The sequence below is a fragment of the Carex rostrata genome, chromosome 1 (assembly GCF_964058835.1).
Source record: "Carex rostrata chromosome 1, lpCarRost1.2, whole genome shotgun sequence".
Classification (NCBI taxonomy): domain Eukaryota; kingdom Viridiplantae; phylum Streptophyta; class Magnoliopsida; order Poales; family Cyperaceae; genus Carex; species Carex rostrata.
Window position 1 is genome coordinate 19,364,683 of NC_135918.1, and position 144,179 is coordinate 19,508,861.

A 144,179-nucleotide genomic window follows, 5' to 3' on the forward strand; every position below is an offset into this window, starting at 1 on the left:
CGACGGTAGTATTGCTGGCACTTGCCCAAGCGCCGGCAAAGGTCTTTAGTGGCGTTTTTGATTGCTTTTAGCGGCGTTTGTAAGCGCCGGGAAAAGGTTGTTTTCTTGTAGTGCCAGTTGTACCATAATGTTTTTTGAAATTTACCTTTTTTTTTTAATCATATTTGTTTGTTTTTTGTTAGATTAAACTTGAGGCATCACTCGGAACTTCAACTGAAAACTTGATCAGCTCAAATTTATTTTTATTTTTGGTTCACGAGGCCTTTGAACTGCTGAAGCATCACATTTGTTACAAAAACGCTAATTATAAACGGTACATCATACATGTATGAGAGAAATTTCTGTTAAATCTATGTGTAAAGCAAGAAGCGTGGTTCCGAAAATGAGCTCTAACATTCATACATATTTTATAATAAAAAACTGTGCATAATTCTTCAAACACATTTATAGATGTTCTTGTATAAAAAATATACAAACTCCCAACCCTAGTTTAATATATGAACGATCGAGCTGCTATCAAATTAAAAAAATAAATAGAATGAATTTTACGTATATCCTTAGAAATAATTTTATAGATCTATACATACTTAAATTTATCTAATTTAGTTATAACTATTTAAACTGTTTTCTTTTAATTAATAAAGGACAAAAAAAAGTTTCAAATTCCTTTTTTGTATTGTGAAATCTCAATAGAAACACCTAATAGTTTTAACCTTTCTATACATATAATATTTTTAGGTTCTGGCTGGCTACTATGTTATTGGTGGCAGCTTGCCCAATATATAACCAGCTTATAAAATCTATAAAATATGCTTCAAACGATGAATTTGAACCGTTATAACCGATCCACTTCATGAGAAATGCATTTATATGCAAAATTATAAATTGTTTTTGACATTTTGTATCAAGTTAAGTGATAAAACAATGATAGAAAATGAATGCATTAAAATTAACTTTAATTTTTTAAATATTTAAAAAACGTAAACACCTAAAACTTTTTAAATCATATATCAGTTTGAAGAGTTTCCAAATATGAATAGTAATAGAATTATTCGCGAATCCTTTTATTAATTATAAGTTTTTTTTTGGGTAAAAATTTGGATCTAAGTCCTCATTTGTTTTATTGTGCTATTATAAGCTTGAAATTGTTTCCAAATTATTTTGATGTTGGTGAATGTTTAGATCAACACTGGCACTTGTACAATTTGGTTTTGGCAATTTTTAGGATACTATTAACTAAAAGAATGGAATTCTTAGCCAGATAGTCTAAGAAGGAAAAAATGATGTTGTGTTAGTTTGTCATGCATTACTCTCATATAAAACTAATGCTGTCTCAAACATAATCTTTCATTAATTTTTGAAAGATTGAGTCTAAGAAAACAATCTTGTGGGGTTATATTCTTTGTTAGAGAACGGAAGAAAGTTTTATTCTTTATTGCTGTTAAGAAACGGCAAAGAAGTAGGGGTAGAATAAAAAATCTCTGAAATTCCTGAAAATCACACAAAAAAGCTTTTGAATTCCAGAAATGTCCAGAGACGAAGAGAGAGAGAGAGAAAGAGAAAGAGATATCAATGAAATTTTATTATTACAGGAGGCAAATCAGAAAATACTGACTTGGAGATAACAAAGCTGACCATGTTGTTTAAATTCTTTTCCCATTTCTATTTTTTTTTGTTATGTGTGAAGTGTCAAATCTAACCCTGATCAAAAGTTTTAGAAGGGGATCCAGTTCCGGTCCGGTCCATTAATGGCAAGCACAAATGGATTGGGCCCAGTGTGAAATTCTTGGGCCTTCTAAATTTATATATGAATTGCAATTAGATGGAGCCCAGAATGGATTTCAATGAGCTGAACTTCTGTTTAAACTAGAGCTATACTGAGTTTTACTTTACAATCAAAAATTACATTTTGTATGAGAAATATCAAAATATATGTTGCAATAATTATGTAATTGTTATGTTTCCATGTGTACTCCGTCAAATTATAAGAATACTTTTGAGCATGTCTAATGCCATTAAAAAACTGGTAGAACTATAATCAGACCTTGTGTCACCTTGTTATCATTTTGTTGTACTGATTGAAGAGAGGTCATAAAAAAATATCCATCTTAAAATTTTGGATTGATTAAAGCATAGATTTATTGACTATTGGCATGGGAGTAAAATTAAATAATATAAGAACTTAGAAATTTGGGAGATTTAATTACTTAGGAGGAAGTAGGGGTGTTCAAATGGTTCTGTTTATTTGGTTTTGAACCGAACCGGTAAGATTCGGTTTAAATGGTTCGGTTGAATTGGTTCGGTTTGGTTCGGTTGATTTTGTGACTTAGTTCGGTTTAAATGGTTCGGTTCAGTTTTGATTTCTCAAAACCGATTAAACCGAACTGACCGATTTTATTGATAGGTTGAGACTTCGAGTATTATTTTGGTTCATTAATCCTTGGTTCAACCGATCAAACCAAAATTATGAATGTATATTGAGTTTTAATTTTTGAGAAAATTCGGTTCACCGATCAAACCGAAGTTTAAATCGGTTTAAATGGTTCGGTTTTAATTCGGTTTGCTATTTTAGTTTGGTCGGTTCGGTTGGATTTTTAAATTTCGGTTTTAAGTTCGGTTTGATTATTTTAGTTCGGTTTAAACCGAACCGACCGTTTGAACACCCTAGGAGGAAGTATACCTCCTCTCATAAGAAAAGTTCAAAATTCATAAATAAAGATCCATAAATAAATAATAGTTGAAGAGTTGTTTGTTAGATGAATTAAAATGGTGCCACATAGACACATAAATTAAAAATGACAAATGAATTACGTACATTGGAAGAAAAAGGGTACAAAACAAGCACGAGGGCACAAACAGCATAGATTAATTGACTATTAATGGCATGCATGGGATCGAGTAGATTAATTTAAATTAATTATAGATTATTAATTGGCTTGGGGATAAATTAATTAATACCAGAAATTGGAACTTTTGAAGAATCACTCAGGATTGAGGAGGAATTGTTTGTCCTCATAAGAAAAATTCAATTTTAATAAAGAATGATAGTTTAATAAGTTGTTTGTTAGGTGAAATAATATTGTACAACGAGAGCAAAGGTAAATATCACACATTGCGCACATAGGCACATAAAAAATGACAAATGAATTACATTGAAAAAAAAATTTACAAAACTTACAGCAGGATGCCACAACAAATAACAAAGTGAATATTGAATAAAGATAAACCACCATTCCTCACACAATTTAAATTGCATACATGATATAATGATTGTTTGTAGTAATCATTGTTTGTAGTAGCTAAACATACCATATAAGGTTTGAATAAAAGTAAGGACAAACAATAAGATGCCGGCGATGACAGAGATAATTATCCATGTATTGGAGCAGTAGCGTTTCTTGAACTCTCCAATTACTCTATAGGCACTTTTTTTATGATGTGCCATCACATTCTCCTCCAAAATGACCAGCTTATTCGGTAAAATGAGATTACCGGAAATAAAAGTTTTGAGCTCTGGTACACAAAGCAAAACATCCTTGTCATCAAACGTTGCGCTTGGGATGACACCAGTCTCTCGCAATACATGGACATCTGCTTCTGTTTTCAACAAGCAAGCCATGCATGCGACATAGGCCGTGAAGGGGATTCCACAGTCTTTGTACTGATCTTCAAATCTTAAAAGACTTTCATAGAGTACCCTTTTGAATGGAGTAATGTGCCAGGGTGTTAATTGCATCACTCCAGATAATCTCTTGTTGTCAGAGTAAGACACATCAATGGTGCCACCCTCATCCTTTTTGAAAACAGTTTGAGATAATTGTAACTCTGTTGCACTAGGTATATGGAAGCTGTTAATCCACTTAGTTGATGTTGAATCCACCACATACTTCTCATCAGGTTGTCGAGACCAATGGAAGATGTGTAGTAGATGTTTGAAGCCACCTTCAGGAATGGTACTAGCATCCACTTTAGACGGGTGCTCACTTGGATACGTGTCTTGCAAGAATAAGCGCGCAATTTTGTGTATTGGGGTAACACAAAGTTTGCTCAAGTTGGAAAACTCTGTATATACAGCTTCAACAAAAACCCACGGTATCTGGTACTTCATGGTGAACATGTAACTAAAAATTTGCAAACTATCTTCTGTTACCAAGTTTAATGAACTATGAATGTCTGTAACTGTTAAACCTATTCGATGACTATTTTGGTCATTCACTTTATCCATAATAACCTTTTGGCTCTCTTCGCCTGAATGGAAAAGCATCACAAATATTAAGAAGCAACTATTGACCATTAGGTATTCTATGAAACGTTTGCTATTTTCAGCACGAAATTGTTTATTGACCCCACGATAGTAGCTCCATGCTAGAGCTTCCTTCTTTTGCAAGTATTCAAGGTATGAACGTACATTGAGATCATACCACTGCGTCATACAAGCAAATATTTGCCACTTCTCTGTTTCAGGTAAGAAAGAGGACCCAAAATCATCCCAACATTGCCAATTACCAAATATGGATGGCCATTGTTCACGGTCGCTATCCATTGATGGTCTGGTTGCATTGGAGAAGTCCGGGTTGTGTCGAGCTCCTATCTCTGCAACCCACTCATCCATTTCTTTTGATGTGGATATTTCATCTAGTTGTTGTATAGCATCATCACTCATTTTTGTTGATGTGGATATTAATTACTGACCCTCTTCCCGATTAATCGACAAACAAGCTGTTCGGAAATAATTAATGCGCAACGCGATTAAATAATCAATACGTACAGTAGTGAATCGGAAAAACATGGCAAAACCATATCCAGGTTAACCAAAAGTTAAGATTTCATTAGATAATTTCGGGTTTGTTTGAATGAAGGCTTGGGTTAGTGAGAATAGTAACTCAAATTTGAGATAGTGAGTTCCCGACTTTAATTAGTTGGGTTAGTAGAATAATAGGCTAACCCACAAAAGACAAACAAAAATAGCTCATTTTTATTAACACAAGCACATCCAAACGTAATATAGTAGTTCGGTATAGTCACTAACCCAAGTTAGCACTATTCTTTGCCTCTTCTAAACGAACCGATGTCATAGCTGATCAATATATAGAAGAAAATCTAGGGTTGTCAAATGGGTAAAACTACAGATCGGTAAGGGCATTTTCATATCCATATAAAATTAGTCTTACCCACACAATTACCCTTATCGATCTGTTAAGTATTAACCTTACACATATCATACACTTATATGTTAAGACAACGAAACAAAGTAATAGATTGTTACCAAATAACAGATGACGAAACGAATAATAGATAGTTATTACCAAATAAATTGATAGCTTATATAATTAATTAAAAAAATATGACAAATAAATATTTGTTTTAAATACAAAAACTATTTTTTTTATCATTATTTTAAAATGTAAATTATTAATTAAATTAAATGATATAAGTTTTCTGTTACGTAAAACTATGTAAAATGTTGGACAAGTTATTTTTTTTCATAATGTAATAAAACAGTATTATATAAAATGTTGTAAAATCATTGTAATCATAATACTAAAAGTTATATAGTCATACGTACAGCTAAAAAAAATTATTATATATAATTTTATTTTAGTAATTACCCTCTAATGAGTATGAATATAGATCTTATCCATATCCTTATTTGATAAGCTAACAAAGAATTTCTTAATTACTTGTGTCCATAATTGTTAAATTAACGAAAAACAAATTACTCGATCATACCCACTTTATCAAATATGATATAGATTTGGTAAACGAATATATAAAAAGGTTTCATTGACATCCTAGAGATAAAATTAACAGATACTGAAAGAAAACTTCGTAGATAATTAATTCCCACTGAAATAAAAAAGGTGCAATATGAGCTTACATATGATATATATAATTGTTCACACAATGAGATACATACCTTTCTTTTTTAGACTAACTTAAACTTCAGCCACATTTTAATATGTAAAATACAACTTATAAATGTTAATACTATTTTCTATTTTGCCCAAATTGTGTTATTAAATATTTTAGTCTAAATATTGTTAATTGCAATTTGACTAAATACAATATTTAAGCCCTTGACATTATTAAAGATTAAAACGTAGCGTTTAAGTAAGCCTAGATATATAAATTATATACAAACGAGGCACAGCCTACTATATATATATATATGACAGCCTGAGTAACAGATCTACCGCAAACTAAATCTTACTAATATATAACAGCCTGAGTAACAGATATATCTAATGTAACCATATAGTATATATGAGATCATGAAAAAGTAGACAAAAGACAAAGAAAACTAAAAAAAAGGCACACATTCGCTAGGATATGAAAGTAACATATATATCTCCCAAGACAACTATTCAGAAACATATATATATATATATCTGGTCATCACTTATACTGGACCTGTATATATGCGTTGTGAAAACTTACCAATGAGAAGATCCAGTAAGATATATATGAATCACCCAATCACGAATTGGAGAAATAAAAACTAGCATGAAATAAAAGGTGTTGATCGAGAATAATTAGAGAGGAAATGCAGAGATAAGTCCCAAAGAGGAGAGCAATACGTACGCTTGTCTTTCTATTTGTGTTTTTTGTTTTGTGCAAACATTCATGCCCGTAGGCAAGCTGTACTGTAGATTAATAAATTTCAGCATCTCAAATCACAAGTTTCTTAGTCCGCCTCAATTTTAAATGATTGATCTTAAGTAAATTAACAATACAGAAGGCACACAATGAAATTTTCTAACACATAAATTCACAAACAGATCAAGTAAGCTTACATACATACACTGAACTGAAACTATTGTGTAAACTTACCGAAAGAGGATCCACTGAGAAGTGGATCACCCAATCAGAATTTGTATATAAAAAAAAGAAGATGCTGATATTAGAGAGAAAATGTAGAGAGAACTACGTACCGAAAATGAGAGCACGCCTGTCTTCTTCTCTCTGGCTAACTGCGTACCCAAATCAATTTGAGAGTTCTATATTATGATATTTTTTATGAAAAAAAATATCAACAGCCCTGTGCCCAACCATGAGCTATGAGTGATCCATAATTTTCGGGTAAATTTGACAGCGAATTAACAACTGCTAATATCGAACAAATCAGATTGGGTGTAAGTCGAATTATGTAGTATATGTATGTGAAATGAGTTGCTGCAGTTAATTTTTTGGGTATGAAAACAAAGCTGCACCAATTCCTGTTTGGAATCATCCATAGAATCTCCCTTTATATCTCACATTGGCATGTGGGGTGGTGAGGGATCCGTCACTAAATTATGAACAAAAGCACGAGCTCCCAAGCAAAAAGGGTCGATTATTGATTTATGCTTTAAAACACGAGCTCTCAACCCTAGTTTTAATATATGCACGAGCAGACTTGACTCGTAAATTTAAAATATAAGCTCTCAACCCTAGTTTTACAGATACTATTAATATTGTATAAATTTTTAATTTATAATATAACTCTTAAAACTCTTTTCTTATTAAAGAGTATCCATGGAGTTCAACGCGGAATTTTTTATTAATATACAAAAGAAATATCAAATTTCATATTATATATCCGTTTTCAACAAAATTCCAAAACTACACAATCCGCTGGATAATCTACTGAAATTGATGTTAAACTTATTAATTTGTTTTCGGAATTTTGATGTTAGAATAATATGGAGCGGGGACACTTTAGATGAATGGAATCAATTGATCTCTATTTATGTTTAAAAAAAATTGTACTTGCACTTTATTTTTTATATGATTTATAGTAAAATAGTATGAAGAGTGTAAAATTAATCTCCATTCGTAGAAAGAAAATTTTATACGATTAATCCTAAATAATACAGAAAATCCCAACTCCACCCCAAAATAATATGTAACTTAATTAGAATTCAAACTCCATTTCGGAATATTACAGAACAAAAAAAATTATATGTAACTAAAAAGTCGAACTCCGTCTCGGAATATTACATAACAAAAATATCCTTTTCTATTAAGAATATATATGATCGGTGTTCTTTGTTTTTCTTAGTTTTTTTTGCTCCGTCCCCTTGTTCTTCTTAATAGAAGACCGATAATATTCGTCTTCTTGTTTTTTTTGCTCTCTTAGTTTTCTGAATAGTCGATCTGAACTGTTCAACATAATCTCCATATTAAAAAATAGAATTTATTATATTTTTTGAAACTTTTTACTATAGTTTTAAATAGGTATATAATCATTGTTTTCGGATAATTTTGGACCATCCAAAACTGTAATGTTGTATCTATCTATAAAAATAAGTGAATTTTTTTCAAGAAATATAAAATTTAATCTCAAAGCATATTTTAATATAGAGATCATATTGAATGGTTAGAATTTGTTTATTCGGACTTTTGAAATCATAAAAACTGACTTTTTATAAGATAGACTGAAATGATATTAATTGTTACGACTTTTTCCGGACTCACTACTTTTTCTGGGGCAATTCAAGTATTGATTTTAAAAATCTCAATCGCATATACATTTTTTACTTCATTTTCAAGAAGCTATCGTTAATTACATTATTATCCTCTTCTGTTAGGGCTTTGTAGTTAAAGTAAAATATAATTACTAATTATTGAGCAAGATAGTTAAGTAAAATATAATTACTAATTGAGCAAGGCGGTTAAAACGTTTCATTAATTTCATATTTTAATCATGTCTCATATTTTGATCTCATAATTTAAAAGTTTAAACAATGTTAACTGTTTATTATGTCCTTTGTATTAAAATATGCTTGCACTATTACATATAACATGACCATTCACTGCATATTTCCAATAAATCTGTGTCCAAAGAGTAAACAGTAAAACCGTGTACAATTTCACCATATTGTAGACGGTTTTTAATTAAAACCATGTATGAATGTTGGACGGCATTTTTGGAAGTTCTGGGCGCATTTTCAGACATGCTTATATGATCCGTGCGTGATTAAAGAAATACAAAGTTTTCCATGTCATCGATCTATGTCTTCCTACTGTAATTCATCTCTCTCTCTATTTTTTCTAAGTTATTTCCGAAGCATTTCTTCCCTGTAGACTACACATGGTCGTTCTTTGTCAAGTAAATCTAAACAACGGAGGCTAGGGCAAGGGATAAGGCAAGAGAGGCGATATCCTCACTGAAAAGATGATTTTCGATGATGAAACTTCAAACAGACATAAAACAGTGCTCGTGTGTCCGATTTTTGCGTTCAGCCACTTTTCAGAAAGCTCGTGAGGAGATCTACAGCTCTATTGTTTTCAACCCCAGAAAAAAAAAAGGAAAGAGCCTCAAAACTTGAGTTAAAGTTTTAGATGAAGTTTTTTCTTTCTAATTTTAAATCTTTTTCCTTTACCATACTTTTTCTGTGGGAGCCAAATATATGCGCAAAAGAGAAAGGGGTAGAGAAGGGAAAGAGATTAAATAAATATTTTTCATATAATATTAAACTTAATTAATCTCATTTTTTTATTAATTGGGTAAATATGTGAGTTATTAGATTTTTAGATGGTAAATATGTAATTACAAAAAATTAGATGGTAAATACGTAATTTCACAGTTTTTGAGTGGTATATATAAAATTCTCCCTATTTTTCTTAGACATAGTTCGTGTAATTGTATAAAGTTTCATATCTAGGGTTTTTTTTTGTTATATTTTCATGTTTTGTTCATGTGATATGTGATGTAATTGTAATATATGTTGTATTTATCTAAGGTTTATAGTTTTTTTAAATTTAGTTTAGTGTTTTTGGTATTTAGATCTAGGGTTTTATTTGATTTTTGTATTTTTTTAGTTAAATGCGGTTCTCTTTAAAAACTGTGTAGGATTAAGTTTTAATACACATTTTACATTAAAAATCATGTATGATGTGTTTTGGCAAAAAAAATCGATGAAATTTTTATACAATAGTGTTGTGTTATTCCCAAAAGCACCTAGAGGGAGGTAAATAGAGTTTTTTTTTTATTTTAATCCGAGTTAAATTACTACACGTGTCTACAAGTTATTCGTGGTGGAAACTAGAATAATTTTATTCTAAACTAATAAATATAAACGTAAATAATATAGTTTGGAGACACTTGACACGAGAATTGTTTAAAAACTCAGCAAAAGCATTGAAAGACAGAGATACCGTCCATTATATGACAAGCTAATTTCACTTCCTTTATTTTTCATGCCTCAATTTTACATTCAAATCTAAACCGTCCATCAACTAATTAAGCTAATCAGCAAACCGGATGAAAAAACTCGGCAAAACAACTCATCCACCCCTCCAGTTTGCCTCTTCCTCCAGAACTCCCCACCCGGGGAGAGAGAGAGAGAGGCGAACTGGAGATGAATTGGATGAGGTTTTTTTTTTGCGGAGTAGTTTTTTAATCCTGTCCGTTGATCAATTAGTTGATGGATGGTTAAAATTTAGAGATAAAATGGAGGTATGAAAAATGGAAGACAGTGAAATTAACCCTCTCAATTATTAACCCATCATTGACATCACCACCTACAAATAATAATTAGTACCTGATAACATATTGACATTGATAGCCAACCCACCAAATATACAAAAATTACATAACCATACAAATTACAAAATTAAACAAATTCTCACGCAACCAAAACCCCTCCTCTGTATCTATATCATAATATCAAACACAACCACCATATATACCACCAACAATTAAGAGAGTCTCTCACTCCATATCAAATTTCGTTAGCAAACCAAGATGATGAAGAGCAAGAAGGTGATTTTGTATACCTCTGTCTTTGTAGGCCACATTGTGCCAATGGTAGAACTAGCCAAGCAGTTTATTTGTCACGGTATCTCCGTCACCATACCGGTGATGAATGTCAGATCAGCTACAGATTTGGTTTCTGAAATTTGCTGCAATTCCAATCATCCAAACATCTCGTTCCACATCCTCCCTCAGACTGTTACTACTTTAAACCCACACCCGATACCGATGGTTAACTCATTCAACATGATGAAACCCAACAATGATAGTTTCCGTTCCTTTCTCATAGAGCAATCTCAGACCTCACCGATCTCCGGTGTAATTCTTGACATGAATTGTGGAGATGCACTAGATGTGATTGCTGAGCTAGGCATTCCTACCTATTTTTTCATGCCATCTGGTGCTACAAACTTGGCTGCAAATTTCCAACTTTCGACATATTTCGCCACGCGCTCTATAGTTGGTCCTCTAAAGGACAATGGTAAAACCCCGATACTCTTCCATGGTGTTCCACCATTAACAGCATTGGATCTCCCCAATTTCCCAAACGAAACTTTTGACCCTGAAAAAGAGCAATATAAATTTCTGATGAACATCTTCGATCGATTGTCAGAGGGAAACGGAATACTTGTTAACTCATTTGAGTCGCTGGAGTCTCAAGCTGTCTTGGCTCTAAAAGAAGGGCTCTGTTTGTCGAGCCGTTCCACACCTTCTATTTACTGCATCGGCCCGCTAGTTACCGGTCGAGAAAATAAAGAAGAGCAACAGCATCCGTGTCTATCATGGTTGGATGCTCAACCAAAGGAAAGTGTGGTATTTCTCTGCTTCGGCAGCACTGGTTCTTTCCCTATAGAGCAACTCAAGGAGATTGCAATTGGATTAGAAAATAGTGGCCAGAGATTCCTGTGGGTTGTGCCAAGCCCACCAAATCCCGATCCGGCCATGATTTTCATGCCAACTGCTGAGCCAGATCTCGATATATTGTTGCCAGAAGGGTTCTTAGACAGAACCAGAGATCGGGGTCTGATTGTAAAACAGTGGGCTCCACAAGTCGAGGTTTTAAAACATGACGCAGTTGGTGGTTTTGTGAGTCACTGTGGTTGGAACTCGACACTGGAGGCAGTGAGTTTCGGTGTACCGATGGTTTGTTGGCCATTGTGGGCAGATCAGAAGATAAATAAGGTGTTTTTGGTAGAAGAATTGAAGATTGGCATCGAATTGAAGGGGTATAACGAAGGTTTCGTGCAAGCGGATGAACTAGAAGCTAAGGTGAAATGGATCATTGGATCGGAAGGGGGTGCGGAACTCCGGAATCGAATGATGAAGGTGAAGGAGAGTGCAATTAAGGCCATGAAAGAAGGGGGGTCATCTTTCAATGCTTTTGTTGAGTTCTTAGAATGTTTGAACTAAGAATATATACATATATGTGAAAATAAACAGTTATATAAAATAACTGATATTTTTTATAATATATGTTGGGATATAATATAACTGACAATTTCCTAGAATGCTTTTGGTGAAGTGAAATATAATATATGTTGCTTCTGGTACCCTCTCTTGCTGATAATTGTCTATTAACTGACATGTTTTATAATTTGCACAATTAGCAACATATAATATGTGCCTCTAGTCGTTGGCTTGTTGCTAAAGAAATCATTTTTTTTTTCCTAATCTGTTGACTAAATTCCAGCTGCTGATAATTTTTTTGATTTTTCACATCATTTGGAAGGGGTCTCTGTTATGAACCTTCACAAAAATGGCCCAATTGGAATTGCACAACAAAAAAGCCAGATGATTATAATTAGTGAGTCATGAATATATCAGTGTTGTGTAAAACTGTTAAAGCAACATCTCGTTTCACATCCGTTTTTCTGATTATGTCATTAACTATTTTTTTTCTCTAATTATTCTCGTCCATTGACAATCACAAGTTTGAAACTACGAAGATCATATACTTGATTTTCTTCACTTTCAAATGAGATCTATTATAAAGTACTTGTGAGTTATATATATCTAGAGACATTGAATGTCCATTTGGGATAATTACAAATTATTCAAGTGATTTCAAATACAGATGATCCTGCTTATTTGTGTCAAGATTCATATATAAATTTTAAATGCATTTTAGGGTCCAGTTTGTTCCTAACCTCGCCACATTTTTAATGCACTTGGTATTAACTGTTGGACTATAAATGGAGTTGGAGGGTCTCTTAATTGTATTGGGTCCAGTTTGGTAGAAATTGAAGGAAACCAATAAATTAGTTAATTATATATTGTGAAATTAATGTAATGCATACAATTTCTAGAAAAGCTAGTTAGAGCTATGAATTTTGGACTGCCATGATTATTGAACTTTAGTATAATAATCAACCATTAATCATATTTTTATTAAAATTTTGTATAATGAAATAGAGGAGGTAGTAAAGTTAATTAGTTAGGAGAAAAATTCTAGGATTATTAGCTACTCAAAAGTTGAGAGTTCAATTCTTTCTCACAACTTCGCTGCTTCTGCGATGCGAAGGTTTTTAAAAAAAAACTTGTGTATAATAATCATCCATTAATCATATTAACAAAATGCTGATAGTAAAATTGCTTCATAATTAAGGAAATGTAAGGTCTATGTTTTTTTGAAAGGGATAAACCAACTGCCTCCAAACTCAATTTCTGAAATGTCCCAAACTACATATTTATGTCTAGTACCTTGTCTAATTTTTTAAAGGTCTGTGACACCTTGAAAAAAAAATGTATATATAATTATTAATAATTACTTATGTTTATAGTATAATTTAAAATTATATACATTATGTAAAAGATTTGTTATGTTTGAATTTTGGGGACAAAATTCTTTTTAAAGGAGGGAGGAATGTAACATGTTGAAAATTTTGAGTTATTATTATTTATGTTTAAAATTATTTTATAATATTAAGTATATACATCTCTGTTAAAAGGAAAAAAAAAGTTTTACTTTAAATGAAATCAAGGATTCTGATATCAACTAATGTAACGATTAATTTGATTTTTTTTATATGTATTATTTAGTATGATAAATAAATAAATTATTTATATGTGTTTAATTCATAATGTAAAAATGAAGACTATGATAAAACATTATATATGTTATAATTTGTTGATTGACACAAATAGATAGTGTATCAGTGTGACAAATGGTAACTATTAAGAATTAATATAACCAAAATTATTTCTGTTTGTATCCATTAAAAAATATATATATAGATATTATATGACTTTTTCTTCCAGGCAGCTATTCGTAGCATTAAATGGTAAAAGCGCCTCTCTTTTTTTAATCCACGGTCTCTTCTCTTCTCTTCTGTTTGAAACTACGCATCCCCTAATATAATTCAAAAATCCCTCATATAAATTAGTCATCCATCTCTCAGTTTTGGACCAAGACCGCTCTCTCCCTCATTTTAATTACTTTGTTGACTCCTCTTTACATCTCTATATATTTTATTTGAATAAATTAGAAATGATACTTTCTAAAAATCAAAGTGGAAACCCCTATTCAATCCTGTATGCCGCACCATCTCTCTCCTCCTCTTCACAACCCCAAAACTGCACCACTTGTCAAACCGATTGAATTATCTCTTTTGTTTGGAAATTTCTGCAATTAAGGTACTCTATAAACTTTGATATTTTGTTTATAAAACTGATACATGAATTTCATTGAATAAAATATGATAATTAGATCGATACGAATAGAATAAATTATTGTTCTTAAATTGTATTAATTGATAAATAAGTGTTCCTTAATTGAAATCTAATATTTGTATGTTTAACCATATTATAATTTGAAATTTTCGTTCATCAATAATATTTTTTTACTTGCATACAATATAATTTCACTTACCTTTCATACTTTCATATCTACGATTATATAAACTAATTTGATATTTTTATTTTTTCGAGAGACATTGAATTTCAGAGATTATAATTGTTTGATATCTTTAATTTATCATAAAAATTATCTTAATTAGTTACACTATCCAAATTTCATAATTACTCGAATCGTCTGGTAGACATTATATAATATAAAATAATAATTATTTTGTTTAAGACTTATTGATTCAATTGTTCTCAAACATTCACCGATAATCCTAAAATTATTTTTAGTACAAAGAAGTATATTCTAAAAGTTTATCAACATTTTAACCTTATTTCTCATGAGGAACAATTCCATTATGTTTATATCATTGCACATTAACAAATATATTTATGGTTAAATCTTATGAATAATATTCTGATTCTGTACTTAATAAAAATTAATTCAGCAACAGATTAATATGTATAAATATTAATTTAAAAACTGTGTTATATGGTCTAGATACGAGTTATGAAGTAAGAAGCAACGTAGATGCACAAGTGAACTACCCCCACAACAACAGGTACAGGTTTCTTGAATATTGTCAAATTGTTACTTACCATTTTGTATGCATTTGTTTATTTAGTTTTGGAATTGTGCATGTTGAATCGAACGATCCTTTTGGTTTGTTTAGAGATACAATATGATTATTCATATCGATCATGAGATTTATAAGTAGGATGTGTTGAGCATGGCATTGTGTAGTGTTAAATAAAACAAACATGGAATGTAACAAATAAGTTAAAGGAAATGAGCAAATATGGGTTGAACTCATGTTGGAATGTATACATTGGGTCTAGATTCGACTAGACCCCTCGTTAATGTGACGGTAAGCGAAAGTGGTCCTGTCATGGGTCAAGATCTAGCATGGGGTGGATTCCCGGTCTAGTGCGTCAGCCAATATCTAGCGTAGGGTGGATTCCCCGTCTAGTGAGAAAGTCTCCCGTTGTTGGTTGGATTTCCTAGCAGGTTGGCGTTCTTCTATTGGATTGGCAAAAGAACGGATTAACAGATAACTTGAAAGATAACTAAAGAAGTGTGTGTGTGTGTGTGTGTTTTAAATATGCATTAGTCAGATTGCATGTGAGGATATATTTTTTAATGTCATATTTGTGTTAATAAGTCAATTTTACAAAATTCGGGACTGAAACTAAATCCCGTACGGAGAGACTGTTCGATGTCTCACCCATTTTCACTTTTATGTGGGTTCCAGGAAATGATGAAGCCAGCGGTGAGCATGAATAGAAGGAATGTGGATCAGCAAAACAACGAGGAGACGGCTCAAGTATCTTTATAAATTTAGTTTTAGTTAAAGACTTTTTAGTATTCTCTTTGAAAGTGAATACATTGGCTAACATGGCAATTATCAGTTTGTTTGTCATATTTGTCTTGATCTCATGTTGAATTTATGTTATGTACTTGAACTACTTGTTGTGTTAAAAGACTTCATTTGACTTTTAAATGTTGCTTAAGTATTTATTATTGATAATGTATGTGATGTGCACACGCTTTATGTATAATTACATGGCAGGTTGTCTCGGAGTGTGACAAGGTCTGTCTACAATTTTTTGATGTACTACTAGCAAAACCTTTAAACCTAAAATCTAGCTAGTTCATCTCCTAACTATTTTTTTTTCTCCAAATTTGTCTTCAAGCTAAAATAGAAAAGTTTCATTTCAATAACTATTTTTTTTTTATCTCTGATCATTCTTGTTTATTTTTTTTTTATAATCACAAATTTAAAACTACGAATATCTTATACTTGATTTTCACTTTCAAATGAGATCTATGATAAAGCAGTTTTCAGTTATATATATTTGTGTCGCTATTTTTTTTTTAAGTACAATCTCATAAACACTTTAAATTTATGTCTACAACCAGTTAAAATATATACTCGTGTCAAGCGTTTAAACCATACATGTAACTTATCAAAAACAAAAAAATTGATTTTGAAGCCTTGAAATTTCTATCTGCAACCTTGAAATTTTAAGAACTCGGCAAAAGCATTGAAAGACAGAGATGCCGTCCATTATATCACAAGCTTTCACTTCCTTTATTTTTCATGCCTCAATTTTACATTCAAATCTAAACCGTCCATCAACTAATTAAGCTAATCAACAAACCGGATGAAAAAATTTCTCGGCAAAAAAACTCATCGAATTCAACTCTAGTTCGTCTCACTCCACCCCTCCAGTTTGCCTCTTCCTCCAAAACTCCCCACCCGGAGAGAGAGAGAGAGGCGAACTGGAGATGAATTGGATGAGGTTTTTTGCAGCGGAGTTTTTTTAATCCTGTCCGTTGATCAATTTAGTTGATGGATGGTTAAAATTTAGAGATAAAATGGAGGTATGAAAAATGAAAAAATGAAGACAGTGAAACCCTCTCAATTATTAACCCATCATTGACATCACCACCTACGAATAATTATTACCTGATAACATATTGACATTGATAGCCAACCCACCAAATGTACAAAAATTACATAACCATACAAATTACAAAATTAAATAAATTCTCACGAAACCGAAACTGAAACCCCTCCTCTGTATCTATATCATAATATCATAATATCAAACACAACCACCATATATACCACCAACAATTAAGAGAGTCTCTCACTCCATATCAAATTTCGGTAGCAAACCAAGATGATGAAGAGCAAGAAGGTGATTTTGTATACCTCTGTCTTTGTAGGCCACATTGTGCCAATGGTAGAACTAGCCAAGCAGTTTGTTCGTCACGGTATCTCTGTCACTATACCGGTGATGAATGTCAGACCATTTCCAGACTTGGTCATGGAAATTTGCAATTCCAATATTCCAAACATCTCCTTCCATATCCTCCCACAAGTTATTCTTTCAAACCCAAACCCGGAAAATTTTGTCAACTTACAGCACATGATGAAACTCAACAATGACAGTCTTCGCTCATTTCTCATAGAACAGTCTCAAATATCACCCATCTCCGCTGTAATTCTCGATATGTTTTGTGTTGATGCACTAGATGTGATTTCTGAGCTAGGCATTCCTGCTTATTTTTTCATCATATCTGGTGCTGCAAGTGTGACTGTATTTTTCCAACTTCCGACATATTTCGCAACGTGTTCTATTGGTCCTCTAAAGGACATTGGTAAAACCCTGCTATTCTTCCATGGTATTCCACCATTGCCGGCATCGCATCTCCCCCATTTCCCAAATGAAGCTTTTGACCCCGAAAAAGAGCAGTATAAACTTCTGATGAACATCTTCAATCGATTACCAGAGGGAAAGGGAATACTTGTTAACTCATTTGATTCATTGGAGCCTCGAGCTGTCATGGCTTTAAAAGATGGGCTCTGTTTGCCGAATCGTTCCACACCATCTATTTACTGTATCGGCCCACTAATTGCCGGTCGAGATAATAAAGAAGAGCAGCAACATCCATGTCTATCATGGCTAGATGCTCAACAGAAAGAAAGCGTGGTATTTCTCTGCTTCGGAAGCATGAGTGATTTCCCCAAAGAGCAACTCAAAGAGATAGCAATTGGGTTAGAAAATAGTGGCCAGAGATTCCTGTGGGTTGTGCGGAGCCCACCAAGTCCTGATCCGGCCATAATCTTTGAACCAACCACTGAGCCAGATCTCAATATACTCATGCCAGAAGGGATCTTAGACAGAACCAGAGATCAGGGTCTGATTGTAAAAGGGTGGGCTCCGCAAGTCGAGGTTCTAAAACATGAGGCAGTTGGTTGTTTTGTGAGTCACTGTGGTTGGAACTCTACACTTGAGGCGGTGAGTTTCGGTGTACCGATGATATGTTGGCCGTTGTGTGCAGAGCAGAAGATAAATAAGGTATTTTTGGTAGAAGAAATGAAGATTGGCATCGAATTAAAAGGGTATGACGAAGGTTTCGTGCAAGCAGATGAATTAGAAGATAAAGTGAAATGGATAATTGGGTCGGAATCGGGTGCAGAACTCCGGAATCGAATGATGAAGATGAAGGAAAGTGCAATTAAGGCCATGAAAGAAGGGGGGTCGTCTTTCAATGCTTTTGCTGAGTTCTTAGAATGTTTGAACTAAGAATACATGTGTGAAAATCGAGCAATTTCCATGTGTAAAAATAAATATATGTTACTTCTGTCAGCTTCTCTTGCTATGAGATCTGTTTAATTTGCACAATTAGCAACATTAGGTGCCTCTAGTTGTTGGCTTTGCTATAGAAATCTTATCTTGGTTTCAAATTATTTAGATGGCCTTCAAAGTATAGATCTTTTTTTTTTCCTAATCTTTTGACTAAATTCCAGCTGCTGATAAAAAAAAAATTATTTTTCACATCATTTGGAAGGGGTCTCTGTTATGAACCTTCACAATATGTAAACATTAGTTCTATTTCTATCTGAGTCGAACCACTCAGGACATGCCCCAGAATCACAATGAAAAAAACTATGGAACCCAATAAAAAAAAATTTAGAAAATGCCTAAAAATCAAACATATTTGTATATATTTGTATAGTTTTGTTCTTGATAAGTACAGGACTAAAATGAAAACTATATGGGATCAAATGTCAATCAAAATAGGTCAAATTTGCAAGTATTGCGAATTTTCTTTTAAAACACATAATTTTTATAATTTTATTACAATTGTAATAGAGCCGAGTTACATAATGACAGAGCTTAACTCGACTTATAACACAACTTCGTATAGCACATTTTAATATATCCATAATATTGAATGTTTAGATTTTGAAAATGTAGAGTATAATCCGGTGTTTGTAAGTGTATCCCTCCTCTTTAAGACAAATGATCCTGCCTATTTGTGTGAAGATTCATCTATATATAAATTTTGAATGCATTAATTGGTAGGGTCCAATTTGTTCCTAACCTCTCCACATTTTTAATGCATTTGATATTGACTATTGGACTATAAATGGAGTTGGAGGCTCTCTTAATTGTATTGGGTCCAGTTTGGTAGAGATTCAATGAAACCAATAAATTACTTAATTATATAATGAAATTAATGCAATGCATACAATTTCTAAAAAAGCTAGCTAGAGCTATGAAATTTGGACGGCCATGATTATTGAACTTTTGTATAATAATCAACCATTAATTATATTATTAAAATTTTGTATAATGAAAAAGAGGAGGTAGCACAGTTGACTAGGAGAAAAATTCTAGTGTTGTTGGCTATTTAAAAATTGAGTTTATTCTCTCTCACAACTAAATAAAAAACTTGTGTATAATAATCAACCATTAATAATATTATCAAAATGCTGATAGTAAAATTGCTTCCTAAAGAATGTAAGGTCTATGTTTTTTAAAAGCGACAAACTATATATTTATGTCTAGTGCATTGTCTAGTTTTTTAAAGCTCTGTCTACAATTTTTAAAGTACTACTAATAAAACTTTTAAATCTAAAATCTAACAAGTTCATCTCTTAACATTTTTTTTCTCCAAATTTGTCTCCAAGCTAAAAAAGAAAAGATTAATTTCATTAATTATTTTTTTTCTGATCATTCTTATCTATTTTTCTGACAATCACAAATTTAAAATCACGAACATCTTATACTCGATTTTCACTTTCAAATGAGATCTATTAGCAAGTACTTTTGAGTTATAATTTTTTTTAATAGTAACATCTCGTAGATACTTTAAATTTTGTTTCTCAAGTCTTTTAATATATGTCTATAATTAGTTAGTGTCAAGTGTTTAAATCACATGCAACTTATCAGAAAAAAAATATATATTTGACATTTGACATTTGACATTTTGATTCTCAAGCCTTGAAATTTCTGTCTACAACCTTTTAAAGAATTTGTGTGTTAAGCATTTAAAACACTTACATGTAACTTATAATTTTTTTTTTACAAGAAATGCCGTAGAACACAAGTGAACACTGTTAATGCTTCACTCTCTTCACTTCTTAACAGTTATGAAAAAAGCTAACCTTTAAAAAAAAAACAGTGATAAAAAAAATTATGCAAGAAATAGTCTTCGTACTCCATTCTTAATTATTTTAGGAGATTCGGACACTACAACAAGCCAACAACTAGCCATTGTTAATTGTGCAAATTAAATAGATCTTATTCCAATTTACTCTCCCAATTATGACTAAAAATCTCACAATTATCAGCAAGAAAATTGCTCAATTTTCACACATGTATTCTTAGTTCAAACATTCTAAGAACTCAGCAAAAGCATTGAAAGATGACCCTCCCTTCTTTCATGGCCTTATTTGCACTCTCCTTCATCTTTATCCTTTGATTCCGGCATTCTGCATCCGCTTCCGACCGAATGATCCATTTTACTTTATCTTCTAATTTATCTGCTTGCACGAAACCTTTGTCATACCCTTTTAATTCAATGCCAATCTTCATTTCTTCAACCAAAAACACCTTATTTATCTTCTGCTCTCCAAACAATGGCCATCATATCATCGGTACACCGAAACTCACCTCCTGTAGTGTAGAGTTCCAACCACAGTGACTCACAAAACAACCAACTGCCTCATGTTTTAGAACCTCGACTTGCGGGCCAACTGTTTTACAATCAGGCCCTGATCTCTGGTTCTGTCTAAGAACCCTTCTGGCATGAGTATATTGAGATCTATCTCAGTGGTTGGTTCGAAGATTAAGGCCGGATCAGGATTTGGTGGGCTCCGCACAACCCACAGGAATCCCTGGCCACTATTTTCTAACCCAATTGCTATATATCTCTCTGGGTTGCTCTATAGGGAAACAACCCATGCACTATTTTCTAACCCACAGAAATATGTAGCACGCTTTTCTTCGGTTGAGTATCTAGCCATGATAGACATGGATTTTGCTGCTCTTCTTTATTATCTCGACTGGCAATTAGTGGGCCGATATAGTAAATAGATGGTGTGGAACGGTTCGGCAAACAGAGCCCATCTTTTAAAGCCATGACAGCTCGAGGCTTCAATGAATCAAATGAGTTAACAAGTATTCCCTTTCCCTCTGGTAACCGATTGAAGATGTTCATCAGAAGTTTATACTGCTCTTTTTGGGGCTCAAAAGCTTCATTTGGGAAATGGGGGAGATGCGATGGCGACAATGGTGAAACACCATGGAAAATAGCCGCCAGAGATTCCTATGGGTTGTGAGGAGCCCACCAAATCCCGACCCGGCTATAATTTCCGAGCCAACTGCTGAGCCAGATCTCGATACACTAATGCCAGAAGGGTTCTTAGACAGAAACAGAGATCGAGGCCTGATTGTAAAACAGTGGGCTCCGCAAGTAGATGTTTTAAAACATGAGGCAGTTGGTTGTTGTGTGAGTCACTATGGTTGGAACTCAATACTGGAGGCGGTGAGTTTCAGTATACCGATGATATGCTGGCCGTTGTACGCAGAGCAGAAGATAAATAAGGTGTTTTTGGTAGAAGAAATGAAGATTGGCATCGAATTAAAGGGGTATGATGAAGGTTTCGTGCAGGCGGATGAATTAGAAGCTAGAGTGAAATGGATTATTGAATCGGAAGGGGGTGCGGAACTCCGGAATCGAATGATGAAGGTGAAGGAGAGTGAAATTAGGGCCATCAAAGAAGGGGGCTCATCTTTCAGTTCTTTTGTTGAGTTCTTAGAATGTTTGAACTAAGAATATATACATATGTGTGAAAATAAACAGTTTTATTTTAGTATTTGGTGAAGTGAAAAATAATATATGTTGCTTCTGGTACCCTCTCTTGCAGATAAATTTGAATTAGATTTGTTTGTTGGCTCTAGTTGTTGGCTTGTTGCTAAAGAAATCATAATTTGTTCCTAATCTGTTGACTAAATTCCAGCTGCTGGTAATTTTCTTTTATTTTTCACATCATCTGGAACTCTGTGATGAAACTTCACAAAAATGGCATGATTGGAATTGCAGCACAAAAAAGCAAGATGATTATAACTAGTGAGTCATGAATTTTATCAGTGTTGTGTAAAAGCAACAGTTAATTGGTAAATTCTACATGCCACAGAATCACAATGAAGAAAAGCTACAGAACCTATCGGATAAGAATTAATTAAGTTTAGAAAATGCCTTAAAAGCAAACATATGTGTATGCTAACTAAGTCTACTTTTGTTCATGATAAGTATATATAAGACTAAAATGTCAAAATGGGAATTGCACATCAAAAAATAAAGATGATCATAACAAGAAAATTATTGTTCAACAGGGTTGTACAAAATCAACAGTTACTTGATAAATTGTACATTCCCCAGAATCACAATTTTTCTAAAAAACAAAAACAAAAAGAAAAGAAGAAGCTATACTTGAGAACGAACAAAAAAGTTTCGAAAATGCCAGAATATCAAAAAATAAAATAAAAACAAATTAACTGGACCCTATCAAATGCATTAATAATTTATAGGCGAAGCTTGACACAAATTGGCATTCACCTACCTATCAACTTGTAATAAAATATGAGGAAACTTGTCTCCTTGTAGAATGATGCAATGGATGATGAGTTAATCACACACTATGAACGTTTTCATGCCAAATGGGTTGATGCATAATGCTTGATCATAATTTAAGCATTACATCAAATTTATAATGATGCCGACATCTGATGAAACACTAGTACAAATAACCTCTTTATTGACTATTAAAAACAGTCACTGTAGATAGTCTACATTTAAAAACAGTCATTGTAGGTACTCTACACTAACGGTTAAAAAAAGTCAGTGTAGGGTACCTACACTGACGGTTTGTTAGTGTAGGGTACTTACACGGACGGTTTGTCAGTGTAGGGTATCTACACTGGTGGTTTAAAAAACAGTCACTATAAGTATCCTACACTGATGGTTAAAAAATAGTCAGTGTAGATCCTAAAAACAGTTAGTGTTGGCGTAAAAATTTTGGCATGATTCTGCTTGTATCGGGGCTAGCCTCCATATTTTTGCTAGCCATATATATTACTATACTACATTCATCCACTGTTAAATAGAAGATCATGCAAATAATGTACACAACATAAACAAAAAACAACACAATTTAATAACATAACATATTCGTTCACAAAAAAACCACACTATAGTAAAATTTACATAACATATAGTAATAAAATATACATTTGAAATTAACAACATTGCATTTGTTATAACTAGTTTAGAAGTTGTCCAAAAAAAATGTACACCATTGTAGTGTTATTGCATGAAGTTGCATCGATGTATATTTTTCTATCGGTAAATCACACTGCATGAATACAATTTAGATCTTGCATGTATTTCATGACATAAAATCTGCACACCTTTCCACATTTTTTTCTTAGGGCTCTAAAATATTCAATTAATATAATAAAATAATTACCCGAGAGAGCTCAATCACAAAGAAGGCAAAATATTAAGTATCAAATTAAAACTCAAGTGTACAAGTTCACACCTTAATGAATTGCCACACACATTGCGTGGATCCCTCCTTGTGCACTCCTCCGGACTCCACATAAGATTCAATTTTGAAGATTCAAAAACTTCAAAATTACATATTTTCCCCTCTAAATTTGAAAATTACATATTTCCCCTTCTAAACTTCAAAAACTAACATATTTACCCATTTTATTATCTTTTATATTAAAACTCATTCTAAATTTATAAAATACCTATTTTTCCCTTCATTAAAAGTATAAAACGCCCTATCGAACTCAAATTTGAATCTGAAGGGTTTCTCTACTGGCCAATCCACACGCAATATTGCAATAAAATTATTGCGTATTCGCTTCAAGATTTGGGCTAATCTAGTTCGCACGAATCTCAAAGCAATTTTGATCCGTGTGCATCACATTAAGATCAGTGCACATTGCTTCAATTTCTGTGTTTGTTTGCTTCAAGATTCGTGTTGATCTAGCATGCACGAATCCCAAAGCAATTCGGACGGTAGAGGAACCTTTAGATTCAAATTAGAGTCAGATGGGTATTTTATGTTTTTTTAATAAAAGGGTAAAATTGGTATTTTATAAATTTAGAATGCGTTTTAATAGAAAAGACAATAAAATGGGTAAATATGTGAGTTCTTAAAATTTAGAGGGGGAAATATGTAATTTTAAAATTTAGAAGGGAAAATACGTAATTTTGAAGTTTTCGAGGGATATACGTGAAATTCCCCCTTTATTAAATGTCAATGAATTAATTAGTATTACCAACAAATAATACGTTGGTTGTAAGTAAATGAAATTAGACTAAATGTTATATTTATTTCTCACTCTATAAATGGCACCATGATATCATATTCTGGTTCGTTTGGTGCTAGAGAATCAATAACATATATATACTTTATTATCACGCATGACAAAAACGAGAAGCACCTGCACCCAGTGTTTACTACAATCATACATGATAATAATCAATCTACATTTGTTAAAAATATATAAACTACTCCAATAGAAGTAACAACTTACAACTCAAAGTATGTGCAAGGATAAATTTCTTATCTTGCATATTATTCAATGACTCGAGCAAGTAGCTTGAAGCGGCCTCCTTTTCAGATCTAAAATGATTTAAATGTCAAAATCAAGCCATTTTTTTACCAATAACATGTCAATAAGTTTGTTTTCAGCATGTCAAACTTACATCATTAGCACATGAACTTATAATATAATAGGCCCGTCGTATTAATTTTTGCCAGAGAATATAATACAAATATACTTTAACATTTTTTCCAAGATCTTATATTTCGATAGATGCGATATCATAGACTGGATATCGTCATTAAAAAATGTTTATAAATTTGCTACATGTATTAGTACCAATAATACTAGCTAGTTTTATCACTTCTGCAAATACTAGAACCAACACTATTAGTACCAATAATACGATAAGCAAGAAATTGAGATCTATTCCTTAATTTTCTTCCGCCCCTGATTAGTTATATCCGTGAAAGTAAAGTGATTTTTTAGTATCACCCTTTCAGTAATAGGTACGATTAATGCTACCAATATTGATTATTCAACAAAAGTTTAATAATTATCACCGTCCAAAATTTAACAAAGATATTCTGGTAGGGTTCAAAAAGGATCAGATACAAAGCGGATAGTGGTAAAAACCATATCTGTATCCATATCTGTTTTTTTTTTTTTTTGATACGGATACGGATCCAATATTAATTAGATGGATATATATATATACAAATACGGATCAGATCAGATATTTATTAAAAATATATAAATATTATTAAAAAAAATACTAAAGTTCATAATATTTATCTATAATGATGAATGAGATAAAAAAAATTCATAATATATTAAAATTCTACTATTCGGATATGGATAATTAAAATTAAAATCATATCTGTATCCATTTTCACACGAATATTCAGATATGGATATCGGTATGTAATTTTTCGAATACAAATCAGATACGAATCATATATTATCCGCTCTGTTTTCACCCCTATATTCTGAGCATCTTAGAGGAAACTCAGCTTTTTAACAAAATGTATGTATTATTTTAATTTCAGTAAACAATTAACTAATTTATTGGTTTCTTTCAAACTCTCAACTGTAGTTTTTATTTGTATCAAGAGTGAATATTTGGAGATGAAGCTTCACACAAATTGACAGCTTAGGGAACAAACTGGACCCAATCAAATTAATGCATTAAAAAGGGAAAATTTATGATGTACCCATCAAAACTTTTAAAATAGTATAAATATTTTATGAAGAAGGTTATGCTTCTGAAAAAACAAATGAATTGAAACAATGTAAACAGTTTATTAGAAAAAAAAAATATTTCCAAGTTGATAGGCTTACATATTATGAGAACATTTTGACAGCTGAGAACATGGCAAAGAGGGTCTGGAACATGCCTAGCATGTGTATCTTGTGCTACAAGGCTGAAGAAACAATTACACATGCACCTTTTCTCGGAATGTTCATTTGTGTTAGCACTTCACAGAAATTTGGAAAACGCCTCCAATTTACCTGTACATGACTGGAAGGAAATGTTTAAGGAGACTCAGGTGCAGCAGTGGATAGTGGATAGTGGATAGCAAAGATGACTCAAAAACAAGAGAGATTGTGTGGATGACGATGTTTATTTTTTGGGGAGAGAGATGCTCCAGGATTTTTAGAAATGAAATAAAAACCTTAAAGAAAATTACAAGAGCAGTAAAGGAGCAATGGGTATATATATCTAATATCTTCAATAAAGAGTATCTCCACGCATAGAAGAAAGGTTTACTGTTATGATTATTTCTAGGCCTAAATGTAAATAGTATAATTTCTTTCTTTTGTCTTTTTATTATTCAGTTTGTATATTTTTGGTATTTTGTTAACATATTCAACCAGGTTGAATATTTTTTTGTAACTCTAAGGTTTCAAATAGAAACCTTTTGTCAATGAAACAAATAATTAAGGACATGATCCTTATTTTTTATCAAAAAAAAGTTGGTATACTTAATAGTATTTTAGGTAAGATAGTGAATGAATGAATGAATATATTGACATTAATTAATAGCCAACCCACCAAATGAATGAATGAATAAATATCATACAAATTACAAAATTCTCACCAAATGACCAAACCATACAAATTACAAAATTACAAAATTAAACAAATTCGCTCACCAAACCAAAACCGCTCCCCTAATAGCTATATCAAACACAACTACCATATATACCACCAACAATTAAGAGAGTCTCTAACTCCATATCAAATTTCGGTACCAAACCAAGATGATGAAGAGCAAGAAGGTGATTTTGTATCCCTCCTCATTTGTAGGCCACCTTGTTCCAATGGTAGAACTAGCCAAGCAGTTTGTTCATCACGGCTTCTCTGTCACTATACCGATGATGAATGTCAGATTAGCTCCAGACTTGGTCACAGAAATTTGCTGCAATTCCAATCATCCAAACATCTCATTCCACTTCCTCCCTCAGACTGTTACTCCTTTAAATCCACACCCGGTACCATTTGTTAACTTAATTAACATGATGAAACTCAACAATGATGGTTTCCGTTCCTTTCTCATGGAGCAATCTCGGACCTCACCGATCTCCGGTATAGTTCTCGACATGCTTTGTGTCGATGCACTAGATGTGATTTCTAAGCTAGGCATTCCTGCCTATTTTTTCATGGCATCTAGTGCTACAAACTTGGCTGTAAATTTCCAACTTTCGACATATTTCGCCACGCGCTCTATAGTTGGTCCTCTAAAGGACATTGGTAAAACCCTGCTACTCTTCCATGGTGTTCCACCATTAACAGCATCGGATCTCCCCCATTTCGAAAACGAAGTTTTTGATCCCGAAAAAGAGGAATATAAAGTTCTGATGAACGTCTTTGATCGATTGTCAGAGGGAAAAGGAATACTTGTTAACTCATTTGAGTCACTGGAGTCTCGAGCTGTCATGGCTCTAAAAGAAGGGCTCTGTTTGTCGAACCGTTCCACACCTTCTATTTACTGCATCGGCCCACTAGTTACCGGTCAAGAAAATAAAGAAGAGCAACATCCATGTCTGTCATGGCTGGATGCTCAACCGAAGAAAAGCGTGGTATTTCTCTGCTTTGGAAGCATGGGTTCATTCCCTATAGAGCAACTCAAGGAGATTGCAATTGGGTTAGAAAATAGTGGCCAGAGATTCCTGTGGGTTGTGCAGAGCCCACCGAATCACAATCTGGCTATGATCTTCACACCAACTCCTGAGCTGGATCTCGATATATTGTTGCCAGAAGGGTTCTTAGACAAAACCAGAGATAGGGGCCTGATTGTAAAAGAGTGGGCTCCGCAAGTCGAGGTTCTAAAACATGAGGCAGTTGGTGGTTTTGTGAGTCACTGTGGTTGGAACTCGACACTGGAGGCAGTGAGTTTCGGTGTACCAATGGTTTGTTGGCCGTTCTTTACAGATCAGAAGATAAATAAGGTGTTTTTGGTAGAAGAAATGAAGATTGGCATCGAATTAAAGGGGTATGACGAAGGTTTCGTGCAGGCGGATGAATTCAAAGCTAAAGTGAAATGGATCATTGGATCGGAAGGGGGTGCGGAACTCCGGAATCGAATGATGAAGGTGAAGGAGAGTGCAATTAAGGCCATGAAAGAAGGGGGGTCATCTTTCAATGCTTTTGCTGAGTTCATAGAATGTTTGAACTAAGAATATATACATATGTGTGAAAATAAACAGTAATATTTTAGTATTTGGTGAAGTGAAATATAATATATGTTGCTTCTGGTACCTTCTCTTGCTGATAATTGTCTATTAACTGACATTTTGAGTCATGGTTAGACAGTAAATTTGAATTTGTTTAATTTGCACAATTAGCAACATATATTATGTGCCTCTAGTTGTTGGATTGTTGCTAAAGAAATCATTTTTTTTCTTTCTAATCTGTTGACTAAATTCCAGTTGCTGATAATTTTTTTGATTTTTCACATCATTTGGAAGGGGTCTCTGTTATGAACCTTCACGAAAATGGCCCAATTGGAATTGCACAAACAAAAAAGCCAGATGATTATAATTATTGAGTCATGAATATATCAGTGTTGTGTAAAACTGTAAAAGCAACAGCTAATTGGAAAATAATACATGCCACAGAATCACAATGAAAAAAAGCTATGGAACCTATCGGATAAGAATTAATTAAGTTTAGAAAATGCCTGAAAAGCAAACATATGTGTATGCTAAGTCGAGTTTTGTTTTTGATAAGTATATATAAGACTAAAATGTCAAAATAGGAATTGCACATCAAAAAATAAAGATGATTATAACAAGAAAATCATGGTTCAACAGGGTTGTACAAAATCAACAATTAATTGGTATTACTTGCCCCAGAATCACAAAGGAAAAAAAAAAAAAAAAAAAAAACTATACTTTTTCTCAAAAAAGAAAAAAAAAGTTAGAAAATGCCAGAAAATCAAAATATGTCTATACTAAGTCTAGTTTTGTTATTGATAAGCATGTGGCTATGTAGTATCAAATGTCAAGCAAAATAGGCTAAATTACGCTTCAAATACATATAGGAGAAGTCAAATATAAAAATTTCAGCATGCCTTTTGATAATATGATTGAAGGTTGGTTATCTTTCAAAAGTTTAATAATCATTGTCGTCCAAATTAAATTCACCAAGAAGATTACAGGCATCTTAGAGGAAACTCAGCTTTTTTAGAAAATTTATGCATTAATTTAATTTTAGCATATAATTAACCAACTTATTGGTTTCCTTCAATGTCTCACCTGTAGTTAACTTTCTTTAGCGATTTTGTATATTGAAAAATAAAAATAAAAGAGAAACCAATTTAATGGCGAGCTTAGGAACAAACTGGGCCCTAGCTATCTAATGCATTAATTCAACATTTATAGGCGAAGCTTCACACAAATTGACATTAACTATAATTAGTGCCACAAAATGAAGCAATTAATTTATTAATACAAATTCACTTTTACTAAATATTTTTTGTCATTTTAAATTTTGTCTTTTGACAATTTTACTTCTACAAGCCATTTGTTTGTTTTTTATCAAATTCCTTTATTGTCATCAAAGTTTGAAATTCAAATTGTAAATCAAAATTTTGATTTTCTTCATTTTATAATATGTTACCGTTGCAATCCACAGGTATGATACTAGAATGATATTATAAATTTTAGAGTATGAAATACGTAATTTGAGGTTTTTGAGAGGTATACATGAAATTCCCCCTTTTTGCAGTATGTTTACTAATTTCCAGATGCTGATAAAAAAAATTGATTTTTCACATCATCTTGAAGGTCTCTGCCATGAACCTACACAAAAATAGCATGATTGGAATTGCAGAAGAAAAGAAAACATGTTTAAAAAAAATAGGAGATTATTATAACCAACAATTCATGGAATCATCAGGGTTTGTGCAAAATTAACAGTTAATTGGTATATTGAACATGCCCTAGAATCACAATGAAAAAATCTATGAACCTATATCCAATGCAAAATAAATTTAGAAAATATCTAAAAATCAAACATATTTGTATATATATGTATAGTCTAATTTTGTTATTTACTATATAGTGCTAAAATGAAAGCTCTATGGGATCAAATTAATGTCAAGCAATATATTCCAAATTACGCTTCTAACACCCAATGCTGTAAAACTTTTAATTGCAAATTAATTATCATGAAACTCTTTTCTAAACATGCTATTTTTATAATTTTATTACAATTGTAATAGAGTCGGGCTACATTATAACAAAATATAACGAGTCTAGTTGAAATGCACAATGTTTTTCTGTTCTCCATTCGAATTTGATTAAAACTCCTCCAGCATTTTTCCATCTCCTGTTCATTTCTTGACATTAACTCTACGAGTCATTACCATCTCCTGTTCATTTCTTGACAGGATTCAAATTCATCTATGATGAACTCTATGTATGTCTCTGCTTCAAAATTCCATCATCTGCTTCAACATTTCTTGAGGAAGCAATTTGGTGATTTTAGTATCAATTTTTTAGTAATACGATTAATGCTACTAATATTGATTAATCTTCAAATGTAATTTAATAATCAACATAGTCCAAAATTCAACGGGGAGATTACGGGAATCTTAGAGGAATCAAAGCTTAATAGACAATGTATGCATTACTTTAATTTTAGTATATAATTAACTAATTTATTGGTTTTCTTCAATGTCTTTTTTTTTTTTTTTTTTTTTTTTTTTTTTTTGAAATTGCTTGGTAGTGGCTACCAAGTTGGTTTTCTTCAATATCTCAACTGTAGTTTTTATGTAGCAATTGTATCTAAAAGAATATTAAAAAAAAAAAAACAAATTGAATGTGGCGAGCTTAAGAACAAACTGGACCCTAGGCTATCAAATGCATGCATTCAACATTTATAGGCGAAGCTTCACACAAATTGGCATGCATTCACCTACCTTTGAACATGTAATAAGTCTCTGCTTTAATTTAGACTTAAAATATGACGAAACTTGTCTCCTTGTAGAATGATGCAATAGATGATGAGTTGATCACATACTATGAACGTTCTCATTTCAAATAGGTCGATGCATGATTCATCATAATTTAAGCATTTTGAAAAATAAATAAAATAATAAATACCAACAAACTTAAACATTTTCTGAAAATCTTATATATGAATAGATCATGAGATATCATCATTTATCAAAGAAATGTTTAGTACTAAAATGAGGTCCTTAATTTGGAACACAATCATATATATTATTTCAATAGTTGATGCATGCTCAGCTTTCATCATAATTGAAACGTCATCAATATCATTTTGTGTTAGTTATATATATTATTATCACAAAGAAAGAGCATCTTCACCTCTCAAATCAAAAGTGATGAAAAGAGCGATGCATGAATAGTATATTGATTATTGAATATTAATCTATGTTACATGAATACGAGTACGGATATCGTATAAAATAATATGTGGAGATATAGCAATTTTCCAAAATCTTGAATATGAAACGAATATATATATATATAGAGAGAGAGAGAGAGTGTGTGTGGCTAATTTGCTACCGGAAGCACTTCGGCCGAGGTGTTTCCGAAGTTATATTTTAGTGTGTGATGATCAAACAACAAATCTAAACCGTTAGATGTTCAATCTATTATAAAATTTGCTGGGAGACCAAATTTTACATTTTTTTGGAATTTTTTTACTATTTATTAAGATGGTTTGAAAATCGCTGTTTTTATTAAAATTCTGCACCATTAAAAAACAGCGATTTCAAACCATCTTAATATATAGTAAAAAAATTCCAAAAAATATAAAATTTGGTCTCCAAGCAGATTTTATAATAGATTGAACATCTAATGGTTTAGATTTGTTGTTTGATCATCACACACTAAAATATAACCCCGGAAGCACCTCGGCCGAAGTGCTTCCGGTAGCAAATTAGCCACTCTCTCTCTCTCTCTCTCTCTCTCTATATATATATATATATATATATATAGGGCCTGTCTAAATTGCTGCTGGCAACATTTCAGCAGAGGTGCTGCCGGGGCTATATTTAGCCGTGTGATGTCCAAACAACAAATCCAAACCGTTAGATGTTTAATCTATATTATAATCTACTTGGAGACCAAATTTTACATTTTTTGGAATTTTTTTACTATATATTAAGCTGGTTTGAAAACCACTGATTTCAGTAAATTTCTGCAGCATTGAAATCAGCGGTTTTCAAACCAGCTTAATATATAGTAAAAAAATTCCAAAAAATGTAAAATTTGGTCTCCAAGTAGATTATAATATAGATTAAATATCTAACAGTTTGGATTTATTGTTTGGACATCACAAAATAAAAAAAAACAGCGGCAACACTGCTGGCAGAAATGCTACCGGTAGCAAATTAGCCACAGCCTATATTTTTTGGACTGCAATGATTAAACTTTTGTATAATTAATAATCAACCATTAATCATATTATTGAACTTTTTATAATAATCAACCATTAATCATATTATCAAAATGTTGATCCTAAAATTGTTTTCTAAAGAAATGTGAGGTCTTTGTTTTTTAAAAGGACAAACTAACTGCCTCCAAACCCATCTTTGAAACATCCCCAAACTATATATGGAGAATGGCTAAGCTCAAATCGTTTGTTCCTGGACTTAGGAACAAACGACTCGGTTTTCCAATTTTCAAAGTCCAAAGAGTTGATCCAAACCGTTAGATATTTAATCTATCTTAAAATGTTCTTGGAGACAATTTTATATTTTTTGGAATTTTTTACTATTTATTAAGATGGTTTGAAAGTCGCTGTTTTTTAATGGTGCGGAATTTTAATAAAAACAGCGATTTTCAAAACATCTTAATAAATAGTAAAAAAATTCAAAAAAATATAAAATTTTGTCTCCAAGCACATTTTAATATAAATTAAATATCTAACGGTTTGGATCGGCCATTTGAATTTCGGAAATCAGAGAACCGAGTCGTTTGCTCCTGAGTCCAGGAACAAACGATTTGAGCTTAGTCATTCTCATTATATGTGTGTGTGTGTGTGTAGAGAGAGAGAGGAGGGATCCAATTACACCCTTTTTTGGTGACACCGGATTATACCTTACATTTTTAAAGTCCAAACAGTCAATCTAAACCGTTCAACATATATGCATGTTGGATATATTAAAATGTGTTTGCAGATCAAATTTTACATTTTTTTTGATAAAAAAATATATCATGAAATCCACAGATTTAATTCGACTGAACATGACCGAATTTTTGCTTTCAATCTGATGAATTAAAGAGGCCAAATTTTTTTTTGCAGCTTTTTAAACAAGTGGCTGGATAATGATCTGATGGTCCAGAAAAAAATGTACATTATATATACTGTATTCACACACATTTTATATATGTTGTATATTCATTACTTGATTTTGTAGAAAAGCATACAAAAATCTTAGTAGCATCTTTCGGTTATAGCAGATTATTCAAACTCTTGAACAGAGGAAAATATCTCAAGCTAGCAGATTTAAACTGATGAAAACTTGCAGATTTAAACTCTTTGAGTCTTCATTCTGTACGAATATTAGTTCTTGTATTAAAATGTGGGCTTCAATTCTACAAAAATCTGCCATAAAGATGCGGCTTTAAACTCTAGTTAATAAATTTTATATTTTAGGGTGGGTTTAGGGTTTAGAAACCATCATGCCAAGTATAGAAACCATAAATGGAATTGATTTAATATACGTAACTGCTTGATGTTTAATTAATTAATTAATTAATAATAGTTGATCCCAATTCTAATATAAGACAAACTATATGTTTAAGTTCCATTAGGAACAAAATTACAGATAGAATATATTAATAAAATGAAGACTCGAGCCTTATTTTTCCTAAAAAAAAAATACATACAGAATATTTTGTTAGAACTTGTATAATTAACTTTTTTTTTCCTTAAAGTAACCGAGCTATTTTGTTTACTCCTACATACCATGCAATTTGTGTTGTAAGCTGCTCATGCAAATGCAATGAGACATTTGTGCCATTCTCTCTCGATCTCTCTCTTGAAAGTTGAAACCTTAATAAGGACCACCAAGTAACTTTCTCTCTCTAGATGGGTGAAGGCAAAAATGAAGGATGGTTGGAGAGTTGGAAACCAACTCTATACATGGTATTGGTACAGATTTTCACAACAGGCATGATACTTCTCTCAAAGGTAGTTATCAGCGATGGCATGTTCGTCTTTGCATGTTCATTTTTTGACATTAACTCTACGAGACATTACCATCTCCTGTTCATTTCTTGACAGGATTCAAATACATCTATGATGAACTCTGTGTATGTCTCAGCTTCAAAATTTCATCATCGCTTGTGAAAAACAAAGAAATAACATTTCTTGAGGAAGCAATTTGGTGATTTTAGTATCAATTTTTTAGTAATACGATTAATGCTACTAATATTGATTAATCTTCAAATGTACTTTAATAATCAACATAGTCCAAAATTCAACGAGGAGATTACGGGAATCTTAGAGGAAACAAAGCTTAATAGAAAATGTATGCATTACTTTAATTTTAGTATATAATTAATTAATTTATTGGTTTCCTTCAATGTCTCAACTGTATTTTTTATGTAGAAATTTTGTATCTAAGAGAATATTAAAAAAAATAATAATAAATAAATTGAATGTGGCGAGCTTAGGAACAAATTGGACACTATCAAATGCATTAAATAGGCGAAGCTTCACACAAATTGGCATTCACCTACCTTTGAAGAGGAGGGATACATTTACAGGCGAAGCTTCACACAATTTTATAGGCGAAGCTTCACACAAATTGGCATTCACCTACCTTTGAACATGTAATAAGTCTTTGTTTTAATTTAGACTTAAAATATGAGGAAACTTGTATCCTTGTAGAATGATGCAATGGATGATGAGTTGACCACATACTATGAACGTTCTCATCCCAAATAGGTCGATGCATGCATGATTCATCATAATTTAAGCATTTTGAAAAAAAAATAATAAATACCAACATGTACACTTAAACATTTTCTAATTAAAAATCTTATATTTGAATAGATCATGAGATATCATCATTTATCAAAGAAATGTTTAGTACTAATTAAATGAGGTCCTTAATTTGGAACACAATCATATATATATATAGTGTGGCTAATTTGCTACTGGAAGCACTTCGGCCGAGGTGCTTCCGGGGTTATATTTTAGTGTGTGATGATCAAACAACAAATCTAAACCGTTAGATGTTCAATCTATTATAAAATCTGCTTGGAGACCAAATTATATATTTTTTGGAATTTTTTTACTATTTATTAAGATGGTTTGAAATCGCTGTTTTTTAATGGTGCAGAATTTTAATAAAAACAACGATTTTTTAAGTGTATCGGCCCGATTCAATCTGTATCAGATTTGTATCGGCACGTTTTAATCCGTATCGCTGTATCAGATCAGCTGGCGTATCAGATCCGTATCGCATCTGATATGGGTATTTGCATTACAGACTTCCAAAGTTTGGTAACAATTTCATAAAATGCACAACAAAATTGTGTTCTCAATACAAATTTGATCAAGAAAATCATAGACCTCCAGCAGTTTTCCAAGACCAAATTCCTTGATGGTTCATGTGTTTTTGAAATAACATAGACCTCACATTTCTTTAGGAAGCAATTTTATAGTATCAGCATTTCGATAAAATGATTAATGGCTTGATTATTATACAAAAGTTTAATAATAACATTAATTGTTGATTATTATATAAAAGTTTAATAATCATGCATGGCCATCCAAAATTCATAGCTCTAGCTATCATTTTAGAAATTGTATGTATGACTTTAATTAACTAATTTATTGGGTTTTTTTCAATCTCTACCAAACTGGACCCAATACAATTAAGAGAGCCTCCTACTCCATTTATAGTCCAAACTAAATGCATTAAAAATGTAGCGAGGTTAGGAACAAACTGGATCATTCATGGTTGATCATAATCAACCATTTTGAAATTTATATATTAATACATCAGAGTACGTACCGACGAATTAATTAGATCCTTCTTTTATTCTACTTTCACAAAACAAACCCAAAACAATTAAGAGAGCCTCCAAGTCTTTATATAGTCCATACCAAAATATGGTACCAAACCAAACCAAGATTTTAAACTGAGATTTCTATTGAAATCATTTGAAGCTCTTGTCAAAATTTAGTTCTGACCAGATCTCAACCAACGATCAAAGATGAAGAGCAAGAAGGTGGTTTTGTGTGCATGCTCCATGGGTGTAAGCCACCTTGTGCCTATGGTAGAACTAGCCAAGCAATTTATTAACCGCGGCATCTCCGTCACCATACCGGTGACTAATGTTGGTCCAGACGCAGACTTCCTCTCAGAATTTTGCAATTCCAATATTATTCCAAACATCTCCTACCACATCCTCCCACAGGTTACTCTTTCAAACCCGCACCCGGTACCATTTGTCAACGCAATTAACATGATGAAACTCCACAATGACAGTCTCTGCTCCTTTCTCATTGAACAGTCTCAGACATCATCCATCTCTGCTGTAATTCTCGACATGTTTTGTGTCGATGCACTAGATGTAGCTTCTGAGCTACGTATTCCTGCCTATTTTTTTATGGCATCTGGTGCTACAACCTTAGCTGTATTTTTCCAACTTTCGACATATTTCGCCACACATGCACTCTTTTGGTAAAAGTAAAACCCTGTTGAAAGAAGGGGGGTCATCTTTCAATGCTTTTGCTGAGTTCTTAGAATGCTTGAACTAAGAATACATGTGTGAAAATAGAGCAATTTCCATGTGTAAAAATAAATATATGTTGCTTCTGGCAGCTTCTCTTGCTATGAGATCTGTTTAATTTGCACAATTAGCAACATTAGGTGCCTCTAGTTATTGGCTTTTGCTATAGAAATCTTGTCATGGTTTGAAATTATTTATATGGCCTTCAAAGTATAGATCCTTTTTTTTTTATTTCCTAATATGTTGACTAAATTCCAGCTGCTGTTAAAAATTTTGATTTTTCACATCATTTGGAATGGGTCTCTGTTATGAACCTTCAGGACATGCACCAGAATCACAATGAAAAAACTATAGAACCCAATAAAAAAATAAATTTAGAAAATGCCTAAAAATCAAACATATTTGTGTACTGATTCTATAGTTTTGTTATTGACAAGTACATGACTAAAATGAAAACTATATATATGGGATCATATGTCAAGCAAAATAGGTCAAATTTGCAAGTATTGCGAAAAAAAAAAAATTAAAACACATTTTTTTATAATTTTATTACAATTGTATTAAAGCCGAGTTACAGTATGACGAAGCTTAACTCAACTTATAACACGACTTCGAATAGCACATTTTAATATATCCATAATATTAAACGGTTTAAATCGACAGTTTGAACTTTGAAAATGTAAGATATAATATGGCGTCACTAAAAAATGATATAAGTGGATTCCTTCTCTTTAAGACAGATGATTCTTCCTATATTTGTGTGAAGATTCATCTATAAATTTTTAATGCATTTGGTAGGGTCCAGTTTGTTCCTAACCCGGTCACATTTTTATTTGGTATTTACTATTGGACTATTAATGGAGTTGGAGGTTCTCTTACCGTATAGTGGGTCTAGGGGTGTAAACGGTCGGATACGGATCGGATAGTGGTTTTACTGTATCCGTATCCGTTATAATTTTTCGGATACGGATACGGATATGGATGCGGATCGGATATTAAATGTTACGGTTACGGATCGGATATCGGACGGATACGGATATTTTTCATAATTACCTTGTTAGTTACAAACATCTATTATATTATTAAAATATTAGTCACTAATTATGTCATAGTGTTATATTATTCATCAAAATATATATCTATATGCAATTTAATAAATTATTCGTACAATATGCAATTTAATAAATTAATTTAAGAACATATATCACATTTTTGGTTTAAAGTGTAAACGGTCGGATACGAATAGTAAAATGCCTTACCGTATCCGTTATAATTTTTCAGATACGGATAGTCTCGGAAACAAATACGGATCGGATAATTTAAGTACTTTTCCGGATTCGGATTTGGACGAAATCAGATATTATCTGATCCGTTTACACCCCTAATTGGGTCAGAGATTGAAGGGAACCAATAAATTATTGCTTAATTATATACTGAAATTAATGCAATGCATACAATTTTTTAAAATAAAAAATAAAAAAACTAGCTAGAGCTATGAATTTTGGACGGCCATGATTATTGAACTTTTTGTATAATAATCAACCATTAATCATATTATTAAACTTTTGTATAATGAAAATTTTTGATGGCACGGAAACTGACCCGAATTGGATAGCACATCACTCCATCAAGGAAGCTAAGTTGTGGAGGAAGTATTGTTGATTAAATAGTTGTTAGTTTGTGTTTTTCTAGTTTTCTTAATTTAAATTATCATGTTGCTAGGAGAGTATTAGCTTTACTGGTATTGCTAAGTGGTACATGATGGTATTGCTCAGTGGTAGATGTTACTGTAGCTATTGTATGTATTCCTGATAGCCACTATCAGAATTATCAAAAAAAAGAAAGAAAGAAAAAGGAGGTAGCACAGCAATGAAAAAAGTTAACCTTTAAAAAAAAAAAGGTGATGAAAAATGTTATTCATGAAATAGTGTCCACTCGTACTCCATCACTCTTAATTTTAATTATTTTAGGAGATTCGGACATTATAAAAGTGTTTTTGCTGACAATTCTCGGATACTTCTCTCAGTAATATCAATACGTTCAAAAATAGCATTTTCTGTCAGTGTATTCTCGAAAATAGTCACTTTTATGGAAACTATATTTTTTTAGTGGGACCCGTAATAGACCTATCCCACAAACGAATAAATATATGGCCCAAATATCAGTTTACAGTTGTTCTTAACCAGAAGGCTGAGGAAGGTGTAAATTGCTCCGAAGCCCAATTATCTCCTTTTAATTATAAGAGGAGGGTTCAAATATTTTTTGTGTCTCCATCGTATTTTTATTTTTAAAAACTTTAATAATTTAAAATTTAAAACTTAAAAGTCAAAATAAAATTGTTAGATGTGATTTACATCATTTTATTTATGCACGTGTAAAAAATTATGACTTTTTAATTTTATTTTGATTGTCATGAAAAGCTTGTAAAAAAACACACTAATGTGGATGATTTATAGACGTTGATTTTTGAACTTATTGATTCAAATTAAAACAAAATTGAAATGTGATAATTTTTTATGAGAATATGTAGAAAACAACATAGATCACATCAAACGGTTTTATTTTAACTTTTAAGTTTTAAATTTTGAGTTATTAAAGTTTTAAAAAATGGAGGCATGATAGAAGCACAAAAAATGAAAGCATTTGAACCCTCCTCTAATTATAATATAAAACTCGAAACAGCTCCTTTTAACATGTTCAAAGTAGGGATGCAAACAAATTGAACCGAATCAAACTTAATCCAGCTTGAGTTCGAATCTGAACTGGTTCAAAATTGAAGCAGAGTTTTGAACTTATAAGAAGAGTTCGAGTTTGATTCAGTGCAATTCGAACCAGTTTTAAACCGAACAGATTTGAAATTGAAGTAAAATTTAGAATTAAAAAGAAGAGTTTCGAACCGAGTCAGACTTAATTTGAGTTTGATTCAAACCAAAATGGATTTGATTCGTTTCAGAACCGAATTGGCTTGGTTCATTTCGAATCGAATCACAAACTACGAGCTTTTTGTGCACCTCCTGTTCAAAGACAGGTGCTTGCCAACTTGTGTGAAGCTTCGTCTATAAATTTTAATGCATTTGATAGGGTCCATTTTGTTCCTAAGCTCACCACGTTTAATTTGTTTTTTAAGGAGGAATTTCATGTATACTCCTCAAAAATATAAAAATTACATATTTCGGTTCCCTTCTAAAATTCTACATATTATATCTATTCTTCTAAAGTTTAAAACTCACACATTTATTCATTTTATAATTTTTTTATTAAAACTCATTTTTAAACTCATGATGTGTCCATTTTTCTCTTTATTAAAAAATAAAAACCAGTAGCATATTTTAGAAGTTGAACTCTCTAGTAAGGATAAAAATACATGATAAATCACAGTATGTCTCTGCTAATGGTTTAAATAGCATTTATCGTATCATAGCGGAAGGGTCAAAAACACAATGCTATTGTCATATTGCGCTGCTATAGTGCACTTTAGCGTGATATAGTGTTGATAATGTCATAGCTTTTATGGTTCAAAAACACCATAACACGTTGTTTAGAACCCTGATTTCAGCTTCAAAATTCCATCATCGCTCCTGATTTTCACGGACTTGACAATTCTTGAGGGAGCAACTGTGTGATTTTAGTATCAGCATGTAAGTATTAGCATTTTAATAATTATCACCGTCCACAAGTCAATGAGGAGCTTATGAGAATCTTACAAGAAACTTAGTTTTCTAGAAAAATTATGCATTGCTTTAATTTCAGTATATAACTAACTAATATATTAGTTTCCTTCAATGTCTCAACTGTAGTTTTTATGTAACAATTTTGCATCTAAGAGAATATTAAAAGAAAAACTAATTAAATGTGGCGAGCTTAGGAACAAACTGGAACCTATCAAATGCATTAAAAATTTATAGGCGAAGCTTCACACAAATTGGCATTCACCTACCCTGTAACATGTAATAAGTCTCAGGCTTCAGACTTAAAATATTACGAAACTTCTCTGAATCTAGATTGACAAGTTAATCACACACTATGAACGCTCTTCATAAAAAAAAAAGCACCTTGAAATTTAATATGATACCGACACCTCTGATGAGATGTCAAATAGTACTCATCTTTAATTTATTTTTATTCCAATAACATGTGATAAGAAGTTCGTTTTCGGCTTGTCAACCTTAGAGCATCTACATCTCTGAAACTCTTAGAGTTTCTAATCTGATGTGGCAGTTTTTAAACCAGTTTCAAGGATGCAGATGAGTTTCTTATTTAATAACTTTGCTCCAAAATTTCTTAATAAGAAACCGTTTATAAACTCTTACGTGGTCAAATAATTCGCTGAAATTCTTCTTTCTTGTAATTTATTTGCTGATGTGACAATTAAGAAACTCTAATTTTAATTTCAAGGATGCGGGGATTTAGAAACTTTCAGAGACAAAATTTCTAAAAATTAGTTAACAGTTATTTAGAAACTCCAAGAGTTTCACGGATGTAGATGCTCTTGCATTATTAGCGGTGAACTAAATATCAACATTAATTTATCATTGAAATGATTAAGTACTAAACCGAGGTTCTTTTTTAATCTTATATTTCAACAGATCATATATTCATAATCTATTAAAAAAATATTTATTAATTTGCTACATGTATTGCTCTTAATTACCGAGTAAATTACCACTCCTTCAAATACTAAAACTAATCAGTGTTGTACAAAATAATCATTTATACCTATTAATCGATTAGTTAACGGCAACTAAACCGTCACTTGTATTTTTCAACTAATTAACCAATTATTTCCAATTATGACTTACTATTTCCGATATACTGTCATATTATTACCAATCAAAGTACCAAGAAGTTAAAAATAAATAAAAATAGAATAAAAACAATTTAATTAGTTCTTTCTGAGTGGAAGAACTCTTAAGATTTTTAAATTATTTTTTCAATTATTATTATTAGTACAACAATAATACGACACATTATTAATAGCTAAAAAAAAAGGTGGAACAAAAGGCCGCCCATTACATCACATGATATTTTATACATTAAATTATTATTAATAACACATCACATTCAGACCACCGACAATTTGTACCTTACAATTGACATCCATTCACCCTGAACCCACCCACCACATGAGAGAAGAGATATAAAGTAAAAATCATACACAACTACCATACAAATTACAAAAACAAATTTTCACCGTACCTAAAACAAGCCCCATATCAAACCCATCTACCATACCAAAATTTGGTACCGAATCAATACCAGCCTTTGCATCAAAACCAAAATTTGGTACCAAACCAAGATCAGATCAGCTTTTGCATCAGATCTTTCATTCAAAAATGCAAGCGATAGGCTGAGCTGAGCACATCTGCCAGGGACGCATTAACGGGTCGGGTATTTGTATTTCCTGTATATCCATATCCACCCCGCTGAACTCTTCAACCATCCGCAAGACTGAGTTCACTGACTGGAGGCGTCCTGTTAGTTCTGCAAGCTGGGCCCGCAACACGGCGTTATCAGAATCGAGCCTGAGAAACCGCTCCATGATCATGTTAGTCTGCATCGTGATCCGTGCATTCTCCTCCTTGAGTAGTGCAGCCTTGTTGACTAGTTCATCTAAGTGCTGTTGCTTCCTCTGACGAGATCGCCTCGCCGATTCACGGTTCGAGATCATTCTCTTTCTCTTTCTCTCATCCACTATCTCTTCTTCAGAGCTTGAGGTGGATCGGTTGCTTTGATTCGAGGTAGACGCCATTGAAATCAGAAATTGAGGTTTTTTTGAAGGAAAAAAAAGGGAAAAACAAAAAAGATAGGAATTCTATAGATTTTATAGTAGTTTGGAAAGATGAGATCGAATAGTTTATGAGATCACATAAAACCAGTAAAGGAAAACAACTGAGAAGGAAGAAAGGAAACAAACACGACTCAGGTTAGGAGCTGTCTTCATAAAGGGCCTCCAATCGATTTTGTTTGAATTGGAATTCGGGCAAAGATCATCGATCCAGGTATGGTCCTCCAGTGCACTAGAGACTAGGTGCTGTTTTGGTTCAAATTTCAGATCTGAACTCGAATTGAGACTGAAATTGTCTCAATCTGAACTCGAATTGGGGAAATTTATAAATAGATCTATAGATCTAGTGAACAATAAACTAAGGAAATTGGAAAAAAAAAACGAAGATAAAATGGAAAAAATTGAAAGGAAAGGGGAAAAGGAACTAGGAAGAATAAAAAACTTAGCTTAAACGATTGGCTCTGGAAAGAACAGCCGATTAGCCGAACAGCAAACAGCGCAAAGGAAGGGAAAAGGAGAGAGGAATCACATAGAAGCAAGGGGGTATTTATATGAAAAACGAAGGGTATTTCTGGAACTTCATTCGTGCACTTTATTGGAAATATCTGGGATAAATTAATCTCCCGGTTTTACTTCACGTTCCTTTTGTACAATATATTAGGTAAGATGTTTATAATTGGCTGGTTGGGGTTTCGTTTAGAAAAATATTCCAAACTGACGGCTCGTATAAAAGTCGTAAAATGTTTTGGTGAGGAGAAGAGTATTAAGTGACGAAGTCTCGGGCCCCTACGAGTTAGTGGAGGGGCATTTTCGGTTTTTTAATTGGACACCTTTTTTGGATATTTTCACGAACTTAACGCACGCAATTTTATTTACTACTTTCTACGATTGCTTGTAAAGCGCCACCATGTGCCGTCCTAGATGAAGCAAACCAATGAAATGGGATTACGTCATTTTTGTAAAATAATGGTAATCTATATTATGTGCTGATACAATAAAAAAAATACCAGTAATGAAAAAATCGTGAACCAAACGCGTGCACCCGGTTTTGGAAGAGAACAAGCGGCTTGATTTTTGTGCGTTCTTCTAGAGATTCCACCTTCTATGATAGTTTGTTAATTAACAATTTAACATATATTGTAACAATATTTTTTATTTTGTAATTAACATCATTCAGTTATGTAGAGAAAATATATTTTATTAAGTATTATTTTTATTATAAAATGAAGATATTGCTATATAAAATGATAACTTGCCAAATAAATTAAGATCTATTTAATCAAGTATATTTTTTTAATTGTTGGGGTATGAAGATATGATGAGCGTTATTTCTTTATTTTCAAACTTATCTTCTTATCTATAGATAAGATAAGAGTTGATAAATAGAGAGATAGACTTTTGTCGTTATTCTTCTGTAAAAATAAAAGTCATCTATTTTATCCTTCACTTAATCACTTCATTTTTATTTCACTTATGACAAAAAATATATATATATAATATTAGAGAGAAAAAGGTTATGATATGTGAACCAATATCTTTATTTCAGAAATTTTTGAAATTTTTAATTTGACATGACGATTTTTATTTCAATTTCAGAGATGTTTTCAGTTTCTTGTTTAGAAATTTTTTGACAAAATTTCTTATTATGAAATTATTTCTAATAGCAATGCTAGACAAACAATTCAATCAAATTATTTATAATCGCCATGTGGTGTATTTAGAAACTCTAAAGTTAATTTCATTAGAAATTTTAGAGCTTTTAATTAGTAAAATGTGATTAACAGTTATTTAGATTTTCATTTCAATTGCGGAGATGGAGATGTCAATTAGATTTATAATTTAATCTCATTAAAACATAAAAGGTGGACATAAAATTTTCAAATTTCTACTACAGAAAGTCTTTTTAATTTATAATTGTCCAAATTTGTGATCCAATTTTGGTGCAATGCATTTGTTCATTTTATTTTAAAATTGATCTTACATTAAAAGATAATAAGACAATTTTTTATCTATATTATCATGCAAAATAAGAGTTATTTCTTTATAATCTAAACTTATATCCATATTAGATATCTATTTTCATATTCATTTTCAAATAAAAAAAAAATTATTTCTTTATCTTTACAAAGAATTCAAACTTTTGAGCACAGATTTATATTTTTGTAAGGAAGAAAAAACAATAGTGAGATAAGTTATATAGATATAACAAATTTATTTCACAATAAGAGTAATTAATAAAATATTTATTAATTAAAATTCAAAATATAAATAAATTCTCCATCAAGCTGACATGTTGTGTGTAATTTGAAAATCAATTACTTATCCATCATCAATTAATTTAATAATTACATACTTCAATTAAAAAGTTTTTTTCTTTATTAACTACTTAATAATTACCAAATCACTCCCAACCAAAAAATAATAATTGTGGTAGATTACGTATGCTCCTATTGCGTAGCACAATTTTTTTATTTTATTTTGAAGCAAATCATTGGCAGTAGCAATCAATAAAATGATGGTTACGTGTCTATTAATTAAATGTTATTTTATATATATGAAGTATCTCGTACATATATCATCGTTTTATTGATTGCTCCTTTGCTATAGAAATGTGAAGTGGTTTAAGTGGAAGCTTGATGGCCCACTAGGGGGAATTTTTTTTTTTAGAAACCATAAATAAAAAAATAAATTTTACCAAAATAATTTGGTTGCTTTGATTTTTACAAAAATCATAATAACCGAGATGCTATTTCGGTCCGAAGTAATATTTTTTCAAACAAAATTATCATTTCGGTCTATCTTGTTTTCATAGATTTCGAAAAAAATGATGTCATAAAACTTGTGAAAATATCTCAGACTGAATTATCATTTTAGTTTTGAAAAAAAAAAAAGTTCGGACCAAAATAATATTTATGTTCTTATTATTTTGTAACAAAAAAAAATATGTTGGCTTCATAAAAATAAAATTAATTATGGTTTATAAAAAAAAATTCCACTAGAGGTGCAAACGGATTTGGATCCGAAATTTTGATATGCATATTTGATAATATCATGAACTTTAATGTTTTTTTTAATAATTTTTACATATCCTTTTAATAAATAATAATATTGAAAATTAGATATATAATTTGTATCAGTTTAATATTCGATCCGTATTCGTATTTGTTTAAAAAATGGATACGGATATAGTTATCGGATCCGTATCCAATCTATTTGCAACCCTATAAATGATGGGTCGGATTGTGTTAACACCAAATCCAATATGCATTCGGATCCAAATGGTAGTTGAACCGTCAACCCAACTTAAATTGGGACCACCAAAAAGTCTACGACTTTTTACCAAACAAAACCAAAATGCTCTTTTGTAAAGTTTGGTGTATTAATTTCATTCACTTTGTAGCTTTAAAAACAATAAAGTTTGATGCACGCTCTTGTCATTTGGCAAATGGTGCAATGTTGACACACAAAACACAAAACACAAAACACAAAGCACCTTCTAACTTTTGATTCCATTATTTTATTTTTTTTACATGAAGAACATGCCATGGAATCTATACCCACATGCACAACGACCAATTTTTTCCAATGAAGAATTTTGATTCAATTATTTTTTTTTAAACTATGCATTAATTGGGTCTAAGGTGTTATTTTGATTTTGGGATATTTAGTTGAAAGCAAACGAGAATCTATCTAAGGTATATTCCTTTGAGAATCTTTTTTTTTGGGGACCAAATAATAATGGTATGAAAATGGATTGAAAGAGAAATACATATTTTCTTTCTCCGTTTTAATTTATCCTCAAAAACAAATAAAATCTTTATTTTTTTAAATGAAGTGCATTGATTACTATTTTTATTTTTTGAGTTAATGTTTGATGGTAAAATACCGAATTATTTAATATTCACAAGATATTCTTCTATGTTCTATTCGGATTTCGAACATGCTTCACACGGAAAATATTATCTTTAACACTAGACTAAAGATTGATTCGTAATTACAATGATTACTTGATTAATACCGTTTCTTTGAAAACCATAAAGTGTTTTATTATGCTCGAACATTACAATTCGAAAGTTGAAATTATCAAATAAATAAACAAATTGTTGCTCGTAAAAAAAAATTAATGAATTAATTTAGATCCCAAATTGTTAATCTTCTTGTGACGAATTGTTTAATATATATATATAGAGAGAGAGAGAGATGGGCTATGGTGCATTGCAATGCATGGAGGGGTTTGTGCATTGGATCATAAATCTAAAATTCAAAATCCAAATGGCCGATCCAAACCGTTCATCTTGTTCTCCATATTAATATGTGCTTGGAGACCAAATTTTACATTTTTCTGAATTTTTTTACTATTTATTAAGTATTTTACAAAATTGTTGATCCAACGGTGGCTTAACAAAACAGTAAAATCAGCAGCCACCGTTGGATCAACAATTTTGTAAAATACTTAATAAATAGTAAAAAAATTCAGAAAAATGTAAAATTTGGTCTCCAAGCACATATATATATATAATGCGTCCAGAATAATGATCAAAATCATATGAATCAAATTATTATTTCATTTTTTTTCTGAGTCAAAATAATTTGAATTTGAATTAGAAAAAAACTGCATATTATTGAAGTAATGATAAATGTTAACATGATAATACTAATACTATTGATTCATATAAAACACTTTCAACATAACGAGTAATGAATTAAAAATTTACATTTTTGTCCTTCATGATTTATAATTTTTCTATCTTTTAGTTCTATGAAATTGAAATCAGACGACTTACTTTTAATGCTGATCTTTATTTTTTAAACATGAAATCTAAACAAACTATGTTAATTTATTAATACCTTTTATGTGAAAACCATATAGGGTTTAATTATGCTTCAACAATACAGTTGACGAGTTTAAATTTCAAATAAATAAATGGACCAGCCGCTAAGAAATTTTAATGAACTAATTTGTTTAACTTATCGTGATGAATCCTCGAACATTCATAGATTTTCATTGTGTCTGAGAACAATGTTCAAAATTATATGAATCAATTATTCTTCCATTTTTTTTCAAATCAAACTAATTTAAATTTGAATTAGAAGAAAAGATATGGACCATTAGTTCATAAATTGAACTGCATACTGATTATTTTCTTGTTAAATTAAAGAAAGCGCACGTGAAGTTTATATTATTATTTTTTAATGTTCTAGTAATGAAAGATGTTGATATGACAACATTGAACATGGTCACCTAATATAAAAAAATTTAATGTAGCGGGTAATTATAATAGATATATCTTGTATATGCATGTCATATGCATATATACTAAAAAAAATTGGAAATTATAACTTTTTAACGAAAATACATTACAACTACTTTTATACAAACCGAACTCTGACTGAAATAAAATGCTAATAAGCTACGTGTAACATAGAGGGCTTCCGTGCAACGGCTCAATATTTGAGTTTTCAAAATCCTAACGGAATTCAGATTAAGTGATTTTCTACCTATCTAAAAAAATAGTAAATTTTTTTTAAAAAAAATGTAAAATTTGATTTGCAAGTGCATATTTATATGGAGATCATGTTGAACGGCTCGGATCGACCGTTAGGATTTTGAGACTCAAATATTGAATCCTTACACAGAGGTCCTCTATGCCATGCATAGCACTGTAGCCAACTCCTCCCCAGTTGTATGCTCTTTAAAATGTACAACGACTAGAACGGTATAAAAAAAGTGTAGCAGATACAGAACATTTTGGATATTCTTACTTATGTTAAAAAATTATTCAAAAATCACATAAGAGCATGTTCCGCATTTTAAAAAAAACTTGTACTGTAAATATATTTGTTGATTTTTTCTAATTTCTCATTATAAAAAAATTTAACATGTACAAAATCATAATTATAATTACTACGTGTTTTATCAAACTTTTGTATTGAAAAATGAATTAGAGTTTGTCTGATATGTTTTTTTTAAAAGAAATTTTTTTTTTTCACATAACAAGAGATAGTTAGCAGTATTTATATAGTCTGAAAGATACTTTCAATAAAAGGAACAATATTTGAATGATAAATCATGCAAAACACTTCTCCCTCTTACTTATCACACATACAAAACTTCTCTAGATATCAATTTTTAATGAAAATTTATTCAAAATATTTTGATATTATATTTTAAACCACACGTACTGAATTATATCGCACCAGAACAATCATATATTTAAATTCAGAGAGCGAATTTTTGAAAATGATGATCACAGAACATTAGTTTATTTATTAAAATTTAAAAATATTCATCCATCTTAAGATACATATGAAGGCAACATTTCAATCTCCTGGCATAATACATATATAAGAGGTAGCTAGAAATTAAAATTAGAACGGTAAAGAATTAAAAAAAAATACATTTTTTTATTTCTATTATCTTAATAAAACATATTACTTTACATCTGTAAATTAAAGATTTATTTATGAAGATAAAATTTGAGGACTATGCCCTTTTACATAATAATAAAAATATTATTAAAAATAATATAATTCGAATATAATATCACTAAAATTCATTTGTATTGAGAATTGAATTTCCAATATGAATGTTTCATGATAGTATGAGAAAAATACAAGAATATAATGGTGAACAAATTATATAAGAATTAATCTACTCTGAAATAAGGAGAAACAAAATATATTAGATATATCCAACCATCAAAAAACTATTATATAGGATTTTAAAAACCTATTATTATAAGAGGAGGGATCCACTTACACAGTTTTTTGGTGATACCAAATTACATTCTACATTTTCAAAGTCCAAATAGTTGATTTAAAATGTTCAAAATGATGGATATATTAACATATGCTTCCAAATCAAATTTTACATTTTTTTGATTCATTTTTACTATTTATTAAGATGAGTACAAAAATTCAATGGTATGCAAATAACGATTTTGTAAAATACTTAATAAATAGTAAAAAGATTCTAAAAATGTAAAATTTGATCATCAAGTACATTTTAATAAATCCACCATGTTGAACGATTTGGATCAACTGTTTGGACTTTGAAAACTTTGAAAATGTAAGGTATAATCGGATGTTACCAAAAACGATTTGAATTGACTGTTTGGACTATTAATATATATGCGTATATAATCTAAATAAAAAATTGTGGTCATGTATTTATGTTTTGAGTCGTACTGGAAACTCAAATTTTTTACTTAAAGTACTTTGCTCTCATACTAAATAAAGGAAAAGAAAAATATAACTTAGATTTTAGAAACCCGGGTCTAGCATTTTGCATTATGAACTTTTGTTCTTCGTATTTTTAGATCCAAGTACCATCATTTGAAGAAATATCCAGAAATAATTACTAACCAGGAAATAAAGGGAGCCACATTTTGTTACCGCATTTTTTTTTTTCTAAGATAGGTACAAAATCAATATTTTTGTACCGTTCAAAAACAATGATTTTCTACCATTCAAAAAAATAATAAAAAAATTTCAAAAATTATAAAATTTCATCTCCAAGTATATTTTAGTATGAACTAAACTTGAGTAGAGATAACTAAAATGGACCAGCAACGATTGATTCAGGAAACTAGGAAAGAACGCGTCTGGAGGTGTTGATGAGTACTTCACTCTTATACTAAATAAAGGAAAAGAAAAATATATACTTAGTTATACAAGTACTAGTTTCATACAATAAAAGGATAAAAAAATAAAAGAGAAAATCACATAGAATTAATTATGAATTGTAAAGATAAATGAAAAACAAAATACTGTATATATATTAATAAAAAAATATAACTTAAATTTTAGAAACCCTGGTCTAGCAATTTGCATTATGAACTTTTGTTTTTCATATTTTTAGATCCAAGTACAATGATTTGAAGAAATATCGAGAAATAACTACTAACCAGGAAATGCTAGGAGCAACATTTTGTACCGTATTTTTTTCACAATAAAAAAATAATGAAAAGAATTACCATTGTAGCAAAGTACAGCATCTAATTTTGCATCTTGAGGAAACAAACAACAGTCAAAATCTACAGAAAAGAAATAGCCTCTGTGTTCTGGCAATGCAATTTATGTTTCTGGTACGAACTCCTGAACCCAAGAAGGAAGCGGGGCTTTGAAATTTATGTTTCTGGTACCAACTCCTGAACCCAAGAAGGAAGCGGGGCTTTGAAATTTATGTTTCTGGTACCAACTCCTGAACCCAAGAAGGAAGCGGGGCTTTGAAATTTATGTTTCTGGTACCAACTCCTGAACCCAAGAAGGAAGTAGGGCTTTGAAATTTATGTTTCTGGTACCAACTCCTGAACCCAAGAAGGAAGCGGGGCTTTGAAATTTAGCGGTACCTCTGTAATTGGGTGCTTGAACGACAAACTCTCAGCATGAAGTGCATGAAAATCACAGTCTATGCCTTTCCAGTTACAGACCCCACCATATTTCACATCCCCTCTTATCGGTAACCCGAGATACTGGCAATGCAGTCTGATCTGATGTGTTCTACCACTCTTTGGGTATGCCCGTATTAACACCTCATCTCTTATACAGATTTCATTCTCACTAACTGACATTTTGTCTCGTACCACTATTGATTTTACCTCACTGTCAGTAGTACCAGTATTTAAAAAGTTACCAGTACCATTAATGCTTAATACCTGAAAGTCGGTTTCCATGTGCTTCACGCGGGACCCACCAGGGAGGCTCCGGTCAACATCGTCAACTGAATATACCCGCCAGGCGCCGTGCTTGGATCTCCCGTGGCCAGATGTTATGTGGACCCGGCACCAATCCGGAGCGGGGACTACAGAAAGAGCCAGATAGGTTTTGGATATGGTATGATCTGTGAAAGATTTGACGAGCCTAGCTGCAGCCTTGTTGTGCTTGGTCACAACCATGAGCCCGCTTGTGTCCCGGTCTAGCCGGTTTGCCAGGTGCAAGTTGCAAGAAGACGTATTTGCCCCTGCATATGTAGTACAATTTTTTTAAGGGGGGATATTTCACATATATATTCCTCAAAATCTTCAAATTACGTATTTTTTCTCTAAACTTCAAAAACTCACAAATTCTATTTTATTGCCTCATTCTAAATTTATAAAACACCCATTTTATCTTTTATTAAAAGCATAAAATGCCCGATTACAGAGGGTTCCTCCACCATCCGATATGTGCGCATCATTTCAATATCTGTATGTGTTCGCTTTAAGATTCGTGCTCATCTAGTGCACACGGATCTTAAAGCAATTACGATTACAATGTGAAAATTGGATGCTTAATTGATCATAATGTGAAAATTGGATCAGATCATAATGCTCACCAATTGAAGAAGAAGAAGAAGAAAGGGAAGAGAGAATGGCTTCGCAATAGATTCCAGCTGGTTTGTTAACAACCGAGATCCACTCGTCTTCGAAAACCACGTCGAATTCGAACTTGGCGCCGGAGCGAGCCGACGCCGACATTGCTCGCCGCAGTTCGACATCCTTCGACAGCGCCGGGTAAGGAGGCGTCAGCGGGACCGGGAAGTCGGTTTTAATGGCGTCCAACTCGGGAAGGGGCGCACTGTGCGCCGCTGCCATGGTCGGAGGGGAGAAGAGTAGAGGTAGAGGTACCGACTTGGATTTGAGAGAAATAAGAAAGGAGGCGGCGGAGGGAAGAGAGAAGAGGGGTATTTTCGTCATTGCTGTCTGAGTTAGATTGGCGTGGCATCTCATTAGCGCCCCGTAATTGGACTAATGGGCCGATAATGGGCTGCTGTCTTGGTGTTGCTTGTGTTTTAGTCCAAAATTCAATTTCCAGCCCAACCATCTCATACTTATAAGAAATAATACGTAATTTTTAGATTTGTGAAGGGTATTTATGAAATTCTCCGTTTTCTAAAGCAAAACAAGAGCAGCTGAAAGCGTCGCTCCTCGCCGGCTTCGCACTTCTCAGTTTCTCTCTCTTCTCTCTCTCTCTCTCTCTCTATAGCTCGGTGAACTTTGAACGGTACTCTCTCTCTCTCTCTCTCTCCCTCCCTCCATCCATTCCCCCTTTAGATCCAACCATTCAGTAAGGATATTCGCTCTGTGTTTTGGTACTGTTACTTTTACTGTGTTAGGTCCTTTACCAGTATCAACTGCAATCCTGCTTCTAAGCATTATTTTCTTCTTATCAGAAATTGGTTTCAATTGAGGCTTCATTTACTGGAAATTAAGAATTAATTGAGGCTCAGTTAGTTTGATTTTGGGATAACTTGTGCATTCCAAGCTTAATTGAGATAAATTTTGTCAGACATTATTTTATAATAGCCCCTTGTTTGTTCCCAATCAATTGAAGCTTATGGTTTTTATTTCATGACAGTAGAATAAATTGGGTTTACTGTGTTAAGTCCTTTTCTAGTATCAACTGCAATCCTTATTTCGAAGAGTTATTTTCTTCTTTTCACTTATATATTGTTTGTGTTTTGGGGTTTCTGATTTTGTTGCAATGTTGCTGTACTATCCCATTATGGACGATCAATCACAAATTGATTTCAATTGAGGCTCAGTTAGTTTGATTTTGGAATAACTTGCATGTTCCAGGCTTAATTGGGATAAATTTTGTTGGGCATTATTTATATGATAGCCCCTTGTTTGTTCCCAATGAATTGAAGCTTATGGTTTTTATTTCATGACAGCAGAATAAATTGGGTAAACTTAATAATTTCTTTAGTAATTTAGGTTGTAGATGGGAGAGCATGTGGTGGCACCCGAAGATGTGTTGGAATCTCTGATGAATGACGGTACAGTTGATGCTATAAGGATGAAAGTCATATCTCAACTCAAAGCCAATGTAAGCTCTTTACCATCCTTCTCTGATTTCTTGCTTAACGAATTATTGCAATTTTAGGTTTTGATAATGTGCCTGATGGCAGGCACCATAGTAGATAGCAAATAAAAGGGATAAGTGATTTTCTTAGTTTGGGTCCTAATTGTGTCGATTTGATATATTTTTTTTTTTTTCTTAATTGTGTAATTTAGGACTGATGATGTGCAGTTGAGGGTTAATTGGGGCCAAATTGGCATAAATTGAGGCATCATTGGGCATTTAGGTTTAATTGAGGTCTAATTGGCAAACAAATTCATAAATAAAAATTTTCTGATGCTTAATTGGGATAAAATGGCTACTTCCATTTTCATTCTTTGGATAATTAGGGAAATATGTATTTTTGGAGCATACAATGAAGCACCCATTGAATCTTACTCAACCTCATACTGTACTAAGCCTCAATTTTGCAACGACTTCTTAGTTGCCTGATGTAACCTAATTTTACTTTATAGTTATGCCCAATTTAATAGCAAAGAAAAGACGGAATTAGACGAGATTGATAATTCTGGTCAGACTTGTATACTGGTACAACAAATAATTGCCCTGTGTATAACCATACCAGTAACTTACCTGGTCAAAACCGGGTGTAAGACTTTGAGAAATTTGGTTTAGGGTTTAGGGTTGTAACTAATGGAAGTTAATAAATTATCTATGTGTTTACTAAATTATCCTTTGTTGATATAAAGGGATAAGAGTATTATTGAACTAGCTATTATATTAAGGAAAAGTGTGAGAGGTCGTCATATCGATATTTATGTGCAACAGTACATGTAGATTATAGACATTTCATGGAAGTTGATGTTATTATGTGTAGAATTGTGTTTATATTAATCAATTTGCATGGTTGCAGGAAGATATGAAAAGAGATACGATGGCGATGGTAGAACAGAGCAAAACTTTGAATACACCGGGTGCAGAGAAACAGAGCAAGAGGGACTTGTTTGACTCCCTCAGAAAGGAGCTAGAGTAATTCCTTTTTTTTTTTTTTGAATACTTTTGATAAACCTTTTTGACTTGATTATCTGAATTCTTATGAACTCCCCAAAACATTTCAACTAATCGTACTGCCCCTTCTTTCTAGTATTTATTTCCCATTTTGATGGCATTTTTTTAAAGGAAAACCATAATTCCAGTGTCAAACAAGCCAAGAAAAAAGGAAAATGAAAGAAGATAAAGGTGGAAATTTTTTTGGTCAAGCTGATACTTGTACCATGCAATCTGGTAAAATCCAGTATACACTCTTGTAAGTACCAAGTGGTACATAAAAACAGAAATTTGTGGTTAATCTTGGTACTTTTGCCTGTTTGTACTGCCATCAAAAACCAGAATTGCAAATGTCTATCTATTTTGCTTACCAAATGTTGTAATTTGACTACAGAACTCCAGTTCTAGAGAAAGCATCAAAGGCGGTATGGGAGATAATTTCAGGAAGTGAAGGCTTGGGAAAAGAAATTACTGACACAGTTGAGAGGGTTTTCTTTCGGCTAAGTGGCCTTACAGAGCTCCCGGCTGCACCACCATTGGCCACAAATAATCCGCCACAAGAAGAAAATGGAGATTTAGGAGAGCAGCCTTCTTCTTCTTCTTCTTCACGTAGGAAGAGATCCTTTGATGATGCCGAGTTGCATGAAAGTGGAGATGCAGATGCACTCCCAAACGGAACAGGAAAACGGCCGGCAACCGATTCATCAGAAGATAGTGGGCCCCAGATTTCAGGGAACAGGAGTACATAAGTTATGGCAATGACTGATTCGGCTGCAGCTATTAGGGAAGCATAAAAATGCAAAATATTAGGTTAGATTAATCTTTGTTTTTTTTTAATCTTGTTTTTGTGATGGTCAAGTATTATGAAATGTACATTGCATTAGTTAGTGTGATGGATGCGTTTGGATTGAGAGTGAGGTTAGTGAGAATAGCGTGCTAGTCCCGAATTCGGAATAGCTGCAAACCCAACATTTCAATGGGTTAGCAGAATAGCGGCTAATGTGAGCTAACCTAAGTGTTGAGAATAGCTATTTTTTCACCCAAACATGAAATAGTCACTAACCCGAATTTGGATAGTCGCTAATCCAACTAACCCTGCTGTTCTCATTGTTGCAAGTGTACCTTCTTTGGCTTGGAGCTGTAACCTTAAAATAGTTGTAGCAACTTAACCCGACTAGTTGATATTTTGGGCTCAATATCTAATGAACTTATAAGAGCTTAATTCATATATTATTTGACCGTAGTTGACCTTAAAATAAGTCTCATTTGTTCTATTTTTTTATATTTCTTTATTTATTTGTCCAGAATTGGGTTACTATGTATTAAGTTTAGGTCAAAAAATGTACAGTGTAGGTTCAAAATTGAAGGTTACGATTCAAATTTTTGAGCTTACGAATCTATGTCGTAGGGCTTGTTTCATGCTTTCCAAAAAGATTTGAATCATCTTAAATAGAGTTAAACTAAAAATGTTATGGATAAAATATCAACAGTAAATTCAACATTAGATTTTTGGCACATCCAAACACATTTAACAAGCCAAATTGTTTTGAATCCGTTTTGAATCCGAAATTATTTAATTTTGGTTTGGTTTACATCCAGCTTTACGTACTTTATAACTGCTCTTTTTTCTCTAGCTGCTTGCTTTTACATTTTCTTTAGTTCTTAATAAGAGCATATTTTGAATCATTTCACAACAAAAGAAAAAAAGAAGCAAACCTTTGTCTAGTTTCTACTAAAGATAAATCAAACTACCCAAGTAAAGCAGTTGAACATTAACAAGAGAAAAAAATAACACAATTGTACACTAATTAATTAGAATTAGAAAGGTTTCAAGGGTCAATGAAGCGAATGTCGAATGTATTGGGATGGATTTGCCACACGTTCAACGATGCATACTCCTCCAAGCATTCCTTTAATTGAGCTTCACTATATCCCTGTTTTATTTTTATTTTTTCATTGTTCAAAAAAGAAAATGCCAAATATTAATCATCTTTTTTTATGATAATATATGCATATTACGGATCAACCCGTGCTATGGACTAATATCTCTATTTTCAAAGTTCAATCAATCGATCCGAATTATTAAACATGATCTCCTGTGTGAAAATGTAGTTGGAGAGAAATTTATATTTTTTTGAATATTTTTCCTATTTTTTTAGACAAGTAGAAAATCATTGTTTTTGGATGGTCCTGAATTTTCAAATCAAGTGAAATTCTACAAAATGTGGATCATGTTGGACGGTTCAGATTGACCATTTGAAATTTAAAAACGGAGATAATGAGTACAACAGTACTGATACTAGCACTATTGACATGAATAACTGTTGCATATTCATATGATTTACCTTTCTAGAGATCAAATTGAGAGCATGAGCATATCTAATATCTAAGCGGTTCGTTCTAGCGGCTTCATCTCTCAAGACAGAGTAAATGTCAGATATGGCATCAAGCCCGGCCCTCTGACGATCGTCAGAATACAACGAGTATTTTGACATCTGCATCAGCCTCAGTGCTTCATCCACATCACTCTGTGCAACTGTCTCTGCAAATCTAAGCCTTGCTAGAGCCTATAATAAAATTATAAAAACAAGTATATTCAATTATAAAATAATAAATATCATCCATAAAGCAACAGAAGAAATTAGATATGAAATAAAAATTTCAACTTTTTTTTGCCAGAGGTACCATTGGCTTGAAAAGCTTACCTGACTTGTTTTTTAATAAACCTTAGTTTTAAAGATATGAAATAAAAATTTCCATGGAAATATTTCAACTTTTTTTGCCAGAGGTACCTGTTACTTTAAAATTTTGCAGTAGTGCACGCTAACCTTTTATGCTAAACCATAAAGTAACAAATACCACCAGAAGCACAGTAGAATTAAAACATCAGTGTACCACTACAAACCTTAAAGACAATCTATGTACCTCTAGAACATTATTCCCAAACTACCCCTCCTTACCATTCTTTTCACATGAAGAAACCAAGTAGAAATAGTTTGCTTTTTTTTTTAATTATATTTGGGGAGGAGAGTTGGATATCATACTTTGCTATTCTGTTGATGTGAGAGAGAGAGAGAGAGGCATACAAAAGAGATGCGAAGGATGCTGAGAAGAGTACGAATGGTAGTGTAAGTATTGGGAGCATTTGATCTGGCCTCATCTTGCCTGATACTAGAGTAAGCAGTTGCTATGTATTCCTCCAGCTCTCGAGGAATGCATGGTGTCACCCGCCGAGCTGCCGAAATATACGCCCTGTTCCAAGTTCACTGTTACAAATTGCAAATATACTCTCAAGAGTGATGCTATGGTACTATGCATAGCGTATATTAGTCCGTACTATGGATCAATATCTCCATTTTCAAAATCTAAACAATTGACCTGAACCATTCAACACGATCTCCGTATGAAAATATACTTGTAGATCCAATTTTACATTTTTTACAATTTTTTACTATTTTTTAAGATAGGTAGAATATCACTTAATCTAAAAATTCTAGACCATTCAGAAGTAGTGATTTTCTACATATCTAAAAAAATAGTAAAAAAGGTGTTAAAAATGTTAAATCGATTTGAATGGTTCATATCTACTATTTGGACTTTGAAAACAAAAATATTGATCCATAGTACAGACCAATCTGCACTATGCATAGTACCATAGCATCACTCTGAAGTAAAATAGGATAATGAAATATTATCATTACCTAAGTACAGATGGTTCAAGAGGCGTGAATCCAAGGGAAGGGGACTCGAGTGTTTTGTGCACATACACGATGTGTCTGGCCATCTCGAGATCTGTGTCCATGTCAGCTCGGTCTAAAATCAACCAGAGCAGGTCGAAACGTGACAAAAGAGCTGGTGGCAGGTTAATGTTCTCTGCTGGAGTTCTCCTCAGGTCATATCTTCCCCTATGAATTGAATCGTATATATTAAATAGAAAAAACTGTAATTCTAAGTATATCATACAAACTTAAACAAACAGAATAGCTGTACACAAGTGGAGTTTTTAAAAAAGGGGGAATTTCATGTATACCCCTTAAAAATTTCGAAATTATGTATTCCCCCGTATAAAATTCTTAATATCATATTTACTCTTCCAAATTTCAAAAACTCACAAATTTACTCAATTTATTGCCTTTTCTATTAAAAAAACTCATTTTTTATCTATGTAGTTCTCATTTCATCTTTCATTAAAATTAAAAATATGTAGTCTAAATGTTCATCAAAATGTTACATTGTAGACCAACCAAGTTATCAGTGTCTTTCTTATGATAGATCAAAACCATTACTCGGAAAAAATGTTTGAGATATGATTTTGGTACCATGCAGGGTTGGCAGCGGCAAGAACAGCGGTACGGGCATTGAGAGAAGTGGTGATACCAGCCTTGGCAATGCTTACAGTTTGTTGCTCCATGACTTCATGAATTGCTGTTCTGTCTGATTCCTCCATCTTATCAAATTCGTCTATTGCACATATCCCCATATCTGACAGTACCTGCATTTGTGCATTTAAAAGTGTTTACTTTTGCAAACTCAAGATTTTAGTTTTATAAAGTTCACAAGAAATGCTTAGTCTTATAATATTTTCTCCAGAGCAAACTATGTACTAAGACTTATGGCATGGCATGCATAACAGTGCATTAGAATATTTGAACTTGCATGGTCGCAAGCTTATTTGCATGTACAGATTACATGTTTCGGCACTCCTGTACTGCAAAATCTATCTTATGGTAAGTGTTACAATACAGTTACACAAATTAGATGCTTACAGCAAACTGCACCAGTTTAACCGGTCAAGCATAGGTTTCTAATTATCAACATTAGCATCCCAGTACAGAAACTCAATTAAGACAGCACAAAACAAAAGACACAAAGTTGCTGTACTAGAAGGCTTATGACTGTGTGACAAGATAATTTTGTTTATAAACTTTTCTGGATATTTAATCATGTAAAATTGTAATTTAATCAAAACAAAAGGTAAATGGAGCTCACCAATGCACCTCCTTCTAGAACCATCTCATTAGTGACAGGGTCCCTTTGCACTGCAGCAGTGAGACCGACACCGCTGCTACCTTTTCCAGTGGTATAAACACCTCTTGGAGCGACGTTTATTATGTGCTTTAACAGCTGACTCTTGGCAACACCAGGGTCTCCCATCAAGCATATGTGAAGGTCTCCTCTTATCTGTTACACATTTTTACTATTATTTTTTGACCCAAGAAGATGTAATTATGGAAAACCAATAATTGTATGATAATTACCCACCCTCTCGAGTCCATTATTTGAAGAGGTTCTCTACTTGGCATAATCTAATTAAGAGCTTTACTAAAGATTAGTCATTACTGAATTGGTTCAGTTCAATTAAAAAAATTGTTTAACAATCATGATTGTTCAGAAATAGATTAGCAATTGAGAAGTAAACAAGTTAAAGGCGATTAGATTAAAAACATTGAAAATTAACACCGAAATGTAATAGTGTTAATCACTAGCCAGGGGTCTTGATAAAAGTGCGCTGTTTAGCAAATGTTGATCAGAGAGGCACCAATTACCTTCATGCCATCAGATAGCTTGCGGTGGGGGGCACCTACAAGAAGCAAGAGAAGGGCTTTCTTGACATCATCATGCCCAAATATTTCTGGTGCCAGTGACTTTGAAAGCTTGTGGTATATATCACCATCCTCAGCTAGTCGTTCTATCTGCTCCTGTTCATCTCCTTTCAGTTCATATCTATAATTGAAAAGAAAGCCCTTGATTATGTATAATAACTACAAGGAAAAGGGAAGGGGGGTTATTTTGGTCACTGTTAATTTTGTGTTTGCATTCAACTTGTTCTCGAAATTTTGGGTAGTTTGTTATTGAAAGGCCTTCTGAACATAAAAGAGAGAAAAGGGGAATAAAAATAAATACTTACTCTGAATACTTTTTCTTATAATGGGTGACTGACATGGCCTCCAAGTAGGTATCAGCAACCAAACCTGCTCGCATTGCTCTGAACCCAGTGTATGGTATTGGCAAAAAGATGCCTGATAACTCTATCACATCTCCAGGTGTAACCTGACAGAATGAAAATATATCAAAATCAGATGCATGTATCAAGTATATGAAAGTTCTTACCAGTAGCAATATTTTTAAGGAGAATAAACATGTATCAATACCAATTTATCTTCCTTTGTTCTTGTTTCACTTACTCTTAGTTTTGTGTATCAATACCAATTTATCTTTCTTTGTATCAGTACCAATATCAAATGCATGTAACAAGTATATGAAAGTCTTGAACAAAGGAAAAACATATTAAAATATAAAAAAATTCAGAAGGATACCAACCTTCCGAGTGAGTTCCCCTCGAAAATGAACAGTCAGTGCACGGGGTATGTGCCCCTTTGGCACATGCTCAGCTAGCTCCTGTAATTTGGCCTGAAAAAACATAAACAGCACAGTTAAACTACAATAGTTTTCCTGAAGAATAATAAATTAGAGAAATTAGAGAGACTTTTAGGAAGAAAATACCTCTTGGAATTTAAGAAATTTGGAGGCACGCTGTTGCAGAATGAGGTTTCCTTTCACCTTGTTAACTTTGCAACGGCTTGAGGGGCACTCAACCAGGGGCATGAAAACCCTAGCTGTCACTTCCTGTTTATTCAACTTTTTACATCAGTAATTTACCAATTGAATCATGTAACCTATTACATCTCAAGGAACTCATAAGTACAACAGATAATAGCAGTACCATCTAGACCACTTCACTGGTACTGATCATGGGCCAAAGCCAAACAGTATACTACGAAGAAACATACTGTTTGCACATAAATAAATTTGTATACACGGATCATACTAATTGGATATAAGTGGAAAATAAATGACATTATGTAACAAATTAAGGGATGGAAACCTGATAGATTTCAAAACCGCAGTCTTCGCATGTGTAAACAGCTACTTGCACTAGTGGCTTCACATCAGAACAGCGAGTAACAATTCCAGCTATCTTCACAAGCTGCCCAATATTTGCTGCTTTCACTTGTCTAATTGTCATAGGGGTACTCTTTGTCACCGCCTTAATGTACACCTCACTATGCCATCAATATATAATTGACATTAGCAAATCATGAAAAACAAACTTAAAAGGGAAATTTAAAAGGATGAAAAACAAACTTCAAAGCAAATGTGAGGTTTTATTGCACAAGTTGAGGGGAATAAGTGAACAATACTTGTCAACTGATTAGCAAAATTGGGTAAAGGCACAGTAATATAATTGAGCACTGACACTGATAAGACTAAATTAGTTGACTTGTTAGTAATAATTGGCCAAAAGACAAAGCTACAAAAGTGATAGGTGTGTTTACAAGAAGCGCTTGATTTCAAAAGGCATCTTCTGACGTGGATCAGCATTGGGATCCGCACTATCTGACGTCTCATCAACACGCTGAGTCATGAGGATGTCTCGATCTTCATCAGCTGCAACGGCCTCTGTCGGTTCAGGCATCAGTTCATCAACTGCCTCCGCAAATACTCCCACGTACCTCTTTGTGTTTCCTATCACTCTTTCCCAGAACCCCTCCTCCATTCCCTTATACTGCAATTTGTAAATTTTACTGGTTATGAATGCCAAGTTGCTTTGGGATCTAACACTAAATTAATGAAAGAGAATAGAAATATACACTGCAAAGGTCATCCAGCTCAATCTGAACTGCACGAATCTTGCGATTTGCCACATCTTGCTGTAGACAGTGAACAATAACATCACAGTATCAGTAACAGTAACAGTAACAGTAAGGATATGATTTTTAGGGAGAGGAAAATATTGAGAGCTTACGAGGAGATTGAGATACTTAGGTTCACCATCGTCATCAGCGAAGTTCGTCAGGAAATCCTTTGCACGATCTGGTGAGAAATACAAGAGAACGCTTAGAGTGAGAAAACGACACTAGTAAAGAGAGAAAGAAGCGGGGATCAGATAGATACCTTTGTCAGCGGCGAAATCCAGCTTCTCCATGGTGTTACTGAGAGAGAGATGGACAGGAACCTAGGAGAGAAAAGGGGAGGGGGGAAATGGAGGGAAAGGAAGGAGGTATATCCGTATATGGCGGGAAGAGGGGAGACTTATTTTGGCGGGAAAAGTAAGAAGAACCTCTCCATTTGGTTTGAACAGGAGAAGTCCATGATTCATTGAAGGGACTGTCTGTGAGCTGTTAAATGTTTTGAGCTAACTGCAAAAAAAAAAAAAAATGTTTTGAGCTGGGCTTGTTGTTGGGCTTTTGTTTGTTAAATAGAGACCGTACTGGGCTGTGTAGTGGGAGGAACAGTAGCAGAGCTCTCTCCAATTAGAGTCCAGTACCCTAAAGTAACTGAAATTTTAAATTTACATATCGACCGTTCGATCAGAATCAGGGCCCGAAATGGAATGTACATCCCCCTTCATATTCGTGGTAAAGCAGATCAAACCGTCCAATTCTAAACTCAAATTTCAAGTTAACGCAGGTGATATTAAATTATCTCGAATCTACCTGTGATACTGATGAATTCGTATCACCTAAGGTAACAAAATATTTCAGTTTGTATCTGAACCTTCTAATCAGAATCTGCACGACTATTAAAGCATATCCGTGCGTTCTACCTCAGCCGGATTGGTCCGGATTCCTATCGAACGGTAGTGATTCAAACAGAAATATTCTGTTACCTCAGGGAATATGGATTCGATACGGTGATACCTCTCTTCTCACCTTGGTTTTTCCTTCCCTATTCTTAATCCGCCTGTGATAAGAAAGAATAAGATACCTACCTCTCTCTCTCTCTCTCTCTCTCTCTCTCTCTCTCGGTCGAAGTGTCCGACTGTCCAAGTGTGGATCGCAGGAAAGCAAAGGATCGATCGATCGATTTGGGATTAGAATAAAGGTTAGAGAGGATGTTTGTGATAGATTGGTTGTACGGGGTTCTAGCGTCGCTGGGGCTGTGGCAGAAGGAAGCGAAGATTCTCTTTCTCGGCCTCGACAACTCTGGTAAAACCACGCTTCTTCATATGCTCAAAGATGAGGTTCATCCATCTCTCCTTACTTTATAGTTTATATCCTACTGCTACTGCTACCTCTTCCTTTCTCATTTCATTTCATATGTGATATGTGAATAGAAATTGGTGCAACACCAACCCACACAGTATCCCACCTCTGAGGAGCTCAGCGTAGGCAAGATCAAGTTCAAGGCTTTTGATTTGGGAGGTCATCAAATTGCTCGCCGTGTTTGGAAGGACTACTATGCTAAGGTCTATCTACATTTCTTCTTTCCTCTTCTACGATTATAATTACAAATTAATTAGTTTCAAAATAAATTAATTACCCATAGTTCGCTTGATATTTTGGAAATGAGAATTTCACTAAATGGATATGAATGGGTGTTATTACGAGTCCGGATCCTTGGAAGTAACTTAAATTTTTAGTTTGGATTCGGACCATCCGATCAGAATTCAGGTCAATCTGTTCCGAAATGAAATGCACGGGACCCTTTAATAATTGTGCCAAAGTAGATTGAACTGTCCGGATATAAACTCACAGTTTTGATTTGAATTAGGTGATATAAATTCTGTTATTACTGTGATTTTTCAAAGTTACCAAATTACCCTCCTCTTTCATCATTGAGAGACCAATATTTATTAAGGAACAATAGTTTTTTCTAGGTAAATTCAAGGAATAGGTTTAACGGATAAATAGTATGCATACAAAATATGATATGTTGATAATCTTTGTACTGAACATATATGCATACAATATTTATATGTGTATGTATAATATTCCGATCTGTATACATCATACTTTATTTGTTGAGAAAGGATCAAATGGCAACTCCTTGTTGCAACAAATCATGACAACCCTTCTTTTTTGTATCAATTTCTAACCCAAACTGGTTGTGTCATTTGTGTCATGACTTATGAGCAATACTTGGCCACAGAGAATTATGAATATTAGGTTAGGTTCATTGTATAAGATCAAAAGGTGAAAAAAATCAAAGCCACAAAATTAATTAAAGAAGCAACCTGTTAATTTTTCAACTTCTTGATGCATAGACATTGTTCGTGAGATCAAGGGTTTAGCTTTGTAATCTGGAATACCAGCATAAATTAGTAATACAACAAATAGTATTTGTCATGATGTGTCACTAGTAAGTGGATCCCTCATATTATTTTTTAATTTATTTGGTTGGCATTGAGGGAAGCAGTATATACTTTGTTTGGCATCTCCATGTTTTGTTGGGATGTAAGTGGATTTTTATTTTGTAGGATTATAATTATATGGTATATCTCTCGTATTGAAGGGTTATTCATCATAATTTGAGACTTTTGTCGGGTTAATTTGAAAACCATCCGTCTTTAACAAGCTTCTCTTTTCCTTTTTTTTTTTTTAACAAAACGACAGGTGGATGCAGTGGTTTACCTGGTGGATGCCTATGACAGAGAGAGGTTTGCCGAATCAAAACGCGAACTAGATGCACTTCTTTCTGACGAGGCACTGGCAAGCGTACCATTTTTGGTGCTAGGAAACAAAATTGACCTCCCTTACGCAGCCTCAGAAGAGGAGCTGAGGTACAGCTTGGGATTGACTAACTTCACTACTGGTAAAGGAAAGGTGGATTTGACTGAGTCAAACGTGCGCCCTCTTGAGGTGTTCATGTGTTCGATTGTGCGTAAAATGGGTTACGGAGAAGGCTTCAAATGGATGTCTCAGTACATTAAATGAGTTATGGTGGGGTTATGGTATCAAACTTTGATCTTTCTTTTAGTTTGTAGGGTTTGAATAGGTAAGTTTGCTTTTGTTCACTTTTACATTAGAATGCTTTGAAAGGTGTTACAGTTCCTCCTTTGTTTATGATTTATTTTATATTTTCTGGTACGTCTCGGGATAAGAAGGATGGAACAAACGTTATGGTAGCATTTCCAGTTGCTTGTAAGAAATGACTAGAGCATTTCTTTCTAGGTGCTCATTTCATATTTTTGGATATTATCTGGATTAATATGATACAAACAAGCTTAAATGCTCATAGGAATCCATCTCTGATTGGATAAGATGATAAGGGGAACAAACATAAATGCTCATAAGAAAATAATTCTCTCTTTCTTTGTTATAGATATGCTACGAAAAATCTTCATTTAAAGTATATTGAAAAATATAGAAAAGAATGAGGCCAGGATTGAGTGCGAATAGTGGAAACCATATCCATATCTCTTTTTAATTTTCCAAATATGATATGAATCAGATGCCAGCTGAATATGAATATAGATTGAATCGGATATTTATTAAAATAGTATAAAATAAAATATTAAAGTTTATAATATTTATCTAATTATAATAGTGAATAAAATATTTTTTTCATAATACATATTAAAATATATTATATATATTTACTATTCGGATATAGATAATTGAAACGTAAAACTATATCAGTAACCATATCTATATGGATATTTGAATATTAGATATTTACATCTAATTTTTCAAATACAGATCGAATACGGATCGGATATTATCCATACCGTTTTCACCACTAGGGGTGGCAACGAACCGAACCGAACCGAACCGAACTTACCCTAGGTTTGAGTTTGGTTTGAATTAATTTCGAACCGAACCTGGTTTGATTCGTTTCAAACCGAACCCATTTCGAACCAAACCCATTTCGAACTATACATTTTTCGAATCGAACCCGAATCGAATCACGAACTAAATTATTTTTTAGCAGTCCTAGTTATACCGGTAGTTTATACATTATTTTTTTCTCGCGGAACAATTCACATGGCTTCCTTTTACCGGTATGAACTATGAAATGAGTGTTTTTAAGTTGAAAAATTGTTAATGAAAAAATACATCAGAGACGGCTTTCCTGGTATGAACTATGAGAGACGACCGAAAAGAGAGGAGAGACAGTCATCTAGGCCGAAGAGAGGAGTGACAGCTGGAGAGACAGCCAGTCGCCGAGAGCGTCGGCTATATTTTAGAGCTAGAGGGAGAGTGAGTTAGGGAGAGGTGGACAGAGAACTAGGTTTGAGATTTGAGAGCGAGGGAGTGTCGGCTAAGTTAAATTATGACTCGCTATTTTGGATTTTAATTTCATCAGGTAAATGGACGGCCGATGTTATTATGAGATTCGAACCATAAAAATGATCGAACCAGGCTAGGTTTGGGTTTGGTTTGAATTAATTCCGAACCGAACCTAGTTTGGTTCGTTTCAATTCGAACCCATTTCGAATCGAATTAAACTCGAATCAAACCCGAATCAAACCCGAATCGAATCACGAACCTCGAATTTTTTTGCCAGCCCTATTCACCACTACAGGATTGACTGGGATAATTCAAATAGGGAAAAAAATAATAATATATATACACACACACAACATGCACTGATGCACATCACATGGCATGCAATAAAAATTCTATCAAATTATTCGGTTTATAACTTTATCATTCATGGATAATGTACGATATCAGATTCACATACCAAGCAATTTTATTTCATTATTTATTATTACCTGCATGCTCTCTTCTCTTGGACCACACATACACCACATTCAATTAAATTAATTAATTAATTAATTAATAATCTACCTGGCTGCTGCATCAGTGTAATTTTTTTTTCTTTTTCAAAAAGTAAAGCAATAAATAATTAATATGTTACATCCTATGAAAAAAATAGAATAACATATTCAAAAGTGCACCATGCCAAACAGATGGACCAAAAACAAAAAGAGATGCATACATATATATATAACGGTTAACTAATTAAATATCATTTCCAAATATACCTAGTTATCCTCTTTTAATTAATTATTACACCTAAACCATATCATATTTGTTTCCATTTTCAGTAAGCTTAGAGATATAAAACTTAAAATTAAGTTTGATTTCTCCCAGGGAAAATTTTAGTTAATTCCTCTCTGCAATTGAATCTAGACTTGATCCAACAGTACAAGTATTTGGTACATCTCAGCAGTTATGAACAGGTGAGATAATAAATAAGCTACAAGTAAAAATTATTTACATGTCAAAGTTGAATGGTGCATGGTTAATTAGGAGTGTAAAATATATATGGAGCATAGTAATATATACATAGCATTAATTGTCTGTGCTCAAACCCAAATCTTGTAAGATTAATATAGAGAGCAGGAATTAAGTTCCTCAAATATGAGTTGTATATAGAATATAGTCTGACTACACTACTTTGTAAGCATATTATGATATATGTTTATAAGTTATATATTTATTTTCATAACCCAAATGAAAAATCTAAACCGTTCAAATCGATCTCCTTCTTGAGAGTTTCGTTTATATATAATTTTTTTTTTAATTTATATAGTATAAAACTTAGTGGTCAAAAAATGATGATTTTTGTGCGTATCTTGATGCATTATTTTCTGAAAAATCTTCATTTTAGAAAGGATCTAGAAAATAGTAAAAAAAAAATGTTCCGAAAAAATGTAAAATTTGATCTACAAAACACATTTTAATACGGAGATCATGTTGAATGATTCAGATCGACAGTTTATACAATTCTACGGTACTATGCATAGTACCGTATAATTGCTCATTATTAAATTTGTTAATCTAATCTATTGTGTTAGTCAGTCAAATACATTTTAATCTAATTTTTTCGGATTAATAACATGTTTCTTTATTGTCCCCTTTAATTATCTCTCTCATAATTGTATAATTTTTTTTGCAATTCTTTTACTTTAACCATGGGGCCTGCATGCAATAAGAAAAAGACAAAGGTTAAAAGTAGAAAAAAGATAACATGATGACCCACAAAGAACTTTCACCTGACATGTCCATTACATGATCAATATATAGACAATTTAGACATACATCTAAGGGTGCACAAAAAACAAAAAGCTCGTAGCTCGTGATTCGATTGAGTTTGATTCGGAAAAAAAATCGGTTCAAAACGAATCAAACCAGCTCGATTCTATAACGAATTAAATTAGTTCAGTTCAAAATTGGTTCGAACTCGCTCGATTCTGAAATGAATTAAATCAGTTCGGTTCGAAATTGGTTCAATTCGGTTTGTTTCATTTGCAGCCCTACATCCATGTATAATTTCAATTAGAAATTCTGATATTAATTAATTAATTGAACGCATATATTCTTAAAACCAAGTTAATAATTTAATAAAATAAAATTTGAGTGCTTTGATCAAAGAGGATGCTTAACTTATACAATACCCAAAGGCCAATTGATAAAGCTAAAATTAGAGGCACAAAGTTAAACCAACTCAAAAAGCAAATCAAGTTAAAAATTAATTATAAAAAGCAACACATGCATGCAACAAACAAGTTTCTCTCTCAAGCAACCATAATTACCACTTACATCATGGTATATCAAATTTTAAAATTTTAAAATCATTGGTTAATTTGTAAGGAATTGTTTACATGATAACATAATTATTCTTTTAATTTTTAACAACATGTAATTACCACTTATATTCTCTGATAAAGTTAATTAGATGATAATGACATCACAATTTGATTTGAAGTCAAGACAGAAATCATTTACTGAGGGCAAAATTGGGATTAATGAAAAGAAAAATCTCCTGAAAATAGTACCCACATTATAAAAAGGTGAGAGCTCTGCAACCCCTATATGTTACACAAATTATTGATGTCAAATTTGAAAGCTTTCTCCATCTAGAAAAAGGAGAGCAAAACAGTTTTAAATTTTAAATTTTAAATTTTAAATTTTAATTAAATATTAATAAAGTAAGTGTTTTCAATAAAATGGAAATAAAGCTTTCTATTAAGGGAAAAGCATACTGATAGTGATAGATACTACCAGCATTCCAGCAACTTTTGCAACTAAAGAAATAATAATTGGTAGCTTATATTTGAACTGAACCGACCCAATAATATTAAATTTACCCGGATCCAATAAGATGGGATAACTTAAACTAATAAGACCGAGAATCTCATCCATAACATAGCATAATAATAATATAACCAATCTTTAGTTACTGTCTGGATTAAAAAAAAAACAGATCTGAACCCAATACAAGGTTGAAAATTTGTTGCTTTATTATTTTTTTAGCAAGATTGTTGGTTGTTTATTATTATTATTCATATGAAACATTAATTACAGTACAGTTTTGTTTCATCTTATTCCAATATAGAGTTAGGCTACTATGACATTGGTGTTATTTGAAATTAAATAACACCAACTTTTAAACCCTTAGATCTGCCTTGAGATTCGTAATATCCGCTTTTACTGTTCAAGCACTTTATTTTGTACGAATCTCAAGGCAGATCTAAGGGTTTAAAAGTTGGTGTTATTTAATTTCAAATAACACCAATGTCATAGTAGCCTAGCCCCCCAATATATATATATATATAGAGGAGGGATCCACTTACAACAACTTGAAAGTTACAACATCTTACAACATCGTTTTTTTTCATTTTCAAAGTCCAAATCGTCGATCCAAACCGTTAGATATTCAATCTATATTAAAACGTGGTTGCAGACCAAATTTTACATTTTTTGGAATTTTTTTGCTATTTATTAAGATGGGTACAAAATCGCTGTATTTATTAAAATTCTGCACCATTAAAAAACAGCGATTTTGTACCCATCTTAATAAATAGCAAAAAAATTTCAAAAAATGTAAAATTTGGTCTGCAACCATGTTTTAATATAGATTGAATATCTAACGGTTTGGATCGACGATTTGGACTTTGAAAATGAAAAAAAATGATGTTGTAAGATGTTGTAACTTTCAAGTTGTTGTAAGTGGATCCCTCCTCATATATATATATATATATATATATATATAGAGGTGGGCTACGGTGAGTTGCGAAGTAAAACACGTTTCTACTTCACGCCGTATTTTTATTTTGAAAGTCCAAACGACCGATCCGAACCGTTAGATGTTTAATCCATATTGAAATGTGCTTGGATACCAAATTTTACATTTTTTGGAATTTTTTTTACTATTTATTAAGTATTTTTTAAAATTGCTGTTCTGCTGTGAACAGTAAAAAACAGTAAAATTTTCTGGACCATCAGATCAGCGACTTTCAAAATTGCTTAATAAATAGTAAAAAAATTCCAAAAAATGTAAAATTTGGTCTCCAAGCACATTTCAATATGGAGAACAAGATGAACGGTTCGGATCGATGTTTTGAACTTAAAAATCACAAAATATGAGCGTGAAGTAAAATAGTCGCTTTACTTCGCAACTCACCGTAGCCCATCTCATATATATATATATATATATATATATATATATATATATATATATATATCCAGTCCATCACCGAAATTTTTAGTAATAGGAAATTAATTAAATAAATATCGATAATGGAGAACGAAATTGAATTTTTTCGAGATATAGGAAAAACGTGATAGTTTATAACGTCCTCTGGACGTTATAGATTATCACAGCTAGATTAGCCACAAATTAATTACCCTCCTTCTAACTGAACTGCGTAGACAAAAAAAATTAAATCATCCAGCACGTAACAAATTAACTAATGTATATACTCATGATTTATATATTTTTTTATTTATTAACTCTGGCTTTATGTCTAGTATAAGTAACAAGTGTATCAAAATGGGGACCTTGTAACGGATTTCTAGATCTGCTCCAAATTATCCCATCATAATCATAATCATATATGTATATATATATATATATTCTATCTACATAGGAGACGCAATTGCTGACTTATTTGACTATCTTATCATCGATCAAATACCTCATTAATTTCATTCTCATGGTGGGCTCCGTTTTCAGACAAGGTTTTGTCCGTATAACATCTTAAATTCATTATTCATGGCTCATCACTATAATTTTTTTTTTTCTACGCGGTTCAGTTAGAAGGGAGAATAATTAATCTGTGGTTAATCTGACCGTGATAGTCTATAACGTTCAAATAATGTTATAAACTATTGCTTTTTCATATATCTCAAAAAAAACTCAATTTCGTTCTCTATTATTAGTATTTATTTATTTAATTAATTTTCTATTAATAAAAATTTCAGGAGCCCATCATGCCCCCATGAAACGATAGATGACATGATGAGAGGTTTGTTGGCGTTGCCTAGGAAATAGCCAACATCTACATATAATATATATATTATATGCATTTTATTTTAGCACTCTCCCTGCATTATTATTATTATTATTTATTTTTTGTGTGAATTATCCATACATTTGGGTGACCCTTTTGTGCAACAATATATATGAATCTTTTTTAATTTCTTGGTTGTTTCATTAGGAAGAGAACTGTGGTAAACTGTTAATATATGTATAATCATACTACATAATGTGACAAGTAGAGCACTGCCACAGAAAACCAAAGAAGGTAAACTTAATTAATGTGTTACTATTCTGATCACTAGACAGTGGAAATAAGTTACTGAATAAGCTTCTGATCAAACACAAATTATATCTCAAATAAGTATGGACATTTTATTATTATTATTATACATACAAATGATTAGAGAAATTAACCACTTAATTAATTAATTAAATCTGTTTGATAATACCAAGACAAAATGAATTTGACAAGTACAAGCTTAGATAACAGGATCACATCAATCATTAGTGGTTAATTGCATGGTTCTTCTTATGTTTTATGCATTTTAATTTGTACTATCAAATTTAATTTAAACATACACATGTGTAAATTGTACAATTGTAAGGACTCACATGCAATTGTACTACAGTCTCATTCTCAGTCTCTCTCAGACTGCTAATCAACAACGCTGTATTAAAGCACCTTTCCAATTTTCATTTTTCAAAAGGAAAAGGTTAAAAAAAAAAATCTCCTATTCAACATTCCAATCAAAACAAATGTAGCTAGCGCGCCTTCTTTTGTATATAAATAGCACCTCACCTCCCCTCACCTTTCCCTCACTCTCAATTTATCCATGGCATCCCCTTCTACTTGTACCATTCTCTTCATCCTCTTTTCTTCTTTTCTTTTATTTTTCGGCGATGCGGCCAGGCCGTCATTCGCTTGTGCGCCTGGCGGCCCGGCTGCAAGCCTTCCTTTTTGCAGCGTCGGCCATCCGATCAAGTCCCGTGTCAAGGACTTGCTCGGAAGGTTAACGCGAGCCGAGAAAGTACGCCTGCTTGTGAACAACGCAGCAGGTGTACCTCGACTCGGTATCAATGGGTACGAGTGGTGGTCGGAAGCTTTGCATGGAGTTTCCAACACCGGCCCTGGAGTTCACTTCGGTGGTGAATTTCCCGGTGCCACTAGCTTCCCGCAAGTCATCACGTCGGCCGCGTCGTTCAATGCTTCTCTTTGGGAGCTCATTGGCCAGGTAAAGAACTATTCTATTTATCATCAATTTTTTTTTCTTTTTTACCTTAATTTCTATATATATGTAGCTTCTACTTATACAAGTGTAAAAGGCTTTCTTTCTTCTTACATGTATATTTTTACCTTTTTTTTGTTTTGATGTCTGAGTGCTCTGTTTTTGGACAGAACTCTTTCTATCCTTTCTCTTTTACATTGAAAATATATTCTCAGATAGATGAGTACAAGGAATAAAGGGAAAAAGTGTTCACATTGTCACTTTAATTGACAAATTCTCCTTTTTCATGACAAGTAATTAGTTATTATTATTATTATGTGATAGATATATGCTGATATGCATATAACTAATTTATTTCCAGAAAACAGAGTTCCTTACTAAAATTTGCAAACTTTACTGCAGAATTTTAAAGGAGTATTATTTTTCATTGAAAAGTGTAAACATGATAATGAACATATTAAAACCTGATTTATTTTATAACCACATGCAACCTTATCATCAAAAACCTTCACCATCAAATTCCAACCTCTGTATATGACAATGACATGAAAAATGCATATTTAACATTTATTTTTCATAAAAGAAAAGATGGTCTCAGACAATGCAAAAAAAAAAAGAAAAGAGGAAAAATATAGCCACCATGTCATTCCTCATAGCATAGCTACTCTACAATTTAAATTGTAGATGCTTGCTTTTTGTTTTGCTTTATTATGGATCAAGTGGTACCAGAAGAAATGATGATTATTATTAGGCTATTTATTACTTTTTGCTTTGTTATTCATTATGATTTTATGTCTCATGTCATTAATTCATCATTTTTATGAGACATGCACTAAAATATTATAATACCCAAAAAATAATTTTAATTGCATAAACAATACCTAAAGTAGTTGCTTGCTTTCTTCTGTGTGATATCTATCATTTAATATCTATATGATAGCTATCAGTCATATCTCAACTACTTTTTGGATTTCAATACCAAAATAAATAATATAATTGTAGCATACAAACACATATATGATATAATTTCTTTGACAATGCATGGAAAATTGTATTGTATTTTAAGCAACATGAATAGACCATGCATGTGAAAAGGCATTTTTAGCCAGCTAATTTTCACTAATGTACAATAATTACACACACATCAACAACATGCATGCTTCCCTACATCAACTATAGACAGTGACATTTTATAAGCCTATTCATAGCTTCATAAAATATAAACAAACAAACAAACCAATGAACAAATAAATAAATAAATAAACAAACAAACAAACAAATACATTTGTCCTAATGCATATGAAATATGTTTAATTTGCATGTGCAAATTATTAAAATCAATTATTTAAATAGCATTTATATGGTCGAAAAAACGACGCTATTGTCATATTGCATTGCTATAGCACGCTATAGATGCTTATAGCACTATATTTAGAACTCTGATTAAAATTGCTTTTTATATAGCTAGCTACATATATCAGTAATTAACTGAATCCTTTTTGAATGGTTTTTTTTTTTTGTAATTTTGAACAAATAAATTCCTAGTTATAAAACTTAAAAAAGTGTTTACAAAATTGGATTGGTAGACAATTTGATGTATGTAGAGGGGCATTAAATAATTTCAACCTTCAACAGTGCACATTTTTTTTGATATTTCATGGGTGGGTCCCGCAGATAAGTTTACCAGAAAATCAGAGCAGTAGATTCACGGGACAATAATTCGGATTTGATACTTTTACAAGTTCATCTCCAGTTAACACAAAACCTCCATCGTCCATTTTCAAATTTATTTTATATTATGAGCTGTATTTTTGTGAACTGATAAATAAAAAAGCTTTTCCAGTTTATTTGTAACTGGAGAATATAAAAGCTTATCTCTCACGTGTTAATATATCCAAAAAAAAAATATATATTATATATATCTATTACCGAGAAGAAATGACATGTCAGAAAAGCTTTGAATTCTTTGAGATCTCATTGGTGGAGAGAAAATTTTGCCTAAATTTCTGTGCTTGATTTACAAAATTTTTTGTGGGCCCTGTTGAAAAGAGAAATGACAAGCTTTTTTTATTCATTTTTAACCAATATTGATTGAGTGGGGTACCAGTGTCAGAAATCTCATCGTTTTCTGTTCAGAAATTCATTTATTATTTTTTTTTCTTTTTTGGTATTTAAAAAAATCATTTGTTGGTATTATTTCCCATAACTCTTTGACCTACTTCTTTTGAAGGATTGAAGAAAAAACAGTGAACATGTGTCAGAAATATTTTAAATTTGTACCATTTAGAATAAAATAAAGAACAAAAATGTTAAAAGTGACATCGTGTAATTACATTTATTACACAATTAACTCTTGATAAAACAAATTAGACTAATTAATGTGTTGCAAAATAAATCTGCTGTTTAAAGTTTTAGCGAAATTTAATAAAAAAAATATTGTGCGAATCTCAATGAAAATCAACGGTTAGAATAACAGCAGATTTATTTCCTACTTAATGTCGAAAAGTTGAAGTAATAATATGATTAATTGTATTCATGCATGTAAAATTTACAAATGTGATAAAACAAAATAAATAACTAATGTATGTAGGTGGTGTCAGACGAGACGCGGGCGATGTACAACGGAGGGCAAGCGGGGCTGACGGTGTGGAGCCCGAATGTAAATGTGTTCAGAGACCCGCGGTGGGGTCGGGGCCAGGAGACACCAGGTGAGGATCCAAAAATGGCTGCAAAGTACGCAGCTGCTTACGTGCGGGGCCTACAGCAGCCGTATGACGGGAAACATGGCCGGACCAAGCTGAAGCTTGCCGCCTGCTGTAAGCATTACACTGCCTACGATCTCGACAACTGGAAAGGCGTCGATCGCTTCCATTTCAATGCCTTGGTATGTTGCTAATTAAACTAGTAAATTTGTTGGTTTTGGTACTATGCATAGCGTATATTGATCCGTACTATGAATTAGTATTGTCATTTTCAAAATCTAAATAGTCATATGTACTGTTAAACAAAATTTTCCATGAAATTGTACTTGTAGATCAAGTTTTATATCTTTTTTTTAGAATTTTTTTACTATTTATTTTGATAAGTAGAAAATCACTACGGTATAAAAATCTTTAGTTCAAGTCTTTTTACCCATCTAAAATAGTGAAAAAAATGTAAAAAAAATATTGATCTAGTACAAACTAATATGCACTGTATATGCATATTACCATAATCTCACCCATGTTAGTTGATCTTAGTTTTTGTTTGCTGTTTTAGTTTGTTGCTAATTGCTATGTATGTATACAGGTGAGCAAACAGGATTTGGAGGATACATTCAACGTGCCGTTCAAGGCGTGCGTGACAGAGGGAAACGCCGCGAGCGTGATGTGCTCGTATAATCAGGTGAACGGAGTGCCGATGTGTGCCGATCCGAATCTGCTCAGAGGCACAATCAGGGGACAATGGCGCCTCGACGGGTAAGAGTTTGCTGTTTGTTGTTTATTTCATTTTTTTTTTTTTGTTGCATTTTTAAAAGAATTTGAATGTAAGAGAGAAGGCAACTCTGGTTTGCAATTTCAGGTACATAGTCTCAGACTGTGATTCAGTTGATGTGTTCTACAATTCACAACATTATACCTCAACGCCTGAAGATGCAGTTGCAGCAACGCTTAAAGCTGGTAAATTGCAATTTTACCAGTATTTTAAAACTGAAACAAGATTGTTATGACATGTTATAATCAGTTTTGATTCTATAATTCAGGTTTGGATCTGGATTGCGGGCCCTTCCTTGCGCAATACACCGAAAATGCAATCAGCAAGGGCAAAGTGACTGATGCTGATGTGGATGCCGCTCTGACCAACACTCTGACTGTGCAGATGAGGCTCGGCATGTACGACGGTGAACCAAGCACGCAGCCGTTCGGGAACCTGGGCCCACGTGACGTATGCTCCCCGGCCCACCAGAACCTGGCCTTGGAGGCCGCTCGTCAAGGCATGGTGCTCCTCAAAAACCGTCACAAGGCTCTACCGTTGTCCCCATCATCTCACCGCACCGTGGCAGTAATCGGGCCCCACTCGGATGCCACTGTCGCTATGATCGGGAACTACGCAGGTGTCCCATGCCGGTACACCAGCCCTCTAGAAGGAATCGGATCGTATGCCAAGACTGTGCACCAGAAAGGATGCACAGACATGGCGTGTCTTGGTGACCAACCCATCGGGCCCGCGGTCGATGCGGCACGTACTGCCGATGCCGCTATTATTGTTGTCGGATTGGATCAGTCAATTGAGGCGGAGCAAAGGGACCGGGAAGACCTCCTCCTTCCTGGCCAGCAACAAGAGCTCGTTTCCAAGGTGGCATTGGCATCGAAAGGGCCAGTTGTACTAGTCGTCATGTCCGGAGGCCCGGTTGACATTTCTTTTGCCGAAAATGACCCTAGGGTTTCAGCTATAATTTGGGCCGGATACCCTGGTCAAGCCGGTGGGGCCGCCATTGCCGACACTATCTTCGGTGCATATAATCCAGGTAATTAAAAAAAGTAATATAAATTATTACAGATGAAATGAATATAATCAATTTGTTAATTGATATTATTAATTGTTTATGATTTGTGACAGGTGGTAAGCTGCCTATGACATGGTATCCACAAGACTACTTGCAGAAGGTTCCGATGACCGACATGAACATGCGGGCCAACCCGTCGAAGGGTTATCCGGGTAGGACCTACCGCTTCTACACCGGCCCCGTAATCTATCCCTTTGGCCATGGCCTCTCTTACACCAAATTCTCTCAGTCCTTGGCGCACGCTCCGACTCAGCTCTCGGTTCCTCTTGACGGTCAGAGACTCGTGTCGGTTAATGCCACCAAGCCTGCCCGAACAAAACGGGCAGTACGTGTGACACATGCTAAATGTGACGGCCTACACATCCCGGTCCATGTCGATGTCAAAAATGACGGGAACCAAGATGGGACCCACATTGTCATGATCTTCTCGAACCCGCCAACCGGCCACTCTGCACCCGTGAAACAACTCTTGGGGTTTGAAAAGGTGCACGTGTCGGCCGGCAGCCAGGTCAGGGTTGAAATGGCGGTCGACGTGTGTAAAGATCTTAGCTATGCTGATATCAATGGGGTACGAAGGATACCGATCGGCGAGCACAGCCTTCGGATCGGCGAATTGACGCACACTGTGTCAGTTGTAGCAGAGCAAACTAGGTTATGATAAATTATTATTATTATTAGGTAAATTAATCCAATTACAAAAAGGCAATAAGCATAAGAATGGCAAAATTGCCCCCTTAATTAGATCATTATTTGTATGATTGTTCTGATTTGTGCCCTTAAAAATTGAAGGGCATAAATGGCACTTGATTTTAAGGGTTGAAAAAGTTCATCCCTGAAATGAAATGTTGGTTTGATTCTCCTGTTCTTTTTCATGAAGGGCATTTTTTGGGCATTTATCAATCATTTTTTTGTTCATGTTTAAGTTTGGACAGAGAGAAAAGACTGAAGCTTTTATTTTAGTTTGGACAGGAAAATAAGAACACAGTAATTTATTATGTCTGTTAGAATTCAATTGATTTCAATTGAAAAGAGTTCAACAAAAATAATTTTAGGAATTGAATTATTTAGATTAGATAGTCAAGTTTATGAAGAAAAAGTAATTGGGTAAATAAATAGATAGTTATTTTTTTCTCTCTTTATCCAAAAAAATGAAGGATAAAATAAAAAAATATTTAAAAAATTCACCTGTGTCTGAATTGAAATCTTTTCTCGTTTTTAAATGATTTCGATGGAGGAATTTATTAAAAAGAAATTATATTTATCATTCTGAGAAAGAATTTAATTAGTTGGGATCAAGGCCAGATATCAGTTATGATTTGGCATGGAAAGCACGCAGCAGAGCGTTAAGAATTATATACGGTAGTTGGGAGAAGTTTTTTTCTGATTTACCAAGATACTTATCTATGATGCAAGCTTCAAATTCAAGTACTATTTGGACCATGAACCCTCCCTTTACAGGAACAGGTGTACAACAATTTAGACGAGTTTTTTGGGCTTTTGGCCCTTCGATAGAGGGTTGGAAAAAGTGTCGGCCGGTGGTAAGTGTTGATGGTACTCATTTGTATGGCAAATACGAGGGATGTGCATTAATTGCTACAGGTATTGATGCTAATGGGGGGCTTTATCCAATAGCTTTTTCTATTTGTGACAAAGAAAATGGAGATAATTGGGAGTGGTTTCTTCAGTCATTAAGAGATTTTGTTATACGTGAAAGGAAGGTTTGCATCATATCTGATCGTTTTTCTGATAATAAAGAGGTGGTTCGTAGAGTATTTTCTCCTGATGATGGTCATGCTCATCGCTGGTGTTTGCGTCATATAAAAGCAAACCTTAAGAAGGCAGGTATTATTGATAAAGTAGTATTGGATAAATTTTACAGAATTGGTTGTGTAAATGAGATTGTAGAGTTTAATAGACTGAAAGAGAAATTAAAAACTGAGTGTGAGAATGCTTGGAAATGGATAGAGGAGAAAATAAATGACGACCGTGAATATTGGGCATTAGCATTTGATGGTGGAAGAAGATATGGTGTTATGACCACCAACTAGTCTGAGAGCCTTAACTCGGTACTTAGAGGTACTCGATCACTACCTGTCACTGCATTTGTTGCTGCTACCTTTTATAGAGTAAACCAAGCTTTTGTTGAGCGCAGTGAGCAAGGAAGAAAGATGACAACCCAGTTGTGCCCTAAAGTTATTGACCAAATTCGCCCTCGACAAATCGCATCTCGCGGGTATCAGGTATGTCGGTTTGGTCCCTATGATTACGAGGTTAATACTGGAACCTCAAAATACTCGGTAACAATAAATGGGAGGTCATCGATTTGTGTATGTCAGGCATTTCGACTTATCGGCCTTCCTTGCAGTCATATGTTGGCTTGTTGTGGTGATCAATGGCACAAAACAAACTTTCATACACTTTGTAAGGATTGGTATTTCGCTGAGATGTATCGAAATGCATACTCAATCCAGTTTCATCCTGTACCGGACAAGAGATTTTGGCCAAGCATTGAAGGACCAACTGTGCTCCCTTCCGCACTTAGGAAAAAAAAGGGTCGTCCTAAGTCAACTCGTATACATAATTCAATGGATGTGAGAGAAACAACTGTTACAACAAAACGTAAATGCGGGCATTGCAAGGAGCTTGGTCATAACAAAAAAAAGTGTCAACAGCTTCACAAAACTAGAGGTAATAAGCATTTTCTCATTGCATTTGTTTCAAATATTAATTTTTTTACTAATAAAATTATATGATTATGCAGGTGCCACAACTTGAGAATTCATCTACTGCTGACAACTAAATATGCTAAAGAATATGCTAAACATTAATCTAATGTGAGATTTTTTTTTATTATTTGGAGTTTATTAATTACTACTTTATCATTTTAATATGAAGTTGTTCACTTTATATTATAACTTTTTAAATATATATTTTTTATTGTAGGAAGTTCGAAAGTTTGATACAAGCACATAAGGTTAAGGCGGTAGTTTATATTTATGATTTGTCATTTCTAGCAATTTTTTGTTTTATTTTATTGTACTCTTTCGTATTGTTGGTATTAATTAGTAATTGTTTTGGATTTTATATATGTGAAAGACAAAGTTGAATGAACTACCAATTTTTAAGAAAAATATATATGATTAGTACGTTTTTTTGAAGCATGAGTATCTCACTTAGTTGTTCCTAGTATGTGATATGATATATTTTTAATAATTGTATAAGCCACATTATGATTTTTTTTCCTCTGAATAAATTGTATGCAGAATGTATATATTTAATATATTTATTTGTTATTCTTTTTATATTGAATAAACTATATGTAAAATGTCTATATTATAAAAATTAATATGTTAATCCAAAATATTTTATAGAATAAATTAATACTACAGCACAACAATTGTTAAAAAGATTAAGATGTTAAAAATATTTTACAAAATAAATTTTATACTGAATATATAAAACTTTACAAATCTGTACATGAGATATTAGATGATATTTGAAATAGTCTAGATTATGACGGATCATCAAACCAAGAGTCGTCAGTCAAAGAAGAAAAAGACAGAAATTAAAATAAATTAAAATTTAAACATAACTTAAAAATAAAACGAAACATAACTTATCAGTAAGTCAAATGCAAATATTTGAAGTTATTAAAAATGCACGATATCTAAGAAATTAAATGTGGTAAGAAAAAAAATAACAATAATGGCGCCTTCAGCCTTCTTCATTTGACACTTTCCCAAATTTTTTTTTTCCAAATTTAATAGAGTAATTAACGTGGAGAGAGAGGGAGTAATATGGAGAGAGAGGGGAGAGGGAGGGAGGGTAACTTTGGGTCCCACAAGGGCATTTTGCCAAAAAAATTAGTGAGGGGGTATTTTATTTGATCTTTCTTGAAGGATGGGCATTTTGTAAAATTCCCCACCCTTGGCGCCTTGGTTCTTTTCTGAGTAAATATTTTAACAGAGCTATTTTACTTTCGTACAGCGCTCCGACCATATGTAGCGCTGTTTTGATTCTATAGCACGTGCACTTCATGAAGCCAAAGCAGCTCTATTAAAAAATTTACCCGCTTGTCTCAAGTACGGATCTCTACAGTAACTCATATTTTGAATTTAGATCAGAGCGTCCGATCAGAATCTAAAGTCAGTGGTAGAATCCACGATCTCCTTTAATATTCGTGCCATAGCAGATTGAACGGTCAAGATAAGAACAAAATTTGAGTTTACTCTGGTGATATGAATTCTTTCTCAACAACTCACCAGTCCAGACACCATTTTAACAGAGTGATTTTAACTTCATACAGCGCAATAACCATATTTAGCGCTCCTTTGATTCGATAGCACGTGCGCTTCATGAAGCCAGAACTTCTCCATTAAAACTTTTACCCGCTTTTCTCGAGAGTCCAGATCCTCTCAAGTAACTCAAATTTTGAGTTTAGATCAGACCGTCCGATCAGAATCCCAAGTCCAAGGTAGAATGGACTGATAAACTTAAATATTTGTGCAACAGCAGATTGAACGATCCAGATCTAAGTACAAAATTTGAGTTAAACTCAGTTAATATGAATTGTTTCTCAACAGCCCCCCAGTCCAGGCACCATTTTTTGTTACATAGAGAGAAAGAGAGCGAGCGAGAAAGAGAGATATCTATATCTATAGATGAGACGATTTCGAATCAAATCATCTCGTTTAAGTAAAAGATTCGAAAGAGGAGGAGCATATCCCGTTTCCAGCCACCTCTTACCAGTATCAGTACCAGCAAATTCCACATTCCATCGAACCCAATCAACCTCCACCTCTTACCAGTATCTTTCTCTTTCCATCTCTCCTTGTGAGAAAAATATCTACAAGGATTCCAATTTACAGTTAATTTCCACATGCCAACATCGCGTTCTGGCAATTCTTTCAGAAAATAACAACAACTGGTTCTCTTTGCTCAGTAAAGAGTTCCAGCCTTATTTACAACGGATTGATCCTCGGTTTGTAATTAGTTTCTTGCAAAATGCTGATAACCCAGTATCCTTGCTTAAATTTTACCTCTGGGTTTCTAACTGTAACCCCAAATTGGCCAAGGATAGCTCTGTTGTTAGGGTTTTGTCGGATTTGCTATGGAGAAAAGGTCCAGTAATTCTCTCAGATGATCTGATAAGGGAAGTAAAGAGCTGTGGATGTAATATAACTGAAGATTTGCTTTGCATTTTGATCAGAAGTTGGGGCAAATTAGGCCTTGCCAAGTATGCCCATGACGTGTTTGATAAAATGCCTCTCATGGGTTTTAGGCTGAGTACGCGATTGTACAACACGGTCATCAATGCACTGGTCGCAGCCAATTCTCTGGACTTGGCCTATATGAAATTCCAGCAGATGTTTTCTGACGGTTGCCCCCCTGACCATTTCACATATAACACACTGATCCATGGAGCGTGCAAACAAGGCATAATCGAGGAAGCGGTACGATTGTTAAAGCAAATGGAGAGGCGTGGTCTCTCTGCTAATGTCTTCACTTACACCATATTGATAGACGGGTTTTGTAAATCAAAGAAGGCAGAGGAGGCAATTGAAGTATTGCATAAGATGAGACATAGAAATGTCATACCCACCGAGGCAACATACCGGTCACTGGTACACGGCTTGTTCCATTGCTTGGCACCAAAAAGAGCATATGAAATGACAACCGGAGTTCTTGAAAATGAACCGGTATTACAACGTGATGCATGTAATACCTTGTTGTATTGTCTATGTAAAAATGGTATGGCTAGTGAGGCTAGAGATTTCATCGAAAAAATAAGCCTGAGAGGTTTGGTACCAGATGCTACCGTTTTTGGTGCTGTCATGGTTTGTTCTATGAAAACATTAGGGTTTGATGACTTGCATCTATTGTTTGAAAACTTTATAAAAAATGGCGGGAAACCGGGTTTTCATGCGTATATTTCCATAGTTCAAGGTTTCCTCAAGGAGAGAAATCATGCAGAGGTATGTAAATATATAAAACAGATGGATACAGTTGGATTACTATCTAGTGTTGTTTCATACAATGAATTAATAAATTTGTTGGGTGAAGCTAAAGAAATGGACATGGCACTGGAGATGTCTAGTGAGATGATACATAGAGGCTTCTCTCCTAACTTAGTGACATATAATACCTTGATTAATTGGTATTCCAAATTAGGGGAAGTTAAAAAGGCACGAGATATTCTAAAGAAGCTATTGGAGCACGGTTTCAGACCTGATAAGATCACTTTCACATCCATCATAGACGGGTTGTGCCGGGCCCGCCAATTGACCGATGCTCTAAAATGTTTTCATGAGATGCCAAATTGGGGTGTTTCACCAAATGCCCTTACTTACAATGTACTAATAAGGTCCCTTTGTGATATCAGGGCTTTTGGAGATGCATCAAAGTTACTTAATCGGATGCAAAGAGATGGAATTAAACCCGATTGTTACTCCTTCAATGCCCTGATTTTGAATTTTTGCAGGGTTGGGGAAGTAAATAAGGCTCGGAGTTTGTTCAGTGACATGCTGAGATTAGGTGCCGTGCCTGATAAGTACACGTACAATGCTTTTATTAGGGTTTTGTGTGATGAAAATCGAATTGATGAAGCAATAGAGATTTTAAGGATAATGAAGCTTAATGGGTGTAACCCGAACCCGTTTTCTTACCAGATGGTTACAGAGGCCCTTATAAATGCCGGTCGTTTCGAGGAGGCTCAGAAATTGGAGAGATACAAAGAAACTACAGTATGATAGGAGGGGCAATTTGGACATTTTGAGGAAAAAAAATGGTGGGAAGCTCACTAGAAGTGCTTCCTACATATCAGGCCAGAACCTTTTTTCTGGTACTGGAAATAAGAATTGTTTACTTGAGTGTAGTGATAATATAATATAATATAAGGTGTTAATTGAATTTTTTTGACAGTCAACATAGATTTGGTTTAGGTTTTGAATTTTAAACTTTTAAGATAGCACCATTTAGTCTCAGATTTGTTGTTTTTGTCAAAGTTCTTTTTTGTTTCCCATTGAAAAATTTATCCTTATAGTCAATATTCTTTATTATTTTATTCTATTCTAGAAATTCAATCTAAACAAGAAATATAAAAAAGAAAAACAGCATGAAACCGCTTCTAGAAGCTACTTGTTTTGCTCACTTGCTACCTAATTTCAGCTGAGCTAAATTATGTTTGTTTAATTGTTACCACAAATATTTATTTTCCTACAATTTAGTTTGTCAAATGACAAAAGAAGGAAAAAAGGGAAAAGCAGAGAGAAGAAAACAGTGTCAATTGCGTTCCAACCCACAAAAAAAAAATATTTATTCTTAATTTAATGATTCATAGGGTTGTAGATGCAATTGTTCTCGGAAATTGATTTGTAACAAGAAACATTTTTCTTACCCAAACTACAGTAAAGGTTAAATAGATATTACAAATTTTTATAGGAAATTGAACGTAATAATGAATTTTTGAGGGGTATACATGAAAGTTCTCCTTAATTTAATGATTAATAGGGTTGTAGATGCTACTGTCCCCTGAATCTTAATCCTCTGAGGTAATATAATATTTCTGTTTGAATATGGACCGTCCGATCAGAATCCGGACCAATCCGGTCTGAGGTGAAATGCAAGATTATCCTTTAATATTCGTGCAGATTATGATCGGACGGTCTGGATCTAAACCTAAATATTCTGTTACCTTAGGTGATATCAATTCCCTGTCCCCCAACTATATCCATCTCAAAAAGAAAAGAAAAACACAAAATTGAAACAATTGTTGTGAAATTTGCAATCTGATTTCTAAAACGAAAGAACATAATCATACCAGAAAGAAACACACTTTACCAGTTAACAGTTAGTTCCATCTCTCGTCTCCCTTACTTTCAAACCCTAACCCTAGATCTCATTACCGTTTTGCGATGGGTTGGGCTACGAGATTCATGGCTGCCGTCGCCTTCCTCGCCGTAGGTGTGGTCTTCGCGCCGGACTCCCTGGTCAGCTCCTCCGGTGGGCCCCACTCACCGGACTCCGCCTTGGCCACGACCGCCAAGCTGGCGCATCTCCTCTGCTTTGCCACCTCCTTTGGCGCTGCTCTCTGGGTCACCTTCATTGGTGGCATCATCATGTTCAAGTACTCTCTCACTCTTTCTACATGTTTTCTCTAGCTTTAGTTCAGTGTGAATTGATTGGGAAAAGTAATAAATTTCTCTATACATGCTTTCTCATTATATGTAAAACTTAAAACTTTCAAGGCATTGATAGGTAAAATTTTAGTTCAGTGTGAATTGATTGGGGAAAACATGAAATTTCAACACTGTTCTATATAATTTTTATATTCTTTTATGATTGATATTTTTATTTGGTTAATTTTTTATTCTTATTATATGTAATACTTAAAAAAAAACTTTTCAAGGCATTAATTGGTGAAATTTTAGTTTAGTGTGAATTAATTGGGAAAAACATTAAATTTCAACATTTAGGATATAATGATTAATATATTTAGTTGGTTAATTTTGGTTTTCTTACTATATGAAAACTTGAAATTTTGAAGGCATTTGCCAAGACACCAATTTGGGAATCTCCAAGGGAAGATGTTCCCGGCCTACTTCAGTCTGGTCTCTGTCTGTGCGGCCATTTGCGTGGCTGCTTTTGCTTACCTCCACCCGTGGAAATCGGCCTCCTCTCTTGAACGGTACCAACTAGGTTTTCTCCTCTCCTCCCTTGGTTTTGACCTCTCCAACCTGCTTGTCTTCACCCCCATGACCATTGAGGTAATTTTGCATCTTTTTAATAAACTCAATTAACATTTCGACTCTCAGCTCACATTTTTAAGGTTATTGGTTCTGACAATAACGGCATAATTGTGAAAATTCAAACTGATACCATTTTGTGGTGTTAGGCCTTGAGTCCGTATCCTCCGAGATATCTCAAATTCTCAGTTGATCTAAAGCCGGGCCAAATTATTTCCGGTGCCTATTCAGAATATGCAGGGGGGCCAGTATTATTGTGCTTTGAGATTCGTGCAGGAAGGATTTGAACAGTATTTTCCACAGATTAACTCAAAGTTTGAGATATCTCAGGGGATGCAAATTCTTAAGCCCTTGCACTGAGCCATTCTAGTCTCCGTTAGTTATAAAAAGAAGTTTGTTAGATTAACCCGATTTTTGTCTTAGTTAACTCTTGGTTGGATAATAAGATTAAATATTTGATGGCAAACTGAAACCGGCATGTGCTATTGAACCAAATACCACATAAACTGATCCAATTTAGCCTCAAAAAAGCCTTTTAAAAATATCTCAATCTAGGCACATTTGAAACAAATTTGGGGCCAAATTAACCTCAGTTAATGTGGTTGAGATTTTTATTTTCTCAATGTAGATGATGAAGAAGAGGCACAAGATTGAAAGGGATCTGAGCATTGGTGACGAGGTGGGGTGGTCAAAGAATGTGGAGGTGGCCAAGAAAAACCCTAATCTTAAAGCGATGAACAAGAAATTCGGGATGATACATGGCTTCTCTTCTCTTGCAAATATCATGTCCTTTGGTTGCCTTGCCATGCACTCTTGGTATCTTGCCGGAAAAATGCAACTCTGATCACATATAAATAAAACATAGTTTGTTTCTAGATATATAAATAAATATCTATTTTTTAGGGGGTTGGTTGTATGTTTAGGTGGTTTTGCATTGACATCTCATCTAAAACTAAAAGGAGCATCACTCTCTAATTGATGTCTCTCTCTTTTTGCTGAATTTTCACGCAATTTATGGCTTCAATTATGTATGTATTTATCCCCATAAGAGCCTTCTAATAAGAAATTGATTGTATATCTTTTGCATCATGTAGAAAATGATTTAAGAATTTGGTATTGACAGCAATGAAACCCTAATGCTTGTTTTGTTAAGAAAATATTGGGATGATTCATGGTTTCTCATCATTCCAATTCCAAAAGACAAAATTTTAGTGTATTTGGGACTGCATGAGCATGAATAATAAATCATAATAATCTATTTTAATGATCTTTGGGTATGTTTTGATCTCAATAATTTTTTTTTTATTGGATTTGTTATTTCATTATTCTTGTTTACTGATCTTCATCTTCGTATATGTTTTGATCAATGCGTATTTATTTTTATTGTATTTGTTAATTAATATCAAGGTTCTAAATAGTGTTTTGTAGCGTATTCCGACTATAAAAGCTATGGTGCTATAGTGTGATATAGCGGCGCTATAGTCATTGTTTTTTTTAGCCGTTCCGTTATAACGTGATAAACACTATTTAAACATTTGATTAATATGGATACAACGGAACGTGATAAACACTATTTAAACATTTGATTAATATGGATACAACTTTGCTCAAAGGTTACCAGAGAAAACCAGAAAATTCTAAATACAATCAGACAACACCAACTCTCTTTTTATTTTTGTTTTATTTCCCTTTTATCATTAAACTTTAATCACTTGAAGAATCTTAAGATGGTTTATACTATTTAATTCAAAGATTTAAATAACGTTTATCATATTAGAACAGCTAAAGAAACAATACTATGTATTTTATATTAATTAATTAATTTTATTTTAGTAATGTAAATGCATGCTCAAGTCGTCGTAATGCAAAGCCTTGGTCAATACAAAACGATCAAGGTATGGTAGGCAGTCTCTTTAAATGTCACATAGTCTGACATAGGTGGTGAAAGCTACACAATGAGCAAAATTATAATTATGCGAGTCATTAAATAGTATTGTATTTGGAATGTTTCGTATACTTGGACCATAGGTCTGTGTCTGTAGGGAAAAATTAGATAATTTAAAAATATAACTAATTTTAATGATTTTCACGGAACAAATATAAAGGAATTGGATTTTATTTTGATACTTACAACGTATTAAGTAACATAAATCAACAAGAATTAGTATTTAGTATAGTGGTAAAAGTACATAATTTCTATGTGAGAGGTCATGAGTTCGAAATCTAGACGGGGGAAATCATTTGTTGTATTACAAGGATATTAAATAGTTGGGTGGCTTGACCTCCAACTAGGGATGTAAACGGTCGGATATGGATCGGATAGTGGTCTTACCGTATCCGTTATAATTTTTTGGATACGGATACGGATACGGATAGTCTCGAATACGGATATGGATCGGATATTAAATGTTACGGATACGGATCGGATATCGGATGGATACCGATATTTTTCATAATTAGCTTGTTAGTTACAAAACATCTATTATATTATTAAAATATTAGTCACTAATTATGTCATAGTGTTATATTTTTCATCAAAATATATATCTATATGTAATTTAATAAATTATTCGTACAATACGCAATTTAATAAATCAATTTAAGAACATATATATATCATTTGTTGTGGTTTAAAGTGTAAATTGTTGGATATGGATAGTAAAAAGTCTTACTGTATCTGTTATAATTTTTCGGATACGGATAGTCTCGGATACGAATCGGATAATTTAAGTACTTTTTCAGATTCGGATTCGAACGAAATTGAATATTATCCGATCCGTTTACACCCCTACCTCCAACCTTAACTAAAAAAAAAGTAACATAAATCAACTATTAGGGCAAACTTTAGTAAAATTAATCATCTCTCAAGAACTGCAATGGAATAGAATTGAGTCTTTAATTTTCCTTAAAGGAGAGTTTGTGAGTAGTGAGTGTGATGTGTGTGGCACTGAATTCATACTTAAAAAGAATAAAAAAATATTACCTCCTAAACATCTTTCATGTAATTAATTAAGTTATTCTCGACCTCACAATGCACACTTTATTTAGCCTAAATAAATATTTAGTTGTGTTAGAATGTACACTTATCTAAAGGGAGATGATAAATTCACCCCAAACTCTATTTTCATTCAAATTCCTCAACTACACCTTCTAAAATAAAAGGTCGTTAGTGTATTTATAGCTGACGTTAATTGAAGTGTGTTAGTCTTTATACCTACGCATACAAGTTTGTATACATAACATATCAAGTCTTTATACATAACATACTAATTAAGTCTTTATAATAATTAGACATATCAACTCTTTAATTTAAAAGTAGAACTAGCTAGTGTACAATATTAAACAAATTGATTGAGTTTAAACTTCTATTAATCAGCAAGACTTTATATCTAGTAATCAAGTCTTTATGCTTAGCATGTCAATTTTTTTTAAAAAGCATATTCAATTTTTAAATGTTTAAATTAAAAGTGTTTATAAAATTCAAAGTGAAGCCTTTATACATAGTACATGAAGTCTTTATACATAACATATCAAGTTTTTATATATAACATATCAAGAAGAACAAAAAACAACAATGCGAATATAACTCAAAATACTTCAATATTAATCTCATTTGAAAGAAAAATCAAATAGAAAACTTTCATAGTTTTAGATTTCTTACAAATTATTGGAAAAATAAATGAGATTAATCTTAAAAGAAAAAAAAAACGGTGAAATGAATCTTTCATTTTTTTTTTAGCTTGGAGGTAGATTAGGGGATGGAGACCAAATGAAAATTCATATATTTAAGTTCCAAATTAAGAAATATTTATATCCATTGCTCAATTTCCTCTTTTTGTTGGTACAAGTCGGTCAATGCCAACTTTAAATCTTTATTAAATTTGAAAAAAAAAAAGTTTACATAGTACAAAGGAAGAAACAAAAGTCAGCATTTAAATTTTTTTTTTGTTTTTATATAAATTTACGTAGTTCAATACTAGACGAAAAAATCAGCATCGAGCTATCAGGATCAAGTTGAAAAAAAATGTAATTATACCAATCTAGTCGATTTACTAGCATCACGCGAATGAAAATCAACAAGTTCTTTTTTTTTTTAAATCTTAGGGGAAATTTCACGTATACCCCTCAAAAACTTCTAAATTACATATTTACCCCTCTAAATTTTAAAAATACATATTTTCCTCTCTAAACTACAAAAGCTCACATATTTATCCATTTTATTATCTTTTATATTAAAACACATTCTAAATTTAAAAAATACCTATTTTACCCTTTATTAAAAAGCATAAAACACCAATTTGACTCCAATTTGAATATGAAGGTTTCTCTACCGTCCGAATTACTTTAATATCTGTGCGCGCTAGATCAGCACGAATCTTGAAGCCAACACACACGAATATTGAAGCAATGTGCACAGATTTTAATGCGATGCATGTGGATCAAAATTGCTTTGAGACCTGTGCGCTCTAGATTAGCACGAATCTTGAAGCGAACATGTAATAATCTTATTGAGATGTGTGCAGATCGGACGGTAGAGGAACCCTCCGGATTCAAATTTAATTTTGATGACGTGTTTTATACTCTTAATGAAGGGTAAAATAGATATCTTATAAATTTAAAATGAGTTCTAATATAAAAGATAATAAAATGAGTAAATATGTGAGTTTTTGAAGTTTAGAGGGGGAACTACGTAATTTCAAAATTAGAGGGGGAAATACATAATTTTGGACGGTATCTGGTTGTCTTCAATGGTATAGCTAGTCAAGAAGATTGGGAGGAGATGAACAATTTCTTGCCAAATCAAAAGAAAGGTAGCAGAGTACTGCTAATCCCGAAGCATGAGAGCGAGGTTGCAATTTTATCCGAATCATCACCTGATATCATTGCTATTAGACCAGCAGTACCTTCAAAAATATGAACTGTTGGAGAAAATAATGAACATTCGATCATTGAGCTTGGAGCAGCTCACAACTTCCCAAGCCAGCGAAATATCAAATTCCCTCAGTAACTTGCGCTCTCTCAAACACTTGTGCTTGAAAGTAAAATCGTCTGATGATTATCTTCCATCAACCATTTTTACAAACCCAAACACAATCTTGCGCCGCCTTCACATCTTAGAGTTGCACGGGCAGCTAGACTACAAAGAGGAAGTAGATGAGAAGGAATTCAATGCCAAACCTTCTTAGTCTAACTTTAAAAATGTCGCAAATTAACCAGCGATTTATTAACATGCTGTCGAAAATAAATTCTCTTGAAAGGATTTCTCTTTGCAAGGCGTATAATGACCAAACCATACAGTTCCTTTCAAATGGGTTTCGGAATGTGAGAGAGCTAGAATTGAGTAATTTGGTTGAGTTGGAGGAATGGATAGAGATTGATTCAGAGACATTGCCAAAACTCAGAAAGCTGATTCTATCTGGGTGTACCAACAAATTAGAAAACCTACCTGAGGGTTTAAAAGGATTAAAACTGGAAGAGGTGAGGATTTACAATATGGATACACTAATTATGGAAATCAGAGACCAACAAGGGGAGAACTTTGAGAAGATAAAAGATGTAAAAATAATTAAAACCAGGCTCGGGGGCTAGCACGAGCTGCTCCGGCTTGCCCGGCAAGATGATGAAAAATATTCATGTCACAGTGCAGTTTACAATGTTTTAGATAAATTTTCTCTCTGCATGTCTGTTATAATACAGTGTACATAAAGAGTGCAGCAGCTGCTTTCAGTGGAACCAAAAGAGAACAGAAAAATCAGAGCACAATGTAGATGTTGAGTAACAACTTAATTATTTTTAAGTTTTGTTTTTATTTTTCAATTGTAAAATTTTGAAAGTGATAGTAATGAATTGATTCATACATAAATATGTTATGCTCGTGTACAACTTGTACATAAATATGTTATGTTCATGTAAAACTTGTTCAAAGAAAAGGAAGAATTGTCAGATGGATTTAATCATCGGGTGGATTTAATTTATTGAATATATTATTGTTGGAAAAAGAATCATTGTACTATATTTAGTGCTATCCGAATTCATTTGGAAAGGCATTATCACCATGCTTTCCATCAGAATTAATTTGTTGAAAATACACATGCTAGAGATGCAACTCTTGGGGACACGAAGCAATATAGCATAGTGTGCCATTTTACTGAAGAATTTTGCAAAGGGATCCATAATCTTTTTCATATTTAATTCGAACAGCTATCTAGCCTAAATTTGTATGAATAGCATAGGATTGTAAATTATGAACTAATAATAAATCTGTTACACAAATCCATACAGGAGAAACCAAGAATTTTGTAAATGGGGATGAAACAAGCAAAAGAAGCAAGAATATTTGCAATGATAAAAAAAAAAAATCAAAATTATACTCAATTAAGCATGAATTTTTTAAATGGTAATCACTAGGCAAAAATAAATTACAATAACGTAGTCTGTTTTTATTGCCATTAATTATTCATTACATGTCAATTTTGATATGATCCATGCATATACAGGGTCAGTAATAAAAGTATCTGAACTAAATACTAGAAAATATAAAGCTTATATGCAAAGATAGGCCATCAAAAAAGGTACAATTGGAAAGATGATGAATTCTATGTAATTTCTTGGACAGCTCTATAGCACTCTAAACTACAAAGTGGGAGCTTCGACTTTGAATCTCGGTATCTATACGCGTTATTGCATGCGGGTCCCGCACATTTCTCTCTTGGTGGAGGGTACCTGAGAGAATGGAAATGCAGATTAGAACATTAATCTCAATTGCATGTCAAAAAGAAGAGTGAGGCTACGCTACTATGCATAGCGCATATTAGTCCGTACTATGGACCAATATCTCTACTTTCAGAGTTCAAACAGTCGATCTAAACCGTTCAACATAATCTCCATATCAAAATGTACTTGTAGATCAAATTTTAGATTTTTTAGAATTTTTTTACTATCTTTTTTTATAGGTAAAAAATCTCTTGATCTAAAGATTACAGACCATTCAAAAGTAGTGATTTTATACCTATCAAAAAAATAGTAAAATAATATAAAAAAAAATGTAAAATTTGATCTACAAGTACATTTTCATATGGAGATTATGTTGAACAGTTTAGATCGACTGTTTGAACTCTGAAAGCAGAGATATTGGTCCATAGTACGGACCAATCCACGCTATGCATAGTACTGTAGACATAATTTAGTGCACGATGGCAAAATTATTTCTGGTACGAAAACAGTTTTGCAGTTCACCTGTACCAGATTGACCGAACAACCTATTGCACAAGTCAGTAAAGCTACACCTGACAGTAATCCAGAACTGTTCTTTTCTAGAATAAATTGAAATTTCTGTTATTACGTACCGGCATGGCTTGGAGTTGAAAATACTGGGTAGGCCCACATCGTCAGGGAATGATACGACTGTTCCAGTTGGACCCATTACCCATTTCACTGTGGATTCGTTAAGTTTCTGTGATTCTGCTCTTCGTTCCTTTCAATTCAGACAAATTAAAGACCCATACACAGAATTAGTAACCAAATTAAAATAGTCAAAGCAAAATTTTATTCGGTTTTTAAAAATATGACCGAACCAACCAAATTAAATTTGTCAACTGACCCAAAAAAATCCGAAATTGAACAGAAATAAGAGATAATTAAGTTTCAAAAGGTCAGAACACAATACATACACAAATGCATTTAATAATTGTAGAAATAAGTATCAAGATATATATCACTCGAACCGAAATAAGAGAGATTAAACCGAACCAAATATAAAAGACCGAACTAATTCAAGTAAATATCAAGTAAATTTCGGTTTTGTTTGGTTGAACCCAAATAAGAGAGGTTAAACCGAACCGAACCAATTAAACCGAAAAAATCAAACTATTAAATCCAAAATTTGACGGTTCGGTTGAAAACCAAATAAATCGGATCCAATTAACACCCCTACTCATAGGTGACTAGTACATTCAAACAATTAGAAAGCAGTACAGCTAATACAAAAAAAATATATTAGCAGATTTGTTATACCTTCTGTTCTTTTTCTTTGAGCCTCTTCTCTTCTTTCTTCTTGTCAGAATCAAGGCCTAAAATCTTCCTTATTGCATCATCCTAATAAATGAAAACATAATTTCAAAGTCAACAATTTGGACTAATTTTAGAAACAAAAAAAATGAAACAAAAGAAAAGAAAAAGGAACAGAACCTGAGACTCTCTATTTGCTTTTTCGACTTGCAGTCTTCGCCTCTGTGCTGCCTCAGCCTTCTTTGCTTGTTGCTCTTCCTCTGACACTTTATTCTTTGACTCTATTTGTACATTATTGAAAAAATGTAAATAAATATAAGGTAACACCACATTACAAGATATCAGCTATCTGGTTAAATTCAATACACAAACACAATAATAGAGAAAGAAACGAATTTCTATAACACAAGTAACAACTAAGCTCGACTTTGCTTTCTTGTCTTTGCAATTATACATTGATCTCAATTAAATACTAGTTTCAACCAAAGGTAAATTCAACTAATCTACAAAATAAAACCTAGTTTAACTAGCTCAAGATGTTTGGAATTATGTGAACAAGCTCAATATAGGCTCAAGTTTTTAACCAATTTATTAACTTCCAGTCATCTTTACCTGAGAATTGAATAATGGGAATAGTTTTAATTTGCACTATTTTGTGCAACTTAACCAAGAAATAATTTAACATTTCTGTTCTTACTTCTAGAAGGTGCCGGAGGCAACCCCTCGGGGAATTCAACTCTTGCACTATCTTTTCCTCCCTTGAGCATTGCCCTCTGACGGCTTGTCAAATTCTTCATCTTTTCCCCTCCCACGTGCAGGCCAATATCAGCACTTACCACAGCCTCTTCCTCTTCTCCGGCCTCACAATCCGTACTGTCGTCAGAAGGTCGATTCTTTAATACTCGTTTCTTTTTTGCCTTGTTATTATCTGAATCAACTACTGGTTTCTCGTAATGGGTTGGGTCTTCTTCATCGAAGATCCGCCTCTTGTTCATCCGAATACTCTTGCGAGTAGGCTCAGGTATATGCAAATTTTCTTCCTGAAAGGGAGAAACCTATTTATAAACAATTCATCAATTATATACTAATATTTGGAGGTTGGCTAAGATCAAAGTGGTAGTTCTTGACCCTTTGTGCTACCAATTCCTTCTTGCGGTTTCATAGTTCAAATAGTCGATCTAAAGTGCTTAATGTGTTCTCCATATTAAAATGTGCTTGGAGACAAAATTTTACATTTTTGGGTTTTTTACTATTTTTTAAGGATTTTTTAAAATTATTGTTTTGAATAATAAAAAAATCTGAAAAACAGTGAGTTTTAAAAATTCATAAAAAATAGTACAACATTTCCAAAAAAAATGAAAAATTTGGTCCCCAAGCACATTTTAATATGGAGAACATGTTGAGCACTTTAGATCGACTATTTGAACTTTGAATACCGCAAAAACGAATAGGGAGCACCAAGACTAAGGAACTACCACTTTGATCTTAGCCAACCTCCTAATATTTGATTTTATCTAGAAAGAAACATGTTACCAGGTTGATCTGGCACCGGTTCCATAAATATAACAAGGCCATATAAGCCTCAACTAACACAAAATTTTAATTAAGTAGAGTTCAACTTTATCAAATTTATATCACTTAACCCTGAATTTTAAATAATTGATTAACTAACCTTTTGCGGATCAATCGTATGCGAGACCCCACGAACTTTAACCTTCAATTTTGTCACCTTATTCTCACGCACAGCACTATTACTCTCACCTTTCGAATAGCTATCCCTGATACTGATAGAAGGGTTCTCTTTGCTCTTAATATAACCTCTCCTGTAAGGTGTCAACTGGGAACCTCCAGTCGATCGCTTCGATCTTCCCTCATCCGTATCTACAGTGTGTGTACTTATTGGAGGAGCATTTAGGAAAAATTCCCTTTTCCTAAATCCGCTCTGTTCCGGAGAATTCGGCTCTTGTCTCGGCCGCCTTATTGTAGTGGCGCTTCTCCTTTTCTTGGGATTTGGGTTTTGTAAACCCGGAACCGTTAACTCATCCATTAAATTCTCTTTGATTTGAACTAGATATCAACTCCTGAGTAAATAGTAAATACCAATTAGTTGAATTTTTTTTTAGTTTCTACATAATTTTTCTCAAATCCCAATTACAAACGGTTGTGAATTGTGACAATTTAGCTTTGAATTTCCAATTGCCAGATGAGATATGAACAACGACCTAATCAGATGATTCCATTTTTCTTTTATCAAACCACACCTAGTACAACTTTGAATAAAAACCTTAATCTTGTTGAAAACCTTTAATCATGAAAACAAAGAAGGGGAAACAATTCAATAACCCAATAATTGAAATCAAAGATGGGGATCGGAAAAGGGGGTAGGAAATTGACCTGAATTAGACCTGAAATTGAAGAAGAGGAGAAGAGGAAGCGAGCAAGCTCAAGTGAACTTCTTACTTGCAATTGAAAATTACAAGCAACAATGGTGAGTATTGCAAATAATAACAAAAAATAAGGTATTCGATTGTTAAGAGAAGAGAAGATATATATATGCGCCATGAGATTGGAAATTATATGACCTAAAGTACCTCAAATTTTGAGTTTAGATCACGACCGTCAGATCTGTTTAAGCACGAATATTAAAGGCTCCGTCAGATCTGAACGACAATTTTTATAGTATTAGAAAAAACAAAAAGAGAGATCGATTGTTCGGAGAAGAGATATATGGGGTATATACTAACAGAGATATATTTACTTTACGCAGCACACTTGTTATATACCTTTTTATTTTGTTTATATTGATTTTATTCTGCTTGAAGCCAAAATAGCTCTGTTATTATCTTTACCCGATATATGCCCAAAAAATTGTTAGCGGTGCTAAAAGTAGTCTCTTTATTTTCTACAGCGCTCAATAAACACCGACCGGGGTTTCCTGATTTCTGTGCAACCATCTGTGTAGCAGGTTACTGCCAAGCTGGCTAATTTATTAGTTGGAATTATAATTTGAAAGAAAAAAAAATCAATTTTCTGTTTTTCTTTATTTTTGTTTTTAATTACATTTTCTATTTCTTAAATTAAAATTACACACCAATAATACTTTAAATAACCAACATATCTCCAATTAAAAACAAATGATACCAAACTATTATGTGAAAACAAAATGGCACACACAAAATATTCTAATTCCCATGCGGCCATCCGTGTGGCGAGTTAATGCAGAATTAGCCCCATAAATTAATTGTAAGTAATTTAATCTCCAGGATTCTGAAAAGATCAATCAACAAATTTCTTTGATTAATGCTTGACGGATCTAATTTTAAATGTTCCTCAAACTTTTGGTCGCAAGCAATATTACCAGAATTGGACTGAATATCGACCTGATAAAGGTTTGAGTCAACAGTTTATTGGTCGAACTAGTAGGTCAACCGATTCACCTGCTGATTTTTTATAACAATTACAACTTATAACCTCGAAGCCCAATTGATTGTCTACTTTTACGTCTAAGTCCTTACAAGAATAAATATCATGTATTACAAAATAAACATTATAAGCTCATGAAATTTGCATAAAAGTCCTTATTGAATTTGTCAGAATACTCATAAATACCCATGAAATGAGATGTTTTATGTATGGGTGAAATTGATGAGAACAAATATACTTTTGACAATGCCAATCAATGTTGAATGTTTTTCTTTGTTCAGAATCCATTATATAGTCTTCAAAATTATAAATAAACATGTAACTTGATGATGCTGGGCCTTGGATATATAGAGCACTTCCTTCTTTCAAACCCATTTAAGTGCTCAATAAAATAACCATTAAAACCCTATCTGTTACTAATGAAGTAGACTGGGCTGTGCTATGGAATATTGGGCTTAATTAAGAGCCCAATACACAATATCTGGAAATTAATTTTCATAATTCAGTATATCTGTATATGGCAGTTGCCAAATTCTCGAATTTTTTATTTAAATAGAAAAAAAAATGGGAAAAGATATGGATAAATTTTACCAAAAAAAAAGGCTTGTTTTTCTTATGATATTCCACTTTTATTTTTCTTCTTTAGATTTATAGTTTGGACTTATGTGATGTTCATGTATTTTAAATTAGTTATGTTTGATTATGTTATGCTATGCTATATACTATGGTTTATGGTTTTGAATTTGTTATGCTATTTTTGTGTAATTCAGACTTTTTTTTATGGCTACAGCTATTTAATTAATTATATTTAAGAAGACTAAATGAAAAAAAAAAAATAGAAGCTACAACCATATAATTCTAAAATTTTATACAAACTAACATCCGTTTTTGCTTCTCTTTTTTTTGAGCAGCTTGCAGGACCGTTACAGTAAAATGCTATACAAGAAACATACTTTCTCATTTTAAAATTTGCCAATTGTTTTTTCATATTTCATTTGTTTTTCCCATTTACTATAAATAAAAAATTGCGGCCCAAATCCTTGACTGTGGGAGTGTGGGTGGATCTATGTTACAGATATTTCTATTTAGACCCGTACCGTATCGGGTGCGTATCAGATACGAATACGGATATGATACGTATCTGATATGTATCAGATGATATGGTGTATCCGTAATTATCTAATACGGTCAACAATACTGATTGAAACGGGCCAATATAGCTCCGATTCATATTGAAACAGGCTGATATGCGCGCATGGACTCGGTCTTGTGCACCGTGCATAGCATCACCACTGGCAAAAAATTTATTCAAGCACCATCCAAAATTCGAACCTGACTCCACGTGATAAACGACATATACCATTACCACCACTTACATTTGTTTTTTGAAACTACTATCTATTATATATAATTTATACTTGAGTTGATTTTTTATATTATAATTTATATAATAAAAGTGTTCAATTAATAAAATAATTAAAATAAAATATATATAGTAGTCATATCAAATCTAGAATTCTTAAAATTGTTGTATCTCCATATCCGTATCATATCCGATACGATATGTGTACCCGTATCCATGCAACACATGTGTGGGCCCTCTTCCTGATTGTTTGATCGAGAAGCAGCATTGAAATCAGACGGTTATAAGGTCCAAATCGCTGAGCAGCGAGAATAATTGATAATGCTCCCCCCTTCTTGAGGTTATGTATCACAAATTTACAAGTATGCCTTTCGAACATAATTGCCAATTAAGTTGGCACGATGGATTACGACGGTTCCATTGAATGTCATGACAAAGAGAAACTGATTAAGACCGTTCCATTCAACCACACGGTTGGGGGCACTGTCGTTGCTGCATGCTCGATCCACTCTTCTCGTGCCACGTAGCACTGGATTCAATCCTCTTTGTCCGTTCTAGTGGTTTGAAAAAGTCGATCGGTCCACGACCTAACTTGACCACGTAGCATTGGACCGTGGTCATGGACCGGTCTGCACTGAGGATTATCGTTAATTTACTCAGCTATTGATAATATAGATAGAAAGGTTGTATTATCGTTACCAACAAAACCTTTTAGAAAAGTAAGCAACAGCGCAACTAACCTTATAAATCTATAAGTTTATATATGTATTGCAAGCATCCCTAAAAGCATATATAACTAACAACCCAAGAAAAACAATCATTTTCAATAAACAGTCTCTTATTTACAATCATCCCTGAAAGTGTGTGTGTGTCGGTGCTTCCTCGGTAAGCAGATCCCCAAGAGACCTAGTTGTTTAACTAGGTCTGCAACTGCAAAGCTCTGATAGCATGTTGTCGGCCAACAACCCATATGTGTATATGGTGCAAATGCTTTTAAAGCGGTTGTTTAGTCCAAAGATGCTAAATTTTTTACCTGAACAATGATTAACTTAATTAGTGCCATGACAATATAACACATTTGAGGGATATGCAATTGTTCAAAACAAAAATGTTAATTTTGGTTAGTATTGTTTTGCCTTTTCATTTTGAAAATATTGATCAGTTGCCTTATCAGACATTACATTTGGCATCTCTTAGAGCATGTCCTCTTTTCCCTTTTTTCTTATCTTTCTAAATGAAGCAAGTGAAATAAAGAAAAAGAATAAAGCAAGAAGCATTCAATTTTTCTCTACTGCAAACAAGGAATAAGAGCAAAAGCGACCCCTTTTGTATTGTATATATGTTGGGTTGTGCATTGCTCACACTTGTTGCAGTATTTAAAAATTCTCACATTTGTCTGCACCCGATTGATTATCAAAAAGAAGAGAACATAACTTAATATACATCCTTGATTAAATTTGAACCAGCCGAAATATCTCTATTGATAAAATTTACAATCCAATCCAATTCAGACCTACTAAAAAAAAAAAAAAATGATCCGAACTCGTGATTAATTGAATTCAAAAGTATTCAAACCAAAATAAATTTATAAATGTTAAATATTCGAACTTAAAATTAATCTAAATCCAAGTGATCCATGATCCAAAACATCTCCAAACCCGAAGCAATCAAACTAAATCATATACCCAAATGACAATTATACCAATATGAGTTAATATAAACCGGAAAATATTGTAACCCGATAAAAGATATTCAGATTTAGTTGTGGAGTCCTTTTGGGAATATCCCTAAGAGCCTTGGTTGGTTAACCGGGTCCGCAACCGCAAAACATTCCATCCATGCAAATATGCACTAACAAAGTTCTCCATACCTGTATATGGTGTAAATGTTTTTGAAGTATAATTCTTAAATTGAAAGATACTAATCTTTTCACATGAACTTTGATCAACTTAATTAGTGCCACGACAATATATACACCACATTTGAGGGATGCAATTGTTTAAAACTAAGTTGTTAATTTTGATTTATATTGTTTTGCCTTTTTGTTTTGCAAATATTTATCAGCTTGCCTTGTCAAACACTGCATTTGGCATCTTTCAGAGCATGTCCTCTTTTCTGTTTTTTCTTCTTTTTCTAAATGAAGGAAGTGACATAAAGAAAAAGGATAAAACAAGAAGCATTTAGTTTTTCTCTCACTGCAAGCAAAGAATAAGAGCAATAAGCGACCCATTTTGTATAGTATGTTGGATTGTGCATTGATCACAATTGTTGTAGTATTGTAAAGTTCTCACATTTATTTGCACCCAATTGATTATCAAAAAGAAGAAAATAGAACTTAATATATATCCTTGATTAAATTTGAACCAACCGGAATAACTCTCTTGATAAAATTGACATTCCAATCCGATTTAGACCTACTAAAAAAAAATGATCCGAACTCATAACTAATCACATTAAAAAATATCCGAACCAAAATAAATATATAAATATTGAACATTCGAACATAAAATAATCTAAACCCAAATTATCCATGATCCAAAAAATCTTCAAACCTTTAACAATCAAACTAAATGTTTATAACAATCTGAGTTAATGTGAACCGGAAAAGATATATTTATAACAATCTGCAATGCTAAGGTTTTGAATTTTTCAAATTTTGTTGGTAAATTAACCAAATATCTTTTACTGATGCATTATGCTATTTCATTAATTGTGGGTCAATTTCTTTCTAAGGGACTAATTATGTATGTGTTGCTCTTATAATTTGGACATTATTTTTGTATTGAATAAGACAGTTGTTTGAGATTTTTTTTTACATAAAGCTGAAACTGAAAGTACACAATATAATATTTAAACTGTTAAATTATTAATTTATTCCATAATACTGAGACTATTTTGTGTTTTATCTCTATTCATAAAAAAGTTAGGTTTTATTAAATACAATACAATATAAAAAACTATAAGTTTCTTTATTAAACCCAAAAATATATTTATATATAGACATACATGCATCACACAGTGTTATTCAAATAAACAGAAATAAATCAAATATAATACTTATCAAAGTCGAATATTAATCTAAATCCAGCTTAATTCAATTCAAATATACAATCCGACACAATATTAATTTGACTTGTCTGGCAAACAATAAGTTTTGTAATATTAGTTGCTCATATTGAATCATATAAACTAATAATGTGCGTTGTAAGTTGTTTAATTCTGCTCTTTTACTTAAATAATTATGAGTACTCAATATATTCAGTATTAAAAATAAGAGGTCTACTTGTCATTTTGAAATTGATTTTACTGAATTACATATAATAATTAAGTTCATCTTTTTTTAATCAAATTTACAATTTGAATGGTGGTATTTGAGAGACTATTGATACCTTAATTTGTTCTAAACTTGAATAAAATATATATATATATATATATATATATATATATATATAGGGTCTGTCTAAATTGCTGCTGGCAGCATTTCGGCAGAGGTGCTGCCGGGGCTATATTTAGCCTTGTGATGTTCAAACAACAAATCCAAACTGTTAGATGTTTAATCTATATTATAATCTACTTGGAGACCAAATTTTACATTTTTTGGATTTTTTTTACTATATATTAAGCTGGTTTGAAAACTGCTGATTTCAGTAAATTTCTGCAGCATTGAAATCAGCGGTTTTCAAACCAGCTTAATATATAGTAAAAAAATTCCAAAAAATGTAAAATTTGGTCTCCAAGTAGATTATAATATAGATTAAACATCTAACGGTTTATATTTGTCGTTTGAATATCAAAAAATAGAAAAAACAGTGGCAGCACCGCCGGCAGAAATGCTGCCGGCAGCAAATTAGCCACAGCCTATATATATATATATAATTTTTACTTCTACTTTTTATGAAGTATTAATGACTCACTTAAAAAAAATTATAACCATTTTATTTGAAAAAGACAATTCTTGAAGCACTTCAACACGTAACTAAGGTTCTTTATTCCTGGCCCAATTAAGGAGCTTTCTCTTTTCGTTTTTGTAAGGACACAGATATGATAAATAAGCATTAAAGAGCAGTCAATCACACAACTACAACATCTCCTTGCTAGTTTGTTCCTTATAAAAGGGATCATAACATCTCTGGTGTACTCTCACCTATCAAACGAAAGTCACAAAAAACGAAGAGGGAGTAATAACAATGCCCAAAACTTCTTTTTCTTTTTCTTCTTTTTTTCTTTTTCTTCTTTTTCTTTTTCTTTTTCTTTTTCTTCTTTTTTTCTTTTTCTTCTTTTTCTTTTTCTTTTTCTTCTTTTTTTCTTTTTCTTTTTGAAAGATAATGGGTATACTACCGATTTCATTACGAAATCAAAATTAAACATGTATAGATATCCAAAATGAAAACATGTCACAAGCATCATCCTGTTCTTGTTCACATTACAAATTCCACCATAAACCAAGTACAAAAACCTATGCATTTTTTTAGTTAATTATTCAAATCTGGAAATATATTGACACTGAAATTAATCTATTTGTTCAATTTAAGTCCAATACATACATATCTATTAAACCCAAAAGTAATTATCTGAAACTAACTCCATCCAATCCGAATACAAACTAACTTATCTGATTTGCCAGGTCTATTAGTCAATAAGTTTTGTAATATTAGTTGCTCATATTGAATCATGTAAACTGATAATGTGCGTTGTAAGTTGTTTAATTCTGCTCTTTTCTTAATTATGAGTCTCAATATATTCAGTATTAAAAATAAGAGGTCTACTTGTCATTTTGAAATTGATTTTACTAAATTACATATATAATAATTAAGTTACACTTTTTTTTCTAAATTACATATGCCTTAATTTGTTCTAAATTAAAATAAAATTAAAAAGAAAATATATTGTGTTTACTCCTACTTTTTATTAAGTATTAATGACTCACTCAAAAAAAAATTATAACCATTTTATTTGAAAGAGAACTCTTGAAGCACTTGAAGAGCAGTCAATCACACAGATAGTATAAATCTACTACGTAGCTTTCTTTTTTCCTGGCCCAAGTAGCTTTCTCTTTTCCTTTTTGTAAGGACACAGATATGATAAATCTACTACGTAAATAAGCATTGAAGAGCAGTCAATCACACACTACAAGATCTCCTTGCTAGTTTGTTCCTTATAAAAGGGATCATAATATCTCTGGTACTCTCTACCTATCAAACGAAAGTCACAAAAAAGGAAGAGAGGGAGTAATAATTACAATGTCCAAATCTTCTGTTGAACCCCCAGCAAAACCTGATCCGAGGAAGGTGCTCTTCAATGAAGCAATGAATCGCAATTGGGACAAGGTGAAGCTTCTCTACAGAAACGAGGCAGTCCAAGGCGTGCCTATTACACGTGCCAATGACACCTTGCTTCATGTTGCAGTTTCTAGTGCCCCGGAAAAAGTAGTTTTAGAACTCCTCGATTTCATTCAGCCTGAAGGTATTACCACTTTATATCTATTAAAAAAAATCAATATGCTATATATATAATAGTTATATACCAGGTACCATATACGGCTATGTGATGTATCATTTAAAATTCTGCCTTTTTAATATAATGCAAACCCTTTGGTTCCTCTAGTTGCCAAAACTGTTGTGGGCTCTCCAGGAAGTTACTGCTAACATATGTACATATACATGTTTGATGATTCCTTTCTAAGTTGCCAACTTAAACATCTTTGTTTCTAATTGCCCAATTACCTATTTTCAAATCGGCACCTAATTAAAAGTTGCTGAAAAGAATTTGAAATAATATATGTATTAATTAACTAATCCTTTAACATATAAATAATTAGCTGAGGCCCTTGATGTTTTATGGACACAATAATGCAATTAATAATTGGTTCTTTTAATATGGAATTAAAATGTTTTACCTATAGCTTTTGGATAAAAACTATATGTGGAGCCCAGTCGGCAGTATAAGAAGATTAAATACTGAATAAGGAAAATTTAAATTCTGTAGGATCCTTGAAATATATCATGGTATATTAGAGACGAACCTGGAAACATATTCATTCAAGATGAAATAAATATTATTTACTTAAAAGTCATAAAGTGATAAATTTCAAACAAGGTGACAATTGTGAACAAATAGAACTCATGAGATTATACAATATTATAACACATGCAAGAAAGGATGATACAGTCACTTTTTATCAAATTTGGCAGAAGGTTATAACACGTACACTTCGTCAGTCCCTATTAATTACTGTTAATTATAAACTTAGTTATAATTAAGAAGATGCATGTTTAAAAGAGTAATTTATGAAGTTAATCCAAAAGGATTTTTTGGAACAAAAAAAAAATTAATTCGGAATTCTACGAGTTGCTTCGGAAAAGGTGTATATATTGTAATAGGAGGTTTGAAATACCTCATGTCTTTCATGCCACATCGTACCTCACATTCTTTAATAGTCATTTAATTTTTTGTTGGAAAATTCAAATGCTATGTTAGGTCAATATATACATAAGAAATTCATGTTGTATGTGTAAGAGAGAAAAATGATAGTTTTATATCTCAATAGTCAATACTTCACCAAAATTTATTTATGTTCATATCCAGTTTGAGAGGATACTGACAGAAAATTGGCCTTGACATGCTTGTTTGTAAAAAGGAAGTTAAAATATGATTCATTTAATCCATAACCATGTAGATCCCAATTAAATTTTCATTTTGAATTCTAAGAATATTTGATGCAATTCTCACAGATATGCGGAAAATCTTGAACAAAAAGAACAAAAATGGGGATACCCCACTTCATCTGGCGGCGGCTATCGGACTAGAGAAAGTTTGCAGGAAGATTGCAAAATTGTGTCCAGACATGGTAACCCGTGCACGTAACAACCTTGAGGAGACTCCGCTCTTTTCGGCAGTGCGTCACGGAAATAAGGATGCCTTCTTTGAGCTTGAGCTTGCCATCCATAAGAATCAAAACCTGAAAATTGATGAAAAGGACTGCTTATTAGAGAGAGACGCTAGGCACTGTAGGAGAGATGATGGTAACAATATCCTTCACTACGCCATTAAAGGGGAACAATTTGGTATGCGCTTTTTCTGCAGAAAAATATAAATAAAATAAAAAACTAAGCCATAATATAATTAACTATTTAAATGTATTGACTGTAGATTTGGCATATGAGATCATCCACCTATATCCCGTGTTGGTGAACTATGTCAATTCAAGCGGAGAAACTGCACTCCACACTCTGGCTAACAAGCCTTCTGTTTTCAAGAGTGGAGCTCGCTTTGCCTTTGGCTTATATGATACGATTATATATCATTGTACTTGAAACTTTTTTTTTTACATAAATTACTTTAAATTTGAGGGTGATACCATTTTCAATGATAGAAATCTAATTCTTAACTGTGATTTTACCATAATAATAACTGCTATATGGTGCTTCACAATTTGACTACTTTATTCAATAAATTACATTAATATTAATTGTAACACCATTTTCAGTGATTGAAAATTAATTGTTAATTGCAATTTTTACAATTATAATAATTGCTATGTGGTGCTTTACAATTTGAGTTGAGAACATTTGATACTTTGATTGTAGGTACAATTACAGAACCACTCAAGTATAGTTTTGTTAATTACTTGGAGAAAGAAACAAAAGGTAGAAAGGATGCACCATCAGACATTCTGCAGGAAGATGAAAATAAATTACTGCCGCCAACATGCAAAGTTTGTATTGACCTATATTCTCTGATGAAGCATTCTATCAGCTTCATATTTAATACTAATGGTATGAGAAAAAAATACTCAATATAATTAACCAAAATAAGAACAAACTGTTCATATAGATCTTTTCTTTTTTTGTCAACTAAACTTTCACATTTGCCCTATTGCAGCTTGTAGCTCAAAAATTGGTACCTATAAAGCTTGGTGCACTGATGTTGAAAATCCATGTATAGTATACAAACTATCATGATATAATCATACCAATAAGCTTTTCATTCTTAGACTTTAGTAAATCTTGGCTACTAAACTTTCATATTTGCTATTGCAGCTTCTAGCTTAGAACCTGTTGCACCTTCTAGCTCAGAAATTGGTAAGACACCTAATTCTGGTGAAGAAGATCCATGTGTAGTATACAAACCATTATGATATAATTATACCAATCAGTTTTTTCTTAGAATTTTGTAACATGATATGGTAATTTTTAATGAAATCTTACTTGTGTTAATAAATTTTTATCTGTTTTCCTTAATTTTATCCTGCACGAAAGCTGAAGCACAAAAGGAACAGAAAAGATGGTACCCGAAGAACCATGATACGATGATTTTATTTTTCAAGATGATCGTTAAATTGATCGTTAAGCTCCTATTAGTTGTTCTTGGGATAGGTACGTACATGTATATATATATATGTTTGCATAATTTCTTCAAGAAAATGTCAAGTTATTCTTCGACACCAATTAACTGCTTAAAGTTCTTGTGATCAGTATTAGTACCCTGATTGAAAAATGTAATTTTATAATTATAAAAAGCTCCTCCGATTGAAAATATGAATAAGATGAACTAGTTGTTCTTATAGAAGGTATATGAGGAAGTAACTAATTATAAGCTCAATATGCACAGTTCAATTTTATTTCTAGATGAAGTAATTACTGTTCTTTTCGAAGTTCTTAAAATTCTAGAATTGCAATTTTTGTCAGAAAAGTAAAATTTTGGCTGATAAAGACAAATGGCAATGATATTCATATTCGATGCTTGCTTACACTTATTTGGTTCATGATGATGTACAAACTTCATTTAGACAATAGAAAACAAGTATTTAGAAATAGAGGAAAAAACAAAGTATAAACATAGTATTACAGTACGACTACTATGACATCAATGATATTTAAGCCTAAATATCGCCATCTCAAAATCTATTGAATCGGCTTCAAACGACAAATCCAAACCGTTCAAAATGATCTACTTCATGAGATGTATTTACATTCAAAATTTATTGATTTTCGATGGCATTCAGCATGAAGTCAAGTGGTCAAAGAAAGAGGTTTTAAGGTTATTTGAATGCATTCATTTTTTTGTTATTTTTTTTACTATTTGACTTGATACTATATATCATCAGAAATTTATAATTTTGCATATAAATGCATCACCCGTGAAGTAGATCGGTTTGAATGGTTTGGATTTATCGTTTGAGGTACGTATATCCGATAGATTTTGAAGATTGGTGGCATATGCCACTGATGTCATGGTTGCCGGACTCCATAGTAACAACTATAATTTCCCGGTACATGGCCAGAGAAAGAAAGATAGGAGTATGATTCTTAATATAACTTGGTACAGTTAATTGAGATTCTATTGAATGAAAGAAAAGTTGCCTATTATTATCGACCTTTTGCTCAGCTGTTTACAATATTAATTTAGTATATCATTCTGACATTCTGTGAATAACGTCTTCCTAAAGGGTTAACGAGACCGCAAAGAATTAGGAAAATTAAACAACAGCACAGAAATGCAAAGACAATAATGAATGAACTGGTGGGTCATTCAACACTCTGGGAATACGAGGAACCCAGCCAAGGAAGGGAACCACATGATGATAGTTCTCCAGATCAGACGACACCAGTACCTGAAGCTCCTGATCCTGATCCTGGTATTGATACCTTACTTTTCAAGCATAAAATTATAGAAAACAAATTCATTACAGAGTCACCATACAAAACTTCCTATGCATACTGTTATAAAAGAGAGATGAGAAATCAAAAGCATGTTGCTACACGTTTTGTTAACATATATATATATATTACAATTTTGTCTACATGTGCTACAGAAAGCCCTGTTTTGGTAGCTGCAAAGAAGGGAATAACAGAGATTGTGGTAAAAATCCTTCGCAAGTATCCAGTGGCAATTTTTGATCAAGACAAGGATGCAAAAAATATTCTTTTATTGGCAGTGGAGCATCGCCAGGTCGACGTGTATGATTACATGCTGAGTGTTCCAAATTTGGAGAGTGTATTTGGGACATTAGACAAAGAAGGGAACAGTGCTGAGTGCTCTACATCTTGCAGCCAAGCTCAGTGATAGCCGCCTGTGGAGCACTGGAGCGGCAATTCGCTTACAATGGGAGATCAAGTGGTACAAGGTGAGATCTCTCTCTCTCTCTCTCTCTCTCTCTCTTCTCTCTAAAAAATGGAAATAAATAAAATATAACCTTAATATATGTAATTTTGCGGTGTGTAGTATGTGCAAAGTTCAATGCGCATAATGGGCAGAGGAAGATCTACCGCAGCTAACCATGCAGGAAAGATGCCAGAAGAGGTGTTCATAGAGACTCATGATGCACTGATTAAAGAAGGAATCAAGGGGCTAACAAATACTTGCCAGCTTTCTTGCTCCGTGGTGGCTGCTCTCTTTGTAGCCTTTCAATCTGTCAGTGCAGTTCCAGGAGGTGTAGCCGAGCAGTTTGGTTTTCCAATCCTCATTAAAAAAACAGTTTTTCAGTTGTTCGCCATCTCATCCGTTCTTTCCCTTTGCTTCTCTGTTACATCTGTTTTCGTGTTCCTTTCAATAATCATCTCAAATTTCAAGGTAAAGCACAACCCCATGTAAATTAATGTGTGCCCCATATGTCTTAATTAGAACGTCAATTTCTTCGTATTTCCTTTCTTTTACTTATGCATGCAGAACTTTGCGATGTATTGCTTAATAGTCTGTTTAGTAAACAAAATTAAGAAAGAATATACAATTTGTTAATCTTTTAGTATGAGGATTTGTTGGGCAATATATTTATTAGGTTTTTATTAAAGACGTACCTCAGCAGGTAAATGAACTGTTAATAGATAAAGAATTCATAACTTGTCACCTTTTGATGTTTCAACATTAGAAACTGAAATTCTTATAATTGATTTGGTGATCAGGTATGGGATTTCGAGAACAAAATTCCAGTGAAACTCATCCTGGGGCAGACCTCCCTCTTCATGGCAATTGTTTCTACACTTGTTGCATTCTGTGCTGGAGACTTTTATGTTTTTGAAAGTCTCAAATTTGGAGCGTACCTCATATATGCCATCATGTGCTTTTCTGTCACTTACTTTGCCGCTGAACACTACCCATTATACATTAACCTCATCAAACAAACAATAAAGAAAGTTGCAAAGCCTGAGATGGTGCAGGACGATAGTGGCTAGCTTCACAATAATATGATCACCATACATAATTATTGTAACTCGTATTATATTTTTTCTTACTTAATAAATCATGATGTGCTAAGACTTTTGATTTTTATCTACTGTTTGGTTAGACAGAAAAATTATTCGGGATTTCTGGTCGTTATAGCTCTGGAATGTTTTAACTTTTAAGTTTGATGGAATTTATTTTTCAACATTTTAGAGTTCCTGAATTGCTTCATGTTTTGGTTTGGGATGTAATAGGGTCGATCAATTTTTTCGTAGGAAATACAGAGGAAAGCAATTTCTGAAAGCATTCAAATATAACTCATTTGAAAGCCATAATTAATCCATTTCCTTATTCCAACGGTCAAGGAAAGAAAGAGGAATTCAATCCATCCAGCCCTAATCCAGATTTCAACTAATTATTGCTTAATTTTTTAAGCCCAAATTAAATATAGTTTCAATTATGTTTATTTTATCATTTACAATTTCAAATAATATTTTATTTTCATTTCTTTCGTTATATACAGTAATATATAACTCACATGCTGTAATGACTTGCAAAAAAGAAATTCCCCAAAAATAGAGACGAAACGAAACACATAATAGCTCAGTATTATGGAATAAATTACAATTTAAATATATATTATATTGTGTACTTAATTTGAACTTTATGTCAAAAGAAATTCTCAAAAAAACTGTCCTATTTAATACAAGGGGGACACTACTACAGAAAAACACTTCTATATCGGTTGAAATCGTATTCCGCCATTCGCTTTTGGACTGTTACTTATCGCCCTGATAGAAAATGCACGCACATATGTCATCAGCTGAAACCAAAACTAAAATGTCCTGCATTTTTTTCTGCTCCTAGGACGGAACAAACTAAAACGTCCCACATTTTTTTTTCTGGCGGATGGGACAAACTAAACCGTCCCTTGGTTTTAATTTTTTGCTCTTAAGTTAACTTGATTAAGTGGTGGATTAGAGGTCATAGAGTGGGAACCGTCCCGTGGGTCGTGATAAAACAACTCATTCTGCCTATATATGAAATTTCTGTCAAATCGATCACCTTTCACTATATTTTATTTATTTATTTTCTATTAATAAAAATATCGGTGCATGACCCTAGAGAAAATCAAGAATATATATCACATCTAGCCCGCAATTTTAAACATTTATGAACCCTGGCTTCCCCATTTGATTTCAAAATATGACTGAAGTAACCTTCCTCACAATTATCTATGTTTTATTTTTGGCATTTTAATAGAAATTGTAAGTACTGTCTCATCAGAAACATGCCCCCCATGTTGGAAGTTCTTCTTTATTTAAGAACAATGAATATATATTTTATTTTAAGTAAAAGGGATACATAATTATGTTTGTTTAAGATGACATATAGGAGATATCCTATTATGAAATTAAAAGTGAATATGAGAAAAGAGTAAATAACAAGGAAGTATACTTGACATGAAAATTGCCAAGCACCATGCCAGAGCATTTGATTGCCGCCACAGCAAATTCCTCCTACAACATAAACAAATACTTCTTACAAAGAGAATGGGAAAAAAGGGAAACACATTCTTTATCAAATTGTATTATTTTAGATGGCTTTATTGAAAAAGTACCTTGACAATAATTATATGAATTCTTGGATTGTGATTTGTGCTTTAATGGGGTTTTCTAACTAGCACTTCTATTGATTGAAAATTACATGGTATAAAGGGGTGATTTTGCATACCTCTCCGCACTGCAACTCAAAAAACTACCTCAAAATTTTATGTTAACTGCCAAAATAAATATTATAAACAATACATAATATCACAAATACAAAATGAAATTAAAACTTGAATTTATGTTTTGGAACTCCTAATTTGAATACAAAAACAAAATGTTTATCTACTGCCAAAAATAAATCATTCCATGGCTTATGATTAAAAAAAGTTGAGTGGTCTAAAATCTAAAATTTCAAACTAATATGGGTCAATTAATTAAAAGAATGGTTAATTAAGGCATTTTCAAATCCAAAAAGACAAAAAACAAAAAATAATGGATTGATTTTTTAGTTCTTGGACCATTGACTTATTAGTGGGGCTTCTCTGGGTCACTGACAAAGATCCCACGTGCATAGAACGTATAGAATAAACCACAAAAGTAGATGTGTCAACAACTATGAAATGGATCAAATGGAAGCATTTTCATATCCTTATCAATTATTTTACAACAAAGAACTTTATTCTTATTCATATCCAATAAACTAACTAAATGAAAAAAATTATCTTATTCATATTTATTTTATCGAATACGATATATCAGATATTTTTTTATTTTAAAAAAAATGATTTTTGCAATACAATAGTCAAGAGGTGTAAGCAAATTGGATACGGACATATAATAGAAAACAGGAAAGTGTTTTTGCTAAATCGTATCCATATCTATTTTAAATTAGTTGCTTGCCTTAAAAAGTGAATCCTTGGAGGGTACCAGCTGCATCATAAACAAAGCAGGGTTAACTAAAAAGAGTCTGACAATTGCTTTCTAAATAAATCTCCGAGCGCACTCTCCAAGTCAGTGTTATCAGAACCGGACCGGATCGGTCGGTTTGACCGGAAAAAATCGGAACCGGTCACATATCCGGTTTGGTTCATTTAAATTACCACTTCAGCAATTCTATCGGTGAAAATCGATTTTATCGGCCGGTCTTCCTATAATGTCGCTAGATAAAACCGTGTAAAACCCGGTTCAAATCAAATTTGATATTTCTTCTTCATATCTTGTTCTCATAATATTGATTTCACGTATCTTCCACTTTTGCTAGATTCTCTATTTCTTGCCCTTTTCTTCACACACATAGATGGAAAGAACTGCAAAATTAGCTCTCCTTTCTCCTTCATTTTTCTTGTAGTGTATTGCACAGTGGCTCAAGGACGTTCTGAAGGCTAATAAGCTTGAAACGAAATCACCAAAGAATCAACATCAAATACCGTAAGTAATCTATTTCATCATTTAATTCAGATTTGTAGTCCATGCATTTGAAAAGCTTGAATTTTTGAGATGATTGTATTGAATAGATATAATGCATTGAAGGTGTTTGATGAAATGCTCAAACCAAAATAGGATTTTATATGAGGGTAATGGAGTTGTCAATGATTGTATTTAGTTGAATATTTGTCACTGAAGTTTCTGATTGTTCCTATCAAGGGTTTTATAGTTGATTTTATCTGTGTGAAAGAGATATTGCTATTGAATATTATGTATGATTTTCAAAGGACCCTTCATTAAATAGTGGAATCAGAGCTTAACAATAACCAAGTACATCAAATTAGTTAATAATAGAGGCTTGGTGGAACATGAACACTGTAAAATAAGTTTTACATTTGATCTACTTAATCTTTATATTTCTTCTTTTTCTCATGCATATCATCTAATTTCGAATATCATGTTTATAATTGATAACTACGTCTATATCAGTGTCAGAACACTATGAACCAATCCCAAGATGCACCCCAAATTTGATACCATGCAATCAAATAAAGAAAATATAAAATGACTTGCTACTGGTACCAAAATACTCAAATTGACTCTTTTTACAAGTCAGAATGAAAAGAGCACTTAGACTTAATATTATGCCAAACTGTTTCACCCACCAGTAAAGGACACTTTCATGGACAAACATAAACAATTTTCATATTTAAATTTTTTTTTTTTTTACAATTTCTAGTGGCACTTCAAAGTTCAAATTTTAAATTCAGAGGACATCACTGTGACTGGTACAACATTGCACCTTATCCATTGAAAAATGATGAAATAAATTATCTAAAATGCTATAAAAATTAGGAAAACATATATGGCCTCTAGACAGATTGTGTGTGCATCTGTGTGATAAAACACCTACATTAAATAAGAAAAGATACAAAAATAAGTACATAGTACAAGTTACATCTGTGCTATGGATTGACATTGAGGTGACATAAACTCTCAAGCTAGTTCAGTAACACAGAATATCAGCTTTACCAATCTGATCTCAATAATGCTATGCCACAAGATTCAACTTCAGATAATTAAAATGCTAAACTTCTATTATGTTGCTGGTTTTCTATTATTTTTTTCTTGACATGTTTCTCTTTGTTAGAGCTGGTTAGAACTGTATGTTTTATTTAATCAGATACCTACCCTCATTCTTCATATTAATATGTGCTTGGGGACCAAATTTTACATTTTTTGAAATTTTTTTATTATTTATTAAGCAATTTTGAAAGTCCCTGATCTGATGGTCCAGAAAATTTTACTGTTTTTTACTGTTCACAGCAAAACAGCAATTTTCAAAAATACTTAATAAATAGTAAAAAAATTCCAAAAAATGTAAAATTTGGTCTCCAAGCACATTTCAATATGGATTAAACATCTAACGGTTCGGATCGGTCGTTTGAACTTTAAATCGTGATTTATAGTGCAATGCACCATAGCCCATCTCTCTCTCTCTCTCTCTCTCTATATATATATATATGAGGAGGGATCGGATTACACCATTTTTTTGGTGACACCGGTTACACCCTATGTTTATAAAGTCCAAACAGTCGATCCAAACCATTCAACTTGTTGGATATGTTAAAATGTGCTTGCAGATCAAATTTTACATTTTTCTGAATTTTTTTACTATTTATTAAGATGGGTACAAAAATTCAACGGTCTGAATATAGCGATTTTGTTAAATACTTAATAAATAGTAAAAAAATTCCAAAAAATGTAAAATTTGATCTGCAAGCACATTTTAACATATCCAACAAGTTGAACGGTTTGGATTGACTGTTTGGACTTTGAAAACTTTGAAAATGGAGAGTGTAACCGGTGTCACCAAAAAAATGGTGTAATTGGATCCCTCCTCTATATATATATATATAGAGTTAGGCTGGGGTGCTATGGATAGCATAGTGGCCTCTATGCTACGACTCAATATTCGAGTTTTCAAAATCCAAACGGTCGATCCGAACCGTTCATCTTATTCTCCATATTAATATCTGCTTGGAGACCAAATTTTATAATTTTCTGAATTTGTTTACTATTTATTAAGCCACTTTGAAAATCGCTAATCCAACGGTTTTACTGTTTTGTGCAGCCACCGTTGGATCAACAATTTTGTAAAATACTTAATAAATAGTAAAAAAATTTAGAAAAATGTAAAATTTGGTCTCCAAGCAGATATTAATATGGAGAATAAGATGAACGGTTCGGATCGACCGTTTGGATTTTGAAAACTCGAATATTGAGCCGTAGCATAGATGCCACTATGCTATCCATAGCACCCCAGCCTAACTCATATATATATATATATATATATATAGAGTAATGCTACGCTACTTCGCGAATTAAAAGAGCTGTTTTAATTCGCGCTCATATCTCTAGTTTTGAAGGCCAAATAGCCGATCCAAACTGTTAGATGTTTGATCTATATTAAAATGTGCTTGGAGACCAAATTTTACATTTTTTGGAATTTTTTTTACTATTTATTAAGATGGTTTGAAAATTGCTGTTTTTATTAAAATTCTGCACCATTAAAAAACAGCGATTTTCAAAACATCTTAATAAATAGTAAAAAATTTCCAAAAAATGTAAAATTTGGTCTCCAAGCACATTTTAATATAGATTAAACATCTAACGGTTTGGATCGGCTATTTGGCCTTCAAAACTAGAGATATGAGCGCGAATTAAAACAACTATTTTAATTCGCGAAGTAGCGTAGCATTACTCTATATATATATATATATATATATATATATATATATAGAGGTAGGCTAATATACAATCGATTGTTCCTGAGGTCCCGTACAACCAAGTCATTTTTCAATTTTTAAAGTTCAAATGATCGATCCAAACCGTTCATCTTGTTCTCCATATTAATATGTGCTTGGAGACCAAATTTTATATTTTTCTGAATTTTTTTATTATTTATTAAGCCACTTTGAAAATTGCTGATCCAACGGTGACTTCTGATTTTACTGTTTTGTTAAGCCACCGTTGGATCAGCGGTTTTCGAAGTGGCTTAATAAATAGTAAAAAAATTCAGAAAAATGTAAAATTTGGTCTCCAAGCACATATTAATATGGAGAACAAGTTGAACGGTTTGAATCGATCATTTGGACTTTAAAAATCGGAAAATGAATACTTCACCAAAATTTATTTATGTTCATATCCAGTTTGAGAGGATACTGACAGAAAATTGGCCTTGACATGCTTGTTTGTAAAAAGGAAGTTAAAATATGATTCATTTAATCCATAACCATGTAGACCCCAATTAAATTTTCATTTTGAATTCTAAGAATATTTGATGCAATTCTCACAGATCTGCCCGAAATCTTGAACAAAGAGAACAAAACTGGGGATACCCCACTTCATCTGGCGGCGGCTATCGGACTAGAGAAAGTTTGTAGGAAGATTGCAAAATTGTGTCCAGATATGGTAACCAGTGCACGTAACAACCTTCAGGAGCCTCCACTCTTTTCGGCAGTGCGTCACGGAAACAAGAATGCCTTCTTTGAGCTTGAGCTTGCCATCCATAAGAATCAAAACCTGAAAATTTATCAATACAGCTTATTAAAGAGAGACACCAGTCACTGTAGGGGAGATGATGGTAACAATATCCTTCACTACGCCATTAAAGGGGAACAATTTGGTACGTATGTGCTTTTTCTTCAAAAAAATATAAATAAAATAAAAAGTAAGCCACAATATAACTGACTATTCAAATGTATTGATTGTAGATTTGGCATATGAGATCATTTACCTATATCCCCGGTTGGTGGACCATGTCAATTTAAACGGAGAAACTGCACTGCACACTCTGGCTAACAAGCCTCATGTTTTCAAGAGTGGAGCTCACTTTGGCTTATATGATACGATTATATATCATTGTACTTGAAACTTCTTTTTTTACATAAATATATTACTTTAATTTTGAGGGTGATACCATTTTCAATGATAGAAATCTAATTCTTAATTAATTGTGATTTTACCATAATAATAATTGCTATATGGTGCTTCACAATTTGACTACATTAATATTAATTGTAACACCATTTTCAGTGATTGAAAATTAATTGTTAATTGCAATTTTTACAATTATAATAATTGCAATTACAATTTGAGTTGAGAACATTTGATACTGTGATTGTAGGTACAATGACAGAGCCACTCCAGAATAATTTTGTTAATTTCATAAAGAAAGAAACAACAGGTAGAAAGGATGAACAACGAGACATTCCGCAGGAAGATGAAAATAAAGTAATGCCAATATACAAAGTTTGTATTGACCTATATTCTCTGATGAAGGGTTCTATCAGCTGGATATATACTAATGGTATGAGAAAATATAATTAACCAAAAATAAGAACAAATTGTTCATATAGATCATTTCTTTTTTTGTCGACTAAACTTTTATATTTGCCCTATTGCAGCTTGTGGCTTAAAAATGGGTATCTATGAGACTTGCTGCATTGATGTTGAAAATCCATGTATAGTATACAAACTATCATGATATATACCAATAAGCTTTTCATTCTTAGAATTTAGTAAATTTTGGCTATTAAACTTTCATATTTGTTATTGCAGCTTCTAGCCCAAAAACTGGTAAGGCTCCCAGTTCTGGTGAAGAAGACCCGTACCAGTCTAACAGTATTGTTCAAGAAGACTCATGTATAGTATACAAACCATTATGTTATAATTATACCTACCAATTTTTTTCCTAGAATTTAGTAATACTTGGCTTCTAAACTTTCATATTTGATATTGCAGCTTCTAGCTCAGAAACTAGTAAGACTCCTAGTTCTGGTGAAGAAGATCCATGTGTAGTATACAAACCATTATGTTATAATTTTACCAATCAGTTTTTTCTTACAATTTTGTAACACTTGGCTAGATTCTTAAGGTTAACTAATGGTCTAAAACTGTTAATCTAACGGAAAGAGACTTTCATATAACTATTTGTATGAAAGACCCTATAAAAATGTAAATGAAAAATGTTTTAACTATATTTACCTCCCAGTATTTAATGAAGGAGAAATCCAATGTCAATGTTTTTGGTGTTCTCTAGCTCATGAACACAAGTCCATTTTTATTAATAATTTAAAATATAAATTCAGATAGTACATGTGAACCATTGATCTTGAATTATTTTTAAAGTAATGGATTTTCGTTAAAGATTGTAATTTTAAACTTGTGTTTTACTAAGGATGAAAAAATCAACGGTGGAAATGAATCACCATAAACCATTGATTTCTTGGCTTCTTTATATGTACGAAACAAAAGTCAAAATTTGGCATCATTACTTTCCTCCACAAACAAAAGAAAGATAAACTGTTTTGTTTTAAATTTTGTGCAAGGAGAACATAAATGGGCATTGGATCATTCTATTTAATTTTAGTTTTGTACACGCGATATATTAATTTTAAGATATACTTTTGTCAATTAAATCTTCAATTAAATTTTAAGATATAATCATTGAGAATTTCTTTTTGTTGTGTCAAGGACTACTTTTGGCAGCATGACATGCTAAGGTTTAAAAGCATAAAATGATTCATGAAGGACTAAAACAATAATACATCACGAAATTTTTGGAAAAATGATAACATGATATGGTAATTTTTAATGAAATCTTACTTGTGTTAATAAATTTTTATTGTTTCCCTTAATTTTATTCTGCATGAAAGCTGAAGCACAAAAGGAACCGAGAAGACTGTACCCGAAGAACTATGATACGATGATTTTATTTTTCAAGATGATCGTTAAGGTCCTATTAGTTGTTCTTGGGATAGGTAAGTGCATGTATATATATATGTTTGCATAATTTCTTCAAAAAAATGTCAAGTTATTCATCGACACCAATTAACTGCTGAAAGTTCTTGTGATCAGTATATAGTACCCTGAATGAAAAAGGTAATTTTATAATTATAAAAAGCTCCTACGATTGAAAATCTGAATAAGATGAACTAGTTGTTCTTATTCTTATAGAAGGTATATGAGGAAGTAACTAATTATAAGCTCAATATGCACAGTTCAATTTTATTTCTAGATGAAGTAATTGATGGTTCTTTTCGAAGTTCTTAAAATTCTAGAATTGAATTTTTGTCATAAAAGTAAAATTTTGGCTCATAAAGACAAATGACAATTGTATTCATATTCGATGCTTGCTTACACTTGTTTGGTTCATGATGATGTACAAACTTCATTTAGACAATAGAAAACAAGTATTTAGAAATAGAGGAAAAAACAAAGTATAAACATAGTATCAGAGTATGACTACTGTGACATCAGTGATATTTAAGCCTAAATATCGCCATCTCAAAATCCATTGGATCGGCTTCAAATAACAAATTCAAACCATTCAAAATGATCTACTTCATGAGATGTGTTTACATGCAAAATTTATTAATTTTTTATAGCATTCAACACGGAGTCAAGTGGTCAAAGAATGATGGTTTTAAGGTAATTTTAATGCATTCATTTTTTGTCATTTTTTGACTGCTTTATTTGATACTATATACCATCAGAAATTTATAAATTTTGCATATAAATGCATCACTCGTGAAGTAGATCGGCTTGAATGGTTTGGATTTATCGTTTGAGGTATATCCGATAGATTTTGAAGATTGGTGGCATATGCCACTGATGTCATGGTTGCCGGATTCCATAGTAACAACTATAATTTCCCGGTGCATGGCCAGAGAAAGAAAGAGAGGAGTATGATTCTTAATATAACTCGGACCAGTTAATTGAGATTCTATTGAATGAAAGAAAAGTTGCCAATTATTATCGACCTTTTGCTCAGCTGTTTACAATATTAATTTAGTATATCATTCTGACATTCTGTGAATAATGTCTTCCTAAAGGGTTAACGAGACTGCAAACAATTAGGAAAATTAAACAACAGCACAGAAATGCAAAGACAATAATGAATGCACTGGTGGATCATTCAAAACTCTGGGAATACGAGGAAGCCAGCGGTGGAAAGGAACCAGATGATGATGAGTCTCCAGATCAGACGACACCAGTACTAGAAGCTACTGATCTTGGTATTGATACCTTACTTTTTAAGCATAAAATTATAGAACACAAATTCATTACAGAGTCACCATAGAAAACTTCCAAATGCATACTGTTATAAAAGAGAGATGAGAAATCAAAAGCATGTTGCCACACGTTTTGTTGACATAAATTACAATTTTTTTTAAGGTTGGCGGTGAAATACCGCCAACAGTTGTATTAATAGTAAAAAGTTATTTACATAGGCTCAGCAAGCCTTTCATTACAGCAACTATAGTAATTAACTCGCGAATATTGACAAATTAAAAGTTTTTCAACATGTGCTTTAGCAAGCTCTGTTTTGGTAGCTGCAAAGAAAATAATGAATGAACTGGTGGATCAAAAAATATTCTTGAAATACAAGGAAGCCAGCGGTGGAAAGGAACCAGATGATGATAAGTCTCGAACAGTTATCATTAATATCGCTTCCCCTCCATGGAGGACACCAGTAGAAGCTACTGGTCCGGGCAATGATATATACCTTACTTTTCAAGCATAAAATTATAGAAAACAAATTCATTACAGAGTCACTATACAAAACTTCCTATGCATACTGTTATAAAAGAGAGATGAGAAATCAAAAGCATGTTGCTACACGTTTTGTTAACATATATATATATATATATTACAATTTTGTCTACATGTGCTACAGAAAGCCCTGTTTTGGTAGCTGCAAAGAACGGAATAACAGAGATTGTGAAAAAAATCCTTAAGAAGTATCCAATGGCAATTTTTGACCGAGACAAGGATGCAAAAAATATTGTTTTATTGGCAGTGGAGCATCGCCAGGTCCACGTGTATGATTACATGCTGAATTTTGCACCTTTAAAGAGTGTATTTTGGAAATTAGACAAAGAAGGGAACAGTGCTCTACATCTTGCAGCCAAGCTCAGTGATAGCCGCCTGTGGAGCACTGGAGCAGCACTTCACATACAATGGGAGATCAAGTGGTACAAGGTGAGATCTCTCTCTCTCTCTCTCTCTCTCTTCTCTCTAAAAAATGGAAATAAATAAAATATAACCATAATATATGTAATTTTGCGGTGTGTAGTATGTGCGAAGTTCAATGTACAGAATGGGCGGTGGAAGAACTACCACAGCCAACAATGCAGGAAAGATGCCAGAAGAGGTGTTCATAGAGAGTCATGATGCATTGATTAAAGAAGGAATCAAGGGGCTAAAAGATACTTGCCAGCTGTCTTGCTCCGTGGTGGCCGCTCTCTTTGTAGCCTTTCAATCTGTCAGCGCAGTTCCAGGAGGTGTAGCCGAGCAGTTTGGTTTTCCAATCCTCAGGAAAAAAACAGTTTTTCAGTTGTTCGCCATCTCATCCGTTCTTTCCCTTTGCTTCTCTGTTACATCTATTTTCGTGTTCCTTTCAATAATCATCTCAAATTTCAAGGTAAAGCACAACCCCATGTAAATTAATGTGTGCCCCAGATGTCTTAATTAGAACGTCAATTTCTTCTTCGTATTTCCTTTCTTTTACTTATGCATGCAGAACTTTGCGATGTATTGCTTAATAGTCTGTTTAGTAAACAAAATTAAGAAAGAATATACAATTTGTTAATCTTTTAGTATGAGGATTTGTTGGGTAATATATTTATTAGGTGTTTATTAAAGACGTACCTCAGCAGGTAAATGAACTGTTAATAGATAAAGAATTCATAACTTGTCACCTTTTGATGTTTCAACATTAGAAACTGAAATTCTTATAATTGATTTGGTGATCAGGTATGGGATTTCGAGAACAAAATTCCAGTGAAACTCATCCTGGGGCAGACCTCCCTCTTCATGGCAATTGTTTCTACACTTGTTGCATTCTGTGCTGGAGACTTTTATGTTTTTGAAAGTCTCAAATTTGGAGCGTACCTCATATATGCCATCATGTGCTTTTCTGTCACTTACTTTGCCGCTGAACACTACCCATTATACATTAACCTCATCAAACAAACAACAAAGAAACTTGCAAAGCCTTAGATGGTGGAGGACTATAGTAGCTAGCTTCACAATAATATGATCACCATACATTATTATTGTAACTCGTATTATATCTTTTCTTACTTAATAAATCATGATGTGCTAAGACTTTTGATTTTTATGTACTGTTTGGTTAGACAGAATAATTATTCGGGATTTCTGGTCGTTATAGCTCTGGATTGTTTTAACTTTTAAGTTTGATGGAAGTTATTTTTCAACTTTTTAGAGTTCCTGAATTGCTTCATGTTTTGGTTTGGGATGTAATAGGGTCGATCAATTTTTTCCTAGGAAATACAAAGGAAATCAATTTCTTAAAGCATTCAAATATAACTCATTTGAAAGCAATAATTCATTTCCTTCCAACCGTCATAGGAATTGAATCCATCCAGCCCTAATTCAAATTTCCACTAATTATTACTTCATTTTTTAAGCCCAAATTAAATATAGTTTCAAGTATATTTATTTTATCATTTACAATTTCAATACATATTTTATTTTTATTCTTTCGCTATACACTAATAATTAATTAACTCACATGCTGTAATGACTTGTAAAAAAGAAATTCCCCAAAAATAGAGACGAAACACATAATAGCTCAGTATTATGGAATAAATCATAATTTAACTTTGTAAATATATATTATATTGTGTACTTAATTTGAACTTTATGTAAAAAGAAATTCTAAAAAAAACTGTCTTATTTAATACAAGGGGGGCACTACTAGAGAAAAACACTTCTATATCAGTTGAAATCGCGTTCCGCCATCGGCTTTCAAACCGTAGCTTATCACCCCAATAGGAAATTCACACACATATGTCATCGGCTAAAACTGATAGAGTTCAGTTCCAACGCCATCGGTTGAAAAGTTAGGAACCGATTGTTAAATCAGTCGTTTAATGTAGAAATACCATCGGATCTACTTTGGTAATCAACCGATGGCGATCCTACATTTGTTTATACCATATCAAATGAGCCTAAAAATTTAGATAATCAATTTTTTAAAACCCTAAACCCTAATTTATCAATATTTCTAAAATAGAATTAACAAATTAATAAAATGAAATATAATCGATCATTTGATAACAAATCAAATCAGAAATTATTGTCAATTAATTGATTTCTACTTTTTTTTAAAAAATTACCTCATGAGGAGACAAAGTCAGCCGAAATATAAGAGAGGGTGGGGCGGAGCCGAAATTTGCAAAGCCGGACTGGATAAGCCAACCCGTCCGTGAGAAAGCATGCGTTGTGGTGGGATCGAGAGTGCGAGGTGGGGCTGTTTTTCTTTTTTCGGTGGGAGACAGCAACAGATTTATTTTCCGGTGTGGAGATAGTGACAGAATGAGGAGAAAGAAGGAGATAGCGACAGAATGAGAAGAAAGAAGGAGATAGCGAAAATTTTGCTATACTTGGACGGGAAGAACTACCCGTCCGATTTTTTTTTTTTTTCCTTTTTTCTGCTCCTGGGAGGGGACAAAGTAAAGCGTCCCTCGTTTTTATTTTTTTATTTTTTTTCTGCTCCTAGGACGGAACAAACTAAAACGTCCCGCATTTTTTTTTTCTGGCAGACAGGACAAATTAAACCGTCCCTCGGTTTTAATTTTTTGCTCTTAAGTTAACTTGATTAAGTGGTGGATTAGTGGTCACAGAGTGGGACGTGTTATATTGTCCCGTCCCGTGGGTCGGGATAAAACAACCCGTTCTGCCTATATATGAAATTTCTGCCAAATCGATCACCTTTCACTATATTTTATTTATTTATTTTCTACTAATAAAAATATGGTGCATGACCCTAGAGAAAACCAGGAATATATATCACATCTAGCCCGCAATAATTTAAACATTTATGCACCCTGGCTTCCCCTTTTGATTTCAAAATATGACGGAAGTAACCTTCCTCACAATTATCTAAGTTTTATTTTTGGCATTTTAATAGAAATTGTAAGTACTGTCTCATCAGAAACATGCCCCACATGTTGAAAGTTCTTCTTTATTTAAGAACAACAGAGAAGCAAAGGGCAAGAAGGGATGAGATGGTGAACAGATGAAAAAAAGTTCTTTTACTGTAGATTGGAATACCAAACTGCTGGTCTACACCTCCTGGAACTGTGCTGACAGATTGAAAGGCTACTGTAGCAAAGAGAGCGGCCACCACGGAGCAAGACTGGCAAGTATTTGTTAGCCCAGTGATTCCTTCTTTAATCAGTGCATTATGACTCTCTATGAACACCTCTTCTGGCATCTGTCCTGCATTGTTGGCTGTGGTAGATCTTCCTTTGCCCATTATGCGCATTGAACTTCGCACATACTACACACCGCAAAATTACATATATTATGGTTATATTCTATTTATTTCCATTTTTTAGAGAGAAGAGAGAGAGAGAGAGAGAGATCTCACCTTGTACCACTTGATCTCCCATTGTATGTGAAGTGCTGCTCCAGTGCTCCACAGGCAGTTATCACTGAGCTCGGCTGCAAGATGTAGAGCACTGTTCCCTTCTTTGTCTAATTTCCGAAATACACTCTTTAAAGGTGCAAAATTCAGCAGGTAATCATACACGTGGACCCGGCGATGCTCCACTGCCAATAAAACAATATTTTTTGCATCCTTGTCTTGGTCAAAAATGTTGGGATTAACTAAGCAATACTGCACTGCTTTGTGCTAGTATGCAAAGGATTGAAGAGAGAAGAATATTTTTCTGAATAGAAACAACGCTTTATTTCCTTTCTCTCTTCCTCAATTACATAAAGTTATGCAGTATTTAAAGCAATACAATGTTCCTAAAATAAGCACCCACAACTTTCCTAAATTAAGCATCCACTACACAACATGCTAAAAATAACTAACCACTACTCTAACTAATCCTAAAATAACTATGCTTAAAATAACCAATGCCTAAATAGTCATTGCAGTTTTCTAACTAAACTAAACCTATGTAGAGATTATCTAAAAATAATTTTGAATTAATTTTCAACACTCCCCCTTAATTCAAAAGTGTTTATACCAAAAACTACTTTGAAAACATTCCTCTTGCCAATGCCTTTATAAAAATTTCAGTCTTATGTTCTTCTGAACTTGCATTCTTGATCTCCATTGTTCTTGCTACTAGTATTTCTTCTTGCAATGCTTGATGCTAGTTTTTCATTTTCTGCCATTTCTTCAAAGATTGTGGATCTTTGCCTTCCACCTGCTGTATACGCCATGAAAAGCATGGGTTGCTCTTTCTTTTCTTCTTCACATCATGCTTATTGTTCTTCCCTTTATTTTCTGAAACAACCGGCTTGCACACAGCCATATCTGTTCTGCTAGAAGCACTAGACATCTTTTTGTCGTGCTGAAACTCAAAACTGCCAAATCTACAATGGCCACGTCCACTTTTGCCTTGAGAGGACTCCCCCTTTCCGTAGATCGCCTTTTCATCGCCTTTCTCCTTTGATATGAACTTTGCTTCATGGGTCTGCAGTGATCCCATTGGTTCATCGAAGGTGTAGGTTGCTAGATCTTTGGACTCTTCAATTGCTGCAACTACATGATCAAACTTGGGTGTTAGGCTCCTTAACACCTTCGCCACCACCGTCTTCTCTTCCATGGTGTCTCCAAATGCTCGAATTTGGTTGACCACCTCTTGTACTCTTGAGAGGAAAATTTGCACGGATTCCTCCTTGTTCATCTGCAATGTTTCAAAGTCCCTGCGTAGGCCTTGAAGTTTGATTGCCATGACTCGAGTACTCCCTAGAAATGCTGTTTTCAGGGATGTCCATGCCTCCTTTGCATTGGTGGCTGCTGCAATTTTCGAGAAGATGGTGTCATGCACTGCTTGTTGGATGAAGAATAACGCCTTCGCATCTCGCTTTGCTGTTTCTGTTGGTGTGGGATCTGTGCCCGGTGCTCCCTTCTCCACCAATTCCCATAGACCTTGCGACTTGAGCAAAGTTCGTATCTTGATGCTCCAGAACTCGTAGTTGTCTCCCTTGAACAGCGGAATCAATGGATTCGAAACGCTCATGTTCTCTGCCATGGTCGGATCTGCCCTGATCTCTAACCTTCGGCTCTGATACCATTTTGTTGGGATTAACTAAGCAATACAGCACTGCTTTGTGCTAGTATGCAAAGGATTGAAGAGAGAAGAATATTTTTCTGAATAGAAACAACGCTTTATTTCCTTTCTCTCTTCCTCAATTACATAAAGTTATGCAGTATTTAAAGTAATACAATGTTCCTAAAATAAGCACCCACAACTTTCCTAAATTAAGCATCCACTACACAACATGCTAAAAATAACTAACCACTACTCTAACTAATCCTAAAATAACTATGCTTAAAATAACCAAAGCCTAAATAGTCATTGCAGTTTTCTAACTAAACTAAACCTAGGTAGAGATTATCTAAAAATAATTTTGAATTAATTTTCAACAAAAAATTGCCACTGGATACTTTTTAAGGATTTTTTTCACAATCTCTGCTATTCCCTTCTTTGCAGCTATCAAAACAGGGCTTTCTGTAGCACAAGTAGACAAAATTGTAATATATATATATATATATTTGTAACAAAACATGTAGCAACATGCTTTTGATTTCTCATCTCTCTTTTATAACAGTATGCATAGGAAGTTTTGTATGGTGACTCTCTAATGAATTTGTTTTCTATAATTTTATGCTTGAAAAGTAAGGTATCATTACCCGAATAAGTATCTTCTACTGGTGTCCTCCATGGAGGGGAAGCGATATTAATGATAACTGTTCGAGACTTATCATCATCTGGTTCCTTTCCACCGCTGGCTTCCTTGTATTTCAAGAATATTTTTTGATCCACCAGTTCATTCATTATTTTCTTTGCAGCTACCAAAACAGGGCTTGCTAAAGCACATGTTGAAAAAATTGTAATTTGTCAATATTCGCGAGTTAATTACTATAGTTGCTGTAATGAAAGGCTTGCTGAGCCTATGTAAATAACTTTTTACTATTAATACAACTGTTGGCGGTATTTCACCGCCAACCTTAAAAAAAAAATTTGTAATTTATGTCAACAAAACGTGTAGCAACATGCTTTTGATTTCTCATTTCTCTTTTATAACCGTATGAATAGGAAGTTTTCTATGGTGACTCTATAATGAATTTGTGTTCTATAATTATATGCTTGAAAAGTAAGGTATCAATACCCTGATCTTCTACTGGTGTTATGCTTGGAGCTGGAGGGACTTCTGAACCGATAAATGTTGAAGACTCATCATCTGGTTCCTGTCCACCGCTGGTTTCCTTGTATTCCCAGAGTGTTGAATGATTCACCAGTTCATTCATTACTTTCTTTGAATTTCTGTGCTGTTGTTTAATTTTCCTAATTGTTTGCATTCTCGTTAACCCTTTAGGAAGACGTTATTCACAGAATGTCAGAATGATATACTAAATTAATATTGTAAACAGCTGAGCAAAAGGTCGATAATAATTGGCAACTTTTCTTTCATTCAATAGAATCTCAATTAACTGTTCCGAGTTATATTAAGAATCATACTCCTCTCTTTCTTTCTCTGGCCATGTACCGGGAAATTATAGTTGTTACTATGGAGTCCGGCAACCATGACATCAGTGGCATATGCCACCAATCTTCAAAATCTATCGGATATATGTCAAACAATAAATCCAAACAATTCAAGCCGATCTACTTCACGAGTGATGCATTTATATGCAAAATTATAAATTTCTGATGGTATATAGTATCAAGTCAAATAGTAAAAAAAATAACAAAAAAATGAATGCATTAAAATAACCTTAAAAGCATCTTTCTTTGACCACTTGACTTCATGCTGAATGCGATCGAAAATCAATAAATTTTGCATGTAAACACATCTCATGAAGTAGATCATTTTGAACGGTTTGGATTTGTCGTTTGAAGCCGATCCGATAGATTTTGATATGGCGATATTTAGGCTTAAATATCACTGATGTCATAGTAGTTGTACTCTAATACTATGTTTATACTTTGTTTTTTCCTCTATTTCTAAATACTTGTTTTCTATTGTCTAAATGAAGTTTGTACATCATCGTGAACCAAATAAGTGTCAGCAAGCATCGAATATGAATATCATTGCCATTTGTCTTTATCAGCATAAAATTTTACTTTTCTGACAAAAATTGCAATTCTAGAATTTTAAGAACTTCGAAAAGAACAATAAATTACTTCATCTAGAAATAAAATTGAACTGTGCATATTGAGCTTATAATTAGTTACTTCCTCATATACCTTCTATAAGAACAACCAGTTCATCTTATTGATATTTTCAATCGAAGGAGCTTTTTATAATTATAAAATTACATTTTTCAATCAGGGTACTAATACTGATCACAAGAACTTTCAGCAGTTAATTGGTGTCGAAGAATAACTTGACATTTTCTTGAAGAAATTATGCAAACATATATATATACATGCACGTACCTATCCCAAGAACAACTAATAGGAGCTTAACGATCATCTTGAAAAATAAAATCATCGTATCATGGTTCTTTGGGTACCATCTTTCCTGTTCCTTTTGTGCTTCAGCTTTCATGCATGATAAAATTAAGGAAAACAAATAAAAATTTATTAACACAAGTAAGATTTCATTAAAAATTACCATATCATGTTACAAAATTCTAAGAAAAAACTGATTGGTATAATTATATCATAATGGTTTGTATACTACACATGGATCTTCTTCACCAGAACTAGGTGTCTTACCAATTTCTGAGCTAGAAGGTGCAACAGGTGCTGAGCTAGAAGCTGCAATATCAAATATGAAAGTTTAGAAGCGAAGTATTACTAAATTCTAGGAAAAAATTGATAGTTATAATTATAACATAATGGTTTGTATGCTATACATGGATCTTCTTGAACAATACTGGGAGATTGGTACGGGTCTTCTTCACCAGAACTGGGAGCCTTACCAGTTTTTGAGCTAGAAGCTATAATAGCAAATATGAAAGTTTAGTAGCCAAGATTTACTAAATTCTAAAAATGAAAAGCTTATTGGTATGATTATATCACGATGGTTTGTATATATACATAAATGGATTTTCAACATCAGTGCACCAAGCCTTATAGGTACCAATTTTTGAGCAACAAGCTGTAATAGGGCAAATATCAAAGTTTAGTTGACAAAAAAAGAAATGATCTATATGAGCTAGAAGGTGCAACAGGTGCTGAGCTAGAAGCTGCAATATCAAATATGAAAGTTTAGAAGCGAAGTATTACTAAATTCTAGGAAAAAATTGATAGGTATAATTATAGAATAATGGTTTGTATACTATACATGGGTCTTCTTGAATAGAAATGGGAGATTGGGACGGGTCTTCTTCACCATAATTGGGAGCATTACTAGTTTTTGGGCTAGAAGCTGCAATAGCAAATATGAAAGTTTAGTAGCCAAGATTTACTAAATTCTAAGAATGAAAAGCTTATTGGTATGATTATATCATGATGATTTGTATACTATACATGGATTTTCAACATCAGTGCACCAAGCCTTATAGGTACCAATTTTTGAGCAACAAGCTGTAATAGGGCAAATATCAAAGTTTAGTTGACAAAAAAAGAAATGATCTATATGAACAGTTTGTTCTTATTTTGGTTAATTATATTGAGTATTTTTTTCTCATACCATTAGTATTAAATATGAAGCTGATAGAATGCTTCATCAGAGAATATAGGTCAATACAAACTTTGCATGTTGGCGGCTGTAATTTATTTTCATCTTCCTGCAGAATGTCTGATGGTGCATCCTTTCTACCTTTTGTTTCTTTCTCCAAGTAATTAACAAAACTATACTTGAGTGGTTCTGTAATTGTACCTACAATCAAAGTATCAAATGTTATCAACTCAAATTGTAAAGCACCACATAGCAATTATTATAATTGTAAAAATTGCAATTAACAATTAATTTTCAATCACTGAAAATGGTGTTACAATTAATATTAATGTAATTTATTGAATAAAGTAGTCAAATTTTGAAGCACCATATAGCAGTTATTATTATGGTAAAATCACAGTTAAGAATTAGATTTCTATCATTGAAAATGGTATCACCCTCAAATTTAAAGTAATTTATGTAAAAAAAAAAGTTTCAAGTACAATGATATATAATCGTATCATATAAGCCAAAGGCAAAGCGAGCTCCACTCTTGAAAACATAAGGCTTGTTAGCCAGAGTGTGGAGTGCAGTTTCTCCGCTTGAATTGACATAGTTCACCAACACGGGATATAGGTGAATGATCTCATATGCCAAATCTAAAGTCAATACATTTTAATAGTTAGTTATATTATGACTTACTTTTTATTTTATTTATATTTTTCTGAAGAAAAAACGCATACCAAATTGTTCCCCTTTAATGGCGTAGTGAAGGATATTGTTACCATCATCTCCCCTACAGTGCCTGGTGTCTCTCTCTGATAAGCATTTTCTATCAATTTTCAGCTTTTGTTTCTTATGGATGGCTAGCTCAAGCTCAAAGAAGGCATTCTTATTTCCGTGACGCACTGCAGAAAAGAGCGGAGTCTCCTCAAGGTTGTTACGTACACTGGTTACCATATCTGGGCACAATTCTGCAATCTTCTTGCAAACTTTTGCTAGTCCGAGAGCCGCCGCCAAATGAAGTGGGGTATCCCCAGCTTTGTTCTTTATGTTCAAGATTTTGGTCATATCTGTGAAAATTGCATCAAATATTCTTAGAATGCAAAATAAAAATTTAATTGGGGTCTACATGGTTATGGATTAAATGAATCATATATATTTTAACTTCCTTTTTACAAACAGGCATGTCAAGACCAATTTTCTGTCAGTATCCTCTCAAACTGGATATGAACATAAATAAATTTTGGTGAAGTATTGACTATTGAGATCTAAAACTATCATTTTTCTCTCTTACACATACAAAATGAAATTCTTATGTATATATTGACCAAATATAGCATTTGAATTTTCCAACAAAAAATTAAATGACTATTAAAGGATGTGAGGCACGATGTGGCATGAAAGATATGAGGTATTTCAACCCTCCTATTACAATATATACACCTATTCCGAAGCAACTCGTAGAATTCCGAATTATTATTATTTTTTTTTTCCAAAAAATCCTTTTGGACTAACTTCATAAATTATTTTTTTAAACATGCATCTTCTTAATTATAACTAAGTTTATAATTAACAGTAATTAATAGGGACTGACGAAGTGTACGTGTTATAACCCTCTGCCAAATTTGATAAAAAGTTACTGTATCATCCTTTCTTGCATGTGTGTTATAATATTGTATAATCTCAGTTCTATTTGTTCACAATTGTCACCTTGTTTGAAATTTATCACTTTATGACTTCTAAGTAAATAATACTTATTTCATCTTCAATGAATATGGTGCCAGCTGGTTCGTTGCTAATATACCATGATATATTTCAAGGATCCTACAGAATTTAAATTTTCCTTATTCAGTATTTAATCTTCTTATACTGCCGACTGGGCTCCACATATAGTTTTTATCCAAAAGCTATAGGTAAAACATTTTAATTCCATATTAAAAGAACCAATTATTAATTGCATTATTGTGTCCATAAAACATCAAGGGCCTCAGCTAATTATTTATATGTTAAAGGATTAGTTAATTAATACATATATTATTTCAAATTCTTTTCAGCAACTTTTAATTAGGTGCCGATTTGAAAATAGGTAATTGGGCAATTAGAAACAAAGATGTTTAAGTTGGCAACTTAGAAAGGAATCATCAAACATGTATATGTACATATGTTAGCAGTAACTTCCTGGAGAGCCCACAACAGTTTTGGCAACTAGAGGAACCAAAGGGTTTGCATTATATTAAAAAGGCAGAATTTTAAATGATACATCACATAGCCGTATATGGTACCTGGTATATAACTATTATATATATAGCATATTGATTTTTTTTAATAGATATAAAGTGGTAATACCTTCAGGCTGAATGAAATCGAGGAGTTCTAAAACTACTTTTTCCGGGGCACTAGAAACTGCAACATGAAGCAAGGTGTCATTGGCACGTGTAATAGGCACGCCTTGGACTGCCTCGTTTCTGTAGAGAAGCTTCACCTTGTCCGAATTGCGATTCATTGCTTCATTGAAGAGCACCTTCCTCGGATCAGTTTTTGGTGGGGGGTCAACAGAAGGTCTGGACATTGTAATTATTACTCCCTCTCTTCTTTTTTTGTGACTTTCGTTTGATAGGTAGAGAGTACCAGAGATATTATGATCCCTTTTATAAGGAACAAACTAGCAAGGAGAGCTTGTAGTGTGTGATTGACTGCTCTTCAATGCTTAATATTTACGTAGTAGATTTATCATATCTGTGTCCTTACATAAAGGAAAAGAGAAAGCTACTTGGGCCAGGAAAAGAGAAAGCTACGTAGTAGATTTATACTATCTGTGTGATTGACTGCTCTTCAAGTGCTTCAAGAGTTCTCTTTCAAATAAAATGGTTATAATTTTTTTTTGAGTGAGTCATTAATACTTCATAAAAAGTAGGAGTAACACGATATATTTTCTTTTTAAATTTATTCAAATTTAGAACAAATTAAGGTATATGTGATTTAGAAAAAAAAAGTGCAACTTAATTATTATATATGTAATTTAGTAAAATTAATTTCAAAATAACAAGTGGACCTCTTATTTTTAATACTGAATATATTGAGACTCATAATTAAGAAAAGAGCAGAATTAAACAACTTACAACGCACATTATCAGTTTACATGATTCAATATGAGCAACTAATATTACAAAACTTATTGACTAATAGACCTAGAAAATCAGACAAGTCAGTTTGTATTCGGATTGGATGGAGTTAGTTTCAGATAATTACTTTTGGGTTTAATAGATACGTATGTATTGGACTTAAATTGAACAGATAGATTAATTTCAGTGTCAATATATTTCCAGATTTTAATAATTAACTAAAAAAAATGCATAGGTTTTTGTACTTGGTTTATGGTGGAATTTGTAATGTGAACAAGAACAGGATGATGCTTGTGACATGTTTTCATTTTGGATATCTATACATGTTTAATTTTGATTTCGTAATGAAATCGGTAGTATACCCATTATCTTTCAAAAAGAAAAAGAAAAAAAAGAAGAAAAAGAAAAAGAAAAAGAAAAAGAAAAAGATGAACTTAATTATTATATCTGTGTCCTTACAAAAACGAAAAGAGAAAGCTACTTAATTGGGCCAGGAATAAAGAACCTTAGTTACGTGTTGAAGTGCTTCAAGAATTGTCTTTTTTAAATAAAATGGTTATAATTTTTTTTAAGTGAGTCATTAATACTTCATAAAAAGTAGGAGTAAAAATAATATATATATATATATATATATATATATTTTATTCAAGTAATTTAGAACAAATTAAGGTATCAATAGTCTCTCAAATACCACCATTCAAATTGTAAATTTGATTAAAAAAAGATGAACTTAATTATTATATGTAATTCAGTAAAATCAATTTCAAAATGACAAGTAGACCTCTTATTTTTAATACTGAATATATTGAGTACTCATAATTATTTAAGTAAAAGAGCAGAATTAAACAACTTACAACGCACGTTATTAGTTTATATGATTCAATATGAGCAACTAATATTACAAAACTTATTGTTTGCCAGACAAGTCAGATTAATATTGTGTCGGATTGTATATTTGAATTGAATTAAGCTGGATTCAGATTAATATTCGACTTTGATAAGTATTATATTTGATTTATTTCTGTTTATTTTTTTTTTTGAGTAAGAACAGGAGTCATGCTCCTATTTGATTAACCGCAATTGGTTACATTGTTTAGGGGTTTAAAGATTAAACCCCTTGGTGTATTTACAGAAAAAAAAAAAAAAAAAAAAAAAAAAAAAAAAAGACGAGTACAAAACGTCTCTGATAAAGCAAAACAGAAAAAACCAACAAAATAAAAAGATACATGAGTCTTGCTTATTAAGATATATATCTTCTATTCATCCAATCCCACTGGATCTCAATCTCCTCTAGCAGTTCTTCAATCGTCTTTGATTTCTCTCTAAAAGTCCTAGTGCATCTCTCTCCACAAGACAAATATAGCGATTAGCAGTAGCTCTCGTAGCTGTTTCGTCCTTGTTTTATCCAACAAAAAATTTTCAAAATCAATGGTTGTTGTCACCTGGTACCCAAGCTGATGAAAACTTCCATTGAACATTCGAATATAGAGCTGCTTTGAAAAAGGACAGTCTCTAAAAAGATGCTTTGTTGTTTCCTCATTCAATCGACACAATTGGCAAATAGTCACAAAGGAAAATCCTCTTTTGTTCAGATTTTCAATAGTTAATATTCTATTTAGAAGCAGGAGCCATGCAAATATTTTGAAACGGGGTGGCACTGAAAGTTTCCATAAACTCATTAATTTCAAATTATGTTGTATATCTCCATTTTTTAAAGTGAAATATGCTGATTTCACCGTAAAAGACCCGCTTGCATGTCCCTTCCAAATAGCATCATCTAGTTGTCCATTTGACATTACCAACCTTGTCTGAGCCACCACCTCTACAAAAGAGTTCATTTCAGTTTGTGCCTGTTCTGACAGAACCGGTCTGAACAAGGCCGATAGATCATCAGTATATAGCACGGTACTAAGTGATGCTTCCTTCTCCCTTGCAAATGTGTATAAGATATTGAATCTTCTTTTCATAATTTCCTCTTCCCAATTATCCTCCCAGAAAATTATACCCCTGCCATCTCCAATTACTCTTCTTATAAAACGATTGCAAAATGGGGCCACACCTTTCAAATGATTTTTAAAGAAAAAAGATGCTCTCAATCCATCAGGGTGCTGTTCATATAGAGCTGTCATTATGGACTTCCATAATTTGTATTGAGGCTTACACCATTGCCATATCCACTTGGCAAGCAGAGCTTGATTGAAATTGCTGAGATCTAACACACCTAATCCACCAAGTTGTTTAGGAGTGCATACAAGATTCCAATTAACAAGATGAATTTTCTTGCCACTATCTTGTACCCCATGCCATAAGAATTTTTTTCTTATTTTATCAATGTGTGTTATCACCCATGCTGGAAATTTGAAAACCGACATAAAGTATATCGGCATCAATGTTAAGACAACATTTATCAGTACTGCTCTTCCAGCCATGTTCAAAAATTTTGCTGTCCATCCTGATAGCCTTGTGCTTATTCTCTCAATCAAAGGCATAAATGCTGATTTTGGTAATCGCTCAGCCGATAGCGGCAAACCAATATAAGTAAATGGAAATCGACCTCGTTTACATCCCATAATTGTTACCAGAGATTGTATAAGCTGTTCAGATTGACCTAGTACCAACAATTCTGATTTTTGCATACTCACTTGGAGACCCGACAAAGTAGCAAAGGTGACAAATATTACCTTTAGCATTTGAATCTGTTGGATTTCGGGTTTAATGAAAAAAATAGCATCATCCGCGTAAAGGAGACATGGATGCATTCTTTCTACCGGCATTCGTATTGCTCCTATTGACATGAGTCTTTGCAACCATCTTGGCAAGAAGTCCATAGCAATTATGAACATGAACGGTGACAACGGATCACCTTGACGAACCCCTCACTTCAAAATAATTCTTTTACCCAACAAGCCATTTATTAAAATTTGAGAGCTTCCTTGTAAGACCAGGTTCCTGATCCAATTTTGCCAAGTATCTGGAAAACCCAAACTGTCCATGATTTTCAACAAGAAATTCCAATTCAACGTGTCAAAGGCCTTGTGAATGTCCGCCTTGAATAGGGCCAATGGTATATTTCTATTTCTTGCAAAATGTAATATCTCTTGTGCGTAAACAAAACCTTCAACGATCTGTCTTCCCTTGATAAACCCCGTCTGAGATGAGCACAATAGACCATCAATGTGTTCTTGCAACCTATTAGCTAATATTTTGGACATTATTTTTTGTATCCCATGAATTAGGCTTATAGGTCGGAAGTCTTGTGGTTTGGAAGAATCTTCTTTTTTTGGTATCAATGTCACATAAGAGGAGTTTAAAGGAAACAAACTCTGATTCGTAGTTGTAACATGATTGAAAACTGTCAAGATGTCCGGCAGTAACACATCTGAAAAAGTTTTGTAAAATTCACCATTAAATCCATCTGGTCCTGGACTTCGGTTATTAGGCCATTGAGATATGACCTGCAATACTTCTTCTTGTTCGATCGGTCTTGACATAATTGATAAATCATGTCGAATAGGATACAAAGCATTCCAATCTAGATCAGTATCATTGTGCTGCTCCTTGCCCATCAAATTTATGTAAAAATCAAAGAATGCTTTTGCTTTCATTTTTTGATCTGTACATATGACACCATTATACTCCACATGGCCAATAAAATTATTTCTTTTCGAGGCAGAAGCATATGAATGAAAGAACTTTGTATTTTTATCGCCTTGCAACTCCCATCTGATCTTCGCACGTTGTCACCACATATGCTCCTCCAGGACAGATAGCTCTGTGTATCTATTTTAAGTATCGCCTTGACCAACTTTTCAAGTTCTGTGATTTGTCGTATCTCTTGCACCTTGTCAACCCAGCCAAAATAATCCCTACATATACCGAGTTGCTTTTTAATGTTACCAACCCTCTGTTTCGTCCAAAGGGATATCTTTTTCTGAATAGCTCCAATTTGAATAACACTGTGTGATGCATGTATGTCTATATATAAATATATTTTTGGGTTTAATAAAAAAACTTATAGTTTTCTATATTGTATTGTATTTAATAAAACCTTACTTTTTTATGAATAGAGATAAAACACAAAATAGTCTCAGTATTATGGAATAAATTAATAATTTAACAGTTTAAATATTATATTGTGTACTTTCAGTTTCAGCTTTATGTAAAAAAAATCTCAAACAACTGTCCTATTCAATACAAAAATAATGTCCAAATTATAAGAGCAACACATACATAATTAGTCCCTTAGAAAGAAATTGACCCACAATTAATGAAATAGCATAATGCATCAGTAAAAGATATTTGGTTAATTTACCAACAAGATTTGAAAATTCAAAACCTTAGCACTGCAGATTGTTATAAATATATCTTTTCCGGTTCACATTAACTCAGATTGTTATAAACATTTAGTTTGATTGTTAAAGGTTTGGAGATTTTTTGGATCATGGATGATTTGGGTTTAGATTATTTTATGTTCGAATGTTCAATATTTATATATTTATTTTGGTTCTTATATTTTTTAATGTGATCGATTAGTTATGAGTTCGGATCATTTTTTTTTAGTAGGTTTAAATCGGATTGGAATGTCAATTTTATCAAGAGAGTTATTCCGGTTGGTTCAAATTTAATCAAGGATATATATTAAGTTCTATTTTTCTTCTTTTTGATAATCAATTGGGTGCAAACAAATGTGAGAACTTCAAAATACTGCAATAATTGTGATCAATGCACAATCCAACATACTATACAAAATGGGTCGCTTATTGCTCTTATTCTTTACCTGCAGTGAGAGAAAAACTAAATGCTTCTTGCTTTATCCCTTTTCTTTATGTCACTTCCTTCATTTAGAAAAAGAATAAAAAACAGAAAAGAGGACATGCTCTGAAAGATGCCAAATGCAGTGTTTGACAAGGCGAGTTGATAAATATTTGCAAAACGAAAAGGCAAAACAATACAAATCAGAATTAACAACTTAGTTTTAAACAATTGCATCCCTCAAATGTGTTGTATATATTGTCATGGCACTAATTAATTTGATCAAAGTTCACGTGAAAAGAGTAGTATCTTTCAATTTAAAAAATACTGCAAAAACATTTACACCATATACAGGTATGTGAAAAGTAACCAACCAAGACTCTTAGTGATCTTCTAAAAAGGACTCCACAACTAAATCTAAATATCTTTTATCGGCTTACAATCTTTTCCGGTTCATATTAACTCATATTGGTATAATTCACTAGTGGAGAATGTACAATTAGTGTCGCCTCATTAGTATCGGACGTTTTAAAAATGCGACACTAATACTATTAGTGTCGGTCAAAATAAATAGCCGACACTAATAGTATGTATTAGTGTCGGTCAATTACTAAGAACCGACACTAATAGTATTAGTGTCGGCTAATTATAAAGAGCTGATACTAATAGTCGACAATTAGTGTCGGTTTTTTATAATTAGCCGACACTAATACTTAGTGTCGGCTATCAACTATTTGTATCAACTCATTATTAACAGCCGACACTAAAGTATTAAATACAGTCGTTATTTTTACAGTCGATACTAAAGCTAAAGCTGAAAATTTTCGTGCATAAACCCGCGCACCATTTTCATTTTCAGGCTAGCTGCTAATTCTCTCTCTCCTGCGCACCATTTTTCACTCATCAAAACGCGATCTAGGGTTTTTTGAAAACGCTCTCTCTCTCTCTCTCCTACCGCTGATCACTCTCTCTCCCGCCGCTCAGCCCTCCGCCACTCTCCCTCTCTGGCTTTCTCCGTCTCGTCGCAAAAAGCACTGGTTCTCTCGCTGAGGTTGAAGAGAAGCCGTATCGTGATAGAACCAGTGCTTTTTGCGAGATAAGGAAGAGGGAGCTCGGGCTCTCTCAATCTACATATTTCGCTCACCGAGCTGGTGGCTCAGAGGTGGAATTCCATTTTTCTTTTTGTTTAATTGCCATTTTTTCTAGTAAAATTGGTTCAAGAAACCGTGTAGGGTTTGGGAATCTGGTTTAACAAACGTGTATGGAAGAGATGAGCTCATGAATTGATTTTGTGGTCCTTCCAATTATAATTGAAAACTTGGTAATTCCTATTTCTTTTGTTGAATTGGGTAAAATTACCAGAGTTTTTTTCCCCCCTTTCTGGTTTATACTAGGGTTTTGTTAGTGAACTTGACAAGGTGCTTCTGATCAAAATAACGCCTATTGTTTGTGCTGGTCAGTTAAATCTGTTATGTGAACTTGACAAGGTGCATCTCCATCTCTGGCCCGTATGTTATTTTTTAGCCGAAACTTTATGTGGCACGAGGCATGCATGAGAGCTTGTGCTCTCTCTTGAGGTAAGCACTACTCCTTTGCTATTCTTTTGCAAGTGAACTGTAACTTTTTGATGCATCTTAAATTAAAAAATTTTCTGTAATGAATCATCTCATCAGGTATACTACGTTCTGGATTTTGTTGCTTACATGCAAGCTTGCTTTCAGCTTCTATGTTGAGGTAATATATGCTCTATAAAGTAACCAGACAGAATACCAGTTGGTCACATCCCAAGTGCTTTTATATGTGCATCATATTTTCATCTGCAATTTTAACTTTCATCTTTCATAACCCTGTTTTAGATATCTCCTCTGGTGGATCCCACCAAAACAATTATTAAGCTGGGAACTGCAAGCTATGAGTGGCATGAATTTTTCCCATACTGTAAGTGTCTTGTCCTGTGCAAATTTGAATTACCGTGCTTTTCCTGATTTTTGATAACAAGGTAAAGGTATCATATGACTGTTTAGATTTGTGCAAGTGTGAGTTAATGTGCAAGTGGAATTAATGGCGCTTTCAGCCACTTGGGTGAGGTAAATTACTTGTTAAAGATTATCTAATTCTTAACAAACTTTCTTAAAAGAGCAATATGTTTATTATTGTTTGTTTCTTGAATCTTTGCATTGCTTCTTGTTTACCCTGATGTACCATGTTTCGAGGCGCAGAGGATGCAATTGCACCTAACTGGTAATTCATGTTCTTTTTGACTCTATATTATTTTATGAGAATATATATAGCACTGCTTGTTTTTGTTGTGAACAGTAATTAGTTATTGGAATTATTCAGGTATCATCTTCCAATAGCCTATCATGGCAGGTCATCTTCTATGCATAATGCAACATCGGTACATAATATGGATCCATAGACAAACAAATGGCGCTATGCATAGTATATAATTTTATACATCTTGTCATGCTCTAATTTTAGTGTTTAACATGTGTAAATTTTTTGTGTATTGTAAACAGAGGTCAAGGCCCTCCCATGGGAAGTGCAACTCCATATTTTGGACCCTCTCATAAGCTAGATTTTGAACTTGAAATGTCAGGATATTGAATAAAGGAACAAACAGTTATTTTTTTCTTATAAAGTGAGGCTTATTTGTAAGTTGTAAAACTTTTTTAGATATAAATTATGGTTCCAAGTTGAACTAAGTCAAGCCATTGCACATGCATATAGACAACACTCCAATGAGCATCCCAGAACAAAAATTTTCATTTTTGGAATTTTCTATGATTTATAGTGATTTTTTGAAATTTATTTTTTTTTAAAAAAAAACATTTAGTGTAGGCTATTTAATAAATAGCCGACACTAAAGGTAAAGCATTAGTGTCGGCTCTTTATTAAATAGCCGACACTAATACTTATTAGTGTCGCATTTTTATTAAGCTATTTAATAAAGAGCCGACACTAATGCCTTACTTTTAGTGTCGGTCATTTACAAAGTATTAGTATCAGTCTCATTAGTGTCGCCTAAAGTCCGACACTAATACCCATAAACAACTGATACTAATTCCAAGTTCTCCACTAGTGATTGTAATTTGGGTATACGATTTAGTTTGATTGCTTTGGGTTTGGAGATGTTTTGGATCATGGATCACTTGGATTTAGATTAATTTAGTTCGAATATTCAATATTTATAAATTTATTTAGGTTTGGATACTTTTGAATTCGATTATTCACGAGTTCGAATCATTTATTTTTTTAATTTTTAGTAGATCTGAATCGGATTGGACTGTAAATATTATCAATAGAGTTATTCCGATTGGTTCAAATTTAATCAAGGATATATATTAAGTTATATTATCTTCTTTTTGATAATCAATCGGGTGCAAACAAATGTGAGAACTTTTAAATACTGTAACAATTGTGAGCAATGCACAACCCAACATATATACAATACAAAAAGGGTCGCTTTTTGCTCTTATTCCTTGTTTGTAGGAGAGAAATTGAACGCTTCTTACTTTATTCTTTTTCTTTATTTCACTTGCTTCATTTAGAAAGATAAGAAAAAAAAAATGAAAAGATGACATGCTATGAGAGATGCCAAATATAGTGTCTGACAAGACAACTAATCAATATTTTCAAAATGAAAAGGCAAAACAATACTAACCAAAATTAACATTTTTGTTTTGAACAATTGCATATCCCTCTAATGTGTTGTATTGTCATGACACTAATTAAGTTGATCATTATTCAGGTAAAAAGTTTATCATCTTTGGACTAAACAACTGCTTTAAAAATATTTGCACCATATACAGGTATGGGTTGTTGGCCGACAACATGCTATCAGAGCTTTGCAGTTGCAGACCTGGTTAAACAACTAGGGCTCTTGGGGATCTACTTACCAAGGAGGCACCAATACACACCCACACCCCAGTGGCAGAACCAGGATCTGACTTAGGGGTGGGCAGAACAATTCAAGAGTCAAATCAGCGAGCAAGAATAATCGCTGTGATTTTTTTCAAATAAGTTTTTGTTGCTCCCATAGCAAAATAATAAGAATTGGGCTGTTTTTTGTAATGGGCTGCTTTGTGGGCTAAAACAAAGGGAGGCAGAAGGTAAATCACAGGTAGGCAGAAGATTAAATCACTATAGTCGGTAAAAAAAAAATTCAATTTCAACTACCCACCCCTGAAATGAATTGGCTCCGACACACACAGACGTATATTCAGGGATGATTGTAAATAAGAGACTGTTTATTGAAAATGATCATATTTTTTGGGTTGTTAATTATATATACTTTCAGGGATGCTTGCAATATACATATATACACTTACAGATTTATAAGGTTAGCTGCGCCGTTGATACTTTTCTAAAAGGTTTTGTTGGTAACGATAATACAACCTTTATGTCTATATTATCCATAGTTGAGTAAATTAACGATAATTCTCTGTGCAGACCGGTCCGGATTATGACCACAGTCTGAATCGGTACTGTAGGTTGGTTTCACGGATGGTCCAATCCGGTCATGGACTGGTCGATTTTTTTCAAACCACTAGAACTGACGAAGAGGATTGAATCCAGTGCTACGTGGCACGAGAAGAGTGGATCGAGCAGCAACGACAGTGCCCCCAACCGTGTGGTTGAATGGAACGGTCTTAATCAGTTTCTCTTTCTACCGTCGTAATATATCCATCGTGCCAACTTAATTGGCAATTATGTTCGAAAGGCACACTTGTAAATTTGTGATACATAACCTCAAGAAGCTGGGGGAAGCATTATCAATTATTCGCGCTGCTCATTTGGACCTTACAATTAACCGTTTGATTTCAATGCTGCTTCTCGATCAAACAATCAGGAAGAGGACCCACACATTCATATATGGAGATACAACAATTTTTAAGAATTCTAGATGACTACTATATATTTTTTATTTTAATTATTTTATTAATTTAACACTTTTATTTATTATATCAATTATAAATATAAAAAATCAACTCAAGTATAAATTATATATAATAGATAGTAGTTTCAAACAACAAATTAATGTAAGTTACTGTGGTGGTAATGGTATATGATGTTTATCACCTGGAGTCAGGTTCGAATTTTGGATGGTGCTTGAATAAATTTTTTGACAGTGGTGACGCGCAGTGCACAAGACCGAGTCCATGCACGCATATCAGCCTATTTCAATATGAATCGGAGCTGGATCAGCCCGTTTCAATCATTATTGTTGACCGTATTAGATAGTTACGGATACGTCATGTCATTTGATATCGTATCCGTATCGTATCGGTACGGAATCTAATTAGAAATATCTGAGTAACATAGATCCACCCACAGCCAAGGATTTGGCCCACAATTTTTTATTTATAGTAAATAGAAAAAAAATTGAAAAATGAAAAAAACAATTGGCAAATTTTAAAAATGAGAAAGTATGTTTCTTGTATGGCATTTTACTGTAACGTCATACGGGACGGAGGTCCTGCAAGCTGCTAAAAAAAAAAAAAAGAAGCAAAGACTGATATTAGTTTTTATAAAATTTTAGAATTATATGGTTGTAGCTTCTATTTATTTTTTCATTTAGTCTTCTTAAATATAATTAATTAAATAGCTGTAGCCATAAAAAAAAAGTCTGAATTACACCAAAAAACAAAAGCATAACAAATTCAAAGTACATACCTATAGTATAGCATAGCATAACATAATCAAACATAACTAATTTAAAATACATGAACATCACAAAACATCACATAAGTCCAAACTATAAATCTAAAAAAGAAAAAAGAAAATTGGAACATCATACCAAAAACATGCCTTCTTTTTTGTAAAATTTATCCATATCTTTTCCCTTTTTTTTTATTTACTATGAATAAATAATTCGAGAATTTGGCAACTGCCATATACAGATATACTGAATTATGAAAATTAATTTCCAGATATAGTGTATTGGGTTCTTAAGCCCAATCTTCCATAGCACAGCCCAGTCTCCTTCATTAGCACCAGATAGTATCGGGTTGCATGAATACGGGTACACGTATCGTATCGGATATGATACGAATATGGAGATACAACAATTTTAAGAATTCTAGATACGATATGACTACTATATATTTTTTATTTTAATTATTTTATTAATTTAACACTTTTATTATATAAATTATAATATAAAAAAATCAACTCAAGTATAAATTATATATAATAGATAGTAGTTTCAAACAAGTGTAAGTGGTGGTAATGGTATATGTCGTTTATCACGTGGAGACGTGGAGTCAGGTTCGAATTTTGGA

The 144,179-nt window shown here is 32.9% G+C and overlaps 12 protein-coding genes, 1 long non-coding RNA gene and 1 pseudogene across 19 annotated transcripts; 9 read left to right on the forward strand and 5 right to left on the reverse strand.

Annotated features, from left to right (window-relative positions):
• The first annotated feature begins 10,732 nt into the window (after positions 1-10,732).
• On the forward strand, positions 10,733-28,810 carry LOC144562850 (anthocyanidin 5,3-O-glucosyltransferase-like). Of its 3 annotated transcripts, XM_078312174.1 has the most exons (3): positions 10,733-11,197; positions 17,741-18,735; positions 22,256-22,306. In XM_078312174.1, exons 1-2 carry the CDS (start codon positions 10,733-10,735, stop codon positions 18,674-18,676), a joined length of 1,401 nt encoding a protein of 466 aa, XP_078168300.1. In that variant the 3' UTR covers positions 18,677-18,735; positions 22,256-22,306. The 3 variants fall into 3 exon arrangements, with proteins under 3 accessions (XP_078168300.1, XP_078168293.1, XP_078168284.1); XM_078312167.1 differs by lacking the exons at positions 10,733-11,197; positions 22,256-22,306 and adding an exon at positions 28,726-28,810 and having other exon boundaries at positions 17,246-18,735; XM_078312158.1 differs by lacking the exon at positions 10,733-11,197 and having other exon boundaries at positions 17,246-18,735.
• Positions 27,188-28,706, forward strand: LOC144562869 (anthocyanidin 5,3-O-glucosyltransferase pseudogene; annotated as a pseudogene).
• A 7,905-nt stretch (positions 28,811-36,715) lies between the features above and the next one.
• LOC144572781 (UDP-glycosyltransferase 88B1-like) lies at positions 36,716-37,189 on the forward strand. The gene has a single exon (XM_078322477.1). The coding sequence runs from the start codon at positions 36,716-36,718 to the stop codon at positions 37,187-37,189; it is 474 nt and encodes a 157-aa protein (XP_078178603.1).
• Positions 37,190-42,243: 5,054 nt separating this feature from the next.
• LOC144562909 (bZIP transcription factor 53-like) lies at positions 42,244-43,541 on the reverse strand. The gene has a single exon (XM_078312270.1). The coding sequence runs from the start codon at positions 42,981-42,983 to the stop codon at positions 42,558-42,560; it is 426 nt and encodes a 141-aa protein (XP_078168396.1). The 5' UTR covers positions 42,984-43,541; the 3' UTR covers positions 42,244-42,557.
• Positions 43,542-51,161: 7,620 nt separating this feature from the next.
• On the reverse strand, positions 51,162-52,802 carry LOC144562916 (Pseudouridine synthase family protein). Its single transcript, XM_078312284.1, has 2 exons — positions 52,336-52,802; positions 51,162-51,981 (listed from the first exon to the last, which is right to left on the reverse strand). The coding sequence occupies exons 1-2, from the start codon at positions 52,727-52,729 to the stop codon at positions 51,308-51,310; spliced, it is 1,068 nt and encodes a 355-aa protein (XP_078168410.1). The 5' UTR covers positions 52,730-52,802; the 3' UTR covers positions 51,162-51,307.
• A 74-nt stretch (positions 52,803-52,876) lies between these two features.
• On the forward strand, positions 52,877-56,034 carry LOC144562923 (antigenic heat-stable protein). Its single transcript, XM_078312295.1, has 4 exons — positions 52,877-53,003; positions 53,717-53,828; positions 54,715-54,830; positions 55,243-56,034. Exons 2-4 carry the CDS (start codon positions 53,724-53,726, stop codon positions 55,595-55,597), a joined length of 576 nt encoding a protein of 191 aa, XP_078168421.1. The 5' UTR covers positions 52,877-53,003; positions 53,717-53,723; the 3' UTR covers positions 55,598-56,034.
• Positions 56,035-56,603: 569 nt separating this feature from the next.
• On the reverse strand, positions 56,604-62,893 carry PRL (Minichromosome maintenance (MCM2/3/5) family protein). 2 transcript variants are annotated; one of them, XM_078312313.1, is made up of 16 exons: positions 62,805-62,893; positions 62,656-62,723; positions 62,501-62,560; positions 62,186-62,415; positions 61,735-61,912; positions 61,353-61,475; positions 61,170-61,259; positions 60,757-60,899; positions 60,395-60,572; positions 59,838-60,029; positions 59,321-59,340; positions 59,168-59,290; positions 58,550-58,753; positions 57,935-58,100; positions 57,194-57,415; positions 56,604-56,782 (listed from the first exon to the last, which is right to left on the reverse strand). In XM_078312313.1, exons 1-16 carry the CDS (start codon positions 62,833-62,835, stop codon positions 56,678-56,680), a joined length of 2,133 nt encoding a protein of 710 aa, XP_078168439.1. In that variant the 5' UTR covers positions 62,836-62,893; the 3' UTR covers positions 56,604-56,677. The 2 variants fall into 2 exon arrangements, with proteins under 2 accessions (XP_078168439.1, XP_078168432.1); XM_078312306.1 differs by having other exon boundaries at positions 59,168-59,340; positions 62,805-62,891.
• A 745-nt stretch (positions 62,894-63,638) lies between these two features.
• Positions 63,639-65,865, forward strand: LOC144562950 (small COPII coat GTPase SAR1A-like). Its single transcript, XM_078312321.1, has 3 exons — positions 63,639-63,873; positions 63,967-64,098; positions 65,246-65,865. The coding sequence occupies exons 1-3, from the start codon at positions 63,745-63,747 to the stop codon at positions 65,564-65,566; spliced, it is 582 nt and encodes a 193-aa protein (XP_078168447.1). The 5' UTR covers positions 63,639-63,744; the 3' UTR covers positions 65,567-65,865.
• Positions 65,866-72,637: 6,772 nt separating this feature from the next.
• Positions 72,638-78,536, forward strand: LOC144562959 (putative beta-D-xylosidase 2). The gene is made up of 6 exons (XM_078312329.1): positions 72,638-73,138; positions 75,723-76,016; positions 76,421-76,590; positions 76,694-76,791; positions 76,875-77,639; positions 77,732-78,536. Exons 1-6 carry the CDS (start codon positions 72,740-72,742, stop codon positions 78,334-78,336), a joined length of 2,331 nt encoding a protein of 776 aa, XP_078168455.1. The 5' UTR covers positions 72,638-72,739; the 3' UTR covers positions 78,337-78,536.
• A 3,763-nt stretch (positions 78,537-82,299) lies between these two features.
• PPR40 (pentatricopeptide (PPR) domain protein 40) lies at positions 82,300-84,586 on the forward strand. The gene has a single exon (XM_078312338.1). It carries the CDS (start codon positions 82,340-82,342, stop codon positions 84,425-84,427), a length of 2,088 nt encoding a protein of 695 aa, XP_078168464.1. The 5' UTR covers positions 82,300-82,339; the 3' UTR covers positions 84,428-84,586.
• Positions 84,587-85,439: 853 nt separating this feature from the next.
• LOC144562977 (Late embryogenesis abundant protein (LEA) family protein) lies at positions 85,440-87,499 on the forward strand. Its single transcript, XM_078312350.1, has 3 exons — positions 85,440-85,803; positions 86,224-86,443; positions 87,051-87,499. The coding sequence occupies exons 1-3, from the start codon at positions 85,592-85,594 to the stop codon at positions 87,264-87,266; spliced, it is 648 nt and encodes a 215-aa protein (XP_078168476.1). The 5' UTR covers positions 85,440-85,591; the 3' UTR covers positions 87,267-87,499.
• A 5,342-nt stretch (positions 87,500-92,841) lies between these two features.
• On the reverse strand, positions 92,842-96,964 carry LOC144562985 (uncharacterized). Of its 4 annotated transcripts, none has more exons than XM_078312360.1 (7): positions 96,835-96,964; positions 96,102-96,510; positions 95,127-95,469; positions 94,610-94,710; positions 94,436-94,516; positions 93,769-93,896; positions 92,842-93,145 (listed from the first exon to the last, which is right to left on the reverse strand). In XM_078312360.1, exons 2-7 carry the CDS (start codon positions 96,474-96,476, stop codon positions 93,019-93,021), a joined length of 1,155 nt encoding a protein of 384 aa, XP_078168486.1. In that variant the 5' UTR covers positions 96,477-96,510; positions 96,835-96,964; the 3' UTR covers positions 92,842-93,018. The 4 variants fall into 4 exon arrangements, with proteins under 4 accessions (XP_078168486.1, XP_078168492.1, XP_078168496.1 ...); XM_078312366.1 differs by having other exon boundaries at positions 96,824-96,961; XM_078312370.1 differs by having other exon boundaries at positions 96,102-96,507; positions 96,835-96,887.
• Positions 96,965-108,725: 11,761 nt separating this feature from the next.
• LOC144572859 (uncharacterized) lies at positions 108,726-110,386 on the forward strand. Its single transcript, XM_078322573.1, has 6 exons — positions 108,726-108,852; positions 109,030-109,166; positions 109,228-109,341; positions 109,440-109,787; positions 109,993-110,019; positions 110,117-110,386. The coding sequence occupies exons 1-6, from the start codon at positions 108,726-108,728 to the stop codon at positions 110,384-110,386; spliced, it is 1,023 nt and encodes a 340-aa protein (XP_078178699.1).
• Positions 110,387-129,278: 18,892 nt separating this feature from the next.
• Positions 129,279-130,220, reverse strand: LOC144547833 (uncharacterized). Its single transcript, XR_013509161.1, has 3 exons — positions 130,052-130,220; positions 129,889-129,945; positions 129,279-129,356 (listed from the first exon to the last, which is right to left on the reverse strand). It is a non-coding gene; the product is annotated as an uncharacterized LOC144547833 (long non-coding RNA).
• Between the last annotated feature and the right edge of the window lie 13,959 nt (positions 130,221-144,179).

Bases quoted from the DNA above. Each gene is read 5' to 3' on its own strand.
- LOC144562850 (XM_078312167.1), top strand. From the start codon at position 17,267: ATGATGAAGAGCAAGAAGGTGATTTTGTATACCTCTGTCTTTGTAGGC.
- LOC144572781 (XM_078322477.1), top strand. From the start codon at position 36,716: ATGAAGAGCAAGAAGGTGGTTTTGTGTGCATGCTCCATGGGTGTAAGC.
- LOC144562909 (XM_078312270.1), bottom strand. From the start codon at position 42,983: ATGGCGTCTACCTCGAATCAAAGCAACCGATCCACCTCAAGCTCTGAA.
- LOC144562916 (XM_078312284.1), bottom strand. From the start codon at position 52,729: ATGAGATGCCACGCCAATCTAACTCAGACAGCAATGACGAAAATACCC. The intron at 51,982-52,335 runs GTGAGCATTATG...CTACATATGCAG, and splicing joins TTCTTCTTCTTCTTCAATTG to GGGCAAATACGTCTTCTTGC.
- LOC144562923 (XM_078312295.1), top strand. From the start codon at position 53,724: ATGGGAGAGCATGTGGTGGCACCCGAAGATGTGTTGGAATCTCTGATG. The intron at 53,829-54,714 runs GTAAGCTCTTTA...GCATGGTTGCAG, and splicing joins TATCTCAACTCAAAGCCAAT to GAAGATATGAAAAGAGATAC. The intron at 54,831-55,242 runs GTAATTCCTTTT...ATTTGACTACAG, and splicing joins TCCCTCAGAAAGGAGCTAGA to AACTCCAGTTCTAGAGAAAG.
- PRL (XM_078312306.1), bottom strand. From the start codon at position 62,835: ATGGAGAAGCTGGATTTCGCCGCTGACAAAG. The intron at 62,416-62,500 runs GTATATTTCTAT...TACAAATTGCAG, and splicing joins AGCTGGATGACCTTTGCAGT to TATAAGGGAATGGAGGAGGG. The intron at 59,341-59,837 runs GTGAGCTCCATT...GCACAAATGCAG, and splicing joins TTCTAGAAGGAGGTGCATTG to GTACTGTCAGATATGGGGAT.
- LOC144562950 (XM_078312321.1), top strand. From the start codon at position 63,745: ATGTTTGTGATAGATTGGTTGTACGGGGTTCTAGCGTCGCTGGGGCTG. The intron at 63,874-63,966 runs GTTCATCCATCT...ATATGTGAATAG, and splicing joins TTCATATGCTCAAAGATGAG to AAATTGGTGCAACACCAACC. The intron at 64,099-65,245 runs GTCTATCTACAT...ACAAAACGACAG, and splicing joins GGAAGGACTACTATGCTAAG to GTGGATGCAGTGGTTTACCT.
- LOC144562959 (XM_078312329.1), top strand. From the start codon at position 72,740: ATGGCATCCCCTTCTACTTGTACCATTCTCTTCATCCTCTTTTCTTCT. The intron at 76,017-76,420 runs GTATGTTGCTAA...GTATGTATACAG, and splicing joins GCTTCCATTTCAATGCCTTG to GTGAGCAAACAGGATTTGGA. The intron at 76,591-76,693 runs GTAAGAGTTTGC...TTGCAATTTCAG, and splicing joins GGACAATGGCGCCTCGACGG to GTACATAGTCTCAGACTGTG.
- PPR40 (XM_078312338.1), top strand. From the start codon at position 82,340: ATGAGACGATTTCGAATCAAATCATCTCGTTTAAGTAAAAGATTCGAA.
- LOC144562977 (XM_078312350.1), top strand. From the start codon at position 85,592: ATGGGTTGGGCTACGAGATTCATGGCTGCCGTCGCCTTCCTCGCCGTA. The intron at 85,804-86,223 runs GTACTCTCTCAC...GAAATTTTGAAG, and splicing joins GGTGGCATCATCATGTTCAA to GCATTTGCCAAGACACCAAT. The intron at 86,444-87,050 runs GTAATTTTGCAT...TTCTCAATGTAG, and splicing joins TCACCCCCATGACCATTGAG to ATGATGAAGAAGAGGCACAA.
- LOC144562985 (XM_078312360.1), bottom strand. From the start codon at position 96,476: ATGGATGAGTTAACGGTTCCGGGTTTACAAAACCCAAATCCCAAGAAA. The intron at 94,711-95,126 runs GTAAGAACAGAA...ATGTACAAATAG, and splicing joins GCCTCCGGCACCTTCTAGAA to AGTCAAAGAATAAAGTGTCA. The intron at 93,897-94,435 runs GTATAACAAATC...CTGAATTGAAAG, and splicing joins TCAAAGAAAAAGAACAGAAG to GAACGAAGAGCAGAATCACA.
- LOC144572859 (XM_078322573.1), top strand. From the start codon at position 108,726: ATGAATGAACTGGTGGGTCATTCAACACTCTGGGAATACGAGGAACCC. The intron at 108,853-109,029 runs GTATTGATACCT...CATGTGCTACAG, and splicing joins AGCTCCTGATCCTGATCCTG to AAAGCCCTGTTTTGGTAGCT. The intron at 109,788-109,992 runs GTAAAGCACAAC...TATATTTATTAG, and splicing joins TAATCATCTCAAATTTCAAG to GTTTTTATTAAAGACGTACC.